The following is a 130,451-nucleotide window of genomic DNA, read 5'->3' as shown; positions in this document are numbered from 1 at the left end:
ATATATTGAGGAGGTTGACGCCCAACTCAGCTGTTGTCACTTTGGGATATAGCTAAGTAGTAGAGCACCTTCCTAGAATCCCCCAGGGAGGGGCTGGGGGCGTGGCTCAGTGGTAGAGCCCCTGCCTAGACTCCCCCAAGGAGGGGCTGGGGGCGTGGCTCAGTGGTAGAGCCCCTGCCTAGACTCCCCCAAGGAGGGGCTGGGGGGGTGGCTCAGTGGTAGAGCCCCTGCCTAGACTCCCCCAAGGAGGGGCTGGGGGGGTGGCTCAGTGGTAGAGCCCCTGCCTAGACTCCCCCAAGGAGGGGCTGGGGGCGTGGCTCAGTGGTAGAGCTCCTGCCTAGAATCCCCCAGTGAGGAGTTCTGACCTTGGTTTAGTGTGAAAGTGTTTGCCTGCAGTTCTCTAGAAAGGGTCTCGCACTGGAACTCAGAGGTGAACACTTATCCCCAACATTAGGGGGTTAGCTAACTTAAGAACACTCAGAAGGCCGTTGAGGTTCATGGATTACTTCTAAGGATCCTGCTTATATGGTGATCCAGCTTTCCCAAGAAAGCAGTAAAGGGGACCCATCCATCCATGCATCTTCCCATTTCTCCAATCAGAAGGGGAAATAAAAACCAAACATTTGTTGCTTTGACGCCCTTTGTCCCCCAATTGACAAGCCCTTGAGACCTAGGATCACCTCCCTTGTTTCCCATAGCTTGGTTGGAAGTTTGTTTCATAGAACTAGGGATTAAACCTTGGCCATCCACCACGGAGCTAGCTACATGCCCAGTCCAGCTCATGACTTTAAATACCACATAGGGGCCAGCAAGATGGCTCATCGGTTTAAGGAATGTGCTGTCAAGTCTGACAACATGAGTTCAAATCCCCAACCCACACGATGGAAGGAGAAAACTGATTCTCACAAGTTGATCTGTGATCTCCGCACACATGCGTGTCACCGGACTCATGCTCCATAAATCAGTAAGTGTGGTAAGAAATTGAATATCATGTATCCTAATGATCACTTGCCAAGTTGATATATTTAGCATGAGCCTGGGACTTGCATAGCCAAGGTCAGTAATTCATTTATTTGAGACAAGGTCTCCCTCTATAATCCAGGCTGGTCTAAAGTTCACAGTCCTATTGTCTCAACTCCAAGGATTACAAGCCTGTGTGACCATTCCTGGTCTCAAGGGCAGTTCTAACATCTCCATCTGAAGTCTCAGACATGACCTAGTCTGTAGCTACTTTCTCTAATTTGAAACATTCCCTCCTAGGAGGAGAAGAGAGTGTTGGGAAAATTCCTTCCCTATCCCAGGAGATTTAAATGTCAACTCCCTCCTCACAAAATCCCAAGCACAATTTCACCGTGGGGGGAACTTGAGTGAGGGGTTAGCCACAGGAGTATGGCTGATCTCAAAGCGGCTGCTGGGATCTCTTACACACACACACACACATCCAAAAACAAAAACAAAAAACAAACAAACAAACAAAAACAAATAATGGCTTCTTCTTCCCCATACGGATGGAGCCCTCTGAATTAATTTCCCCCAGCCTGTACACCCTAATGTTTCTAGAGTCCCCAAAGTCTCGGGCAATTAGAACAGAACTGCATACTAATGGCTGGGAGGAGCCGCTGGAATTTCAGGTGAAGATCCATGGCTGTAGTGATGGGTGTCAGCAAGCTGGAAGATCTGATCCAATGAAGGCAGTGGCTGTTCTGCTAGGAGAGGAGCATGTGATGGAGCTACCCGTAAGTTGTCTAGGAATTCTAGTCACATAGCTTTCGTGAGTTGTCACCCAGGCCGGGTTTGACAAATGAGAGGTACAGCTGCCTGAGTCACTCATGGTCTTAGAAGTGACCCTTGTGATTTCCCTAGTTCAAGCCAGAATTGGGTGGGTGGCATCGTTTCATTTGGTCTATCATAAGCACCCTGTCTCAGGAGAAAAAGGATTTTTGTGCAGGGCTATCAGGAAGAAAGCCACACGACACAATTAGCACCCCAATAGGGACGGGACCACAGGACCAAAGGTGTGTAGGCTATATGGTCCCTGCCAGGGGTGGGTGATGAGATAGGCAACAGAGGTAGAGCCAGCAGTGAGTAGAGCATCCATTTATGGGGGTAACCACAGTGTGGCTAGCTTTCCCGGTGTTGGGGTACACGTCCTTGTTGCAGTGGCTGTTGCCTGCACCCTGAAATAGGTAATAAGGCTGTAATCAAGGCTGAGTTGTCCGAAAGTGAAAGGGCCCCAGTGGGTAGACATCTTCCTCTACAGGATATGGGACAGGAGGCATCCTTGGTGACAGGGGTCTGTTGTGTGGTAATGTGTATCATATCAGAAAATTGCCGCGTGTTCTTTTGAGTTCAACGATAAACTGGTCCTGAAAGTAGGAACCCGACACCACCCCCAACCCTGTGACAGAAAGGGGAGAGAACAAGAAAAGAGCCCGCGAGTAGAAACACTGTATGCTCTCAAACATCTGGAAGGTGACCCATAACCAACAGAGTCCCTCGTGTCCACCCCATGGTACAAAAGGGTCTTCAGTGGAAGAGAGAAGCTAGAAGTGCAGCCATGAGAAACTCAGCTTTTGCGAGATGAAAGCCTAGTGGGGATTTCCTCCTGGTCACTGCTTCAACTTTACCCAGTAGTTCCTCGGGATGCTGTGACTCATAATTTGATGACTTTTATCTTTAGCTGTTGTTGTTTGTTCTTTTCCTTGGAAGTGTCGCCTGTGGGGACACTCTTGCTCTGCCCAGAACTTTATTGGAAACTCCAGCAGGCTGTCTCCCTGTGGCTTCCCTAGTTGATTCCTGCTGGATAGTTTGAGTACTTGGTCCAATTGTCTTGCTATCTATCTATCTATCTATCTATCTATCTATCTATCTATCTATCCACCTGCTACTTGGTATTTATTCCTTTACTGTGGCTTAATCTATATTTAATGAACTCATTCAAAACTGCAAACACAGCTGTCTGAGGTCACTCTCCAGATGATAACCCAGATTAATGCAGGAGGGAATGCCCTCAGAAGATCTAGGGAGCTGGAGAGTATGTTGCAGTTTTGAGCAGAGGTACATATGGGATGAGATGCTAGGTGCCCATAGTGTGGCCATTGCTGTGGGAGATGAGACACGAGACTGGGTCTCAGCTGTCTTTCCCGAAAGAATGCACCCACATAAGGGAAGAATTACAACAGGAGGGAGGCAGGAGGGTGTCATCCTCTGCATTAGCCTGGGATTTGGCAGGAAGTGTGAGGAAAGGGGGAGCAAGCGTGAGATGGAGGTGTCGTCTTGCCATTTCTTACAGCTCAGGGGATTCAAAGGAAGGAGAATCAGTTCAGTCTGTGCTGAAGAGATCTTATCAGAATCTAAAAACTTGGAACCCATCGGAGGAATCAGTGAGCAGTAAGAGAGAGCAAGTCAGAAGTGACAGAAGATACCCATCAGGCCTGACCTTTAACACACAAGACCGGAAAGCCCTTGAGTCTGCCGGCAGATGGAGGTGGTGACGGTCAACCCAGGAAAGTGTGGTAAGCAGTACTCTGTGTTATAGTTTTAATTATCATTCTGACCCAGTGTAGAATCACCAGGACAAGGAGCCTTGACAAGGAATTAATCTAGATCAAGTGGTCTATAGGCGTGGGGGGGGGGATTGTCTAAATTAAATTGATATGGAAAGACCTAGCCCACCGTGGGCAGCACCATTCCCTAGGCAGGGGAATCCTAGGCTATGGAACTAGAGAGAGCAAGCTGAGCACTAACAAGTGGCTATCCACTCATTTCTCTTTGCTCTTAACTGTGGATGTGGCATGACTGGCTGCTTCAAGTCCCTGCTGCCTTGACTACCCCGCAATAAGGGACTGTAACCTGTGAGCTGAAATAAACCTTTAATCCCCTAACTTGCTTTTTGTCACAGAAATGAAATTAGAACACCCTGCATCGGGACATCTAAACTACTTGAATTGGGAAAGATTTCTAAAAAAAATAATTTAATTTTGGAGTGTGTGTGAGAGAGGGAGGGTCCAGAATTAATTATCCTTGATTATTCTTCAGCCTTACTCACTGAAGCAGGGTCTCTCAGTCAAGCTCAGGGATTGCCAATAATGCCAGTCTTAAAAAGCTAGCTTGCTCTAGCATAATGGCTCAAAGGGTAAAGGCATTTACCACCAAGCCTGGTGACCTGGTGACCCACATTGTGGAAAGAGAGGATTGACTCGCACAGGTTGCCCTCTGACCTTCCTACACATGCTACATGTCATGTGCCCACACTAAAGACTAAATAAATGCAATAAGGTGTTTAAAGTAAAAGAAACACTCCCAGAGTGTTGTGATTCCAGTGGGAAATGTCTCCATAGCTCAGATGTTTGAATACTTGTGATATTGTTCAGAGGGCTGTGGAACTGTTTTTAACGGGGGCGGGGGGCATACTGCTGGTGGAATTGGGTCATTGGGGACAGGTCATATAACCTGGACCCACTTCCTGTTTCTTGGCCCACCAAAGTATGGGAAGTTTCAGCCATACATCTCTTTGAGATCCTTTTCCTGCCTCTCAAATGGCACCCAACTGCATCCAAAGTAAACCCTTCTTCCTTAAGTTACCTCATGTCAGGAATTGGGTCACTACCACCAGGAAAGTAACTAACACTTACTAGTACTAATAACTAGTGATGGGTTACTTCCCTATGAGTCCCCTAGAGGTCCCACGAACCGTAACGACTGCTGTTACTGCTGTTGGTTGCATGCTGAAACTGCTTGGTAAGAACCAGTTGCTGGAGACATTACATCCTTTGAGAAGTCAGTCTGGAATGGAGCTGGAATCCCCCTGCTGGCTGGTTTTCACCGTGCTGGAGATGTTATATGGGTTCCCAGGGCAGACTGTTGCTTGGTTATAGACCTCATGTGCTTTATACCACGAAGAGGCCAGGCAAGGTAGGACTACTGGTGTAACTGCGGCATCACTGTTACACATACAACCAACTGCTTAATTTGAATATAAAGCCCACTCCGCAGGAAGCAACTTAACTTTGATACTGTCTATAAACCAACTTAAAAACCGTTTGTTAAATAGATATATGGTATTCCAATGAAATCACTTAAACATCTATGTCCATATCTCTAGACTACCACTACTGTCACCTTTGGCCATAGAGGTAAACTTCTGTGTTTTTTTACAATGAGGAGTAGTGACTATGGAAACTCAAGACAACAAACCTGCTAAGAATAACTGACTAATGCTTTAGTGTGGTAGCTCATCCATAAGGAAGAAAATGATAAGACATCTCGTCTCATCACTCCCTCGAAGTCTCAGGGAACACTGTAAAAGAGGAAGAGGAAAGAAGGTAAGAGCTGGAGGAAGGTGTGAAGTGTCGTGGAGCTACTTCCTCTGAATTGAAACAGTCCCTCCAAGAGCAAGAAGAAAAACTCACTCATAAAACTTAGGCACCTTAGAAAGCTTATGAATATACATGACTCATGAGGCCTGTCCTTACGATTATGGAAGCTGGACACAACTTCCGGGAGAGCGGACACTCTTTGGTGGAGCTCTGTGAAAGTGCCAGGAGTCGCTGGAAGCCAGATTCTGGGTATCCCCCTTGTCGGGGTGGTCTTTCTGGGGCGGTCTCTGCAACCCGGGCATGAAGGCAGTTTGGTTGAACATTGACTATTGTACTGGCTACTTTTGTGTCAACTTGACACAGCTGGAGTTATCCCAGAGAAAGGAGCTTCAGTTGAGGAAATGCCTCCATGAGATCCAACTGTAAGGCATTTTCTCAATTAGTGATCAAGGGGGAAAGGCCCCTTGTGGGTGGGACCATCTCTGGGCTGGTAGTCTTGGGTTCTATAAGAGAGCAGGCTGAGCAAGCCAGTAAGGAACATCCCTCCATGGCCTCTGTGTCAGCTCCTGCTTCCTGACCTGCTTGAGTTCCAGTCCTGACATCCTTTGGTGATGAACAGCAGCATGGAAGTGTAAGCCAAATAAACCCTTTCCTCCCCAACTTGCTTCTTGGTCATGATGTTTGTGAAGGAATAGAAACCCTGACTAGGACAAATATGTAGCCAGTGTTCCTTCAAACTTCAGGAGTGTGGCCCTGAGTAGTTTATTTTAGGTATATTTAAGTACAGCACAATGGTGGAAAACTTTCCTATTGATAATTAACTGAATCGTGTGTGTACAATAGAGCACAAAATAAGCTAAATAAAGACCGGAGGTGACTACATCAAAACTCCGTAAAGTACATGTGACCCCTTCCATAAATATATGTTCTATTGACTGATCGAGAAAAATAAGCTTATGATAGGGCCTGGGGGAGGATCTTGGGAAAATTCTGCTAATCAAGGTTGAAGTCCACCATTGACCTGATGGCCTTCTGAGGCTTAGGTGTCGTTTGAGGACTCCCATGGTTAGCAGAGTTTCTTCTCTGACCTTGTCCAGGAATTCTAAGTCCCCACACTTGCCTCTACCCGAGGAATGTCAAGTGGCCTCAATTAGTTTATAGGATCAATTTCCTTTCTCTTGACAAACCCTGTTCAGCCAGCCCCTGGGATTCCTGAAACGCTTCCCCATGCTGAGGTATACCAGGTACCCTCAGCCTCTAGCTGGTGACCTGTGCCCATCCTGAATGTCCCTGCCTTCAGTTCCCCCATAACTTTATAAGCCTTCAATCACCCTAAGTGAAGTTGCTCTGCCTCCTGACAAGCTGTCCTGGTGTGGTCCTTCACCTTACATACACACAGGGCTTCTGAACCCTCAGCTCACCATCTCTGCTCCCACCACCCTCGTGGACTGTGTCAGCCGATGCTCCCCAAGTGTGGGGAGACTCACAAGGATGCAGTGTGGTCTCCACCACACAGCAAGTACAAAGGTCGCCAGGCTATTACCTAGCCTTAGGGGTGAGTAACAGATTATTCATCCATTCCTTTGAAGGAACAACCTGGTGGATTTAACATTCCTGGCTCCCCAGCACTTGCCTGGGAGCACAAGGAGCCTCCTACAGGCTGTCAGTGGTGCAGCTGCCAGAGTCACCCTGCTCCTGTAAGTGACCCCTTATCCATGCTCCCACAATGCATTGCTTCACTGACTGGATCTGGGAGAGCTCATTTCTATGGGCTGTCACCAGTGCCCTGTCTTGGTTGAAGAGATACTTGCTCACATCTCCTGAGGAAATTTTACATTACACCTAAGTAGCATGTTAGCATGAATTCCCCTGTCCTTGCCAAGCCTGTTTCTACCCCACTCCTCCACCTTTCCCATTTAGGGTACTGACATCTCCTCTCTTCCAGAAGCTGTGGCTTGCAACCCCAAGGCCATCTCTGACTCAGTCCTCTCATTCTCCAAAGCTAGGTCACCAGAAAGTTGTGCATCACAGGATTGAGACCACAACCAGGGTGCACACAGTTTCCAACACCTATCAGGCCCTGACCCATCAGCATCATCTTGCCTAAGTTGCTGAAATAACTCCTTGCTTCTACCCAGGCTCTTCTTCAACTTGCGTTCCACCCACAGGCCAAAAGAAGCCTTTCTAAATAGAAGCCAAGGGTGCTGGTGCATGTCTGTGAGCCCAGAACTCAGAAGGATAAAACAGGAGGATCATGGGGGCACTGGAAAGATGTTTCAGTTGTTAAAAGCACTGACTGACCCAATCACAAAAGAAGTCACTTGATATGCACTCACTGGTAAGTGGATATTAGCCCAGAAACTTAGAATATCCAAGATACAATTTGCAAAACACAAGAAAATCAAGAAGGAAGACCAAAGTGTGGATACTTCATTCCTCCTTAGAATAGGGAACAAAACACCCATGAAAGGAGTTACAGAGACAAAGTTTGGAGCTAAGACGAAAGGATGGACCATCCAGAGACTATCCCACCTGGGGATCCATCCCATAATCAGCCACTAAACCCAGACACTATTGCATATGCCAGCAAGATTTTGCTGAAAGGACCCTGATATAGCTGTCTCGTGTGAGGTTATGCCAGTGCCTTCCAAATACAGAAGTGGATGCTCACAGTCATCTATAGGATGGAACACAGGGCCTCCAATGGAGGAGCTAGAGAAAGTACCCAAGGAGCTGAAGGGGTCTGCAACCCCATAGGTGGAACAACAATATGAACTAACCAGTACCCCGGAGCTCCTGACTCTAGCTGCATATGTAGCAGAAGATGGCCTAGTTGGCCATCATTGGGAAGAGAGGCCCCTTGGTCTTGCAAACTTTATATGCCCCAGTACAGGGGAAACACCAGGGCCAAGAAGTGAGAGAGGGCGGGTAGGGGAGCAGAGCAGGGGGAGGGTATAAGGAACTTTCGAGATAGCATTTGAAATGTAAATAAAGAAAATATCTAATTAAAAACAAACAAACAAACAAACACTGACTGTTCTTCCAAAGGTCCCAGGTTCAATTCCCGGTATCAACATGGCAGCTTTCAACTGTCTATAACTCCAGTTCCAGGAGATCCTACACCCTCACACAGATTTACATGCAAGCAAGACATCAATGCATATGAAGTAAAAAGTATATGTGTGTGTGTGTGTGTGTGTGTGTGTGTGTGTGTGTGTATGAGTATCATAACTTCAAGGCTAACTTGAGCTACATTGTTAAGGTCCTGTCTCAAGATACAAAGAGCTATATCTATCACTTGGTGATAGGAGGATGCTTTAGACTCCCCAGTGAGGTGTTCAGCAGGCTAGAATCCCTCTGTGAGGGGTAAAGATGTGGCTCTGTGGTAGAGCATTTGCTTTGTCATGGTTTGAATGTGAACTGTCACACACAGGCTCAAGTGTTTGAATACCTGGTCCCAGCTGGTAGCATTGCTTTGGGTGTCTATGGAACCTTTGAGAACCCGGGCCTAGCTGTAGGCATATGCCACTAGAGGGTGGCCTCAGGGGCTGTACCCTAGGCCTGCTTCCAGTCTCATATTTGCTTTGTGTCCATTGCCATCATGTGGCCGGCCTCCTTACATTCCAGCCACCATGAATTAAGCTGCACCCGCCGCCATGCCTTCCCCATCATGATGAACCGTATCCCCACAAACCATGAGCCAAAGGAAATCCTCCCCTACCCAATACACTTAGCATCCCCAAGGCCCCGCATTGGGCGCTATCACGGTCAGCAGAGGAAAATGAAGAACATTGTTGTAAGGAAGCAGAAAAACTGTAGGCCAACAAATGGGGGGGAAAGCAGATAACATAAGTGTATTTCTACAAACACCCAACCTACTAAGAATCACAGACAATCTGAACAGATCAAAGATGAGTAAGGATTTAAATCAGCCTTAAACATTCCAACAAAGAAAGGACCAGAAGCAGATGGCTTTGGTGGAGAATTCTGCCAAACTTTTAAAACCTTAACACCCATACTCCTGAGCCTCTTCCAAAAAGAAAAGAAAAAAAAAGAAAAAAAGAAAAGAAGAAAAGAAAATGTCTCTAAACCCATTTGAAAAAGCTAGTGTTGCCCTAATAACCAAATCAGACAGGGACATGAGAAAAGATTTATAGTGGCCGGACACAGATGGCCCATACCTGTAATTGCCATGCTCAGAAGGTGGAGGAAGGACAGTCAGGTCAAGATTATTCTTGGTTATGTAACAAGTTTGAGGCCAGCCTGGGCTACATGAGACTCTGCCTGTCTCAATAAAATCATTTTTATGGTCAGAGGTGAGAGGGCTCAGTGAGTGATCTGTGATGCCCAGGAGGAACATGGGGGACTAGAGAGAGAGCTCAGTAACTACGAGCACTGACTGCTCTTCCAGTAGGCCTCAGGTTCAATTCCTAGCACCCATATGGCAGCTTAAAACTGTCTGTAACTCCAGTTCCAGGGGTTCCTGCACCCTCACACCAATTTACATGCAGAAAAAACATCAATGAGCACAAAGTTAAAAAAAAAAAAAAAAAGGAGAATTATAACTTCAAAGCCAACTTGAGCTACTCTGGTCCTTGTGCTCACCCGGCAAACACTTTACTGATAATCTCTACATCAGCCCCTGTCTAAGGTTGCAGTATATAGCCTCTTAGACCCTCATGCCTTGTGCCACTTCACTATAGGGTTGCAGCCTGCCTATGTCTAGCAATCTAAATCCACACCTATACAGGATGCTCTGACTTTCCAGCACTGGATCAAATAGCCTAATACGTTTGGTCACTTGATTCAGTCAAAACCCTCTTCAGCTGTCCGTCCGTCCCCAACCCCCCCCCCCCCACTATGGCTACCTCCAGGATGACTCTGAGCATCCTGTGACAGCTTAGGAGAGGCTGCCCCTCTGCCAGCTCCTGAATCTTAACACCCTGCATAGTTTGGGAGGGTCAGAGTTAGATGGCTGCCAGGCCTTTCTCCCTTCCAAACCTGTGCTCATTGTGGGCCTCAGGAGGGTGCTCAGGCAGGAGTGAGGCAGAAACACAGCTCTGCACTCACCAGTGGCAAACAGAGACATTCTCTTCAGAGATCTCCAGTCAGATTAAAGCAGGATCTGTGGTTTTAGTGCATAAGAAATTTCAGTTCAAGGCACTATGATGCACCGTTAGAGTTTTTTGTTTGTTTGTTTTGGGTTTTTGGTTTTTTTGTTTGTTTGTTTGAGACAGGGTTTCTCTGTGTAGCCCTGGCTGTCCTGGAACTCACTCTGTAGACCAGGCTGGACTCCAACTCAGAAATCTGCCTGCCTCTGCCTCCCGAGTGCTGGGATTAAAGGTGTGCGCCACCATGCCCGGCTCACCGTTAGAGTTTTAACAAAACCAAAATAGAGGGCCAACAAGTTGACAAAGTGGGTAAAGAAGCTTGCCTCCAAGAGTGACACCCTGAGTTCAATCCCCAAGACCTGTAGTAGGAGTTGTCCTCTGACCTTCAGATGCATATGCTGGCACACACACACACACACACACACACACACCAGAAGAAAGGAAAAGAAATATGGCTTAGTGAAAAATGGCTCAGGATGCAAAGGTGTCCACTTAGTGCCAAGTCTGAAAACCTGAGTTCAATCCCCAAGACCCACGTAGAGGAAGGCCAGAGCCTACTACCGCAAGTTGTTCTCTGATCTCTATCACTGTGACACACACACACACACGTGCATGCACATGTGCATGCACCCTAAATAAAAATACAACAAATAGCTTTTTAAATTGTAAATTTATTAATTTTTACGTATATGAGTGATCTGTCTTCAGACACACCTGAAGTGGGAATTACAGATGGTTGTGATTCACCATGTGGTTGCTCGGGACCTCTGGAAGAGCAGCCAGTACTCTTAACCGCTGAGCCATCTCTCCAGACCCTTAACAAATAACTTAAGATTTGAAATTTAAAATAAAATTAAGGAAAAAAACAAACCTTAGATGAGCAGGGAAAGAAGAAAGCACACTAAAGTACGTGGTTATGTGCTCCTCAAGGAAGAATTACAGTTAATTAAAAGACAGTTTTAGTCCACTTTAACCACAGGGGTTATAGAGGCTAGTTTTATTGCGCTTGACACAGGCTAGAGTCATCTGAGAGGTGGGAACCCCAATTGAGAAAATGCCCCCATAAAGTTGGCCTGTAAGCATTTTCTTAATTAGTGATTGATTCAGGAGGGCCCAGCCCATTGTGCGTGGTCCCGTCCCTGGACTGGTAATCCTGGGTTCTATAAGAAAGCAGACTCAGTATGCCAGTAAGCAGTGTTCCTCCATGGCCTCTGCATCAGTTCCTGTCTCCAAGTTCCTGCCCTGTTTGAGTTCCTGTCCTGACTTCCTGCAATAATGAACAGTGAGCTGAATAAACCCTTTTGGTTTGGGCCACGGTGATGCATATCAGCACTAAGACAGGGGTTGAGAGAGAGAGAGAGAGGATCAGGTGAAGTAAAACATACAAGGGCTTTCTTGAGGGGTGGTGGCAATAGGTATGTGTAGTAATTGGATGGCTCTCGTGACATATCAAAAAGCTATTTTAAAAAATGTCATTTTCTCTCTTACATTTGTATTTCCTAAGACATAGTTTCATATAGGCCAGGTTGACCTCAAATTTGCTATGTAGCTGATGTTACCCTCCAACCATTGATCCTGTAACTCTGAAATGTTGGGGTTATGGGAATACCCCATTAACCACACTGCTTCTTGTTTGTTGTTTTGTTTTGAGATAGGTCTCTGTATAGCCCTGAGCTGTCCTGGAACTCCCTATGTAAACTAGGCTAGCCTCCAACTCACCTGCCTCTGCCTCTCAAGTACTGGGATCAAAAAGGCATGTGCCACCAAGCCCTGCCAGGCGTCTCTCTTTAATAAGTGAAATTATAGGCTGGTTCCGGAGGTGCCTTGGATGCAATTTTAATCTGACAAAGTAAAATCAGGTGGTATTAGGGCTGTACAAGGAGTTTAGAACGTGTTCTTTTATTGTAAAGGGGAATTCTGGAGAGATGTCTCTACTATAAAATTGCTCATTTACAATCGGGAGAGAAAGCCCTTAAGCAAATGGTCTTAATTGTGTTGGAATTCTTGAGTCTCAGCTGATGAAAGGCTTCGATTAGAATCTGCGATAAGGGGGCTCTTTTGTCCTTGAGCCCGTATTTTCCCTGTTTTGTGTTTTAATTTTTGGTTTGAACTTCTGATCCTTCCATCTCCACATCCAGAGTGCTGGGAAAAGTGTTAGAAGTGATGTGCACCCTATGCTGTTTTCATGTGGTGCTGAAGATGGAAGCCAGGGCTTCGAGCATGCTAGGCAAGCACTCTTACCGACTAAGCTATATAATACATTTCTATCTTTTTTTTAAATCCTGTCTCCCACCCAACTGACTCCCCACCTCTCTCCCACCCCCAAACCCCCACCCGGACCCCGACCACCAGCGTCCTCAGAGTCTGCATGGCCCCACCCGTCCTTGGTAAATTAACTTCCAGTGCCTTGGACCAGAGAAGCTTCGGGAAGATTGTATAGAGAGAGAGGTGCCTACTCAAGAGATGCTCGGTGGGCGGCTCCATTCAAGCTCACAATCCAGCCACGGGGCACCCAAGTGGAGCTGATGATGAATGAAAGGTAGAGAGGGGGCGGAGTCAGGGGCGGGTCTTGCTCTGGGCGTGGTCTGGCAGGCTCTGCGGTCCCAGCTGTGCCGCGGCGGGTGAAACTGACTTCGTAGACCCGCACGGCTTCCGCCGAAGAGGAGGAGCCACGCAGAGGCAGCTTCGGCCTTCAGCGCCACGGAAGGCCCACCCTTCCGCTGTTCACAGGCTCCGCCGAATTCCCCCGAGGGCGTGGCTGTTATTAAGGGGGCGTGCCCTCTCTCGAGGAGGCGCAGTCCCAAGCAGGGACAATTCTGCCAATGCCGCAGCTGGCAGTCCCCTAAACTGGCCTGGAGAGGGCGTGGCTGCAGCTGAGAAGACGTGGTCACCGCTCCGGGGCGGGATTGTTGCTTGATGGGCGTGGTTATCGCCGTGGAGGGCGGAGCCGCCCAATGACAGTTCCAACAGGCAGAGCCCGCAGGCCTCTTCTCACCCTGCAGAAGGCGGATCTGTCTCCGAGGGGCGAGGCTGCGGCTGCGGAGGCGGAGCCGCGCAGGGGCAGTTCCAGCCGGCCGCGTCGCGCGCGCGCTCCGCCCCTGCCGCAGCTCGCAGGCCCGCCCCGGCCCGCCCCTCCGCGCTTCTCGGGCAGCGGCAACGCGGAGCCGGTGTCCCTCAAGCCTGGTGTGGGAGTGCAGCGGGGCAGCATCGCCGAACCCGGAGCGGAGCGCTCGGCTCCGGCCCCGCGCTCCCCGCCTCCCGCCTTCTCGGGCCGGCGGCGGGCGAGCTCGCGGGCCCGGCCCCAGCTCTCCGGTGCCCCGCCGGTTGCCGGCGGTCCCCGCCCCCCGCCGAGTGCATGAGGTTGACGCTACTTTGTTGCACCTGGAGGGAAGAACGTATGGGAGAGGAAGGTGGGCCAGGCTGGGGGTCGCGGGAGGGGAGTCGGGAGTATGTGAGGGGCGCCGGTTGAGGCGAAGCCGCGCCCCTGCTTCCTAGGGATGCGCCTGCCCTTCCGAAGCCTGCAGGCCGTTCCCTGTCACCCTCCCACCCTCCCTCCCTTCCTCGGCCCCGGGATGAACCGTTCTCTCTCGAGGATGGAGGAATCCTCTCTTCTCATATCCTAGCCCCTCTTACCCTTCTCCCAGGTTACTGTTCATCCAGCACCTACCTTAGTCTTTAGTTCTCTGTCCTCTGGTCCTCAATCTCTACCGGCGGCCTGGGATGGAGATGGGGGCGGGGGGGGGCACCCTTTGATCCAGACTGACCCGGGAGAACTAAACTGCAGCAACCTTGGATCTGAGACGCAGACAAACATTTACGGGGCTTTCTGACCTTGAACCAGTCACTAACACTCAGGGACTCAGTTTCCCTGTCTGTGCATTTTTGGGGACTAGGTGAATTGGAGAACTAGTGGCGAGGGCGGGGGGAGGGGGGCTCACAAGACAGCTATGCATCCTGGACTCGGTCACCGAATACTGCGGCAGCGGCACACCACCATAACTACAGTAATACTGTGACCTCCCCTGTTCCCTGCACCAAGCCTACTATTTAGTCAGTCTTGGCTAGAGTCCTAGCCTTTTTCAGCCTCTTGTCCCTCTCCGAGAGGTCGCAGATTTAGAGCTGCACTACAGTTGGGGTTCAAAGGCCTCTGGGATTCCTTCAGCCTGAACCAGACACTGGGATCTCCCCTAGGTTTCCTTTTCAAAGCCCCCGCAATAGGTTCATCTGGTCAAAGGCAGGTTCTACCTGCTCCTGCCATTCTGTCTCCCACTCTCACATATCCCTGAAACCCTGTTTGGGGCACAGGCCCACCCTGTACTTAGCAACACACTACTTTGCATGCTTGGTTACTTGCAGAGGGAAAAGCAGTAGTTTTGGAGCCTGGCTGTGTGTCCTAAAGAAAGGTCCCTTCTCTGGGGCTGAGGTTTCAGAGTCTGTAGAATAGAGAGGAGCAGACCAAGGGAATTTTGCAGGGCCTACCAGCTCTAGGGGTGCAAGGTCCTGGGGATGACTAAGCATGTATAGTGGCTGCCTTAAGGAATTGTCAGAGGGCCTGGCTTTGCAGCCCTGGCCCCTCATTACTGTTCAACAAGGGCTATCACGGTTTAGTTTGTGACCTTTCTACTTTAGCCTAGGATAGACCAGCCCAGCTCTGCCAGTCTGTTGCCCCTTTCGACACTGCAGGCAGTCAGGTAGGCAGACAGAAGAAGCTGTCACGAAAATGCCACCCTCCACCTCGTTTCTAAATTCTGTTTTGTTTTTTTCTTTTTTTCTTTTATTATTTTTTATACTTGCTGTGCCGCTGAAGAGAATACCTCTGTTCTCCTCTGTGTGTTCCAGATGGGCTGGGATAGGCTTGGTGACTTTGTCCAAGCAGGACTCTCCAATGCGTATCTTTTATCCTCCAGCTCGGCAGAGTGAATAGTCACCCTGTATAGAAAGGCTCCAGGTGTGAACAAGGCAGGCTAGACCGCCAGCAAACTTCACTCTTAAGAATGACTCCTGACTGGTTTCTACTCCTTGCAGGAAGCGAGTTGCCTGTGTGTGCGAGCTGTGGCCAGAGGATCTATGACGGCCAGTACCTCCAGGCCCTGAATGCTGACTGGCATGCGGACTGCTTCAGGTAAGATGGGCTGGCCAAAGGGTGGGTACCCTCAGCAAAGCCTGCCTGTGACCCGGATGCTTCTCCCAGGGCTCTCCTTGCCTGTGATCTGCAGCGGGTCCATGGCCTCAGTTTCCCTTTCTTAAAATAAGGAGCCTGTTTGTTCTGTGGGATGTATGTGTGCATATGCACACACACACACACACATCTATTGTTGCTGTCGTTGTATTGAGGGGGTGGCAGGTACTGCCTGGAAGTCGGGAGTGTCAGGATTATGGACACAGGATCAAACTCAAGTTGCCTGGCTTCTCTAGCAAGCACCTTTACCACCCACCTGTCTCTCCACACTCCCCTATATATTATTTGAAACAGGGTCTTGTAGTCCAAGCCTGGCCTGGAACTCCTGAGCTCAAGCCCTTTCATCTGCCTCAGCCTCCCCTGAGTGCCACCACGCCTCAGCTTGTCTAGTAGATTTTAACTCCCTTAGGGGCTGAGAAGGTCTCAGTTGGTAGAGGGCTTATCTAGCATTCACGAAACCCTAGGTTCGATCCCCAGCGCCACATAAAGCAGGCATGTGACACATGCCCGTAAGCCCAGCACTCAGGAGATGGAAGCAGGAAGATTAGAAGCCCTCAAGTCACCCTCGGCTGAGTGAAGAGTTCAGAGATAGTGGGGGCTACGTGAGACTCAGACTCAAACAAACACAAATCTTCCTTAGACAACTGATATGTAAGTGATGTATGATGCGCTGTGCCAGTAGTTATGCTGCTATATGTAATAAGAGTCCATATACGTTCAAGTGTAATTGTGTATATGAGTATGTTTGTGTGCTTGTGTGTGGTGCACATACGTGTATGGGGAGGTAGAGGTAGACAGCAGGTGGCTTCCTTAAGTGCCCTCCACTGTAGTTTTGGAGTCAAGGTCTCCCACTGAGTCTGGACTTCACTGACTTTGCTAAGTGTGAGGTCTAGGAAGTCTTCCCATCTCCATGCTGCCACCTCCAACCCCAGCACTGGAGTTACAGATGCACACTGCAGTGTCTGGCTCTTTTAATGGGGAATGGGGAATCTGGACTTTAGTCCTTATGCTTGTGTGGCCGACTCGTCACCCTCCGAGCCGTCGCCCTGGCCCTCAGGTATGATTTTTTTCCCCGTTGGAGGCTGGTAGAGTTCACCACGAGGAAGCCGTGATAGAGAGGGAACAGGCAGAAGAAGGCAGATGTTTGTCTTAGCCTCCCTGAGCTCCCCGGCTTCAGGGGAAGGAAAAGAGACATCACATCTCAAGGGAGTCCTAGCCACTGTCCCTAGGCCATAGCTGCCTGTAAAGATGTGTCAGCCAATGAAAATAGCCCTGACTTCCAGATACACAGAGACCAAGGCTGTGGTCAAAGACGTAGTAAAGAAATCGACACCCAGTAGGACCACAAAGCAACCTCATGCTACATCCCAAATTCAAGGCCGCCCTGAGCTACATGAGGCCCTGTCTCAACAGAAAAAGACTGGGGCATCCTTTTCTGCCACTTAGGAGGAATCTGAACGCTTTACATAGTTAGCAATTAGTTGTATCTCCCAAGGACAAATTGGGGGACAGAGAGGTGCATTCTTCTGCCTGAAGTCACATGACCAGGAAGGGACAAGACTATGCGGTGCCCACTCTGAGGCCAGAAGAGAGGCAGGTAGCACATTTTGGGATTGAAAGCTCAGCAGAAAGTCTCAGAGAGGCTGGTGAAAGGATCTTGTGTTCACCAGGGAGTCAAGGCTGGGGGGACTGTTGGCGATGAAACATGGTAAGTTAATGGATAGCAAAGTTAGGAAACCAAGTTCAGAGGAGGGAGTTGGTTGTGGGCATTGAATGCCAGGATTAGGCCCTTCAGGAGACAATAGAGAGGCAGCAGACAGCTGGGGAGCATGCTGTTTGTTGAAGATTGTCATCTCAGTGGGCAGATGGCACAATTTGGCAGGACGAGACTGTCATAGTAATTTAGGGGTCTGACTCATTAGCCTGACATAGGATTATGACTGAGGAGGGACACTCTCTGATACAGAAAGGGTTACATGGGGCTGGGGAATCAACTCAGCTGGGAACATACTAGCCTGAGGACCTGAGTTTGACCCCCCCAGAACCTACAAGTATAGTGGTGTGTGTCTATAATCCCAGCCCTAGGGATACGCTGGCGTGTGACAAAACCTATCCTGGGGTCTACTCACCACGGATAGGAAATACGTTACAGATCAAATACAAGTACCACCAAAGGCCAACTTTTTGAACCTATGAGTTTTATTGGGGTTGCTTCCAGGAATATTGGTGAGGAGTTGCTTACAGAAGTGATTTAAAGACAACTGCATCACCAGAGCCCAGCATGGGTGACAGCTCACAAAGCTGGGAACCTAGAGCACACTGCACAGCCTGTAGGCAGCCTCATCGGGTTAGAGAGTGTCCTTTCAGTGATTTAATTGGTCTTCTTGCAGGCAGCCTGGCTGGCTTCTACTTCTTAAAGGCAGCTGGTCTGGTGTGAGGGTTCTCTTTGTAGCTTAGCCCTGCTGCCATTCTTAGAGGAACTCTTGGCTTTTATTGCTTCCTTTGGCAGAGAGGGGCCAACTGAATCTGGTCAGTTTCAGGGGCTTCCTGAAGCCGTTTTGTTGTTTGCCTTGCTGGATGGGATTTCTCTCCTCTCCTCTCCCCTCCTCTCCTCTCCCCACCCCCTCCTCCCCTCCCCTCCCCTCCCCTCCCCTCCCCTCCCCTCCCCTCCCCTCCCCTTCCCTCAACTCTTTACACAACTGGTAGAGACAAGCCAATCCTTGGGGCCCCCTGGCCAACCAGCTTAGCCATCAGCCAAACTCAGGTCTCACTGGTAGACCCTGACTCTGATAACAGTGGCTGGCTGTTAAGGAGACATGCCTGGGCTTGACCTAGAGCCTTCACATACGTACATACAAGCATGAGCACATACCTGCATGTGCTCAGCACATGGGGGATGGGGTGGGAGGGAATGATTCTTAAAAAGCTCAGATTGCACATCCTTAATCCCTAATGCTCCCACATGAGGGCTGCAGCTGAAGGTCAGCGGTCGAGTACTTGCCTAGCATGCACAAAGCTCTGGGTTCAGTCTCAACACAGTATAAAACGGGCGTGATGGTGTGCTTCTAGTTCCGGAACTCTTGAGGTGGGAACAGGAGACTCAGGAGTTCAAAGTCATCTTGAGCTACATAGTGAGTTCAAGACCAACCTGAGTTACACGACACTGTCTCAACATTTTTAAAACGTTCCCAAAATGATGTCACCAGTAGAAAGTTCCAGGCTGGACCTATTATGACAAGTCATAGTCAAAACATGGGTACACTTTTAAGTCCTGTAGGTTGGGCTGGAAATGTCTCAGCAGTTAAGAGTGTGTGTTGCCCTTGCAGAGGACCAGAGTGTGACTCCCTGCACCTCTGTTGGGGTCGCTCACAGCCACCTGTAATTCCAGCTCCAGGGAATCCAGTGCCCTCTTTTGGACTCTACTAGTGTGTGCACGCGCATGCACATACACACACACCACACACCACACACCACACACCACACACCACACACCACACACACACACACACGAGAGGGAGAGGGAGACGGAGAGAGAGCAATAAATCTCTAAAAAAGAACATTACATATAATTTCCTTCAAGGGGCTGGAGAGATGGCTCAGTGGTTACAAGCACTGACTGCTCTTCCAGAGGCCCCAGGTTCAATTCCCAGCACCTGCATGGTGGTTCACAACCATCTGTAACTCCAGTTCCAAAGGACCCTCTTAGGGACAGCCTCTTCTGGCATCTGTGGACACTAAGCACACATTGGTGCACAGATATGTATGCATGCAGAATACCCGTACGTGTAAAATATTTTCAAAACCATAAAAAAAAAAAAATCCTTCTGGATATGTGGGTAAGTCCTATCTGAAACATAAATTAATTGGCTGTTTATTTAGACTTGGGCCCCATTCCCAAGATCCCACATTGTACATAGGCAAATATCCCACAATCCAAAGTCAAGCCAAAATCCCCAAACAGTTGTGACCTCAAACATCTGAAGTTGTATTGTAGTGGTAGATTGGACCACCCACCATCAAGCATGCATTCTCCCCAGCTCCCTTCCTCCCTCTCCCCTTCCCTCCCTCCCTCCTTACTGTCCCCTTTCCATCCTCCCTTTCTTTTGCTCCAGTGTTCGAAGTCAGATCCTAGAGCCTTAGCGCAGGCTAGACAATATACCACCAAGCTCCATCCCCAGCCCTTGGATTTTTGAGACAAGAGTCTTGATATGTGGCCTAGACCTGGCTCAAATTTCATTTTTTTATGCCCAGTGCTAGCTTATGGGTGTGTATACCATACCCAGCTACACAAATTCTTTTCCTCTGTGTGTGTGTGTGTGTGTGTGTGTGTGTGTGTGTGCGCTCGTGCGTGTACCATGGTGTGCATGTGGATACATATTGGGAATTGAACTCAGATTGTCAGGCTTGGTGGCGGTTGTCTTTATCCCCTGATCCATCTTGCCAGTCCTCCTCTTTATTGATTGATTGATTGATTGATTGATTGATTGATTGATTTGAGATAGGGTCTCTCTCTGAACTTAGAGCTTGCCATTTCAGCTAGGTTGTTCAGCCAGTGAACCCCTAAGGTCCTCCTGTGCCCACCCCTCAGGACTGGGGCTTCAGAAAAGCACCATTGTTCCTAGTGTCACATGGGTGTTGGGGATCTGAACTCAGGTCCTTGTGCTTGCAAGGCAAGTGTTTTACCCATTGTGCTATCTCTGCAGTCCTCGGGCATTCTTTAGTATTAATGCAGCCTAGCATAACCGTTCTCCAGCGTATGGCATTTGCCTAATTTCATGTGGGGAATAGAGAGATTCAGCCACAGCAAGCACTTCAGTTTGACTGTATCTCTGTGGAGTTGAATGGGCTCTGATGAACAGCAGGTCTGTACTGGGGAGAGGGACACTGTCCGTTGTCAGAGTTGGGGGCAGGTTAGTTCTACCTGTCACTTGAGTAGCAGTTAGCTTTTCAAGGAGTCCAAAGGGAATCAGGAAATTATCTATCTCTAGGGGGCCTTATGACTGTCAGGGAAGGAAGGCATGAGAGAGCCCCAAGGCAAAGGGCAGACTGCAGGGCCCCTGGCTTTGGCCCACTCCATAGCACCTAGAGAAGGGTGAGACCCGGCTGGGGACTGCAGGGAGAGAGCATGTTCAGCTGTCTCTGAGGTGAGGGACACAGGGCCTCGATGGGGAAGGGCCCACAGTGGAACCTGCTGCTCCTGTATCAGAGTCAGAGCCCAGATCCCTCCTTCCCTGCTTCCTCACCTACAGTCAGAGCCTAGTGTCCCTAGCTCCCATATCCTGGCCAGTAACAGGAAAAGGGTTACAGAGAAAGATCCCAGCCGCCCTGGGCACATGGCAGAGGCACCTGAGGCTCTATTTCCAATGACTTTAACCTCTTGGTGACATTGAGACCTGTGTTCCCTTTGTCCTCATTAAAACTACTTAGGCAGAAGGGATGTGTGTAACAAGACTGAACAGCCACCAGGTAGGGGAGATGACATCATGAGTTGTCACAGGCCCTGCCTTCTGTGCCTTTCTGCGTGCTCTTCCAGATGGAACACCCTGGGGTCCCTGAGTCAGCTCTTCCCAAGCCCCTGCCCTGTACAGGCCCCCTCGGGACAACCTGTGAGTCAGAGCACTGTGTACTGAAGCAGTTTGACTTATGAGGAAACAGGCGCAGAGGTCGTCTACGTGTCCAAGGGCTCCGTGTAGCCTGACTGCAGAGCCTGCACTGTGTAACTGTCCTGCCCCTCCTAGATACAGGCTCTGCCTTCTAGCAGGAAAGCCAGAGAAGAGACCAGAGATAGCATTCCAAGGAAGTGACAGTTAAGTACTGAGTGGAAGGAAGCGAGGGAGGAACGCATCATGCTCAGAGGCACTGAGGCGGGTGTGGTGGATATGTCCCAGGAATCAGCAACGGGCACTGCGGGGCTGACACGTAGGGCTGGCATAGAATCATCCAGCCTTGTGGGCTTTTGTTCCTCACAGTGCTGGCGACCAAATCCAGACAAACTCTGCTAAATCTCCAAGCACTAATGTTTATTGTGTGCGGGGTGGGGGGATCTGAGGTTATCACTCATTAATAGCTCGCTTGCCTTGCCTGCTCATTCCCCGGCACTGATGGGAAACTTTTCTTATTTGTTTACATTTACTCATTTGTTATGTATATATGGAAAGTAGAGGACAACTGGGAGTTTATTATTCTGCCCCCACCCCCACCCCCCCACCCCCCCACCCCCCCACCCCCCACCCCACCCCGTCCAGGACCAAATTCAGGTCATTAGGCTTGGTTGTGGGCATCTTTCCCTGCTAAGCCTTCTCACCAACCTTGTTGAGAGGGAGGGAAAGAGGGAGACAGGCAGGCAGGAAGTCCTGGGGATTGAACCCAGGGCCTTGTGAATGCCCAGCAAAAGCCCTATCAGTGTACTACTGTGTCCCAGCTATGTCATCATGTTTGTCTAGGGCAAGGGTATTCAACCTGTGGGTCACAACCCTTTTGGAAGTCGCATATCAGATATTCTGCATACCAAATATTTACAGTTCACAACAGTAGCAAAATTACAGTTACGATGTAGCAACGGTAATAATGTTATGGTTGGGAGTCAGCCCAACTTGAAGAAGTATATTAAAAAGGCCGCAGCGTTAGGGAGGTTGTGAAGCGCTGGCCTGGGGAGGACCTAGGAGGAACCTGCAAAAGGTTCCCTGACTCTGCATCTTTCCTGAGTCCTCTGATCCAGGCTCTGAGTCCCACTGCAGTGCCTTCGTCCCTGGTTTGAAGGAAATCCCAGGCTGACAGAGCAAGAAAGGCTGTAAATGCTGTGACAGGTGTCCCCGCCGAGCCAGGACACATGTCTGGAGATGCTCTCTGTTGACAGTGCAAAGGCATAAAAGCATTGGGTTTCATCATCACAGGGGACCCTGTCTGTGCGCCACTGCCACACTTCCTGGTGGCTCTGCCTCCTACAAGATTCGAGCCAGGCCAGCCATCCAGGGTTTCCTGGGCCTAGCTCTGTGTGCCACGCCTGCAGGGTCCTTTTCCCAGGAGCCTTCTGTGAGCTCTCGTAGCCTGGGTAATCTCCCTAGAGGCTGGGTGGGGTAGCCCTGAGCCAGGACTGGTGAATGGGCTGTGGCCTGATAGTGAGCCTCAGCTGGGAGAAAGCTCTCATTCAAGGAACCTCCTGTGTAAGGAGGCTGAGCTGACCATGGGAAGTTGGCCTCTGTTCCCTTGGGGATGGCACCGGAAGAGACAGCTGCTCTGGGGCTTGTCCTTGTCCCTAGAGAGGCCCAAGCACTTGGTGCTGTTGTCCAGGAAGAGGCCAAGGAGCACCCAGGATACAGGGGACTTTCTCCAGATCCAGAGGGCTAGGAGTAGAGAAGTGGGGATAGAGCCTAGATCCTTCTCCACCTCCCTGATTGTACTCGCCTACATCCCATCTTCCTGCCCATAGTCAGAGCCCCTCACTCCTTCCTTGCTTTCCTTGCTATGGAGTCAGAGCCTACTTCCCTCCCTTCCCACTTCTTTTCATAGAGTCAGAGCCTAGCTCTCTCTTCCTGGGGTCTGAGCCCAGATCCTTTCTCCCTGCCTCTTACTTGGAGTCATAGCCTAAACCACTCCTTCCTTACTTCTCCACCTATAGTCCTAACCTAGATCCCCTGTTTTCCGACTTCCTACCTATAGTCAGTGCCTAGATCCTGCCCTGCCTACCTCTCTACCGTCAGTCAGAGCGAAGACCACGTCTTGCTGACTTCTACCTGAGCAGAGATCTCTCCCCCTCTTCTGTGACCAAAGCCCAAGCCAAAGACACTTTGGCTGTTTCCTGTCTCAGGCTGAAAAAGAGGCCTTCCTCAGCCACACTTCTGCCTCCTCCCCTGTGGTGTGGCCACACAGGCCCTACCCCCTGAAGCCTCCAATCCTGAGCCCCCACACTAGGATGGGGAAGCTTAGGCCAGGCCACCCATGGGCTCCTCCAGACCTCCAGAGTCTCCGAACAGAGCTGCAGAGGATGCAGCCATCCTTGGCCCTGAGAAGGACCCGCTGCCTCCACCTCTGTGGGGCTAAGTAAGTGGGAAACCCCTACCCCACCTGTCCTGGGCTTAGAGTCTGGGGCTGGAGGTGGAGGGGACTAAAGGACAGGCCCATCTGGGGACTGCTGTAGGACAGAACTGAAACTCTCTAGTGAGGTCTGCCGGCCATGAGGAAAGCAAGCTGTACTGAGCTGTTGGACCTTCTGGTACCTTCTCCTCGTGACTCTGCCCCACAACTGCTTAGTCTCTCCCCTGGTGTCCTAGAATGAGGAGGGAGGAACCTTATACCTGTCTCTGTGACACTTAGCCCAGTGTCCCTTGCCACAGAGCCCCTCATCTGCTCCCTCCTCCCCAGGGTCCTCTCTTGTCCTGCCCCGGTTCGCTCTGCTGAGACCGTGGGGCAGTCTCCTTGGGAGTTTTACCCAGCTCTAGGCCCCATCTAGTACCTAATATACCTGCCTCTCTTGACACGGAGGACTCTGTTTGAGATAGGGTCTCATGTATTCAAGGCTGACCTCACACTGACTAGGTAGCCCAGATTGACCTCAAACTCCTGATTCTCCTGCCTCCACCTCCCAAGTCCTGGGATCACAGGCATGCACCACCTCCTCCACTGTTGCCAGGAATGAAAGCCAGGGCTTTCTGATTGTGAGGCAGGGACTCTACCAACCCACATGCCCAGCCCATTGCTGCGTGCTTCGTAGAGAACCAAGCCGGGTGTTTCCTCCTCCTACCTTCTCTGGCTCCTGTCTGGATACGGACTGAGGATTAAGGGGCTGGACAAGGTCAGAAGTTCCTTGTACCTTCCATCAGCAAAGGTCTGTTGAAGCCCAGGGCCAGCCAGCACACTGTTGCGTGAGCCCACATCCTGAGCCCACATGAAGCCGTTGCTGATCTAACCAGAGACAGAAGCCAAGCATAGTGGGATGCATCTGTCCTCCCAGCACTGGAGAGGTAGAGGCAGGAGGATGAGAAACTCAGGGTTGGTCTGGGGACGTAGTGCAGTCAGTAGAGTGCTTGCCTAGCATGCATGAGTCCTTGGGTTCTATCCCCAGCACTGGATAAACTGAGCTAGAAGACAGCACTAGTGGTAGAAATAAGATCAGGAGTTCAAGGCCATCTTCTGCTGCATAGGGAGTTCAAGGCCAGCCTTTGCTCTGTGAGACCCTCTCTCAACAGAGAGTGAAGGGAGAGGGAGTGGACAGATACACAGACAGCAGAGAGGTGCCTAAGCAGTACTAAGGCTGGAGTCAGACCCCTCCAGGGGTGTGTTTGCAGAGCATTTGTGCTGCTGCTCTGCAGTGTGGGCTGGGAAAGGCTTCAAGGAAGTAGTGACCTGGTAGGGGACGTGCTGAGCCGAGCTGGTAAGCAAGTCGTGGTCAGGTTGTTCTGCTGCGGTGGCTGCTGCTGCTGCTCCTCAGAAGGAGTGAGATGAGTGAGTGGGTGGAGGAGGAGCCAGGGAGTTTCCTACTAGATGAACTTAAGAGCTTTCTCACCCAGGGTGGGATATAGCTGCTCCTGAGTCCACACCCGTAGGAACAGGCATGCAGAGGTCCTGCTTCCTACAGCGTGACACTGGGGAGTGATGGGCAGACCCTGTGACACGCCTGTGACCCAGGCGTGGACAGGAAGCAAGTCACTGATAGTGTAGGACTGGGGGCCTTCCGGAGAGGACAGGACTGCGCTGCCTTTTTGCACTGTGGGGTCCTTTCTTTGGCATCTTTCATTCGGTTTAAAGACCCTAAGGGTTATACTGGGGCCCCACGTTCAGAGACTCCTCCCCCAGCCGCAGCCTCCCTGCAGTACAAAGCCCCTCCCCTATTGTAGTCTGCGCTGGGCTGTTGCCAGGAGAGTTGGGACAGTAGACATGACGTCATGACTCCTGCCCTGCACTCACTGTCTCCGCCTATGCTGTCCTCCCACTCCCCCAGGGACACCTCATCAGGCCCCTTTCCTGGGTACACCACCCCACCCACTTACAAATGAACTCTGACATTTTGTGCTCCCTGGCCTGAGCCCCTCCCTGCAGGCTGGGCATCCAGACAATGGGAAACAAGCTGGGATCTTCTTAAAGGGACAGTGTACAGCTTTCCTCCCTGTATTCTTCTCAGTTAAAGTTCTAGCAAGACCCTGGTGTTGGGGGAGGGAAATGAACAGTTTCGCCCACCTATTCTCTCCTGCATTGGTACCCAGGACAGGACAGTCTGGCTCCTACTGGTCCCATGTGACCCACAGGCACATCTAGGCACAAAGAACCCTAGAGCCAGCTCTCCAGGTCCCCACAGGCTCACTGGAGAATCCCCATCCACCGGGATGCTTGGGCCAGCAGAAGTGGGCAGCTATTTTAAAGGCAAAGACCCCGTTCCTCTACATCCGGCCTTCAGCCCCAACCCCAGCCTCCCTGGTTCTCTTAGGCTAAGGTGGACTGCTGAATTTGCCGACCCTGGGCTGAGGGAAGACAGGGATATGGCTTTAATGGTAGGTGGTAGCTGCTCCCTGGACATCCTTATGAAGAGGGCCTGCATCTTCACTGGTGGTATCTTGTCTGCATCCTGAGCCCAGTTCCTACCTAGCTTAATGAGACAAGACCAGCTCTGCAGGGCCTGTGCTTGTAGGTGGGAACTTGGGCAACTTTGGAGCCTTTACAGCTCATGTCCCCTGAGGGGTTTTGTTTTGTTTTGTTTTGTTTTGTTTGTTTGTTTTAGTTTTTGTTTTTCTTTTGAGCTGGTGTTTTCCTGCAGTGCATGCATCTGGGCTTGAATCCCCATACATCCACCTGCCTCTGCCTCCCTTTTCTAAAGGAAGGCAGAGGCAGGTGCTAAAGGAGAAGGTGCTGACACTCCTGTCTCCCTGCTCTAAAGGGTGATAGAGCCCGGAGCTGCCAGAGGAGAGTGTAGGAGAAAGCCAGCGGGTCCATTAGTGCGGCCTGTGGTTTGCCTCATGCTCTCCATGTTCCCAGGCCCCATTCCTCTATTTGGCTAGTGACCAAGAACAAGTCACCTTTCTTCTAAGCCATCCTCTTTGCATGAGAGGGGGCCGGATTAGAAGTTTCTCTCACCTCTGAGGCAAGCAGGTAGGCCAGATCCTTTAGCCCACCTTGGCAGAACTGAAATGGATGGTTGTGCAGGCTGTGCCTGGAACAAGCTATAGAAGGAGCTGGGCACAGTGATACCTTAAATCCCAGTGCTAAGGAGAAAGAAGCAGGCAGACCTCTGTGACTTCAAGGCAAGTGTGTTCTATGTAAAGGGACAACTGGGCTAGAGAGAGAAGCCATGTCTCCAAAACCCAAGGAAGTAAAACGCTGTAGGGGATAAAGCAGCGAGATAGCTCAGCTGGTAAAGAGGCTTGTCACACCAGCCTGGTGAACTGAGTTCAGTTCCCAGGACTCAATGCAAGAGTCCAAGGCGAGAACTGACTGCCCAGAGTCATCCTGTGACTCGCACACAGACTGTGGCTCGCACCTGCACACACACTATAATAATAATTGGGGCAAGCAGCGTCTTACCATGTAACTCTGGTTGGCCTGAAACAGGCTGTGTAGACCAGAGTTCCACCCGTGACTGCTTCTGGGTGCTGAAATCAAAAGTGTGCTCCACTGTGGCTACCCATTAGTAATTAAAAAAAACAAAAATACTGATAGATGTAGGTCTAGTTCTATCCCTGGTCTCACAGTCTAAGGTCTGGACTTCAATATAAGCCACCTGTGCTCACAGAATACAACTGCTTTTAATTCTCACTCTTACTTACTTTTCTTTTTACCTTTTACATTTTGTAAAACATTTAATTAATTAATTAAATTATAGGAAGGGTCTTACTTTGTAGTCCAGCTTATTCTGAAACTTGTCATGTAGCCCAGGCTGGCCTCAAACTCTCATTCCTTCCCTTTATCTTTCTTAGTGTTTATTTTATGTTGTGTGTATGAGTGTTTCGGAAGAAGATGTCAGATCCCTTAGAACTGTGCTGCAAATAGTTGTGAGCCACTGTCTGAGTGCTGGGGATTGAACTCTGGTCCTCTGGAAGAGCAGCCAGTGCTCTTAACCACTGAGCCATCTCTCCAGCCCCTCCTCCTTTTACTTCTGAGAGAGTATTTCATGTTCTGTTCTGGCCTGGAACTCACTACTATAGACCATATAACCAAGTGTGACCTTGAACACCCTCATCACCCCACCACTGTATCCTGAGTGCTGGGATGACAGGTTAGGACCACCAGCCCAGTATAATTCTGTGCGTGTGTGTGTGTGTGTGTGTGTGTGTGTGTGTGTGTGTTTGAGACAGGGTCTCACTATATAGCCCCTGCTGACTGCAGCTCTGCGATCCCTCCTCAGCTTCCCAGTTGCTGAAATGACAGCCCTACCTTTGTCTCCATTCCTGGTTACCTTTCTATGTTTTGTTTTTGGGTGGTGGTGTTGTTTTCTTTTTAAGATTTTTTTTAAATTTATTTTATGTATGAGTGATCTTTCTGCGTATACACTTGCATGCTGGAAGAGGGCATCAGATCCTATTACAGATGATTGTGAGCCACCATGTGGTTGCTGGGAACTGAACTCAGGACCTCTGGGAAAGCAGTCAGTGCTCTTAACCGCTGAGCCATCTCTCCAGCCTCTTGTTTTTGGTTTTTCCATTTGTTTGTTTTGTTTTTTGAGACAGGGCTTTATGTATGGTAGGCAAGTTCTATACCAACAGAAGTTCACCTTCAGCCCCTATTTTATTTTGATTTTTTTTTTAAAGCAAAAATCTAAAGATAAATTCCGAGAGATGGCAATTGGAAAGAGGGCTCCATGGTCAAGAATCCTTGCTTTTGCAGAGCAGTCAAGTATATACCCATGCACCTGCATCATCAAGTGCCCAAAACTCCAACTCCAGGATATCTGGTGTCCTCTGGCCTCCACAGGGACTGTACACACATGATAAACATATAGACACAGCAGCTGTACACGCATGAGCAGAGATTGTTTTTTTAATTTAAAAGAAAAGAAAAAAGCTGTGCAGAGATGGTAGGTGGCCGCCCTCAGCCCTGCCCTTCTCCACCCAGGTGCTGCGAGTGTAGCGCCTCCCTTTCACACCAGTACTATGAGAAGGATGGACAGCTCTTCTGCAAGAAGGACTACTGGGCCCGCTATGGCGAGTCTTGCCACGGGTGCTCTGAGCACATCACCAAAGGGCTGGTCATGGTGAGCCACTTTCCCTCCCTGCCCACCTCCTGAGGCAAGTGTGCATTCACTCCCCGCCATCATCCCCTGTGCGTCCTGGGCCCATCTCTTCATCTGTCCAGACCTGCCGATCCTCTCCCTGTCCAGCAAGATTCTGTCTGGGTTGCCCTGCTTTCTCCCGAACAGGAGGATGACGATGGCTTTAGGGACAGCAGGCACCACAGAGCTATGTTGTGTCCTCCTGCAGGTGGCCGGGGAGCTGAAGTACCACCCTGAGTGTTTCATCTGCCTCGCCTGTGGAAACTTCATCGGCGATGGGGACACCTACACACTGGTGGAGCACTCCAAGCTGTACTGGTGAGTCCTGTGGGCCTCTTCAAGCCTAGGGGCCTGCACACCAAGGCTGCCCATACGCAGGCTTTTATGATACCATGAAAGCTAAACTAGTCTATAGTGAGTTCCATACTCTATAGTGAGCTCCAGGCCAGAATGGTACAGACATGGTACCATGCTTCACCTGGTAAAACAGGAGAGGGCAAGTGCCATTGCTCCCTGCCTCCATGTCAGGAATTGCAGTGCCTGTCACCCTAGCTTTTCAGAGGCCAGTGCAAGAGGACTGCAAGTCTTAGGCCAAACTGGACAATTTAGTGAGATAAAATCTTAAGTACAAAGAGATCTGGAGCCGTAGCTCAGTGGTAGAGCCTTGCCTAGAATCCCCCAGGGAGGGGCTGGGGGTGTGATTCAGTGGTAGAGCCTCTGCCTAGAATCCTCCAGGGAGGGCTAGGAGTGTGACTCAGCAATAGAGGACTTCCATGTCATATGTAAGGCTCTATGTTCAGTTCTGAGTACTACAAAAAAAAAAAAAAAAAAAAAAAAAAGAAAATGACCGAAACCAAAGTGCCCCCAGCACTAGCTCTCTACTTTCTGCCTCTGCAGCATAGCTCTGCCTCTAGCCACAAAGCTGGCACAGACCCCACCAGCTACACACTCAGGCGTCCCTAGCGGGTCCATTCCTGCTGCAAACACCAGCTGCACACTCAGGCGTCCCCAGGCCCTTCCAGCCCAGTGGCCCCATGTTTGATGGTGTGCTGGATAACTAACTCACAGAACTGCAAACAGTGCTGTAGGCCACAGTTGCACCAAGCGAGGGCACCGTCCACCTCTCCCCCAGCCCGTCTTAGATTTACTAACTGGGATGCCACACTGAGGCCCAGCACTCAGGGATTTCACTGAGGCTTTGTTTAAGTCACGTGATTATGCTCTGTCTCTATCCTGCGCCTGAGAATCCAGGCTGGCTAGAAGCTGCAAGCCTTCAGTCACTGTCAGTGACTGTGGGACCAGCCCTGATGTGATTCATTTGCATAGACTCAAGCATCCTCCAAAGGGCTCATAAATAACAAAGATCCCCCTGTTCCAGGGACTTAAGAGTCTTTCTCCCCAGAGCCAGGGACTAAAAATCAGACAGCTTCTCTCTTATGAAACACCAACAAAGCTGGATTCGAGAACAACGGACCCGATCCCAAATGGGTTTTTAATGACTTCCTCCCAAAGGAGACATATCCGCAAGGGCCTCGCCTTATCTTGGCCGTCTGACAATATCACCGGATAGACAGAGCCAGAATGGGGCCAGCAAGATGGCTCAATGTGTAAAGGTGCTTGCTGCTAAGCCTAATGAACCTAAATCCCATCCCCAGGACCACATGGTGGAAGGAGAGAACTAACTCACAAATTGTCCTCTGACCCCCATACTCACTTTGTGGTATACATACCTTCCCCAAGCCCATATACACACAAACAATTAATAAATGTAATTAAAAGACATAACAGCGGCCAGGCATGGTGCCGCATGCCTTTAATCCGAATTTGGGAGGCAGAGGCAGGTGAATTTCTGAGTTCGAGGCCCGCCTGGTCTACAGAGTGAGTTCCAGGACAGCCAGGGCTACACAGAGAAACCCTGTCTGGAAAAACCAAAAAGAACCCAGACATAACAGTCTGCTGAGATGCCTCAGCAGGTAAAGGCATTGACCACTAAAGAACAACCTTAAGGACCATGATGGAAGGAGAGAGCCAATTTCAGCAAATTGTCTTTCAACCCCCATGTATATTGGCACACATACTTGAACAAACACACACAGAAATAAAAGTAATTTTTAAAAGATTATTTTTAACAAAATAACTGAGACCCTGAGTTGGGGGTTCTGAGACAACTGGGCATGCCCTGTCCTGCCCTGAATCCCACCAGTTTGCCGTGGGCTGCAGCGAAGCATCACTGACTTCCCCCCACGCTCTTTTCTTCCCTTTCTCTTTGGACCCGCACCACCGATGGCGTTCACAGTGGCCAGTGCTACTACCAGACCGTGGTAACTCCAGTCATTGAACAGATCCTACCTGACTCACCCGGCTCCCACCTGCCCCACACAGTCACCCTCGTGTCTATCCCAGCCTCTGCCCATGGCAAACGAGGCCTGTCTGTCTCCATCGACCCCCCTCACGGCCCACCAGGATGTGGCACGGAGCATTCGCACACTGTCCGAGTCCAAGGGTGAGTGGACTGCCACGCCGCCAGATGGGGCTCTGTTGTAGCGACCTGATTGTATTAGTTAGCTCTCTGCTGCCGTGACAGGATATCTGACATAAACAGCCTGAGTGGGGAAGAGATGGATCTTAGCTCATGGTTCAGAGGGTTCAGGCCCAGAGCATCCAGATACTAGAAGCAGGGGGAACTGAGGTCACTTCCCCCAGAACCCATTTTTAAAAAGTACAGGGGCTATCAACATGGCTTGTCAGCTAAAGATGCTTGCCACCAAACCTGACAAATTAAGTTCCACTCCCAGGTCCCACACGGTGGAAGGAAAAAACCAACAGTCCTCTGATTTGCACGCACTCGCGCGCACACACAGACACACACTCACACAATAAATAAATGACTATAAAACAATTCTGTTTTAAGTCAAGCAGTGCCTGTGCTTGTAATCCCAGAGTTACGGTGTTGTCCGCTGTGAGCAGCTGTAATGAAGCATTGGGCCACACACACACACACACACACACCCCAACAAAGGAAAAGTCACCAAAGAAGAAGAAGAATAGCAAAGAGTAAGGGGAGCCGTGCAAGTGGGCAGAGAACAGGAGGGATGGGCAAGTGTGGTCAGATGCCTTCTGTAGTGCATGAGGGTGCGCAGCGAAGCCTGGTGTTGAGCGTAGTTACTAGACGCTAATAGTAAGATAAAACTGGAGCTGGAGAGATGGCTCTGCAGTTAAGAGCAACAGGCTACTCTTTCAGAGAACCAGGGTTCCCAGCAACCACGTGGTGGCTCACAACCTTCTAGCTCCAGACACCCTGTGGCCATCAGGCATGCATGCATGTGGTACATAGACAAACATGCAGGCAAAACACCCATGTAAAATCTTTTGTTTTGTCAAAGGTAACAACTAAAACCACAGTGTATTGCAATTTCCACCTCAGGTGGAATCCTTCCTCCCCCATCACACACACACCTGGTGGTCTTGGCTTTCAGTTTCCTCTTGGGGCAGAAGTTGACAGGTCAGAGGGGAACTAGTCTAACCATGGCTTTATCCCCAGAGTGGACCCAGGCTGCATGAGCCCAGATGTGAAGAATTCCATCCATGTTGGAGACCGGATCTTGGAAATCAATGGCACGCCCATCCGGAATGTGCCGCTGGATGAGGTAGGGCCACGGAATCACAGACGGACAGGAGGGGATGCTAGAAGTAGAAGCCTCAGCCCTGAGCTCTGCCACCACCTTAGAAGACTCACCTGTCCACACATGTCCCCAGATCGACTTGCTGATCCAGGAGACCAGCCGCCTGCTCCAGCTGACCCTCGAGCACGACCCCCATGACTCACTGGGCCATGGACCTGTGTCGGATCCCAGCCCCCTGAGCTCCCCGGTGCACACTCCCAGCGGACAGGCAGCCAGCTCTGCCCGGCAGAAACCTGTCTTGTAAGTCAATCTGTTTCTTTTCTGTGGGTGTCTTGTCTGTGTGTGTGGCTGCACCACGTGCATGCCTGGTGGCCACAAGGGTGTCAGATGCTCTGCAGCTGGATGGTTGTGAGCCGCCATGGGGTTCTCTGCTAGAGAGGCCAGTGCTCTTCACTCCAGGCTCCTCCATTTCATCCCTTCAACTCCACCAGCATCCGTAGGGATTGTGAGAGCCTGAGGATGAGGAAGGAGGCAGCAGACAGTGCCCCCTGCTGGGAGTCACAGAGACCTTCCCAGGCAGGCCCTCATCTTTTATTTTACATTGCTCTTTACTCTGTGGGGGAAGGGAGGACCAAGATGGGCCCTGAGAACACCCCAGAGTCTATGTACCTGTCAGACTCAGGTTGTCAGGCTTGGTGGCAAGTGCCTTTACTCACTGAGCCATCTTGTAGGCCTTCTCTCTAATTTTACAGTTTACTTAAGAGGCGCGACAGACTGTTTTCTGTGCATTTTTCTGTAGGCAGAGGTACCAGTGAGGAGCAGGACAGATAGAACATGTTTTAAGGCTGGGCTCTGGGTCAGTGGTCAGAGTATTCACCTAGTGTACACCAAGCTCTGGGTTCCATCCCTAGCACCACGTCATCTGAGCGTGACGTGACGGCACACACTTGTAACCCAGCACTCAGGAGGGTCCGAAGTTCAAGGTCATCCTAGTGAGTTGGAAGCTAGCCTAGGCTATGTAAGACCCTATTTATTAAAAATAAACAAACCAGCCGGGCGTGGTGGCGCACGCCTTTAATCCCAGCACTTGGGAGGCAGAGGCAGGCGGATTTCTGAGTTCGAGGCCAGCCTGGTCTACAAAGTGAGTGCCAGGACAGCCAGGGCTACACAGAGAAACCCTGTCTCGAAAAACCAAAAAAATAAAAAAATAAAAAAAATAAAAAAAACCAAAAAAAAAAAACCTATTTACTGTGCCAACTCTGGAATAGTTGTGTTAATATAAATAGAATTGGTACAGATTCCATTCATGTCATTGGCTCGGCAGCAATATGTTGTCATGCCGTCGTTCATTATTATAAATATGAAGCCCGTTTTTCTTTGTAAGTTGCTTGTGCGTTCTTGCTGTTTTTCCATTCCTTCATTTTCTGGTCATGTTCCTCACTGGGAATACCAAGAGATGGTGCAGGTTTGATGGCTCCCAGGGTAGAAGCACTTGCCGTGCCAGCAAGAAGGCCTCAGTTCAGAGGTGCCCTGCAGCACCATGTAAAAGGCCGCACACCTGGAACTCCAGCTCGGGGTTCAGTCAAGAGACCCTCTCTCAAAAGGATGCTGGGAGGCTGGACCAGCGTTTAACAGCTAAGAGCCTGCCGGGTGTAGTGGCTCGCACCTTTAATCCCAGCACTCAGGGAGCAGAGGCCAATGGATCTCTGAGTTCCAGGCCACCCTGGTCTACGTAGTGAGACTCTTATCTCAGAGGGGGAAAAAAAAGACTTCAGAATGTATGTATTCTTGCAAAGGACCAAAGTCTGGTTCCTGGCACCCACTTGAGTGGCTCACCTCTGCCAGTTCCAAGGGATCTAAGGTCCTTTATCTGGCCTCCACAGCCATTGTACGTATATGCACAAACCCACACATAGATATAAACAGATAATTAAAAATAATAAGTCTGAAAAACAGTAAGACAGGGAGTGACTAAGGAAAATACCTGACGTCAACACAGGGCCTCCATGTGCTCGCACACAAATACATATACACACTCACATAAGTGCATGCATACAGTACACACAAAAATATACTGTGAGAAACCACAATCCATTACAGTGGTGGTTTCTGGCACTCGCTCCCCAACACGTACCCAATTATTTGGCTTGTTTGGATGATTTTTAGTTTATTTTTGTGTTTTGCTTCATACATAGCCCAGGCTGGCTTTGAACTTGATTTTTGTGTCTCCATCTCTTAAGCATGGGGAATTGCAAGTATGCTTGATCATACCCAGCTGGTTTCTAGTTGTTCTCCTCCTCCTCCTCCTTCTCTTCTTCCTCATCCTCCTCCTCTCTTTTATTACCTTAATAATGAAGGCTCATTTGAAACTGTAGAGAAGACAGGACACAGGCTAGCATCTTGACTTCCTGTAGGACCTAGTGACAGGCTGATTCCAGGGCATCAGGTGTGCCAGGAGGCTTTAACATGTTCCCATGCCTAGAGGCTTCCTCTGAGCGGTCGTCACCACACAGTGGTGTGTTCCACAGAGATGACCATGGTCCAGGATGAGGGATTTGATGCACAATGTCAAGTCAGAGTCGGCTCATGGTCTGCAGCAGTGATCCAGGGAACAGGAGTCGTGAGTCCTCTGTCCTTGAACCTGAAGGAGCAAAGGGAAGGACAGGAGAGTCAGTGGTAGCCTGTCCCTTGTCCTGCTTCTGCTGGGACCTCTCCAGGACTCTTGGAGAAGCCCTATGAAGGGTTTCCTTCTGGGACGATAGCTGCTATCTTTCTTTGTCTCCTTCCTTCCTTCCTTCCTTCCTTCCTTCCTTCCTTCCTTCCTTCCTTCCTTTTTTCCTGGAGGCTGGGTTTCTTTGTGTAAACCTGGCTTTTCTGTAACTCTCTCTGTAGACTAGGCCAGCCTTTAACTTGAAAATCCACCTGCCTCTGCCACCAAAATCCTGGGATTAAAGGTGTGTGCTGCAACTGTTCTGAGAGGTTGTACTGTCAAAGGGAGGTACTCCCTCCTCTCAGTTTGCCCTGAACTTAGACCATAGCAGGGACACGTGTGTGCTGCAATGCAATGGTCCTCTCAGGCAGGGCATCTGAGCCGGGCCTCCAAGCACCTTCTAATGAACTGTGTGGCTACCCCCAAGACACAGGCTGGACCACCTACTCCTAGAATTCCCTATTAGGGAATGAGCAGCAACTGGTTAATAAGGTGCTTTTGCAAGGAGGAGTCGGGTAGTGCCTCAGCCGGATGCCACCTTCCCATGGCACTGGGCCCCGTGTACCTTCCCCAGGAGGAGCTGCAGTATTGACACGTCCCCGGGTACCAGCTCACTAGCCTCTCCAGCCTCCCAGCGCAAGGACCTGGGTCGCTCCGAATCCCTCCGAGTGGTCTGCCGACCACACCGAATCTTCCGGCCGTCTGATCTCATCCATGGGGAAGTGCTGGGCAAGGGCTGTTTCGGCCAGGCCATCAAGGTATGCAAATGGGGAGGGCAGGCTGGGTGACCTCTGACCTCCTTTTCCCTCCCACTGCCCCACCCACCCCCACCCCAGGAACCCGACACAAGGGATGTCTAGATTCTATGCTCTTATCCTAGGGCTATCCACTCCTTATTCTGGACTTCTTTGAGCTATTGAGAGGGAAGAGATTTTACATGGACAGATTGAGAACTTTGTGGTTTGTCTTTAAGGACAAAGTCTCATGTAGCTCAAGCTGGCCTTGAATTCACTATGTAGCTGAGGATGACCTTGAACTCCTGATCTTGTCTTACACCTCTCAAGTTCTGGGGTCGTACTCATGCACTAGCATGCCTGGTTTCATTACATATCAGGATAAGGTCTCACTAAGTTGCCCAGGCTAGCCTCAGACTCACTAGATAACCCAGGCTGGCCTTGGACATGGGCTCCTCCTGACTCTGCCTCCCAAGTGGCTGGGGTTAGAGGCACACGTTACTGTGTCCCGCTCGGCCTTGAGTTTTGCACCTCCATATCCCCAACATAGGTGACACACCGAGAAACAGGCGAGGTGATGGTGATGAAGGAACTTATCCGGTTTGATGAGGAGACGCAGAGGACATTCCTCAAAGAGGTCAGTGCAGAGGTCACATGATTACTCCCCTCCCCAATGCAAAGGGGTGGCACGGGGTCCCAGGGGGATGAATAGAGCACACCACCGTGAAAGAGGTGAGAGGGTTCAAGCTTCACTGGGGGCTGGGCAGCCATAAGCCGTGGGTGGGGCTCAGTTAGTAGACCTGTTGACTACCCTGCTAGAGGACTCAGATTCAATCCCCAGCACTATGCAAATATGCCAGGCATTATTTACACTCTATAATTCTGGCCCTTGGAAGATGGAAGCAAGAAGATCAGAGATCAAGGTTTTCTCAACTACATAGAGAGTTCTAGGCTAGCTTGGGCTATGTGAGACACAAAACTCAGAACAACCATGGGTTGGGTTGCAGGTGCAGGTTGGTAGATGCTTGCTTACCATGCACAAAGCCCTAGGTTCTAGTGCCAAAACTGACCTTGGTTACATGTCTGTTATCCCAGCACCTGGGAGATGGTGGTGTGAGGTTTACGGACTTCTGTGGCTATATAGCTAGTTCAAGGCCAGTCTGAGCTATGAAAGACACTTCTTGTTTTTGTTTGTTTGGTGGTGGTGGTTGGTTTGGTTTGGTTTGGTTTGATTTTGGTTTTTCAAGACAGGGTTTCAGCCGGGCAGTGGTGGCACACGCCTTTAGTCCCAGCACTTGGGAGGCAGAGGCAGGCGGATTCTGAGTTCGAGGCCAACGTGGTCTACAGAGTGAGTTCCAGGACAGCCAGGGCTATACAGAGAAACCCTGTCTGGAAAAACCAAAAAAAAAAAAAAAGACAGGGTTTCTCTGTGTAGCCCTAGCTGTCTTGAAATTCGGTCTGTAGACCAGGCTGGCCTTGAACTCAGAGATCCTTTGCTGCCTCCTGAGGAGTGCTGGCACTAAAGGTGTGCGCCATGGCTGGTGCCACCACTACCACTACCACTACCACTACCACAGGGCTTGAGAGAGACTCTTAAACAGAAGACACAGTGGCTTCCCGTGTGAGAGGAGACTGGGTGCCCTGCTGTCTAGGCGGGGTAGAGCAAGGGAAGAAGGTCCAGGCCCAGTCTGTGCGTGTGCCTGCAGGTAAAGGTCATGCGGTGCCTGGAACACCCTAACGTGCTCAAGTTCATCGGCGTGCTCTACAAGGACAAGCGGCTGAACTTCATCACAGAGTACATCAAGGGCGGCACCCTGCGGGGCATCATCAAGAACATGGTGAGCAGGGTTGGGGCTGGGGTGTGGCTTGGTTGGTAGAGTGCTGGCCTAAACTGGCATACAGGTGACTTTGGCTTCCATCGCAAGCACTGCATAAACCTGGTGTAGGCCCCACCCCTTTAATCCTAGCACGAGGGAAACAGTGGGTCTTACAAGTTCAGGGCCAGCCCGGTCTACAGAGCAAGTTCCATGCCAGCCAGGGCTACATAAACAATGAGACCCTTTCTAAATACACACACCAAAACAAAAAAAGTAAGAAAGGGGGATTGGGGAGAAAGAGGGCGAGGTCCCACTGTCCCCTTGTAGGGCAGTGACCGCCAATAACCTAAGAACTCTCCCTTAGCTCTGCCTCTGAAAAGCTACATCACTTCCCACCCGTGCCGTGCTAGAGACTGAGCCTTTAGTACATGGGCCTCTGAGGTCACCCCACATCCAAACATAACAGAACCAGAGCCCCATCTCCCAGTGACTGGCACTGAGAGGGCAGGTGGCTTGTTGGACCTTCAGCTTTGACAGAACGTTGGTTCAGCTTGGTGTGGAAACGTGAAATGGGGGCTGGGGAGAGGACCCAGTGAGCAGAGTGCTTGTTTCCCAGACATGAGGACTAGAGTTCAACCCCAAAGAACCACTTAAAAGTCCCACGTGGTGGTGGGCACCACGTGGTCATCCCATCGCTGAGGAGATGGAAGCAGGATCTCTGTGAGTTCAAGGCCAGCCTGGTCTACAGAGCTAGTTCTAGGACAGCCAGGGCTACACAGAGAAACCCTGTGGGGATGGGGAAGGGAGGCGGGGGTGGGTAGGAAGCGTTGTATGGTGGTGTTATACATATTATTCCACTACTGAGGAGTTGGAGGCAGGACCTCCGGGGACCAATGGCCGCCAGCCTAGCCACAGCCAGCAGCTCTGGCTTCAGTGAGACATTCCCTCACAAAATAAGGTAGAAAGGCCAGCAAGATGACTCAGAGAGCGGGCTAAATAAATAAATAAATAAATAAATATTTTTTTAAAATTTAAAATGATGACTCCGAGAGTAAAAATGCCTGCTACCAAGCCCGACGGTCTGAGTTCAGTCTCCAGGACCCACATGGTAGAAGGAGAGAATAAACAAGTTGTCATATGTCACACACACTGAGACCGGTACATACCCCTATACACACATACACACACACACATATACATAAGCAAATAAATATAATAAATAAAAAAGTGTTCAGGAGGGTTAATATTTTACCTCACTACTTGCTATAATGGATTCGTGGGTCATAGTTTATACTGTGGGCCCTGGAGAGGTGCATAAATCAACAGCTAACAGGGCAACAGCCACACAGGTCCCTGCTCAGGATAGCTAGTTTGGGACCTGCAGGAGAACGTGCATAAACCCTTAGTGTATGAAATCAGTTCTGTGAAGAAAAGATGCCATTAGGATCTATAATCCTAGCCCTGAGGCCAGCGCAGGAAACTGGAAAGTTAAAAGCCAGCCTGGGCAACGTAGGGCATCCTGTCCCAAAAAATGAAAACCAGGGCCAGTAAAATGGCTCAGCAGGCAGCAGTACTTGGCGCCAACCTAATGGTGTGGTTTTGATCACTGGAACCCAAATGGCGGAAAAAGAGAACAGGCTCCCCCAAGTTGTCTCTGACAAACCATAAAAAACAATACCTTGGGTTAGAGTACACACAGCTCTTGGAAGATAAGTGTTAGCAGGCAGCCATAGATACAGGAGAACATGGAATGCCACACTTGTGCCTGTGACTCAGGTGTCCCCACTCCTGTGCCACCATGCCATCCTACCAGCCCACTACTTGCCTGGCTCCATCCTAGCCATTTTTCCCTGTCCCTAGGACAGCCAGTACCCGTGGAGTCAGAGGGTCAGCTTTGCCAAGGACATTGCATCAGGGATGGTAAGTGACCTGCCACGAGGAGTGTGGGAGCAGAACCTACGGGGAAGCTGTGAGGGGCAGCCATGTGGAGGACTGTCTAGACTCCCCCACTGAAGGCTCGAGGTCCCGCTCAGCAATAGAGCAGGTGCCTAGAGTCCATCAGCTTACGAGCGGATAGGAGGAAGGAGCCCCAGAGGTAGGGCTGAGATAGTCTGTTAACTAAACATCCGCTGACAGCCTCCTTCCGTTCCCTCAGGCCTACCTCCATTCGATGAACATCATCCACCGAGACCTCAACTCCCACAACTGTCTGGTCCGTGAGGTGAGCAGTGGGGCCCAGCAGCACTGGGCAGCCAGCTGTGCTGGAGAAAGAAGGGACCTAGGAGCTGCTCCTTTCAGGGCTTCCACTAGAGGTCAGGTGAAGAGTACCAAGGCAGACCAGGTTAGTCCTGGCTCTGCCATTTATACCATGGCAGCAATGCTCAGACCAGCAGTGCAAGGGTCTAACAGGTCAGAGAAGGGAAAACTGATTCAAAATGAAAAGCTCCACCTTCACTGCAGCCTTCACAGACACCACCTGAGGTAGCCCAGGCTACCCAGGCAGCAGCAAGGACTGCAGCAGTGTGTGGGCGGGGCCTCTGGGCAGGCTTCTTGAATTGGAGACTTGGCAGAGGCATTTCTGGGGAGGCCAGGAGGATAAGAGGCAATCAGCCCCAAGTTTACAGGTTGGTGTTCTACAGAAAGCAGGAACTGGCCCAAACTGGGGAGCAAGTGCCTAGAGTTCTGCTCCCATAATAAACCACTGTAGTCATCATCTAAACTGAGGAAGGCGAATGTAGGATTGAGTCCTGCATGAGCTACAGACCCACGTGAGGGCCAGCCTGGACAACTTAACTTAGCAAGACCCGGTCAGAAATTACAAAGTGGGAAAAAAAAGTCCAGGCAACATGGCTGAGGAAAGCATACACCCAGAATCTCCCAGTGAGGAGCTGGGGGCGTGGCTCAGTGGTACAGCCCCTGCCTAGAATCCCCCAGGGAGGAGCAGCTGGCATGACTTGGCAATGGAACTTTTGCCTATGAGATGATCTGGGTTCAACTCCCAAAAACACACACACACACACACACACACACACACACACGCGCGCGCGCACAGTCAGTCGACAACATTTCCTAAGTTCTGTAAACCATCCAACCAGTCAGCACAGAGCTATAATCTAAACAAACTCAGTACTTTAGTTCCTGACTCTGATGTTTTAGGTCCCTAGTGTCCTCTAAGCCCTGTCAGTCTGCCGAGGACACTGCACAGAAGATGGTACTAACTGCTGGGGCTGCCCAGCAAGATAGAGAAACCAGGCTGTGGGACATCCTGAGGGTGACCCACAAAACTTGGAGCATTTGGTGGCATGAAAGTAAGCTGATCAAGTCCTCTATGGGTCCAGCTTGGCCTTGGTGGCCTGCATCCCTTTCAACAGCCTCAGTGTCACCTACTCTGGGTGAACATGAGGAACACCTGGAAAGGGAGAGACATCAGGGCCCAAGAGGACCAGGCTTACCCCAAAGGGAAGGACCCATCTAAGTCACAAGACAGTCATCTGGAGAAAGCGTCACAAGGACAGCAGATGGGGAAGAGGCTGAGCCCACCCACTCTAGCCTCAGGTGAAAGTGCTGGCTGGACCTCCATTACTTCTATTTTTGATTTTCTCTAGATGGAATCTAAGATGGTAAGCCTGCTAGGTAGGTGCTCTACCACTGAGCCACGCCCTCAGCCCCTCACTGGGGGATTCTAGGCAGGGGCTCTAATGCCAACCCATGCTCCAATTTCTTGCCGGGAAATTCTAAGCCAGAATTCTACTATTGAGCCATACTCTAATCCCTTACTGGTAGATTCTAGGCAGGGCTTCTAACTATGAAACCATGCTTCGAGCCCCTCACAAGGGGTTTGGGGGTGTACTAGGCAAACTTTCTACCTCTGACTCACACCTCTAGCCCCTCACTGGAATCTCCAGAAGTTTTAGGTAGCTCCGTTTGCAAAGAGCTGGGACAGACGGAGGTACCCTCCTCCACACAGGTCCCTGGTATCTGTGGTGTATTCTCTGTGCCCTGTATGGGATTATATGGAAAGGATCCCAAATAGAAGCAAACAGAGAGTCGACCAGGTCTCAGCCTGCCTTATGAAATTTCCAGAACAGGAACGTGGTGGTGGCCGACTTTGGGCTGGCTCGACTCATGATTGATGAAAAGAGTCAGTCTGAAGACTTGCGCAGCCTTAAGAAGCCGGACCGCAAGAAGCGGTACACAGTGGTGGGCAACCCCTACTGGATGGCGCCAGAGATGATCAATGGTGAGTGGTTGCTCCAGGGGTCCCAGGCGGAGGAGCAGCAGCTACGCCACACGCTGCCTCTATGCCGGTTTACTTCCCTGGGATCCTGTATCCCCTTCTCTTGTTTCCCTCCAGCTGACAAGGGTCAGCTAGGGTTTTCTGGGCTTGTGGCCGCCTCCCTCCAGCCTCCACCTCATCTTTACATTACCACACTCCTTTGTTTAGTTTCGGGTGGGTGTTGGGTGTGGTTTTCACACTGTGTGCCTGCACACACGCACATCAGGAGACACCTTGGAGGAGGAAGTTGTCTTCCCTCATGTGGGTCCTGGGGCTGAACTCCAAAATCGTCAGGTGGCCCACCTAGCAGGCCCTTTTCTCATTTAGCACAGGCTAGCCTCCAACTCACTATTTAGCCAAGGATGACCTTGTGCTCCTGTCCTCCTGCCTCTGGCTGCAGAGTGTTAGGATTGTAGGAGTGAGCCACCCCGTGCTGAGTCTGGGGTGCTGGGATAGAACTCAGGGCTTCTCTATGTCAGGTAAGCACACTGGCCAGGGTGCTGGGATCGAGAGCATGCCAGCTCGTCTGCCTTTATCTCTGTCTGATTATGTATCCGCTGTGTTTCAGTTTGTTTTGTTTGAGATAGCTCTTCTTTATTATGTAGTTCTGGCTGTCCTGCAACTCACTGTGTAGGTCAGGCTGGCTTTGAACTCACAGATTCACCTGCCTCTCCTTTCTGAGTACTAGGATTAAAGCTATGTACCACCATTTCTGCCAAACTTTGTCTTTTTTTTTTTTTTTTCAGGACAGGGTTTTTCTTTGTAGCTCTGGCTGTCCTAGAACTCACTCTGTAGAGCAGGTTGGCTTTGAATTCAGAGATCTGCTTGCCTCTGCTCCTTGCTTGCATGTGCCACCACCACCAGACCAGGCTTTGTCTTTTTTTAAAAGGTATTTATATCCAGGTAGTGGTGGTGCAGCCCTTAGGAGAGACAGGCAGATCTCTTTGAGTTCAAAGCCAGCCTGGTCTACAGACAGCCAAGGCTATACAACCCTGTCTTAGGGAAAAGGGGTGCTTATAGGGCTGCAGGTGTGGCTAATTAATTATCTAACATACAGAAAGTTCTGGGTTCCGTGTCCAGCAGCACATAAGTCAGGTGTGTTAACACATATCTGCCATCCCAGTGATGACAGGATGACAGGATGAACAGGAGGATTCCTGGCAAGTTTGAGATACACAGTGAGTTTCAGGCTAGCCTGGCTAGAGTGTGACCCTATCTCAAAAACACCAAGAAAATTGACATATGTTGGTTGTGTATCTTTTATCCTAGCACTGGAGAAGCAGAAGCAGGTTGGTGTCTATGAGTTCCAGGCCAGCCTTCCTGATCATGAGGAGTTCAAAGCCAGCCAGGGCGACCTAGTGAGACCCTGTCTAAAAACAAAACAGGCGGGCTCTGGTGGCTTAGCTGATAAGAGCATCCACTCTGCTGCTCTGTGGAGGTTTAGTTCCCAGCACCCATATGGCGGCTCCTAACCATCCAGGACTCCATTTCCAGAGGATCTCATGCCTCTGGCCTCCACAGGCACCAAGCACACATGTGGTACACACACACACACACACACACACACACACACACACACACACACATAGACAAAACATTAATACACATAAGGTAAAAAAAAATCTTTAAAAAATTAAAATGAAAATAAAGAGGTGTTTCAGATAGCACATGGGTCCCAGGCAGAGCCAGGAGTGTCTCCTTTTATGCTTTGCCGGGGAAGGAGCCCAGGGCTTCACGCACGCCACTCGAGCATCCCCGGTGCCTCAGTGCCTCTGCCTTGGCGCTCTTGGATCTCAGTAGAACGTGCTTTCCCTGCCTGTCTGTCACCGTGCTTAGTCCTGCATCCCTGCTGATCCTTGCTCTCTGTTTAGGTCGTAGTTACGATGAAAAGGTGGACGTGTTTTCCTTTGGAATTGTCCTCTGTGAGGTAAGTCACATAGCCGCCCTTGTGCCCAGACCCAGTGGCTCCTCTCCACTCTCTCCAACCCTCCCATGTTCCAGCCTGGATGTCCACAGGGGCCTCAGGCCCTTAGAACATGGCTCCCCAAAGCAGAGCACAGCATCAGTGGGGTATAGTTTAGTCCCTGGCTATTCCTATCTGAACTGTCCTCAGAGCATTTGACAGGCTTCCAGAACCCCCAAGCTCAGGGGTCCCACACTAACCAGTGGGCTCTGTTCTGAACAGATTATCGGGCGTGTGAATGCAGACCCTGACTATCTGCCCCGCACTATGGACTTTGGCCTCAATGTAAGGGGTTTCCTGGACCGCTACTGTCCACCAAACTGTCCCCCAAGTTTCTTCCCCATCACTGTGCGCTGCTGTGACCTGGATCCTGAAAAGAGGTGAGTTGGGTGGGTCGGGGGGCTAGCCTGAAGCAGCCTTGGGATAGGTAGGTCTTTGGGAAAGCCAGACTCACTGTCCCCTGATACTAACCTGTCTATCACCCCAGACCCTCTTTTGTAAAGCTGGAACAATGGCTAGAAACACTTCGCATGCACTTGGCTGGTCACCTGCCACTGGGCCCACAACTGGAACAACTGGAGCGGGGCTTCTGGGAGACCTACCGGCGGGGCGAGAGCTCATTGCCTGCCCACCCTGAGGTCCCTGACTGAGCTCAGTGGGCCCCACCATCTGCATCCCCACCTTTGGAGACAATACCCTCACCAGATTTCTCAGCAGGGGTGGCCTAGGCATGGAGCCCTCAGCCAGGGCCGTGGTGCCCACACCCATCCCCCAGACCCAGGCCCTGACCTGCCTTTTCCCCTCATGCAGGGTGCCCCCCAGCCTCTCTCTGCCTCTGGCCCCCAAGTCACCAGGCTGCACACACACGTGGTCAGTCACATTGCCCTGCCTTACCTCCCATTCCGAGGGGCCAACCCCTCACTGGTCTTGCATGAGCTAGAGGGTTGGGAAGCTGGGCTCATTCCACGCATTGCCTGCAGCCGTCTGCACACTGCACCTGCTGGCAGCTCCTCCCCAGCAAGGCTGGGCTAGAAGGCAGCTTTAGAAGTGAGCCCCTCTAATGCCAAGGGAGAGGCTCTGTGCCCAGGTACTCAAGGGGAGGCCAGGATCCCCTGGGGGAATCCAGGTAGCATCAGGTATTGACAGGGATCTGAATCCCAAAGCAGAGAGAGAGGTCCAACCCCATGTGGCCAGGCAGTGGCCCCTCGCTCTTGCTTAGTGTCCATCTCATTTCTTGATCAAAGCCACTTTAGTGAGAAATAGGTACCAGTCCTCAGGATGAGCCAGGATCCCTCAGGGGAGAGGGCAGACGATGCCTGGGATCCAGCTGACAGGAGGGTCCAGCCCGCACTACAGAGGCTGGGCAGAGGGAAGGAGGCAGCCACCCACCAGCACCCCAGCCCTCCAGGGTCATCTCAGCACCCAGGCCTCTCCCCATGGCTGGGGCAGCCCCGCCCCCTCCCTGGGTGCATCTGCCCTCTGAGTTCTTTCTGTGTGATCTATTTTTTAAGAAGAGTTTGTATTATTTTTTCATAACGGCTGTAGCAGCAGCTGCTGGGGGTTTAGAGGGATGGTTTTGTTTTGTTGTTTTGTTTTGGTTTAGGTGGGTGGGGGTGGGAGGGCCATGTCTTCACTCTGCTTCAGTTGACCATTAGAACGTATTAAACTGTGAAGCTTTCCCAGTGCACTTTGAACATGGAAGAGAATCTGAGCAGATCCCCGCGGGACCAAGACTGAAAGAGGCAAGGTCTCCTTGCCTCGGCCCAGTGATCGTGACAGGAATGAACCCAAACTCGGAACAATAAAGTCAATTCTGTGCTCCCCACGCGGGGCTTGCATCCTCGTGTGTGTCTGAGAGCTCCAACGGAGCAAGCAAGAAGAGAGAGTGAGCCGGGCGTGGTGGCGCACGCCTTTAATCCCAGCACTTGGGAGGCAGAGCAGGCGATTTCTGAGTTTGAGGCCAGCCTGGTCTACATAGTGAGTTCCAGGATAGCCAGAGCTACACAGAGAAACCCTGTCTCGGGGGGGGGGGGGGGGGACACGAACAGAGAGCAGATGTGGGGTTGGGTGTGGTGGCCCACACTGCTGAGAGACAGGCAGGCAGGTCCCTGTGAGGTCTAGGCCAGGACTTCACAGAGAAACCCTGCCTAATGTGGGGTGGCTTGAGACGTAGCTCAGTGGCTCTGGAAAGGGACTGGGATTCATTTTTGGGATCCGCATCAGGTAGCTTAGAGGCACCATAGGGTCAGCCACCCTCTTCTGGCCTCTGGAGGCACTGTACTTGTATGCATATATGCAGACACATACACGTAATTACGTAAATATTCAGAGGCTGGGGTGGTGCTTCAGTTAAGAGTAGTTACTTGGCCGGGCAGTGGTGGCGCACACCTTTAATCCCAGCACTTGGGAGGCAGAGGCAGGCGGATTTCTGAGTTCGAGGCCAGCCTGGTCTACAGAGTGAGTTCCAGGACAGCCAGGGCTACACAGAGAAACCCTGTCTCCAGAAAAGAAAAAAAGAGTAGTTACTTGTATCTTCCAGCAGCCACGAGTTACTGTGAGTTACTGTGTTCCTGAAAGGAAAACTGGGGATGGATGGGAAGGATGGCGAAAGAAATAACAAGCCAAGACAAAGTTCTCTGAACAAGGCTCAACTTTAATTCTAGGGTCTGATTTTTAAGGGGAGGGGCATTCCCCACTATGCCAGGATCTTGCTTTGTCAGGATCTCATCAGGAAAACAGGTTCAGCCTCTCAGCAGGTAGTGGCATCTTGGAGGAAGCAAGAGCTGCAACAGGACAATAGACTACCTAGGTCGGGAGACTCCACCCTAGGTGGGCTAGCAGCTGTGGCAAACACTAGGTCTGAATGAGGCCTCTCAAGGCTGAGGGGAAGGGCACAGTTACTCTTCTTGCAGAAGACTCGGGTTCAATTCCCAGCACCTGGGTAGTAGCTTATAACTGTAACTTCAGTTCTGGGTGGTTCAGCGCCCTCTTCTGGCCTCTGCACACGCCATATGTGTATACATACAGGCAGAGCAAAGTTTTAAAATATTTTTCTAAAAGCCTGCTGGAGAGGTTCCAGGCAAGGTGTGGGAATGCACACACACAGGCTTTTTAGAAGCTGGGCTGGACCTGGGCGCACTGATACACGCCTGTAACACCAGTACTTGGCAGCTGAGGTAGAAGGACTACAGGCTGTCTAAATTTAAAGCCAATTTCAACCAGAGATGGGAGACCCTATCTGGAAAAAGATCAGGTGTAGTGAGGTGGAGAAAAAATGTCAGGGGGTGCAGTTCAATTGGTAGAGTGTAGGCTTAGCGTGCAGAAAGCCCTAGGTTTGGGGCTGGTGAGATGGCTCAGTGGGTAAGAGCACTCACTGACTGCTCTCACAAAGGTCCTGAGTTCAAATCCCAGCAGCCACATCATGGTGGCTCACAACCATCCATAATGAAACCTGATGCCCTCTTCTGGTGTGTCTGAAGACAGCTACAATGTACTTACAATAATAAATCCGGAGCAAGCAGAGGTCCTGAGTTCAATTCCCAGCAACTACATGATGGTTCATAACCGTCTGTACAGCTACAGTGTACTCATATACATTAAATAAATAAATCTTTTTTTTAAATCTTAAAAAAAAAAGTACCGGTTACCCTTCCAGAGGGCCTGGGTTCAACTCCCAGCTCCTACATGGAGGCTCACAACTGTCTAACTCCAGTTCCAAGAGGTCCAACACCCTCACATAGACGTGAGTGCAGGCAGAATGCCAGTGCACATGAGAAGGAATAAAATATGAAGTAAATGAAAGGAAGCTCAGACGATCCAGGTCATCCTTAGCTACATGGCGCACTGTTCAAACATGAAGAGGAAAATGCTGGCAGTGTGTCTCAGTAGAGTGCTACCCTAGCATAGAAGAAGCCTTTGGTCACGGTGGTGATTCAAGCCTGTATTGCTGATGCACAGGAGGTGGCAGAAGAGAAGGGTCAGGAGTTCAAGGTCATCCTCAGCTACACAGTTTGAGGCCAGCCCAAGTTTCATGAGAGCCTATCTTTTTTGTTTGTTTGTTTGTTTGTTTTTTCGAGACAGGGTTTCTCTGTGTAGACCTGGATGTCCTGGAACTCACTCTGTAGACCAGGCTGGCCTCGAACTCAGAAATCCACCTACCTGCCTCTGCCTCCCAAGTGCCGGGATTAAAGGCGTGCACCACCACCACCCAGCGAGAGCCTATCTTTAAAAGTTACATGAAACTGGGTAATGGTGTTGCACACCTTCAATCCCAGCACTTGGGAGGCAGAAGCAGGCAGATTTCTGAGTTCCAGGCCAGCCTGGTCTGCAGAGTGAGTCCAGGACAGCCGGGAGAAACCCTGTCTGGAAAAAACAAAACAAAACAAAAAGAATGGAATATCTGAATATCTGGTGCAGGAGTCTGAAAGCAATGCACAGAATGTCACCTTGCACGGGGAAGGTATAGACAAAAGTCATCAATCGGCCTCAGCCCTCAAGTAGCTGAAGGAGAGAATGTATTCGGCATCTGCCACATTCTTGCAACCTTCAGTGATACCTTTGTTCATGTTACCAATCTTTCTGGCAAGGTAACCATCTACAGAATGACTGGTGGACCGCTCTCCTCACCCAGCCAGGGAGGCAGCCCAGGATGTGGTCCAATGATGCACCATCCATGTCCCTGTGTATTAACCTCTGGACTACAGGAGGAAACAACCAATCCCTCTGGACCTGGAGCCCAATCAACCCTCAGAGATCTTGCTTCAATCAGGGATGAAGATTGGGCGGGGGGGGGGGGGGGTGTTGAAAATGTTCCTTCCATCCCCTCTGATAGCACTGAAAGGTGGGGGAGTGGTCATTGTGATTTCTCTATGAACAGGACTGCTCAGATTATTTTCTTTTAATAACCTGCTTTTTGTAAGCTAAAAGGAAGTAGGGAGGGAGGGAGAGAGAGGGAGGGGAGGAAGGGAGGGAGGGAAGGAAGGAAGGAAGGAAGGAAGGAAGAAAGGAAGGAAGGAAGGAAGGAAGGGAGGGCCAGCCCAAGCTAACCTTACAGATTATTAGCACTGGCTCCCACCCATGCCTGGTCGCAGGCAGCCGTCGATGGTAACAAGCTGCTCTTAGATGCTCTGTGCTCTGGGTATCAGCATCCTACTTACATTGGCACAGTTGCAGCGGTTCAAGATCAAGGACAATTTCACAACCTCACTTTGGAACGCCCATTTGTCTTACCACTCCTTCCCACCCACCTTCTCACACTAGCAGGCCCTTAGGTGATCTGGAAGATGAAGAGAGGAGAGAACAAACTTCCTTTGAGTTTTCCAGGAATCCTTTGAATGGCTCTACAAACAGCAAGCATTTGGCCACATGCCCAACACTTTACAACACAGGCAGCATGCCTGTAGCTCTCGTCAGAGATCTGAGCACAAGCTATAAAGCACACAGGATTCTGGGTTGGTTGGTGTGTTCAGGTTAAGACAGGGACTCAAATTGTAGCCTACATTGGCCTAGAAGATGGGACCCTCCTGCCTGAGCTTCTGGACTGCTGAGATTACAGGTGGACACCACCATGCCCACAAACATCTTTCCCTGGAGGTTCTGAACACCAGCCCTACAGAGAACACTCTCCTTATTCCTAAGGGTTCTGACTCCATTATCCTGAGGGATTTAGGATTAACGTGACTTGGCATAAGGAGGGGGATTGGAATATCTATTGATTATCTGAGCGAATGCATTAATGGGTAACTTGGTTGAGTGAGATGGTTCAGTAGGCAAAGGAGCTGGCTGCCAAACCCGAGGTCCATCCCTGAGACACACATGGTGGGAAGAGAGGACCAATTCCTCTAACGTTCATATGCATGATGTGACAAAGTGTGCCTCTCCCAGTAACAAAAAGGAATATGTTAGAAGTTTATACATGCCGTTAATCCAAATCACTCTCTCCAGAGATAGATGAATCTCTGACTCTGAAGCCAGTCTGACCTACATAGCAAACTCCAGGCTACCCAGGGCAACATAGTGAGACACTGTGTCCAAAAAAAACCAAAAAAACAAAAACAAAATAAAAATTTTTCTTTTTCTTTTAAAGAATTTTCTTATTTTGTATGTATGTGTTTATGTGTTTTGCCTGCATGTATGCAAGTGCCTGCAGTGCCCTCAGAGACCAGAAGAGGGCGGCAGATCCTTTGGAGCTGGATTGCAGATGGATATCAGTAGCCATGGTGGCAGCTGGGAATGGAACCTGCGTCCTCTAGAACAGCTAAACCCATCTCCAGCCCCTCAAAAAAAAAAAGTTCTGGCTTTTTGAGTCAGGGTTTCTGTGTGTAGCCTTGGATCTCCTAGAACTCACTCTGTAGACCAGGCTGGCCTTGAATGCAGAGATTCATCTGCCTCTGCCTCAGTGTTGGGATTAAAGGTGTGCACCACCACTGCCCTGGCCTCTAGGTACATTTTTATGGTTTGATTTGTTCATTTATAGGGTGTCAGTATTTGGCCCAGGATGGCCTTGGCCTCAGCCTCTTTTTTTGGGGGGGGGGGGAAGCGTCTCACTACATAGCCCTAGCTACAGAGATCTTCCTGTCTCTGCCTCCCACCATAGCCTATTACCTCTACCTGTTGAAAGCTATGATAATAGACATGGCCTACCATGTCCAGCAGAGCAGTACAATCTTTAAGAACTAGGACCTCTCAGAAGGTAATCAAGTCTCTGAGGCACCACTCTTGGAAGAGATTAGAGCAGTTCTACTCTGGCCACTCTCGCATGTACTCCCACTTTCCTGACACCAGGTATTATCAGATTTTCACCAGAGATGAGCCACAATGGGTCCAACACCAGAAGCTCCACAGTTCTGAGCGAAGTAAATCCTTGATTCATGGAGAGGATGGCTCCGTGGTTGAGAGCACTGACTGCTCTTCCAGAGGTCCTGAGTTCAAATCCCAGCAACCACATGGGATGTTCATGCAGTCAAAATATTATACAAATAAATTTTAAAAAACAAAAGAGTGCCAGGTAGTGGTGGTGCTGAAGGAGGAAAATTACTGGCCACCTGAACTCTTCAACTCAGAGTCCTACCCCTCCCATCTGGAGATTGTTCCCGGAACACTCCTGAACTCTTCACCCCAGAGTACATTCCTGAACTCTTCACCCCAGAGTCCGACCCCCTCCCAATTGAGGACTGTTCCAGGAACATTTTTTAGATAAAGGCTTCCTGGAACAACCCCAAGAACATTTTTGAGATAATGTTCCAATAGATCGGGTGCATTGCCAAATATAGGACACGACCCCTTGGTTACGGAAAGCCCCTTGGAAAGCCCCTTGGAAAAACCCTTGGCAAAACCCCTTAGTTACGCAAACTTGTACTTTTCCTACCCGGCTCCCCCCTTGGCTTTTTCCTATATAAGCCTGAGAAAAATTTGGGTCGGGGTCGATTCTCCTCTACACCATGCTAGGTGTATGAGTTTCGACCCCAGAGCTCTGGTTTATGTGCTTTCTCGTTGTGCCTTTATTAAATCTTCCTTCCTATATTCTGAGTTCGGTCTCAGTGTCTTCTTGGGTTCGCGGCTGTCCCGAGACTTGAGTGAGGGTCTCCCTTCGGGGGTCTTTCATTTGGGGGCTCGTCCGGGATTTGCGCGACCACCCAGAAGTCCTAGACCCACTTGAAGGTAAGATTTTCTGCTCTGTTTTTGGTCTGGTGTCTGTGTTCTGTTTCCGTATCTGGTGCGATCGCAGTTTCGGTTTTGCGGACGCTCTGTGCTCAGTACGTGCACCTGAGACCGCGCTCCGAGAGGGAACGCGGGGTGGATAAGGATAGACGTGTCCAGGTGTCCACCGTCCGTTCACCCTGGGAGACGTCCCAGGCGGAACAGGGGAGGACCGGGGACGCCTGGTGGACCCCTCTGAAGGCCAAGAGACCATCACTTTGGTGGAAGGTCTAAATCGGCCGGCCTTGGAGAGGCCATCTGATTCTGTAAGTTGCCTGTGGTCGACGTGAAGTCGCCGCTGTTTTTGGTTTCTTTTTTGTCTCAGTCTCGTGTCCGCTCTTGTTGTGTCTGCTATTATTCTAGAAATGGGACAATCTGCCTCCTCTCCCCTGTCTCTAACTCTGGAGCATTGGAGAGAGGTGAAGGTCAGAGCTCACAACCAGTCAGTCGAAGTTAGAAAAGGTCCTTGGCAGACCTTCTGCACCTCCGAGTGGCCGACATTTGGAGTGGGTTGGCCACCAGAAGGTGCTTTTGACTTGTCACTAATCGCCGCCGTCAGGCAGATTGTTTTCCAGGAAGAAGGAGGTCACCCTGATCAGATCCCCTACATTGTGACTTGGCAGAATCTTGTTCAGTTCCCACCTCCGTGGGTCAAGCCTTGGATTCCAAATCCTTCGAAACTGATGGTCGCGATTGTCCGGTCTGATGCAGCCGGAAAGTCCGGTCCCTCAGCACCCCCCAAGATTTATCCAGAGGTTGACGACCTCCTCTGGATGGACTCCCAACCTCCCCCTTACCCCCTGCCCCAACAGCCACCTGCAGCCGCCCCGCCACAGGGACCAACAGCGAGAGGGGCTCAGGGACCGGCGGGGGGGACTAGGAGCCGCCGAGGCCGAAGCCCTGGGGAGGAAGGGGGGCCAGATTCAACAGTCGCCTTGCCGCTTAGAGCACATGTGGGAGGGCCAGCGCCAGGACCTAATGATCTCATTCCTTTGCAGTACTGGCCTTTTTCCTCTTCTGATTTATATAATTGGAAAACTAACCACTCTCCCTTCTCAGAAAACCCCTCTGGGCTTATTGGGCTCCTTGAATCACTTATGTTCTCCCATCAACCCACTTGGGATGATTGTCAGCAACTCTTGCAGGTCCTCTTCACCACGGAGGAGAGAGAAAGGATACTGCTGGAAGCCAGGAAGAATGTCCTAGGACAAGATGGGACCCCCACTAATCTCCCCAATCTCATAAATGAATCCTTCCCCTTGACTCGTCCTAATTGGGACTACAACACTGCGGAAGGTAGGGAGCGTCTCACGGTCTACCGCCGGACTCTAGTGGCGGGGCTCAAAGGGGCCGCACGGCGACCCACTAATTTGGCCAAGGTAAGAGAGGTCCTTCAGGGTCCAGTGGAGCCACCCTCTGTTTTCTTAGAATGAATAATGGAGGCTTACAGGAGGTATACACCGTTTGATCCCTCTTCAGAGGGTCAAAAAGCGGCCGTGGCTATGGCTTTCATTGGTCAGTCCGCCTCTGATATTAAGAAAAGGTTACAGAGACTAGAAGGGCTCCAAGATTATACTTTACAGGATCTAGTAAAGGAAGCTGAAAAAGTGTATCACAAAAGGGAGACAGAGGAAGAGAAGCGAGAGAGAGAAAAGAAAGAGATTGAAGAGAGAGAGAACCGGCGTGATCGCCGCCAAGAGAGAAACTTAACTAGAATATTGGCCATAGTAGTAGGTGAAAAAAGGTCAGAGAAAGGACAGTCAGGGTACCTGGGCAACAGGGCAAGAAGACCTCCGGGAGAACAGAAACTTCCACTTGAAAAAGACCAGTGTGCATACTGTAAAGAGAAAGGACATTGGGCCAGAAGTTGCCCCAAAAGGAAGTCAAGAGAACCCAAGGTGTTGACTATGAAAGAAGACTAGAGGAGTCTGGGCTCGGATCCCCTCCCCGAGCCTAGGGTAACACTTTCAGTGGAGGGGACTCCTGTTAATTTTTTAATAGACACAGGAGCAGAGCATTCAGTCTTGACTAAACCGTTAGGACGATTAGGAAACAAGAAGACTATGGTGATGGGAGCCACTGGCAGTAAATTTTACCCCTGGACCACTGAGCGAGTTTTAGAAATAGGAAAGAGTCAAGTAACTCACTCTTTTCTTGTGATTCCTGAGTGCCCTGCGCCCCTTCTGGGACGAGACTTGTTGACCAAACTTAAAGCTCAAGTTCAGTTCACCTCAAAGGGACCCAGAAGGAGGATATACGGGTCAGCTAACCTGGACGAGGTTGCCCCAAGGATTCAAGAACTCCCCTACTCTTTTTGATGAAGCGCTCCATCGTGACCTTGCGCCTTTTAGAGCGCAAAACCCTCAGATTTCTCTCTTACAGTATGTAGATGACTTACTGGTTGCAGCCTCAACCCAGGAACTGTGCCTTGAAGGAACCAAGAAGCTCCTGAATGAACTGGGTGAGTTGGGGTACCGGGTATCGGCCAAGAAAGCTCAGCTATGTCGTACCGAGGTGACCTACCTAGGATACACCCTCCGAGAAGGAAAGCGGTGGCTCACCGAGGCCAGAAAAAAGACTGTGATGCTGATCCCAACCCCTACCACCCCGCGCCAAGTACGTGAGTTTCTGGGGACGGCAGGTTTTTGCAGACTCTGGATACCAGGGTTCGCAACACTGGCGGCCCCTCTATATCCACTTACTAAGGAAAAAGTCCCATTCACCTGGACTGAAGAACACCAAAAAGCCTTTGACAGCATAAAGGCAGCCCTGCTTGCAGCCCCCGCTCTGGCTTTGCCAGATTTGACTAAGCCTTTTACCCTATATGTTGATGAGCGGGCTGGAGTAGCCCGCGGGGTCTTGACTCAGACTCTGGGGCCCTGGAAGCGGCCAGTGGCCTACCTATCTAAAAAACTCGACCCAGTCGCCTGGTTGGCCCTCCTGCCTGAAAGCCATTGCTGCAGTAGCCCTGCTTGTTAAAGACGCTGACAAGCTTACTCTGGGTCAGCATGTGACTATAATCGCTCCCCATGCTCTGGAGAGTATTGTACGACAGCCCCCTGACCGGTGGATGACTAATGCCCGGATGACCCACTACCAGAGTTTGTTACTAAATGATCGAGTAACTTTTGCTCCACCTGCCATCCTCAATCCTGCCACCCTCCTCCCCTTGACGGATGACTCCACTCCTGTACATCAATGTGCTAATGTCCTGGCTGAAGAAACTGGTAACGAGGAGGGATCTGACTGATCAGCCTTGGCCAGGTGTGCCTGCCTGGTACACAGATGGTAGCAGCTTTGTGGTAGAAGGAAAAAGAAGAGCAGGAGCGGCAGTGGTAGATGGAAAACAGGTAATTTGGGCGAGTGGTCTTCCAGAAGGAACTTCGGCTCAGAAGGCTGAACTCCTGGCGCTAACCCAAGCCCTGCGGTTGGCCGAAGGTAAGGCGATCAACATTTACACTGACAGCCGCTATGCTTTCGCTACAGCCCATATCCATGGGGCCATCTACCAACAGAGGGGGCTACTTACCTCGGCAGGTAGAGACATTAAAAACAAAGAAGAAATTCTGGCCCTCCTAGAGGCTATACATATGCCAAAGAAAGTGGCTATTATCCATTGTCCGGGCCACCAAAAAGGACAGGATCCTGTGGCCCGAGGAAACCAGATGGCTGATGTAGCAGCAAAGCAGGCAGCTCAGGGGGTAACAATCATGGTAGAAAGAGGCAGGCCCCTGCCAGAGCCCTCACCGGCAACCAGTCCTAATTATACTTACTCTGATGAAGATTTTAAACTATTAGATTCCATGGTTTGTCGCAAACAGGCGCAGGAATTCAATTTTAGGGGGCTAGCGCGGACTGTAGATGGGCGTATTATTTTACCTACAAAAGAAGGAAGAGACTATGTCCAAAAATTACATCAACTGACTCATCTGGGATCTGATAAACTCCTACAGCTGATCAAGGGTTCCGATTATTATATTTTAAGACTCAACTCGGTGGTACAACAGGTAATTGACTCCTGCCAGGCTTGTGCTCTCACCAATGCTGCCCGACCTTACAAAGAACAAGGAAAGAGACAACGAGGAGATCGCCCCGGAGTTTACTGGGAAGTGGACTTCACTGAAATTAAACCAGGAATGTATGGCAACAAGTACCTGCTGGTGTTTATAGACACCTTTTCTGGATCGGTAGAGGCTTTTCCCACTAAGTCTGAAACCGCTCAGGTGGTGACCAAGAAGATCCTTGAAGAAATCCTACCCAGGTTTGGGATCCCCAAGGTAATTGGCTCAGACAACGGGCCCGCATTTGTTGCCCAGGTAAGTCAGGGATTGGCCTCACAATTGGGGACTGATTGGAAGTTACATTGTGCTTATAGACCCCAGAGCTCAGAGCAGGTAGAAAGAATGAACAGGACTCTAAAAGAGACCCTAACTAAATTAGCTATTGAGACCGGCGGTAAAGACTGGGTGACCCTCCTTCCCTTTGCGCTTCTTAGAGTCCGAAACACACCTGGACGTTTCGGTCTTACCCCTTATGAAATTCTACATGGGGGACCGCCCCCCTTGACCGAGTCTGGCGGGATATTGGATCCCTGTGTTGACTCTTCCTCACCCTCTGCTCTGTTTACCCATTTAAAGGCCTTAGAAGTTGTCAGAACACAGATCTGGGACCAGATCAAAGAAGCTTATGCACCAGGGACTACGGCAGTGCCCCACGGGTTCCAGGTTGGAGATTCGGTCCTTGTCAGACGACATCGCACTGGCACTCTTGAGCCTCGGTGGAAAGGACCATATCTGGTGCTGTTAACAACTCCCACGGCAGTAAAGGTAGACGGAATCGCCGCCTGGATCCACGCCTCCCACGTCAAGAAGGCTCCTAGCCAGGGAAGAGGCAACCATGAAGACAACTGGACGGTGGCAGCTACTGATAATCCTCTTAAACTTCGCTTGTGTCGCGGGTGCCACCCTAAGCCTAGGGAACCACAACCCTCATGCTCCAATTCAACAGTCTTGGGAAGTGCTTAATGAGGAGGGAAACATTGTATGGGCAGTCACTGCTGTCCATCCCCCTTGGACTTGGTGGCCTGATCTCACCCCTGACATCTGTAAGTTAGCAGCAGGATCTCCCAATTGGGACCTCCCCGATCATACTGATCTTAGTAACCCACCCCCTGAACAGCGGTGTGTTCCGAGTGGAATAGGGAACACGTATGGATGTTCGGGGCAGTTCTACCGAGCTAATCTTAGAGCTGCACATTTTTATGTTTGCCCCGGTCAGGGTCGGAGCGGGAGGCTTCAACAAGAATGTGGAGGGGCATCAGATTATTTTTGTGGTAAATGGACATGTGAAACGACAGGGGAAGCCTACTGGAAGCCTTCCTCTGACTGGGACCTAATCACGGTAAAACGGAGGTAGTGGTTATGACAGGCCAAACCAAGGAGAAAGAAACCCCCATAAATATCCAGAAAATGGGTGCGCTCTTAAAAACAGCCCCCCAGGACCATGCAAAGGTAAATACTGCAACCCCCTACTTATAAAATTCACCGAAAAAGGGAAACAAAATCGTTTGAGTTGGCTTAAAGGAAATAGGTGGGGTTGGCGCGTATACATTCCACCAAGAGACCCTGGGTTCATTTTTATGATCAGACTGACAGTGAGAGACCTGGTGGTAACACCCATAGGGCCCAACAAAGTCCTTATGGAACAGGGCCCCCCAGTCGCACCAGCTCCCCCAAAAGTCCCGGCCGCACCAGCTCCACCAACCCCACAGCCTAACACAGTGGGACCCTCCCTAGGGACTAATACTCCCCTCATAAAGCCAACCTTAGTTTCCCCACCGCCCCTAGATACAGAGAGCCGTCTGGTCAGTCTAGTCCAAGGAGCTTTTTTAGTTTTAAATAGGACTAATCCTAATATGACTCAATCATGTTGGTTATGCTATGCCTCTAGGCCCCCTTATTATGAAGGAATTGCTCAGATCAGGACTTATAATACTACTTCAGATCATTCTCAATGCCTTTGGGGAGAAAACAGAAAGTTGACTCTGGCTGCAGTTTCAGGGAGTGGGCTTTGTTTAGGCCAGGTACCTCAGGATAAAGGGCACCTCTGTAATCAGACCCAGAACATCCAGCCTAACAAAAGTGGTCAGTATCTAGTGCCCCCCATAGACACAGTATGGGCTTGCAATACCGGTCTCACTCCTTGTGTATCTATGTCTGTTTTTAATAGTTCCAAAGATTTCTGCATTTTAGTTCAACTTATTCCTAGATTCCTATATCATGATGATAGCTCCTTTTTAGACAAATTTGATCACCGGGTCCGCTGGAAAAGAGAACCCGTTACCTTAACTTTGGCAGTACTTTTAGGATTGGGAGTAGCCGCAGGAGTAGGTACAGGGACCGCTGCCTTAATTAAGACCCCCCAATACTATGAAGAATTACGTACAGCTATGGATGTTGATCTTAGAACTATAGAACAGTCTATAACCAAATTAGAAGAATCTTTGACTTCCCTGTCCGAAGTAGTGTTACAAAACAGGAGGGGATTAGACTTATTATTCCTTAAAGAAGGAGGACTCTGTGCTGCCCTAAAAGAAGAATGTTGTTTTTATGTTGACCATTCAGGAGTAATCAAAGATTCTATGGCCAAACTTAGAGAACGCCTAGATATACGTAAAAAAGAAAGAGAAAGCCAACAAGGATGGTTCGAAAGCTGGTTTAAGTCCCCTTGGTTCACCACTCTCCTCTCCACCATAGCAGGACCCTTAATTACACTTATGCTTTTGCTTACTTTTGGCCCCTGCATCCTCAATAAGTTAGTAGCTTTTATTAGAGAAAGAATAAATGCAGTGCAGGTTATGGTACTAAGACAACAATATCGGGTCCTCCAAGAGGCTGAAAACTCGCTCTAAGATTAGAGCTACTTACTAAAAGGAGTGGGGAATGAAGGAGGAAAATTACTGGCCACCTGAACTCTTCAACTCAGAGTCCTACCCCTCCCATCTGGAGATTGTTCCCGGAACACTCCTGAACTCTTCACCCCAGAGTACATTCCTGAACTCTTCACCCCAGAGTCCGACCCCCTCCCAATTGAGGACTGTTCCAGGAACATTTTTTAGATAAAGGCTTCCTGGAACAACCCCAAGAACATTTTTGAGATAATGTTCCAATAGATCGGGTGCATTGCCAAATATAGGACACGACCCCTTGGTTACGGAAAGCCCCTTGGAAAGCCCCTTGGAAAAACCCTTGGCAAAACCCCTTAGTTACGCAAACTTGTACTTTTCCTACCCGGCTCCCCCCTTGGCTTTTTCCTATATAAGCCTGAGAAAAATTTGGGTCGGGGTCGATTCTCCTCTACACCATGCTAGGTGTATGAGTTTCGACCCCAGAGCTCTGGTTTATGTGCTTTCTCGTTGTGCCTTTATTAAATCTTCCTTCCTATATTCTGAGTTCGGTCTCAGTGTCTTCTTGGGTTCGCGGCTGTCCCGAGACTTGAGTGAGGGTCTCCCTTCGGGGGTCTTTCAGTGCAAACCTTTAATCCCAGCACTTGGGAGGCAGAGGCAGGCGGATTTCTGAGTTTGAGGCCAGCCTGGTCTACAGAGTGAGTTCCAGGACAGCCAGGTCTACACAGAGAAACCCTGTCTCAAAAAACAAAACCAAACAAACAAACCAAGAGCAAAAATACTCTTAACTACTGAACCATCATCTCTCAATAAGAATTTTTAAAAGACCTTGTCCTCGTTAGTATAGTGGTGAGTATCCCCTCCTGTCACAGGAGACCAGGGTTCGATTACCCAACGGGGGGAGAGTGTTCACTGTTTTGGTTGGTCTGAGAGTAGTGGTGTTTACAACTAATTGATCACAACCAGTTAAAGATTTCTTGGGGCTGGAGAGACGGCTCAGCAGTTAAGAGCACTGACTGCTCTTTCGAAGGACCTGAGTTAAAATCCCAGCAACCACATGGTGGCTCACAACCATCATTACAGCTGAAGTGTACTCATATAAACATAAAGAATTTTTAAAAGAATCAAACATGCTGTGTGGTGACACACACCTTTAATCCCAGCACTTGGGAGGCAGAGGCCAGCCTGGTCTATACAGAGTGAGTTCCAGGACAGCCAGGGCCACACAGTGAAACACTGCCTCAGGAAAAGAGAGAGAGAGAGAGAGAGAGAGAGAGAGAGAGAGAGAGAGAGAGAGAGAGAGAGAGAGAGGAAGGAAGAGGAAGGAAGAAAGGAAGGAAGGAAGGAAGGAAGGAAGGAAGGAAGGAAGGAACCATTTTGTCATAGGGAGAATGATAGAATTTTAAAATTTTAATCTGTGTGTGTGTGTGTGTGTGTGTGTGTGTCACTGTCTCTCTCTCCTAAGCAGGGTGTGTGTGTGTGTGTGTGTGTGTGTGTGTGTGTGTCTCACTGTCTCTCTCTCCTAAGCAGGGCATGCCTCCAAACCCATGACAGGAAATTCTTAGGCAGGTGCTCTATAGCTTGAGCCATGCCCCCAGCCCCCCTCCCTGGAGGATTCTAGGCAGGGGCTCTACCACTAAGCCACGCCCCCAGCCCCTCCCTGGAGGATTCTAGGCAGGGGCTCTACCACTAAGCCACGCCCCCAGCCCCTCCCTGGAGGATTCTAGGCAGGGGCTCTACCACTAAGCCACGCCCCCAGCCCCTCCCTGGAGGATTCTAGGCAGGGGCTCTACCACTAAGCCACGCCCCCAGCCCCTCCCTGGGGGATTCTAGGCAGGGGCTCTACCACTGAGCCACACCCCCAGCCCCTCCCTGGGGGATTCTAGGCAGGGGCTCTGCATCCCAACTCTTTTGTTTTTGAGCTAGAGTCTCACTGTATAGCCCAGGGTGGCCTCCAACTTTCAATCCTCTTCCCTCTGCTTCCCCCATAGCTAGGACTCTAGACATGCAACCCCACATCCAACTTATAAAATTCTTGTAGACACCGCTTGTCTGTGCTGCTGTTTCCTGTTTCCTTAGAGAACTGCACATGCACTCTTCTGCTGCCCCTCCCCGACCCTGGAATACTCCTGGTCAGAGGACTCAGTGCCCCTCATGCAGCAAAGCCAAACACCCACTGGGATCCAGAGAAGGCACTACATCCCAGCTTGGAACAGGTCACCACAGGAAGCATCCCCACCCCCGCCCCCCCCCCCCCCCCCCCGGAGCAATGGTTACTCAGAAGGCAGAAGAATGGGAGTTTGAAGCCCATCAGTAAAACATAATGAGAATTGTCTTACAAAACAGAGGGCGTGGCAGAGGGAGGGCAGGAGGGAGGGAGGAAATAAAATTTGCCTGGCATAAAGGCACAGCCCAGTAATCCCAGCATTTAGGAGACAGAAGCAGGGGAGATAAGGGCTCCAAGGCCAGCTGGGCTACAAAATTTAAAACTAAAAAAAAAAAAAAAGGAAGGCCACCATATCCATGTGCAAGAAAGGAAGAGAGCCGGGCATGGTGGCGTACATCTTTAATCCCAGCACTTGGGAGGCAGAGGCAGGCAGATTTCTGAGTTCGACGCCAGAGTGAGTTCCAGGACAGCCAGGGCTATACAGAGAAACCCTGTCTCGAAAAAAAAAAAAAAAAAAAACATAGAAAAAAAAGAAAGAAAGAAAGAAAGAAAGAAAGAAAGAAAGAAAGAAAGAAAGAAAGAAAGAAAGAAAGAGGGCTGGTAAAATGGCTTAGCAGGTAAGAGCACTGACTGCTCTTCCCAAAGTCCTGAGTTCAAATCCCAGCAACCACATGGTGGCTCACAACCACCAGTAATGAGATCTGACACCCTCTTCTGAAGACATCAACAGTGTACTTACTTATAATAATAAATAAATCTTAAAAAAAAAAGAAAGGAAGGAAGGAAGGAAGGAAGAAAGAAAGAAAGAAAGAAAGAAAGAAAGAAAGAAAGAAAGAAAGAAAGAAAGAAAGAAGAAAGGGGGAGGGAGAGGAGTAGGGAAGCAAGAGAAATTAATATCAGGCAAGTATTATATCAGGGCCTGGGAGATAGGGCTCTTTGGATAAAGGTGCTTGCAGTAAAAAGCCAGGAGACCTGAGTTCAATCCCTGAGACCTACATGGTGGAAGGAGAGAACCAATTCCCTTATGTTTTTTCTCTAAGTTTCACATGTGCTCTGCAAAACGTGTGTGTGTGTCTATATAAATAACTAATAGGTTTTTGGGTCAGGCCAGGTATGGAGGTGCAGGTCTGTAACCTCAGCACCTGGGAGGCGGAAGTAGAGGATCAAGAGTAGAAGGTCTAACCTAAGCAAAAAAAAAAAAAAAAAAAGTCTGGAATCCTGTCAATCAAGGTGTTATTGATCCTTCTCAGTGGACCCTGCCCTCAGGACAGATACCACAGAGCCCCAAACTGCCATAGGGTGTGCCCTGCAGGCTGGCTGACCCATTCCCACAGCAGCTTTGGGTTCCAAGGAATCTAGGCCACCATATCCTGCCACCTTGATGTCCCTCAGGCACCTGTTAGGGCTGGGCAAGGGCAGGGCTGGAATGCAGGTCATCCCACCCAGAGCAGATTCCATGACCTGAGATGGCCAGCATCCCTGCTCTCTAAAGAAAGGTGGAGCCTGGTTGCTACAATTGTGTCTGTACCTGCTTGCAGCTTTGCATGTGTGGATGTCACAAGTTGGCCTCGGGCGTCTTTCCTTGGGGACTATCAACCTTTGTGGTTTTTAAGATTTAGTTTGGGGTAGAGAGATGGCTCTGAGGTTAAAAGCACTGACTGGCGGACCCGGATTCAATTTCCACCCAGTTCCTTAGGATCCAACACCCTTATACAGTCATAAATGCAGGCAAAACACCTATGCACATGAAATACAAATCTATAAAAATTGGGCTAGAGAGATGGCTCAGTGGTTAAGAGCACTGTAAACTCTTTCAGAGGTCCTGAGTTCAATTCCCAGCAAGCACATGGTGGCTCACAACCATCTGTAATGGGATCTGATGCCATCTTCTGGCATGGAAGTATGCAGGCAGGTAGAGTACTCAAAGTACTCATATACTTAAAGTAATTAAATAATTTATTTTGAGACAGGGTTTCTCTGTGTAACCCTGGCTGTCTTGGAACTCACTTTGTAGACCAGGCTGACCTCGAACTCAGAAATCCTCCTGCCTCTGCCTCCCAATGTGCCACCGCTGCCCGGCAATAAATATTTTTTTAATTGGAAAAAAAAAAACATTAGAAAGATTTCTTTTTCACTTAAGTGTCTCTTTGTAGGTATGCACATGTGAGTGCAGGTATATAGAGAGGCCAGAAGAGGGCGCTGGATCTCCTGGAGCTAGAGTTGCAGGTTGTTAATAAGCCACCCAGTTTGTGTCCTCTCTAAGAGCAGTAGGCACTCATAACCACTGAGCCATCTCCCCAGTCCCCCATTTACCTTGTGAGACTGGATCTCTTACAGTCCTGGGTCTTACTAAATAGGTCAGGCAAGCCCCAGGGATCCCCTGTCTTTGTCTCCCCAGTGCTGGGCTTATAGTGCACACCCCAAAGCTCCCTGTTTTATAAAGGGGTTGAGGGCTGGTGAGATGGCTCAGTGGGTAAGAGCACCCGACTGCTCTTCTGAAGGTCCAGAGTTCAAATCCCAGCAACCACATGGTGGCTCACAACCATCCGTAACGAGATCTGGCGCCCTCTTCTGGAGTGTCTGAAGACAGCTACAGTGTACTTACATATAATAAATAAATAAATCTTTAAAAAAAAATAAAATAAAATAAAGGGGTTGAACTCAGGTCTTCAGGCTTTCGAAGTAAGTACTTTGTGAACTGGGTTAACATCAGGAGGTAGAGGCAGGTGAATCTCTGTAAGTTCCAGGCCAGTAGACCTCTGAGAGTTCAAGGTCAGCCCAATCTACATAGTGAGTCTGAGTACAGCCAGCGCTACATACAAGAGAGACCTGGTCTCAGAACTGAAATGTAATGTTTTCGGTTATATTTGTTTGTTTGTGGTGTAGTAGCACAAGGGCCCCAGTGCACGGGTGGCACTCAGGTTGTGGAAGTCTTACCTTCTCTCCAACCAAGTGGGTTCCAAGGATCAACTCATGATGTCAGGCTTGGAGACCCTTTAATGTTTGGGGGGCTTTGGGGTGGCTTTTATTGCTGTTAGGGGGGTTTGTTTGCTTGTTGTGTGCAGTCAGAGATCTTTTTTTTTTTTTTTTTTTTTTTTTTTGGTTTTTCGAGACAGGGTTTCTCTGTGTAGCCCTGGCTGTCCTGGAGCTCACTTTGTAGACCAGGCTGGCCTCGAACTCAGAAATCCGCCTGCCTCTGCCTCCCAAGTGCTGGGATTAAAGGCGTGCGCCACCACGCCCGGCTGCAGTCAGAGATCTTAAGATAGGGCACATGGGTGGTTTTCTTGGCCCACAGCCTCACAGAATCACCCTGAGAGTGGAGCCTAGACCTAACTGATGCCCCTGAGGTCCCCACCAATACACATAGTGGCCCAGTAACCCCAGGAAGGCCTAGGGCTGGGCACATCTGGTTGTGCACACCTGTTCTTCCAGAACTGGGGAGGCTGAAGTGGGAGGACTTTTGAAGCCAGCCTGAGCTACTGACAGAGTTCAAGGTTAGACCAGACAACTTAGTGAGATTCCCAGCCAGGCCTCAGTGATCTTCCTGGGTCTGCCTCCCTGGTGCTGGGATAATGGCGTGGGCCATCACACCTGGCTTGCTTTTTAAAATCAGGTGTGATGTAGCCCAGGCTAGCATCAAACTTATTTGTAATCAAGGATGATCTTAAACTTCTGAACTTCCTAATTCTTCTCTCTACCTCGGGAGTGTTGGGATTTCTCTGTGTATCCTGGTCATCCTGGAACTCACTCTGTAGACCAGGCTGGCCTCGAACTCAGAGGTTTACCTGCTTTGGCCTCCCAAGTGCAGGGGTTAAAGGCATGCACCATCACAGCCCAGCTAGAATCACTAAATTCTTAAATGGGGCTGCCTTAAAGATAAAACAAGTCATACTTCAGATTGTTTTAGGTAACAATAGCATCTATACCAACCAAACACAATAATTTCAGAATTTTGAAATACCACAAAGGGCCAGTGAGAGGCTCTGCAGGTAAAGGTGTTTGATACCAAGCTTGAAGACGGAAGTTTGTTCCCACATGGTAGAAGGAGAGAACCAGTTCTCACAGGTTATCCTTTGACCCCTCCATATGGATATTGTAGTTCTCTCACTCTCTCTCCCTCCCCCTCCCCCCCCCCATACACACACAATGTAACTTCAAAAAGACATACTACAAAGTAATGTCACAGCCATGCCACAAGGAGTTGAGAAACTGAACCACTTGTTGCTGGGGTAGAGTCACACAGCACTCAGTGACAGGGATGCAATCTGAGAAACACGTCACTGACGAATGCCCTCATCTTCCACAGAGAGCGCTTACACAGGCTGAGTGGTGTGTGTTGCTCATTCTCTCAAGGCAATCGAGAGACTTGGTAAACAAGATGTAAGAGAATGCTGTTGGCCGAACACCAAAGCACGTCTCACAGGAAACTTCTGTTTATATACACACTCTAAAATAAGGACAAAATGGGCTGGACAAATGTCCCAGTAGATAAGAACACTTGCTGCTCAGTCAGGAGACCTGACTGATGTTCAAATCGCGTGCATCCGGCTAAAAAGCCAGGCATGTCAGAGCAGCCTGTAGCCCTGCCATTGGGGGCCAAGAGGCAACAGAGGCAGAAGGATTTCTGGGACTTGGTGACAGCCTAGCTCCAGGTTAAGTGAAAGAGCCTATCTCAAGAGAATGAGTTGCAAAGTGACAGAGCAGGACAGGTCCTTGTCTGACCTTTGCACCTGCCCCTCTCCCATACACACCCACACCCACACACACACACACACACACACACACATTTTATTGAAACTTTTTAAAATGCTGAAGAAGGGAAGAAGGGGACTGGAGAGATGGCTCAGCAGTTAAGATCATTTGCCCAGTCCAAAGGACCTGACTGGTATCCAAATCTCCTGCATCAGGCTAAAAAGCCAGGCATGTCAGAGCATGCCTTCCAGAGGACCCCCATGGCAGCTCACAACCATCTGTAACTCCAGTCCCAAGGCATCCAACGTCCTCTTCTGGCCTCTGAGGCCACTGCACACACATGGTGCACAGATGGAGCATGAAAGCAAAATACCCATACACATTTAAAAACCAATGAGCAAAGTTAATAAGAACATTGGCGGGCCGGGCGTGGTGGCGCACGCCTTTAATCCCAGCACTTGGGAGGCAGAGGCAGGCGGATTTCTGAGTTCGAGGCCAGCCTGGTCTACAGAGTGAGTTCCAGGACAGCCAGGACTACACAGAGAAACCCTGTCTCGAAAAACCAAAAAAAAAAAAGAAAAAAAAAAAAAAAAGAACATTGGCTGTAGTGAGGGGCTACTTAATGGAACATGGGGTGACCTAAAAGCCACTCGCTCCTCAGCATGGGTGACTCACTAAAGCTGTGTCACTGGAGCTTCCTGAAAAACACACAGGCAGCTCATCTGCTCCGGAGTCTTCTCTCCCCAGTAATTGTGACTGCTGAACATAACCTGGCAAGGGCCTCCCTCCCCACCCACCCCCACCCCCGCTTGCAAAACCTCTAAGTTTCAGGAGCTTCCGGGGAATCTTCCTGGACTTCCTCCCCCTCCCTTCATCCCTCAGTTCACAGTAGCTACACAATGACTAATAACAGGAGTTGGGCTTCATCTGTGAGTTACTATGTACCCTAGAGTAGTTTGTTACACTGTTTCCTTTGACAGAGGGTCTCACACAGCCCAGGCTAGCCTCCATCTTACCTTACTCACCTCCTGGGTGCTAGGGCACAGGCTTACCCCAAGGCTCCCAGCATACTAGATTAGCACTCTACCAAACCACATCCCAGCCCTGTATAGCACTTTGGTTTTTGAAACAGGCTTGATTCTTACAACATCTCCACAAACAGAAAGCATGAGTTTGGTTACCATGGGGACAGCGTCCTCAGGTGATAGGAGTTTCTCAGGCTTCATCCTAAACCTACAGGACCATCAGGAATCAGCTCCATAGTTCAATGTGGGCAGACCCATCACTGTGCAGTGAATGGCTAAAGGAGCTAGCTTCACCAGACAACAACTGACAAGCAAACTGTACCTGAGGCCCAAGACATGACTCACTGGGTAAAGGCGCTTTCCACCAAACCTGATGGATGACCTGGGCTTCATCCCTGGAATCCTTGTAAAAAGGCAGGTGGCACATAGCAGGAATCTGTAATCCCAGCATCCCTGTGGTGAGAGACTGGCCAGCTAGCTTGGGGCAACTTTGTAACAGCAGAGAGAGAGAGAGAGAGAGAGAGAGAGAGAGAGAGAGAGAGAGAGAGATCCTGCCTCAGTAGTGTGAAAGGATGGACTCCTGAAAGCTGCCCTCTGATCTCAATACATACATGGCCTGTGTACTCTCAACCAGTCTCTCTCTCTGTCTCTCTGTCTCTGTCTCTGTCTCTCTCTCTCACATACACACACACACACACACACACACACCAGTAAATTTAAAAAAATAATAAAAATTACAATTTTTTTAAAACTTAAAATGATAAGCCAGGCAGTGGTGGCATATGCTGTTAATCCCAGCATTTAGGAGGCAGAGGCAGGCAGATCTCTGAGTTCGAGGCCAACCTGGTCTACAGGGTGAGTTCCAGATCAGCCAGGGCTACACAGAACCCTGTGTCAAAACAAAAGAAAACAAACAGCAAGAAAATCAAGGACCAGTAAGATGGCTCAGTAGGTAAAGGCATTTGTCACCAGGCCTGACCTGAGTTCAGTCCCCAGGACCCACACCGTAAGAAGGAAATAAACAAGTTCTGAAAACTGTCCTCTAACCATATGTGCACTTTGGCATGAGTACCACTCCCCTCACACACAATAAATGGATAAATGTAATACATACAATAATAGATAAATAGCCAGATGTGGTGGTTCATGCGTGTGGTTCCAGCACTCAGGAGATGGAAGGAGGAGGATCAGAATTTCAAGGTCAGCCCAGCAAGGGTGGTGCTGCATGCCTTTAACCCCAGCACTCAGCAGACAGAGGCAAATGGGTCTCTGAGTTCGAGGCTAGCCTGGTCTACAGAGTGAGTTCCAGGTCAACCAGGGCTACACAGAGAAAGCTTGTCTTGAAAAATAAAACAAGAGTCTGGAGAGATAGCTCAGTGGTTAAGAGCACTGACTGCCCTTTCAAAGGTCCTGAGTTCAAATTCCAGCAACCACATGGTGGCTCATAACCACCAGTAATGAGATCTGACGCCCTCTTCTGGTGTGTCTGAAGTCAGCAACAGTGTACTTATTTATAATAATAAATAAATCTTTGGGCTGGAGCTAGCAGGGACTGAGTGAGCGAGGTTGACAGGAAGGAGCAAGTGAGGCCGTCTGGAGCGAGCAGAGGTCCTAAAAATTCAATTCTCAACAGCTACATGAAGGCTCACAACCATCTGTACAGCTACAGTGTACGCACATAAATAAATAAATATTTTTAAAAAGAAAACAAACAAACAAACAAAAACTCAAAATCAAAGTCTTCAGCTACAGAGAGAGTTCTAGACCAGCCTAGGCTTCAGCCCTAGGTAAAAAAAAAATCCAAGAAAATAATAACAAAAAAGCAGAAAAGGTAATAATAATAGGCTAAAGATGTACCTCAGAGATAGAATGTCCCCCAAAGGCTAAGGTTCTTGGTTCAACATCCAATATTGATGGAGAGAAAAAAAAATACTCCCATGGCAGGCAGGACGGCTCAGTGTACAAAGGGAAATGAGTCAGATCCCAAGGCCCCAAATGAAAAAAAGAGAAAAATCCACTCCTGCAGAGAAACACCTGCACTACCCTCCCTGCCCCATGTTCTAAGCACTTATAAGCAGAAAATTAAATCCACATGGCATTTATAATTATTACTTTATTTACCTCGGTTTGTTAAGACAGAGCTCTCTTCTGTAGCCCAGGATGACTAAAATTCAGTCTGTGGTCCAGGCTCGCCTCAAACCTAAACCAATTGCCCTTCGAGCCTCCTAATTGATAACCATAGGCCACCCTTCCCCAGGCCTCTGATTTCTACAGGGTTCTTTTAAATTGTAAATACTATACCTGAGCCCATCCAAGAATGTTGTGATCTCCATCAGAAGCCCCAGAAAGCTCCGGGATCATTCATTCTCACCATGTGGCCATTCCTTGCTACTTTGAGAAGATGCAGCAGTACAGATGAGGCTTCTGGCTGGGCTTCTTGTGGTTATTTTTGTTTGTTTGTTTTGGTTTTTGGGTTTTTTTGAGACAGGGTTTCTCAGTGTAGCCCTGGCTGTCCTGGAACTCACTCTGTAGACCAGGCTGGCCTCGAACTCAGAAATCTGCCTGCCTCTGCCTCCCAAGTGCTGGGATTAAAGGCGTGCGCCACCATTGCTGGGCTGGTTATTTTATTTTGTATGTATGGATGTCTTCCCTGCATGTATGTCTGTGTACCTCACGTGTACCTGATACTCTCTGATCTTCGGGAGGCTAAAAGCGGTTGTCAAGCCGGGCGTGGTGGCGCACGCTTTTAATCCCAGCACTCGGGAGGCAGAAGCAGGCGGATTTCTGAGTTCGAGGCCAGCCTGGTCTACAAAGTGAGTTCCAGGACAGCCAGGGCTATACAGAGAAACCCTGTCTCGAAAAACCAAAAAAAAAAAAAAAAAAAAAAAAAAAAGCGGTTGTCAGATGCCCCAGAAGCTGAGTTACAATTTTGAGTTACCATGTGGTTGCTGGAGATAGAAATGAAGCCCCTGGAACATTAGACAATGAACGTCCTTAACCTCGCCAGCCCTGGGTTTTGTTCTGTTGTTTTGGTTTTTTTAAAACATTGTGTCTTTGTGTGTCAGGGGTACAAAAATGTTCGGGTGCTGGGAAATTCAGAGGTTCTCCTTCTTCTTGGTTTTTCAAGGCAGGGTTTTTCTGTGTATCCCCGGCTGTCCTCGAACTCACTCTGTAGAGCAGGATGGCTTCAAATTCATAGATCCACCTGCTTCTGCCTCCAGAATGAGGGGATTAAAGGCCTTTGCTACCACTTCCTGGTTTAGGAGTCACTTCTTAGGAGCTGTCCACCTTGGTTGAATTTTTTTTTTTTGGAGACAGGGTCTATGTACCTGGTACCTAGACGTGTGTGTGTGTGTGTGTGTGTGTGTGTGTGTGTGTGTGTGTGTGTGTGTGTGCGCGCGCGCGCGCGCACGAGAGAGAGAGAGAGAGAGAGAGAGAGAGAGAGAGAGAGAGAGAGAGAGAGAAAGGAGAGAGAGCTCTCCTTCCACCTTGTGGGTCCTGGGGATCAAACTCAGGTCAAGCTCCCTAACAAGCATCCTCACTCACTGAGCCCACCTGCCCACCCTTAAAATTTCTTTTTCAGAGCAGACTTCTGCAAAAATAAAACATATCTAATATCTTTATCAGTTCAACTACAAACAGGCTCATCTTCACCACCCCTCCCCAATACCCAGACAGAGAATACAATTTGTTTTGTCTTTAAGATTTATTTTATTTTGTTTTTTATTTATTTTATTTTATTTTATTTTGGAGACCAGTCTCAGTCTCCCTAGAGTAGGGATTACAGATATTTACCACCACGTCGTTTGTAGCAGGTCTCAAAAACAAAGATATTTCCCTTCATCTTGTTCACACACACACCATTCTCACTTATAAGTCTTCTGCCCTTGGTCATCTGGGGACCTTTACCTAGAACAGGTTGTCTTCGTTTAAGCTTTACCCAGCGACCATTTGTCCTGAAGAATTGTGCCCAAGTGGGACCAAGTGGGGCAGACCTAGGGCACTTTAATAAATCTAACGTGATACCAGAGATCCCAACATAATGGCACACTGTCACCCTAGCCCTTGGGAAGGGGAGAGAGCAAAAAACAAAAACAAAAACAAAACTACGGGTTCAAGGTCATCCTCAGCTCCAACGCCCCAGCTCCAGGCCAATCTGGGCTCCACAAAACCCAAACTGAATCTAGTGACAATGAGAAAGCAGCGTGCAAGGTGACAGACAACGCCCGAGGGGTAGATGACCACGGGGCAGGGCGGGGCAAGGACAGTAAGAGGCAACCACGCGTGAAAGCAGCAAGCTAGCACACAATGGGCCTGGGAGGGCAGAGCGTGCGCGCGGCGCCCCGGGGGCCGGCCGCTGCACCACGTGGGCCGCAGAGCGCGCCGGGGCCAGCAGCGGGCCCCGTCGGCCCAAGGCCGGGCGCGGCGGCGCGCGCATGCGTGCGTGCGATTTGCGATCAGGCAGCGCGGCGGACAGCCCCGGTAGCGGGGCGGGCGGGGGGAGGAGGAGTTATATTGCGGGGTCCTTCCTCGCTGGCCCGCTGGTTCCTCAAGGAGCGGAGACGGCAAATGGCGGACTTCGATACCTACGACGATCGGGCCTACAGCAGCTTCGGCGGCGGTAGAGGGTGAGGCGGGCGGGGCGCGGTCTGGCGGGCCCAGCGGCTCGGCCGGGCGGAGTGCCGGGAGGTTCGAAGGGGGAGGCGGCCTTGCCGCGCTCACTCGAGACGGGCGGCGGGAAGCGGCCTGAGCAGGCCCGAGGCGAGGCCTGGAAATGGCGCGCTCCGGGAGCGGCTGGCGACGGTTAGGCTGCGGGTCTCTCGCTTGCTCGCGGCGCACATCCTGCCCTCGGCTCCGCGCCGGCCCCGGGCGCGGCACCCTGCGGGGCCTCGGTCGGAAAGTTAGATCACAGCGACGCCGGAGGGTTTCCCGGGGAAACCAGTGCCCGCCCGCCGCGTCCAGCTTTCTCCCCAGCGCGCTCCGGGCTGGGCTGCAGCGCGGAAGCGGGCGGCGGCGGAAGCGGCCTGCCCCTCTCCAGGGTCCCCGCTGCCTGGCGGAGCCCCTGGGTCGCTTCTGCGTGAGGACCGCGGGCCGCGAGAGTGGCGATTTCCCTTCCGATTCGCGTCTGGATGCTGGGACCGTCGGATCCAGCGAGGGAGGCAGGGAGCGCGGACCTCAACCAAAACAAATCCACCGTAGTGGGGAGTGTGCGTGGCTCTTTCTCTCTGCCTCCCTGGCGTTTCGAATGCCTTATTGACAGAGACTACGTGTCTGCTGGCGGAGATTGTTGATTTCTTCCCAGTTTCTTCCCTGACCTGGAGAATCGCTTTCGCTTCGTTCTGATTCCGGTCAGATAGAGACAACATATTTTAAAACCAATCCTTCTCCCACCTCCCTAAATCCTTTACTGATGAATAGATAGCTCCTGGTGCATAATTCCAAAAAAACGGGCGCCCGGATATTTTGTGCCCTTTTAAATAACACGTTACCAGCTGGGGTTGTGGCTCAGTCACAGAGCGATTGTCTAGCATATCTTGGATTCAGTCTCCTCCCAAACAATAGAAATAAACAAGCGTCAGCCACTTGCTTTTTTTTTTTTTTTTAAGCTTATAGGAGTTTTATGGGACAATTTAATCGTCTTGTTTATTTGTCAAGGACACACTTGGCCTTTATCCTTTTTTACAGCAAAGGTGACTTGCCAGGAGAATATCACAGTAGTTCTACTGAGGTGTTAGGTTTCCTAGGTGGCTGCCCCCAAAGTGTCTTTTGTTAGGTGAAGAATGATCACCTTTAAATACCTGAGTTTGAAAGTGAGTCACAGTCTTGTTTGGTTGCAGTAGTGTACTGGGTACTATTCATGCTTTCAGAAGGAGGAAGTTGGGGCTAAGGTGGAGCCACATGTATTTTATTTGCTAATAAAAATAAAAATAGGTGTTGGATGAAATGTTAGCATGAATGCCCTTGGGGATAGCTTTCTAGGTATGGGATTTGTACTAAAGTCCCATTGGGTTGTTTTTTTGTTTTAAAGATAGAGTCTCGGTGTGTATGAAATTCTGGCCAACTTGGAACACACCATGCAGACCAGGCGAATTCAGCCCACCTCTGCCTTCCCAGTGGTGGGATTAGAGGCCTGAGCCGGCATGCTCAGTTTGGGTTGGGTTGTTTCTCTCTACTAGTTGGAAAGAAGTAAATGTGCTCAGGGGTTCTTTTTTTCCTACTCGAATCCTCATACTGTAGAGAGGCTGAGGCAGGACAGTTTAAGACAGCCTGGACTACATAGTGAGATCTTATCTCAAAGGGGAAGAAAACGCCTTTGAACAAACTTCCCAACCTTTGGTGATGATGGAAAGGTCATTAGACTTAGCACATGCCACAAATGAGACCCTTGAATAACTTTAAAACATTAGAAAGAAATTCAAATCTCTCAAGATGCAACTTAATTGAAATAGTTATAGGCAGATGAAAATGTTAGCCATTTGCCTAGATGTTCTCTCAAAGCTAATTTGAGATTCTTAACACTTTTCTTTTTCTTTTTTTTTCTTTTGGTTTTTCGATACAGGGTTTCTCTATGTAGCCCTCCCTGACTGCCCTGGAACTCACTTTGTAGACCAGGCTGGCCTCGAACTCAGAAATCCTCCTGCCTCTGCCTCCCAAGTGCTGGGATTAAAGACATGCGCCACCATAGCCTGGCTGATTCTTTTTTTTTTTTTTTTTTTCGAGACAGGGTTTCTCTGTATAGCCCTGGCTGTCCTGGAGCTCACTTTGTAGACCAGACCAGGCTGGCCTCGAACTCAGAAATCCGTCTGCCTGGCTGATTCTTAACACTCTTAAAGCATCCCTTAGAGCTGTTCTGAAAGTCCCTTTACTTATTAACACCTCTTTGAATTGAACATTTCAAGCTGGCTTTGTTTTGTTTCTCTTTTTGGGATATAGTCTCGCTATGTAGGTAGTCCTGGCTGCCCTTGGAAAACAGATCTGCCTGCCTCTACCTTCAAGCACTGGATTTAAAGGCCTTCATCACGGGACCAGGCATTTTGAATGGCTTGTTCACATGGAAGTACATTTTTCAATTTCTTTGTATTTATTTACTCATTTTTTGGTATGAGTGTTTTGTCTGCACGTGTCTCCTTTCCTGGTGTCTAAAGAGATGTCTGGGATGAGTTATAAGCCACCCTGTAGGTGCTTTGGTAGATAGCTGATGCTCTTGGTAAGAGCTGAGCCATCTCCCAGGTCCTTGGGGGTAGGCATTTTGAGACAGTTCTATAGAATCCTGCCCTACCTCCTGAGTATACCCTGTGCACACCCCCTTTTCTGTTCTATTTTAGGTAGGGTCTCTTTTTGGTTTTTTCAAGACAGGGTTTCTCTGTGTAGCCCTGGCTGTCCTAGAACTCACTCTGTAGACCAGGCTGGCCTCGAATTCAGAAATCTGCCTGCCTCTGCCTCCCAAGTGCTGGGATTAAAGGCATGCGCCACCACTGCCCTGCAGGTAGGATCTCTTGTAGCCTAGTTGTGGCACACTTGGTAGGTAGGATGACTTTGGACTAACATTCACCTGTCTCTGCCATTTTGGTGCTTTTTTTTTTCTTGTTTGTGAGGGGATGTTTGTTTGTTTGTTTGTTTGTTTTTGGTTTTTGAGACAGGGTTTCTCTGAAGCCTGAGGCAGGAGGATTCCAAGTGAAAAATTCCAAGATTGTCACTAAGTCTATTTATTTTATGTCTTACAGAAGAACAGATCTGCCTCTGCTGACTTGTTTTGGGTGGATTTTTGTTTTGTAGTCTCATTTCTTCACCTCACAGCTCAGCTGAGTACTGAACCAAGTCCTGTTCTCCCCTCTCTGAAGCTGAAAATTTACAGTATGGTAGACGAGGTGACAAGATATCTTTGGTGATTGATCTTTTAATTGCTGTATGGTACTGTTCATATCAGCAGTTATCTTTATGCTCTGCACCTTATAGGTGCCTCAGCATATATTGGGAAGCTCATCCTGTATGTAATCATCTGTGTGCGCCATCACCGCCTGCCGGTTGTGCTGACTCTTGCCTGGGCTCTGTTTTGAAGTGTTTTGTTTTGTTTGTTCAGTTGGGGGTTTCGTTGTTTGTTTCTTGTGTTTTTTTGTTTGTTTGTTTTTTGTTTTGTTTTGTTTTGTTTCAAGACAGGGTTTCTTTGTGTAGCCCTGGCTGTCCTGGAACTCACTTTGTAGACCAGGCTGGCCTCAAACTCAGAAATCCGCCTGCCTCTGCCTCCTGAGTGCTGGGATTAAAGGCGTGCGTCACCACGCCCGGCTCGTTGTTTGTTTCTTGAGACAGCATTTTTAGCCCTGGCTGTCCTGGAGTGGGCACCACTACACCCAGATGTTTGATTGGCTTTGTTCTATGGATCCCTGGCTAGCTTGGGATCTGTTTGACAGAGCTAGCCAGAAACTTGCCTCCCTTCTTCAGTACCATCAGGCCCGGCTCCTAAATTGTCTTTTGGGGATTCTACTTTTGTTGTTGTGTCTATGGGTATTTTGCCAAAGTGTACTTACAGAGGCCAGAAAGAAGGTACCAGATCCCTTATAATGGAAATTACAGACAAATGTGGTTGCTTGGAATCAAACCCAAGTTCTCTGAAAGAAGTACTCATCACCCTCACAGCTCTGCAGCCCAGTTTCTGGTTGTTTTGTTGGTCATTAACCATAAAAAATACTAGTACTAGTTTCACATTTTATTTTACTTTTGTTTTGTTTTGTTTTTCGAGACAGGGTTTCTCTGTATAGCCCTGGCTGTCCTGGCACTCACTCTGTAGACCAGGCTGGCCTCGAACTCAGAAATCCGCCTGCCTCTGCCTCCCGAGTGCTGGGATTAAAGGCGTGCGCCACCACGCCCGGCTTTATTTTACTTTTTAAATTTATTTCATGTATGAGTTGCTGTTGCATATACATCCGCATACCAGGAGAGGGTGTCAGATCCCATTACAGACAGTTGTGAGCCACCATGTGGTTGCTGGAACTGAACTCAGGACCTCTGGAAGAGCAGCCAGTGCTCTTAACTGCTGAGCCATCTCTCCAGCTCTGGTTTTACATTTGAAACATTTTTTGTAGCATTTTACATTTGCAGCAAAGGCTTCTGGGTGCTTAATTAAAAGCCGTCAAGCAGGAGAATTAGATGGGGGTTAATCTCAGCTGCAAGGACTGGGATTGTTGAAAGTACAGATTGAAGTATTCCTGAACTTGATGTGGGAACATGAACGTCTGTCCTAGCTACTTTGGATTCTGAAGTAGCTGAATGACTTTGGACTACATAGTTAGACTCTGGCTCCGAAACAAACAATAGGGACTAGAGGGCAAAAGTTAATTCCTTGGCTGGGCATGGTGGTGGTGTATGTCTCTAAACCCAGCACTTGGAAGGTATAGGCAGGCGAATCTCTTTGTTTGTTTGTTTGTTTGTTTGTTTTTTGTCTGTCTGTCTGTTTGTTTTTGTTTTGTTTTTCTGAGACGGTTTCTCTGTGTACCCCTGGTGGTCCTGGAACTCACTCTGTAGACCAGGCTGGCCTCGAACTCAGAAATCCACCTGCCTCTGCCTCCCGAGTGCTGAAATTAAAGGCTTGCCACCACCCGGCGGCAGGTGGATCTCTTAAGTTTGAAGCCAGCCTGGTCTCCAGGACAGCCTTTACTTTCTTGAGACAGGATCTCATTCCGTAGCCGTGGCTAGGTTGAAACTTTATATGTAGACCAAGCAGACAGGCCTCAATTCGGAGACTGCTTGGCTCTGCCTTCCAAGTGCCTCTACTAGATGGATCTTACCTGTTGGGAATGATTTGTCTGCATGTGCCTGGTGGCAGATCAGAAGAAAGTGTCCAATTCCCTGGAACCCCATTATCATAGCTGTGGTTGCAGAAAATAGAGCCATGGTTCCTTGCAAGAGCAACCAGATGCTCTTAGCCAGCTGCTCCATCACCGGCCTTGAATTTTCTTTATAATTAGTGTAATTATCAGTGACATAAATGAGTGCTTACAAATAACTGATAAGGAGTTTTTGTGTGGGAGCTGGGGTATAGCTCATTAAGGAGCGTACACCTGGCAAGTATGAAGCTCTTAGTTCCATCCCCAGCACCAGGTAAGTCACCTGGTGAGTCTGTCTTTAATCCCAATACTGTAGGGAGAGACAGAAGCATCTCCTCTGCTGCATAGCTAATAGCTTGAAGCCAGCCTAGGATACACGGACCTGTCTCAGAAACAGCAAACAAACAAAAAAAGCCACAGGCACTAGTGCTGTCATCTCTGCACATTACAAGGAATGTGCTGCTGTGGTTGGCACCCCAGGAAGGACTTCCAAGGGGAGTGTTCCCCAGGCCTCTCAGTGCTAGCCTTACTCTGTAGCATTCAGAACACTTCTATCCTGTAAGTTGAATGGATTCTTCCCAGGGTGTTAACTGCAATATACATTTGGTTGGGGTTTTTTGTTGTTTTGTTTTGAGACGGGGTTTCTCTCTAGCCCTGGCTGTCGAGAAACTCACTATGTAGACTGGACAGGTCTCAAACTCACGCGAGTCCTACCTCTGCTTCCCTAGTGCTTGGATTAAGGGAGGTTTGAGCCACCATCCCAGATGTGTTTGGAATTTTGAAAAGTAGTGACATTCTGTAATTGGAGATGTTGACGTGTTTCCTCATACAGGTCCCCCTCCCCAAATGCATATAATATCTGAAATCAATCTAGTAGCAGAGTTTCCAACCCTTCAACACTGGGAGGTGGTCCTACTCTTGTTGATAGACACAGGTCTTCTTTCTCCTCCCCACCCCCTCTTAAAATGGTTCTGCTGAGACTGGTATGCAGTGTAACCTAGACACGAGCATGACCCTTGAACTCGTGATCATCCTGCTCTGAGCTCAAGCTCTCCTATTGCAGGCCTGTGCCATAGACCTGGCTTCCTCTCCATCCCCCAACCCTCCAGCTGAATGGTGGAGTGAGCATTATCCAGCTTAGATACTGTCTAGGTTTGTGCAAAACCCAGCTTCAGGACGAGTGTAGACTGTAAGGTGATAAATGTGGAATGTCGTGGAGTGTCAGAACCTATACAGGGCTAACGAGAGTAATGGGAGGCTTGTCTTTAAGGAAAGGGAGAGAAGAAAGGTGAGAGGTGTGGTTTATATGAAACACCAAGAAGAATGAAATGAAAACTTGGGCAAAGGAGACTATTGAGATAGAAACTCACTGTATAGACTTTGTTCTCAACACACAGAAATCTGAACTCGAATCTGCCTGTCTCTGTCACCTCGGTGCTGGGAATGACAGGATGTACTAGCACAGGTGGCATATTCATTTTAATTCTGAGACTGGGTCTCCATATTGACCCACCTTCCCTAGGATTTGGTACTTAACCAAGAATGACCTTGAACTCCTGATGCCCCTGACTCCCGCCTGTGTGCCTTTAATACTAAGGTTACAGGCATGGTGGAGCCTAGGGATTTGTCCATACTGCACAAATTCTCTACTGCTGAGCTATATCCTTAAACACGCACACACTTTCTTTTCTTTTCTTTTCTTTTCTTTTTTTTTTTTTAACTTTGGAGGTATTTTGTTTGGTTGAAACAGTCTTGCCAGGGCTGGCATCATTTGAAATTCCCACTTCCTGTGTCTGTGGCTAGGATCACAGGCCTGTGCCACCAGGCCAGTTGGGCCAAATTGACTTTCTGCTTCATTTACTTGACTGTATCCAGCTTCCAGCAATCTCTTTTCCCTGGATGTGTGTGGTACTCGGGGCAGCATCCATGGCCTCAAGCTTGCTAGACAGGCTCTTCACTGAGTGCTGGGCCTGATTGGTTTATTGGTTGTTTCTCCTCCTCCTTGTTCTTCTTCTCCTCCTCCTCCTTTTTTAAAGATTTATTTATTTCATGTATGTGAGTACACTGTAGCTGTCTTCAGACACACCAGAAGAGGGCATCAGGTCTCATTACAGATGGTTGTGAGCCACCATGTGGTTGCTGGGATTTGAACTCAGGACCTCTGGAAAAGCAGTCAGTGCTCTTAACCGCTGAGCCACCTCTCCATCCCGATTGGTTTCTTTTTTTTTTTTTTTTTAAGATTTATTTATTGATTATATGTAAGTACACTGTAGCTGTCTTCAGACACTCCAGAAGAGGGAGTCAGATCTCGTTACGGATGGTTGTGAGCCACCATGTGGTTGCTGGGATTTGAACTCCAGACCTTCGGAAGAGCAGTCGGGTGCCCTTACCCACTGAGCCATCTCACCAGCCCCTGATTGGTTTCTTTTGTAGTCACTCCTCTGGTCTGTGAAACCTCTATGTCTTTGTTAGCCATCATTAGAGTCTGCTTCTGCGGTCTACTGTCTGCAAAATTGAGCTCAGGTTCCTGATGTAGAGGATTTCTGATTTGGTGATCCCCCCCCCCCCATTCCTGCTAGAGGGCATGTGTGGGGCTTGGCCTTCCAGATCCTTCCTTGCTCTGACCTCCAGACAGTCTACCATTTGATTAATTGGGGTGAAAAACTTGACAGCCTAAAGGATTGGGTCACACTTGGCAGCTAAGGGTTAGATTTCCTGAATTATTGTTGCTACTTTGAAACATTTCCCTTTGTGTCATAGATCACTAGGCTGTACCTAATCAACCACTAGGTTATTGAACAGAGCTGTGGCTTGGTGATGGTGTGTGATAGAGCCTGGGAGCTTGTGGGTATCAGACCTGGCTTGAGCTTGCGGGAGAGGGGCTAGGCTCTGTCCTTTGGCTACTCGATTCCCAGTTTCTGTTCTTCCCTGTTGTCCCAGGTGCCTGGCTCAGATCATAACCTCAGGTGTGGCAGCCGAACCTTGAGTGCTCTGTGATTACTAAATTTTATATGGCACTTGGTATTTATGAAGCGGTTTATAGTCAATTAAATTCATTTATGAAACTGATATTTCAAGCATTTATAAAGTAACAGACAAGATGTTAGCATGCTGTGTGTCGTCATCCAGGCTGGACTTGATAGAGGAAAACAAGCACTGATGTCCAGGGAAGTGATTGGCCTAGGGAGGTCCTGCTCCAGACAGGTTCTTACCATGTAGCCCAGGCCTCACTAAGGAAGTACTGATAAGTGGTTAACAGTGCTACCTCTGAGCAGGATGCTCTCATTTCATCTGGGCTCTGAATCCTGTCTCTAGCCAGCTGTTTGGTACTTCCACGTGTTGGTTTTTTTTTTTTTTTTTTTTTTTGCTACTTGGCTGACAGTTAAGCTTTTTGACTTCCCAAAAGCCTTCTGTGGCTTTGAAGTGGATCCCACCAGTTTGGTTTTTTGAGGCAGGGTTTCTCTGGTTTCCTGGATCTCTGTAGACCATTCTGGCTTTGAACTCAGATCCACCAGGAGTTATAGGTGTAGGCCATCATGCCTCTAGAGTCCCACTGTCTTTTTTTTTTTTTTTTTTTCTTTAAGAATTATTTATTTTACGTCTTTTTTTTTTTTTTTTTTTTTTCCTTTAAGAATTTATTTTGCCGGGCGGTGGTGATTCACACCTTTAACCCCAGTACTTGGGAGGCAGAGGCAGGCAGATTTCTGATTTCAGATTTCTGAGGACAGCCAGGGCTAAACAGAGAAACCTTGTCTTGAAAAAACAAACAAAAAAACAAGCATTGTTTATTTTATGTATATGAGTGCACCATAGGTATCTTAAGATACAACAGAAGAGGATCCGGTTACAGATGGTTGAGAGCCTCCATGTAGTTGGTGGAAATTGAACTCAGGACCTCTGGCAGAACAGTCAGTGTTCCTAACTGCTCAGCTATCTCTTCAACTGAGTCTCACTGTCTTAGCTGCATCCCTTTAGGCCCCCTAGATTTAGGGAATGATCCCCACTGTGGCCATCTTACTCCTGGGCCTGGTCTTGCTCCCACACAGGTATTCACTGTTACTAAACCTTATTCATAATACCTGTGTACTCATGAGCTCACTTTTCCAGAAATGAGCAGTGCTTAAAGTCACACAGTATCCTTCCCTGGTGTGGATGAGTCACATACTTGTATCTAGCATATCTTGCTGCGTGTGCCACCCACACCCACATCACAGTGAGCTGAACCTCCTGACAGGTTATTAGGAGGTCAGTCAGAATATCAAGGGTCAGTAGCCTGTGGTAAAGTCCTGCTGTTGTCACTGGCACCACATGGGCTGCAAGAGTGCTCCACTTTGTTACTGCTGCTCATCTACTGGGCTGCACTTAAAGGGTTAGTAAGTAGCAGTTTCCAGATACTCAGAGATCTCACGTGTCCATGGTCCAGTCCTAAAGTGGCTTACTGAAAATAATATTCAGAGTGCTTTGGGAGATGGGAGCGTGAGAAGTGTCAAAGGGTTTAACCAATGGGGTGAGGGTGAGGACGTGGGAGCTTGCAAGTAGTGCTAACGGGTTGAATCAACAGATATCATACACACAGGCCCTCAGAAACCTGTCCTTCTGCTAAGTCAGGCTGTAGGACTTCCTTTTAGGGTGTGGTTTTTCTTGAGATGGAATCATACTTGCTGGAAATATGATTTGATCCTCCTTTATGTCTCCAGGACAAGAACTGGGATTATAGACATGTACCACCCACACGGCTTTGTTAGAACATACTCATATTCATTCTCTCTCTCTCTTTCTCTTTCTCTTTCTTCTTTTTTACAGTTTTTTTTTTTTTTTTTTAAATCAGGGCTTCTCTGTTTAGTCCTGGCTGTCTTGGAATCCTCTCTGTAGACCAGACTGCTCTGAAACTCAGTCCTGCCTGCCTCTGCCTCCCAAGTACTGGGACTAAAGCTATATATATGCCACCATGCCCAGCATTTGTTAGGCGTTCTATGGATTGTCACTTGGAATGACTGTATTAATAACCACAGCATCTCAAGAGATGCCTTGGAGATGTTGAACATGTGAAGAGAAAGAATTTGGTTTGCTTCCCAGCACCCACATGATGGCTCGTAACCATCTGCACCTCCACTTACAGGGACCCAATGCCCTCCTGACTGCTGTGGTACCATGCGTGTAGAACTTAATATCTGTACGCAGGCAGAACATTCATAGACATAAATTTAAATCTAAAATAATGGGGGCAGTGATGGTCTTTAGTTCCCACCCTGGGAAGGCAGAGGCAGGAGGATCTCTGTGAGTTTGAGGTCATCTTAGTCTATATAATGTGTTCTAGAACTATGTAGAGAGATCCTACCTGAAAAAAACAAATAAGATTTAAAAAAAAAAAAGCCAAAGGTTCGGTGGTCCCGTTCTCCTCTCCACCCCCACCCCCACCCCAAATAAAGATTTTTCTGCATCTTCTGGCTAGTCTATTTTGTTTTGTTTTGTGGCTGGCTAGCTGGGCGGCCTAACTGGCCTCCAACTCACTTTATAGCTGAGGATAACTTTGCTCCTGCTTTGGCCTCCTGGTTACTGGCATATGCCACCATGCCTTGCTCTCTCTTTGGTTCATTTGTGCATATTAGGTCAGAGGTCACTGCCAGGTGTCTTCCTCAGTCATTTCAGCTTATCTTTGACAGGGTCTTACTGAACCTGGGAGTTACTGTTCAGCTAGGTTGGATGGCCAGTGAGCCCCAGAGATGCAGACTCCTCATATGTACATGGCAAATACTGCACCTAGACTGAGCCATTTTTTAGCCCATCTCCGGAGGCAGGGTTTTATGTCACTCTCTTAGGCTGGTCTTGAACTCCTGATCCTCTTGCCTTCATGCTCCTGAATGGGTCCATATTTCTTGTGTGATTGTGTATGGAGGGTATTGACCTAGGTTTTGCCACATAGCGTTACAGATACAGATTCCAGCCCAGCAAGGGAGCCATTGTTATAGGTGATGTGGTGTGTTTGACCCATCTTGTGCAATGTTTATATGGCTAATTCTGTCGCCAATATCAGGTACTTTTTGATAAAGTAAGGATGCTGGCCAGACAGTGGGACAGAGGACATAGATTGGTGAGTTACTGTTATGGGTCAGGAGCCCTAAACTCTTCTGCATGTCTCCTTTTAGGTCCCGCGGCAGTGCTGGTGGCCATGGGTCCCGAAGCCAGAAGGAGCTACCCACAGAGCCCCCCTACACAGCTTACGTAGGAAATCTCCCTTTTAACACAGTTCAGGGTGACATAGATGCTATCTTTAAGGATCTCAGCATACGGAGTGTGCGGCTAGTCAGAGACAAAGACACAGACAAATTTAAAGGTAAGCTTAAGCTATTTATTATTTAGATGTGGAAGGTTAGGTGGGGAGCAGGAGATATAAATGAAAATGAGTCGAGTGAGCCGAGTGCTCTGGTTGAGTGTCTTGTGTTAGTCTGGTCCACAGAGCGGAAATCAGCATCCTCCTTTAACTCAGCTCTCAGGACCCCTTGGGGGAACTATTTTGCCCTAGTGGGATGTGGTATATGCCAGGTTTGCCTGGCCAGCCTTCGTGCTGTATCTTTGTAGGTATAGGAGTGTCTTAGGAAAAGAAGGTGATTAAACAGCAACAACCCATGTGTTTATGCATCCCTGAAAATGACCTCTTTTTAAAGTAGACTTGTTTACATTGCATACATGCATGCTTGTATAGGAGCCTATTGGGCTGTCTGGCTCTGGGTTTACAGATAGATAGTTGTAAACTACCGTAAGGGTGCTGAGAATTGAATCCTGGTCCTCTGCAAGAGCAACAAATGCTCTTAACTAGTGAGCCATCTCTTCAGTTCTGAAAACAACTTTTTTATAAAAGGACTTCTCCCTCACTGTGTCTTTTTTTTATTGGTAGTTTCCTGGTAATTGTTATGAAATCAGAGAGTAGCCTCAGTGGTGCCAGGCTCCCTTTGGAAGCAGCCTGTTTGAGAAGGCTAGTTCGTTTCACATACAGCCACTGCCCACACGATGTTGTCCGAATAGGCCAAGGATGGGGAAGGTAGATAAGAAAATCCTGCCTCCCAGACCCAAGTGCATGGTCCTGGGTTCATTCAAGTTCAGAGTAGAAGCCAGGCCAGAAGCAAACGTGTGAGTGCCACTTTCTTCAGTGTGGCTTTGCTTCAGACCCTGCAGCTGGGCGTGCTATATAACAAACGGGGTAGGAAACACAGGTGTCAGGGAGTCCCAGGTAGCATGCTAACAAGCACTGGCTGACCAAATGTGCATAGGCTTATGGGCGCAACCTAGCTTCAGACTACATCAGTATGGGATGTCTTGGGGTCTGTATCTTCGATTATTTTGTTGAGTTAGGGCTTTAGAGGGTAAGGTACGTGGCTGTGCTGTCATTGCCTCCTTGAACTTGGAGACCATTCTCCCAGTTGCCCTTCATAGGAAGGAAACTTCCCCTCAGCCTCATAGGTTAGTATTCTCTGACAGGAAGTGAACAGCAACAGCTGGCACACATCTGCAAGGTGCCACAGCGTGATGAGCACATGCATGGTTCTGCAGTACTTAACTCAGACTTAGACACCACAGGAAAGGCAGGGTCAGAATCATGTTGGGGGTGTGGTTGTTAAAAACACACACCTATAGCCTGTTGACATCAGAGAACTTGATCCTGTTGCTAAGGATATTGTGTAGTTTTGGAACAAACTTGATAAGTAGGAATTTAGACATTGGTCCCTTTCTTCAAAGCTTCGTAGGTATTCATTTGGATCTGAAGTCTGCTTCCCAGTTAGATTACATTCAGTGAGATCACAGCTCTGCAGTGGTCCAGGAAAGGTTTTACAATTGAAGTAAAAGCATCTTAAGGCTGGGGGCATGGTTGGCTCTGTGGCAGAGCACTTCCCTTAATGTACACGAGGCTCTTCACTCCACCCCCAGCCCTGCAAGAAGGGACGTGAGTAACTATAAGAAGGGATAAGATAAGTTCCAGTGCCCATTGAGCTAGCATTCTCTACCTGATGGAATAGAGCTAGCAGCTTGCAGTGTGGCTTAGTTGGTACAGTGCTTGCCCAGCACGGTCACTACTGGATTCTGTCCCTGGCATTACATAAACCAGGCCTGTATGTGCCTACAGTCCCAGCACTTGGGAGATCGAGGCAGCAGGATCAGAAGTTCTGGTTATTCTTGGTTTCTTAGTTTGAGGGCCAGCCTGGTTACAAAAGATTTTGTTGGGGGTGGAGGGTACTCTAGCATGTTCTGGGATCTACTGTAACCCAAATGGGACACCACCGGCTGTGGTGCTTAGTGATACTAATGAGATTCCGGCAGGCCTAGAGTCCAGGATGAAAGCATGAGGTGACTTCTGTGGTTTTTCTTCCAGGGTTCTGCTATGTAGAATTTGATGAGGTGGATTCCCTGAAGGAGGCTCTGACTTACGACGGTGCAGTAAGTACCCTCAACTTCCCTTGCCCAGACAACAGCCTGAGATATGTGTTCCTGTTGATATATAAACTGTCTTTTCCTTGTCCTCAGCTCTTGGGTGACCGGTCACTTCGTGTGGACATTGCAGAAGGCAGAAAACAAGATAAAGGTGGCTTTGGATTCAGGAAAGGCGGACCTGATGACAGAGGTGATTAGCTGTCTTAACATTGAACGGAACTTGCTGTGTGCACACTGCTTGCCACCCCTGTGCATCATTTACTGAGCATTGCCTTAGAGCCCTCATAGGTCCCTGAGAGCTTGGGTTTTGTCCTGTTTCTGAAGTGACTTGGGGTTTCTGTTGTGATGAAACACCGTGACTACAAGCAGCTCGGAGGAAAAGGGCTTTTGGCTTAAACTTCACTGCACTGATCACCATTGAAGGATGTCTGAGCAGGAACCTGGAGGCAGGAGCTGATGCAGAGACCATGGAGGGGGCTGCTTACTGGCTTGCTTCCCATGGCTTGCTCAGCCTGCTTTCTGATTGAACCACCAACCACTAGCCCAGGGATGGCCCCATCCACATTAATTGCTAATGAAGAGAATGCCCTATAGCCCAGTCTTATGGAGGCATTTTTGTAGTTGAAGTTCCCTCCTCTCGTGACTCTGGCTTGTTGACATGAAAGTGTCCAGCACAGACAACAACATGGCCTTGTCCTAGATAGGGGTCTCTTGCTGTGTGTGAGGAAAGGCATCTTGAGGAAGAGAGCTACAGTCCATCATCTAGGGAAGGAAGCTAAGGCAGGATCTGAGGCAGAGGACACTGACTGGGGAATGCTGCTCCCTGGCCGACATGCTCAGTCTGCTTCCTTAGACAGCCCAGATTCGTCTGCCCTCACATGGCATTACTTACGCAGTTTCCTGGGCCCTCAAGAGAATGTTCCCTTAGACGTGCTCACAGGGCTCAGTCAGGCCAGGTTCTCAATCAAGGTTCCCTCTTGTTAAATTATTACGCTTGTGTCATGATGAAAACAGAGTAATGAGCACAGCCCTCAACTTGATCTCTTTGTGTGTGTGTATCCTCAGGAATGGGTGGCTCTCGAGAATCTAGAGGTGGATGGGATTCCCGGGATGACTTCAACTCTGGTATCAGTATTTAACATTCCACTCTTCCCTCGTTCCCTTGTTTCTCAGGATGTTCAACCTAGACAGGCTTTTAATTCCTTCCACCAGTGAGACTCTCCACAAGGTCTCCAGGCATACGCTTCGCTTCAGGACTGGTAGAGAGGCCGGCCAGGCCCCTCTTCCTGCTTTCCCCTGAGCCTGTTGCTGGGGCTGTAGCCAGGACAACTCTTGTGTTTCATATGTGGTACAGAAAGAATTAGCAGTGTTTGTAGAACTAACATAGCACAGAGGCTCCAGGAGTGCCCAGGTCCCTCAGTGGTGTGGACCCTGGCAGCTGGTATTCCTCTTGAAGGGTGTGGAGCTCTGGCTCCTTCACTTCAGAGTAGATAGGCTCTGCTTCAGCATCCCCTCTTCAGCCAACCCAGGGTGTTCAGAGGATGAGAGGCACAGGCATGCAAATGCCAAGTCCTCTAGCAGTCAGAAATGAACTTATTCATGAAAGTATAGTAGCACACAGTGAGTCTATAATTGTATGTATACACTGGTCTCTGACAGCATGTGTCTCAGAACCAGCCCAGGCAAGGAAGCAGCTCCTGGGGTGTTAGGGCCTCAGGTTCTGGAGATAGCCATTTCTAGGGCCACTGCCTTCCCAAGTTGCCTTGTTTCAGCCAAGAATGCAGAGGGAGCCCTTGTCTTACCACCCTTGGGTCTCAGAGTCGGCTTCCAGGGGTGTTGCCCTCCAAAACACATGTGAATTTAAGTATTTTGACAGTATTCTAAAGAAATATATATATATATATATATATATATATATATATATATATATATATATATATATATATAATTTTTTTTTCCTTCTCCTGAAACAGGGTTTCTCTGTGTAGCCCTGGCTGTCCTGGAACTCTCTTTGTAGACCAGGATGGCCTCAAACTCAGAAATCTGCCTGCCTCTGCCTCCCGAGTGCTGGGATTAAAGGCGTGCGCCAACACGCCCAGCTGAATAATTTTTTTTAAATAAAGGGCAATACAAAGAAGAAAGTAAGCCGGGCGTGGTGGCGCACGCCTTTAATCCCAGCACTCGGGAGGCAGAGGCAGGCGGATTTCTGAGTTCGAGGCCAGCCTGGTCTACAAAGTGAGTTCCAGGACAGCCAGGGCTACACAGAGAAACCCTGTCTCGAAAAACCAAAAAAAAAAAAAAAAAAAAAAAAAGAAGAAAGTAGATGAGAATGTGCCAGTGGAGTGGGGAGTAGGTAGTTCAGCAGCAGCTCATGTGAGGAGAGGTCCTAAGTCCTGCACCACACACACCTCTACCAGAAACAACAGCCAGTGTGCTAGCCTTGACTTTGTAAAGAGAAATCGGGGTTTTCATGTATGCTTCCTAGAAGTCCATAAATGAGTTTGTCTCCTCCTTTGTGCCCTTCTCATTGTGCTTATGGGTTAGGTGTGGGGGTGTTTGTCTGCTATGCATCTGTGTACTGCTTGTGTGCTCAGCTCCCTCAAGTGTCAGAGGGGGCATCTTAAAATGACCCATTAGCTATAATCCCAGTGCTCAGAGGACCGAGGTGGAAGATCTCAAGTGCAGTCAGTTTGAGTCACATAGTAAGGCCCTGACCTAAAACACCTTGGAAAGCAGTAAGTTAGAAGGAGTAAAAGGGACGCAATAAAGGCTGCAGACATTTGTCTGAATGCGTTCCTGGGCCCTGTATGTGCTGTTCTGATGTTTTGTTTTGTTTTGTTTTGTTTTGTTTAGACAAGAGCCCACCATGCTTGCCTGGAACACATTATAGCCCAGGCTGGCCCCAAACACAGTTCATCTTCCTCCTGAGCACTGGGATTAAAGCTTTTGCCACTTCCCCTATACACACAAGCCTCTGTGTGTGTGTGTAAGGTGACAGTTTTCAGAGGAAGTCTCCTTGCACTGTGTGGAAAGCAGGCACTGCAGTCAGGTTGGCAGGCTTGGCAGCAAGCACCTTTCCTTGCTGAACCACCTCTTGGTTTACTTTTGACACCGTGTCTCACTGGCCAGAGCTTAACTGGCTGACCAGCAAGCCCGAGGACCTAGAGCCCTGAGCTCTTGTCTCCCAGGTATGGCATTATAAGCTCATGATACCACATGTGAGCCCATGGAGACCATCTTTATCCCTGGAGCTGGAGGTGACAGTCGTGAGCCACCTGGTGTGTGGTGTGGGCACTGGGAACTGAACTCAAGTCCTGAGAATAACAGGCTCTTAATGAAGGGATGGGTGGGTGAATGGATGGCTAGGTCATCTCTAGCCTGGCCACCACCACTATTTTGGTTTTGGTTTTTAATGCAGGCTTCCTATGTGATCTTGGCTGGCCTCAAACCTGGCAGCAATCCTGCCTCTGAGAAAAGCCTTTTTTCTCAGAATTCAGCATCTCTTGAATAAGCTGCAGTTTATACTGTGGGTGCAAGGCACCTACATTCTTGGGTACCCTCTCTGATTGATATTGTGTGGTCCACGCCACAGCAGAGACAAGTGGAATAGTTGCCTTGAATTCCCCAGTGAGAGGCTGGGCGTGGCTTAACAGATTGCTTCCCTGGCATAAGGCCTGGCTCCCATCCCAACTGTGTTCTCACCCAGCAAATGCAGGGGTTTGTACACTTCACTTTTGGAAAGTCCCCAGATACTAGACAAACATTACATTGAAGAATCAATTTGTGGAGCATTGTGCATCTCTGTTGGTGTGACAGTGTAAACAGTTTTTGACTCTGTCTTCTTTCCTAGGCTACAGGGATGACTTCTTAGGGGGTAGGGGGGGCAGTCGCCCTGGGGACCGGCGAGCGGGACCCCCAATGGGGAGTCGCTTTCGAGATGGCCCTCCTCTGCGTGGCTCCAACATGGACTTCAGAGAACCCACAGAAGGTATGGCAGCATCCTTGGGACTCAACTGTCTGCTCCCTTTAAACCTTCCTTTTTGCCCTGCATTGATCTTAGTCTGATTGTCAGTCATCAAATTTGTAAGGCAATTTTGAAATTAGATAGGTCTTATCATAATGGCCCATAATCTTGGCACTTGGAGAGAGATGGGCAAAGGCAAGAGGATCCAGAGTTCAGTGTTATCCTCAGCTACATAACAAGTTTGAGGCCAGGCTGGGCTAAGTGAAGCCCTGTCACAAAGGCACAGAGCCCGTTTTACATAATCCATGTTATTTTCTGTCTGCAGAGGAACGAGCACAGAGACCGCGGCTGCAGCTTAAACCTCGGACAGTGGCAACGCCCCTCAATCAAGTAGCCAACCCCAACTCAGCCATCTTCGGGGGAGCCAGGCCCAGAGAGGAAGTGGTTCAGAAGGAGCAAGAATGAGCTTAGGTTGGGAGGGAATGGGGCGTGGGGGAGCTGGAGCAAGACCACGGCCTGGTGGCAGCCGGTCGCCCTACAGGCCCCATTCCCGCCTGGCACTGTCCTCCTTACAGCGGAAACACAGAGCTTGTGAGTGCATGTCAGCTGTTAACAAGTGGTTTCTAGTACATTCTTGGCTTTGCTATATCTATCTAGTGCCTGTTTTGTGCTTTCTTTCTGTTTTCTTTCTCTCCCCTCTCACTCCTGCCCTCTCCCTGCCCTTCCCATGTGGTGTGGATGTTGGTCACGTGTGGAAGGTGGGCTGAGGTGCTTCATCCTTTGCTTTCTTTCTTTCCTTTACACGCCCTGGCCACGCTCCGGGCGTGCTGTCCTCTGCTTTTTCTCAGAGCTTCTCTCCAACCTGCATGTCGAGTTCTGTGTTGCTGTGGCTTCTGGGAAAGAGCTGGAGCCACTAGCTAGGTGGCTGGTGGTGACTTGTTGGTATCCAGCTGGGATGAGCATGCAGAATTGGTGCACCTTGGGGTCAAACAAGGAAACTGCCTGCTGCTCCTGAGAGGCTGCTGTGTTTGGGGTCTATTACCCGCCCCAGCAGCCTGATCAGCCGTAGCAGGCTCCTGTCAGACAGTGAGGCCAGATGGGTGCAGGGGAATCTGGACACTCTGCACTGGTGGCGACCTGGGTGCCAGTGGCCACGTGGCTTTGCTCCTGCTCGCTCTTAAGACCAAGTGGAAGCTCATTCCCTGCTCTTCCTGGGCCATGGAGGCCACTTGGGGGTGCAACCCGCTGCAGCTCAATCCGCTTCCTGCAGCTGAGGCCTGTAGGAAGCAGGGGTGGTGCTGGAGCTGCACCGGGCAGCTGTGCTTGCACTGAGTCTGCGCTCTTTCCCTTGTGTCTGTCTGCTCCAGGGCACTTAGCCCAAGAGGCTGCTCGCCACCACAGCTCAAGGCCTAGAGTCTGGCACTTTCTCTGATCGGTTACCCAGCTGTTGAGACCCTCAGTACCTAGGTGTCTAGAAACCTCTAGGTGTGCTGCTTCCTCTGTGGGGCAGACCCCTGCTCCTGCTACAGTGTGGAGCACTCACTTGAGAGAGAAAGGGGATCAACCAGGTTTGGCTTTTGGCTTGAACAGCTGTGTGTGAACAATGGAAAAGGATTGGCACCCAGTCTCCGTCTGCTCCAGTTGGAGCAGTAGGGGTCAGTCAGCCACTAGAGCCTTGGGAAAAGGGGCTGAGAGGTGCGCAGCTTGCTTGGTAGCCAGCAGCTTCCTGCCAGCCTACCCCTTGGCTCGGGATTGTCTTTGTCACAAGGTCTCGGCAATTTACAGAACTCTCACTCCTTCCCTCGCCTGCCATCTTCTCTGCTTCTGAGATAAGAACCATTTGTGTAACACCAATACCTAACTTAAGACAGACATGCATTGCGTGGTTGTAATCAAAGCTGATGCTTTCAGATGATCTAATCCATCTCCAATGCGGAAAAGACAGAACAGGCACGTCCATCACACTGCTGGGCGCCCAGCTGACTGTAAGAATGGAATTCCAAACACTTAACACATTCAGTTCTATGACAGAAAGTGAGTCTATGGATATGGTATTTTGTGAATGATCTTTTAAATAAAAGAGAACCTTACATAACACTTATGCTTGTCTTTCTGGCCACTTGGGAGCTGTGAACCTCGGGGTGCTACCGAGAAGCATTTACAAGGAGTTAGGCTGGCGTGTTGACCTTGGTCCTGCTGCGCATACTGCCACTGAGTGGGTTGTGTGGCTTAATTTGCAGAATCCTGATCCTTGGAAGCTCTAAAGAAGAAACTGGAGGTAGGCTAGTCGTCTCAGCACTAGGACAAGGGTTTACTGTGTAAGCATTTCCAGCATCCATGTAAAACGTGGTGTGTACCCATAATCCCAGCACCCGGGAAATGGAGACAGAAAGATACCTGGACTTGCTTGCCAGCCAGTCTAGCCACATGGATGAGCTCTGGTAAGAGGAGGGCTTTTGAGGAGCTAGAAATGGTTCAGTAGCTGAGGGCACCAGTTTCTCTTCCAGAGAACCCAGATTCAATTCCCAGCATCCACATGGCAGTTGGCAAGCATTTGTAACTCCAGCCCAGGTCGGGTGCGCCCATTCAAGCCTATGAGTGCCTATGCAGATAAAACACCCTTATACATAAGATGTTTGTGTGGAGCATATGGCACATCTTCAGTCCCAGCATACAGGAGGCAGACAGTCAGGGGCTCTTGAATTCAAGACGAGTGTGGCCCCTACATAGTGAGACCGTGCCTCTAAAATGGGAGAGGAGCTTACACGGTTAGTTTACTACTACCTCTGTGGCCCTAGCAGAGTGTCCAAATGGAAAGGATCTTGGCTCCTGGTTTCTCTGCTTTTGTGGGATTTCCTATTTTGTTTTGCTTGGTCCTGGGAATTTGCCAGAAGACCTATGTTGCTGCATAAAAACTACAACTCCACCACATACCAGCCTCTATGATGCCTTTTTTTTTTCCCCCTTTGAGACAGGGTTTCTCTGTATAGACCAGGCTGGCCTCAAACTCAGAATCCACCTGCCTCTGCCTCCCAAGTGCACCACTGTCCCTACTCTGTGATGTTCTTCCTTTGGGATTCTTTCTGTTGATCCAGATTGTCTCTCCAGAGTCTGAATATTGATGACTTTGGGGGCAGGATCTTTTGTATTGTGTGGATGTCCATGATGGCTAGAAAATGATGGGTATCCTGGAGCTGACTGTGTGTCATGTGTGCTACTTAGGGCTGGCAAATGCTGAAGGAAGGAACTGGAGTTTGTGTCCTGTGGGTGCTTGGGATCAAACCCAAGTCCTCTGCAAGAGCCGCCAATGCTCCATTTCATTGAGTGCTTGAGCTTTTTGCCTGATAAGCATGTAATGCCCCTTGTGCATGGTCTGCCCATGGAGTAGTTGGGCATTTGATCTCCCAGAGAGAGAGTTAACAGCTCTCAGGTGGGTATAGGATTTGAACCCCAGATTGTCTTCAAGAGCAGCAGCAGTAATCTTATGAAGGTGACCCACAAAATTGAAGACAGGACAGTGAAGTGGCTTAGTAGGTTAAGGACACTTGCTGCATGCCTGACAGCCTGAGTTTACTCCCCAGAAAGTAGTGGACTTTGACAGGTTTCTCACAAGGAAAACAGCCAATGCATCCTCAGCTCTCAAACATCAGGTTACTCATAAAGGCAGGTGCTTACCGTGATAGGTAGCTGTAGAGTTCTGTTGGACCCTGGTTAGTCTGAGTTCCCTGGGAGATGCAGTTAGTGATTAGCAGGGCAGTGGCTATCCCAGCTTGTCCCTCTGAAGGGAGTCAGACTACCACCAAGGGCCCTTGGGATTGGTAGAAGTCTCATATATATCGTTCTATTGAAATTAAGAATAAACTCACTACCGAAGCTGTGTGTGTCTTTTAATCCCAGTGCTCAGGAGGTAGAGGCAGGCAGATCTCTGGGATCAAGGGCAGCCTGGGCTACATAGAAACCCTGTCTCAGAACAACAGACCATGGTTCGGGGCTTGAAATGTGGCTCATCTGTTAAAAGCGTTTGCTGACCTTCCAGCTACCTACATAGTAGCTCGCAGCACTGTAACTTCTAGGGGTCTGATGCCCTCCTCTGGCCACCAAGAACCAGGCACACAAGCGTTGCACAGACATACATGCTTTCAAGATACTTGGAGTGCTTCAGTAATTCTAGCTATTCCAGGGACTGAGACAGGAGGTCTGCAAGTTCAAGGCCCATCCTGGACTACATAGCCAAGAGGCAGTCTAAAAATGAAAAATTAGAACACTACAGGGGTGTGCCTCCATATCTAGCTGTGCTGTGTTAGAAATGGAACCCAAGCCGGGCGTGGTGGCGCACGCCTTTAGTCCCAGCACTCGGGAGGCAGAGGCAGGCGGATTTCTGAGTTCGAGGCCAGCCTGGTCTACAAAGTGAGTTCCAGGACAGCCAGGGCTATACAGAGAAACCCTGTCTCGAAAAAACCAAAAAAAAAAAAAAAAAAAAGAAATGGAACCCAAGCGAGCACCAACTGAACAACATCCCAGTTTTGGTGTTGGTAGATTGTTGGGGGGGGGGGTCTCTTAAAAAGGAATCCAGAAGCAGGCATGGGGCTGAGGTGACTGTACCAGGGATCCAAAATGAATGGGTTCCCCCAGAACTGAGTGAAGTTGGACTACTGTGAAGCTAACTGTGTAGGTGCAAGTGAGAAAGAGGCCAACCATGATCCTCTTAGGGGTTCTCTGCCTCCCCACCTGACGCCGTGGGCAGGGGGGGATCTGATGAACTGAATGCATCAGGCACTACCTCTGGTCAGCACAGATTCCAATGGTCAGCTGAGGCTCCTGGTGATCGTTCCCATGCCTGTGCTGCTTTGCTTCACCGCAGGGTGGCAGCAGCAGGCTTAGGGCACAGACTGGGGAGAAAAACCCAGGCTAGCGCTAAACTCACAGCAGATAGCCTCCTGCCTTGATGCCCTCAGCAGGTAGAAGGTGTGTGGGTTCCAGAGGGCACTGAGCAGGTGGTTGATCCTTGTCACCTTGGGTAAAGGTATCTGCTAATGTCCTTCCTCCCCACTGCAGGCAGTGATCCCCCCAACTGAGAAGTAGCCTTGGCTGGGGGTGGAAGGGGTGCTCAGTTAATAGTGTTCTCAAAAGTCTGAGGGACCTGAGCTTGGATCCCCAGCTCTCAATGAAGCGTGTGATCTTAGCTGTGGGGACATGGGAACATGGCTATCTGGGGCTTGCAGGACCAGCCAGCCTGGACTAACTTGGTGAGTCTCTGGCCAGTGAAAGGGAACAGTCAAGGTGGAAGCGGGGTATGGTCCCAGCACTTGGGAAGAAGCAGGAAGATCTGTGAGTTCCCAGGCCAGCCAGGACTATACAGTGAAACCCAAAACACAGACAAATTACAACCAGGAGGTGGCAAGATGGCTCAGTGGTAAAGGCACTTTCCACCAAGTTGGAGTTCTATCCCTGGGACCCACATAGTGGGATAAGAACTAACTACAGCCGGGCAGTGGTGATGCACGCCTTTAATCCCAGCACTGGGAGGCAGAGGCAGGCGGATTTCTGAGTTCAAGGCCAGCCTGGTCTACAAAGTGAGTTCCAGGACAGCCAGGGCTATACAGAGAAACCCTGTCTCAAACAAAAAAGAACTAACATACAAAGAAATAGATGTAATAAAGACAATTTGGGTTTTTTTTTTTTGTTTGTTTGTTTTTTTGGTTGGTTGGTTGGTTTGGTTTGGTTTTTCGAGACAGGGTTTCTCTGTACAGTCCTGGCTGTCCTGGAACTCACTCTGTAGACCAGGCTGGCCTCGAACTCAGAAATCCGCCTGCCTCTGCCTCCCAGTGCTGGGAGTAAAGGCGTGCGCCACACGCCCGGCTGACAATTTGGTTTTTAAAAAGTAGATGACACAGTCTGCATAAATCGTGAGTTCGAGGCCAGCCTGCTCTATAGAGTGATTCTCAAGACATCCAGGGCTACACAGAAACTCTGTCTTAAAGAAACTAAAATGTGGAAGACACCAAGACTTGAAGTCTGGCCTCTACAGTCACCCACTACCACCACCCACAAACACACAGAGGCAGCTTGTCTATCCAGCTGTTTCTGGCACAGTGGTCCTTTGTTCCATCTGCCGTCTTTATTCCCGTCTTTCTCCCTGTATCCTCTGTCCCTTATCTCTTTTATCTGCCCGTTAGTATTTGTTCTATGGGATTTTTTTTTTTTTTTGAACGCACTAAAGCTTTATTACAAAAGGAGTTAACTGCTAGAGATGGCCCTCCAGTCTTTCTCTGTGTCCTTTTCCTTCCCAATATACACCTCCAGGGGAGGTCAAGGGTCCATTGTAGAAGGGGTGTCTAGGAAAGTGAAATATGCTACTATTTTTTCCAAAGTTCCTCCAAATCCTTCTAGGTTCTGTTGAACATCTTCTGGTAGAAGAGGTAGGGACTTCAGCTCTTATCTTCAAGATCCTCCATAGTTACGTCCTGGGGAGCTTTTATCTTCTTTTGTTGCTTGGGCTGTGGCTGACTAGTCCTGGTTGACTTGGAGGGGGCTTCCACTTCCATGGCTGCTTTTTCTTTCTGGGCAAGTCGGATCTGCTGCAAGAGTTTCCTGCGCTTCTTCCCAGACAGCGTGATGTTGGCACGAGCACTGGACACCCGCTTCTTGAGGTGGTGCTTCGTAGTCAGCCCTTCGTCTATCACAGCCCCGACCACCCGGCGCTTCCGTCGCCGATCCCTGCTTAATACCCTGCGGCGCTTGAACAACTTCTTCTTCAGCTCCGTCCGGGGACGATTGATCTTTCCTCCCGGAGGTCCCATGGCTACACTCGGAGGCTCACTCCAGAAGCCGCCGTTCTATGGGATTCTACTGCCCTAGTCTCTCTCTCTCTCTCTGATCCCCACTCTCAGATGCCTGTGGATGCTGGAAGGACTCTAACTTCCTCTTAGCTGTGGTTGTCAGCGTCTACATATCTGCCTGTCTTTCTGGTCCTCTTCTGACCTGTGCATCTCTGTGTGTGTGTCCCCACCTCTGGTGTCTGACTGTGGCACGTGCGTGAGTGTGTACATGTCCCTCTAAACTTTCCATCTGTCCTCTCCATGTCTGTGTCCATGTGAACTCTGGGGTTGACTCTCTTCCCGTTGCTCACTGTAGCCCTCCCTCGTCCATGTGACCTTGTTCTGTGGTGGGCATGTGCTGTGTATGCTGGGCTTTCGGTCTGCCCATGCCTGTGCCCATCTCTCACTTCCCATTTCCCCTCTGTCTGTTTCTGTTTTCTTTTTTATTGCCTCTCCACCCCCAGGAGTGTGTGCACATGCACACTGCACGTAAGCCTGTGTGTATGTACATATGCATCAGAAGACAACTAGACACTCTCACTTCATGGTTCCTGGTGATAGGAACCCTGGTTCCTCTGGTTCCAAGTTGTCCAGCTTGGTGGAGCATGCCATTACCCAGTGAGTCTTTTTTGAGACAGGGTCTCACTGTAGCTGTCCTAGCCTATATAGACCAGGCTGGCCTCAAACTCAGAGCTCTGCCTGCGTCTGCTTCCCAAGTGCAGGCATTTAACAGCACACATCACCAATGCCCAGCTTTTACTTCGCTTTGTATCTCTGCATCTTTTTCTGTCTCTGCTCCACCCACTTTGTCATTAACCACCCTAGTAGTCTGGCCGAGGCGGATGTAGAGATGATTCAGTAGTGACAGGAAGCCGACTGCCTTGCCCACTGCTCGCCAGAGTCAGTGGTGTTGGCATCAGCTTGGGCAGGTGTGTGTGCGGCACAGGATGAAGGGGCCATGGTGAGGAGCCCTCACCCTCAGGTAAGCCTTTCCCAGGGGTGCTCCCCTGTTGTGCTACACCCCACAAGACCCTTAGGGACAGACTGAGCGGAAGCCGAGATACCTGATACCTCCCGCCCTGGCCTAGTGCTGTGGCCCTAGGCCTGTGTATGGAACTTGGATGCTTTGGGGAGCTGTGCCCAACCCCTGTTCCAGCCAGGAGGAAGTTGTTATCCCAGAAGTCCATCCAGGCCTGAGCCAGCTTGTACTTTCTGACAGATAATCCTCGTAACGCTGGTGGGCTCCTTGGTTCCGGCTTTGAACAGGTGGCCCAGATGGACCAGAGACAAGGCCTGCCAGACCTCTATACATAGACATACTCACATATGTATGTGAACAGTCGCCCGCTGGCCTCCAGTAGGTGTCTTCAGGGTCTTCTCCGCCTCATTTGAAGGCCCGAGTTATTTAGTCAGACTGGGTACTGCACACCCCTCCATCAGGGCGTTAGGAACGCTGAGGTGGGGAGACCCTAAGTTCAAGGCCGGGCCCTGCCGCAAAGGCTCGGACCACAGAAATGTTATTCAGCTAAGCCTGCAGGCCTCAGAGTAGCACCCCATGAATAAAGCCATCCCAGGTGTGAGACGGGTCATGTACTTCATCCAAGCAGACCCTCGTGGCCTTTGTTCCCTGAAGAACAAGCTGCCGCAGTGATCACTCACGAAGGGCCACTGAGGTTAGAAACTCCGATGCAGTCCTCAGAAGCAAGCCTTGTTCATATGAAAACTGCCCACTTCCCTTTGAGCTATTTTGGCCCACAGAGCCACAGAGCTGTGGCGGTCCCCCACACACCCACAGCTAGCCCTGCCTGGCCCCTTGGGGCCTTCTGAGACTGCTGGGCCATTCCTCCTGCAGCCCCAGCCTCTGTTCCCCTCACCCTCTGCCTCTACTCTCAGGGTAGAGAGCATCAGATGGGATAGAGGGAATTCCCTGGGCCTGCTCAGGGTTTCCATCTTTTCCAGTGTTTCTTTGTGGCACAGTATGCGCCTCTCTGAACCTCCATTTGCTCCTTGGGAGGAAGAAAACAGTTGGGCTCAGAGGGATCCCCAACTGAGAAGCAAGCCCCAGGCCTTGTCCAGGGAGCACCCCATGTACTCACATCTGCCTTTTTTTTTTCAATATTTTAATACATTTTTTTATTACCGCATGTGTGGATGGATGTGCATGTAGCACAGTGTAGGCCAGAGAATAACTTCTGAGAGATAACTTCTCAGCACCGTGTGGGTCCTGGGGATGAACTCAGATCATCAGACTCGGTCGCAAGCACCTCTCACCTGCAAGCTACCTCACCAGCCCCCTTTCAGTCTTTTTTATCAGTATGCTTTCATTATGCATACTAAGAGGCTTGTGACACTTCCATACAACATGCATCTTGATCATATTCACCCCCAAATTACCTCTCTTGTCCTTCCCGGTTCCCACTGGTCCCTGCTCTCTTCCCAACTAATCCCTTTCTGATATATTCTGTTCTCAGTGGGAGTGGGGTAGGGTAGTGGCCCAATGAGTTTCATTAGGCTTGCTTACAGGATGTGAGTGAGGGGTGGGCATCTTACCATTGAAGAAGTTCTCGCTCTTTCTCTTCCTCCCTCCCTCCCTCTCTTCCTCCTTCTCCTCCTCCTCCTCCAGCAATGGTTTGTTTTTGTTGTTGTGTTTGGTTTTTCAAGACAGGGTTTTCTGTGTGGCCCTGGCTGTCCTGGAACTCACTCTGTAAACCAGGCTGGCCTCGAACTCAGAAATTCGCCTGCCTCTGCCTCTTAAGTGCTAGTGCCAGGATTAAAGGCGTGCACCACCAACACTCAGCTGTTTTTTGTTTTTTTTTAATTTAAAATATTTATGTAAGTTGGAACATGCTGCTACAGCCCTATAATTGCGGCACCTAGGAAACAGATGCAGGCCATTCTCTGTGAATTCCCGGCCAGCCAGGTCTACACAGCGAGTTTCAGACCCACCAGAGCTACACAGTGACTCCCTGTCTCCAAACCACAATGTATGTGAATGACTGTTTGCCTTGCATGTACATGTGTGTACCACATTCATGCCTGGTGCACACAAAGGCTGGGAGAGGGTGGAGTCCCCCAGGAACTGGAGTTATAGATGGTTGTGAGCTGCCATGTGGGTGTCAAGAGAATCAAACCTAGGCCCCCTGGGAGAGCAATCTGTGCTCTTGACCTCTGAGCCATCTCTCCAGCATCCCCTCCCCCAGCTTTCCCCCCCTCATGCTGGGAATGGAACCCCAGTGCCTTGCCCTTGCTAGTTAAACATGGGTATATCCCTTACTGAGCGATTCTAGGCAGGCAGGTGCTCTACTGTTGAGTCATGCCCACAGCCACATACTGAGAGATGCTAGGCAGTTACTCTACCACTAAGCCACACCCTCACTGGGAGATTCTAAGTTCATCCCTGGGAGACTCTAAGCAAATGTATGCCCCAGGCCTCTTTATGGTTTGAGGCAGAGTCTCTTTGGATTGACCTTGGAATTCACAATACTCCTGCTTCAGCCTCTTGATCAACTAGGAGTCCTGGCCTGCTCCACTTGGTCAGGTGTATCTACTTCATTAGCCCCTCAGACCCTGCTGGGGTCAGTAGGGAGTCCACACATGTGCCTGTAGATGTGACCAGGCAGATAACATATCCCCTCAGTCTTTGCTGTAGGCCGCTGACAGTCCCTTCCTGTGTGTGTCACATGGCTAAGAACCGTGACTATGACAAGAGTCATGGAAGCAACCCACACGGCTGACCCTATGCCACATTCATCATCTCCATGACAGACCTCGTGACAAACCCCTGTGTGGTCGGTTAGAGGGTACAGATGCCCTGACCAACCCTGTCCCAGGCCTGAGGGCTTCTGGAGTCCTGTTTATCCCTAGATAACAGGTCTAGAAGCACGTGGACTCTCCGGTAGCCCAGACCTCTTGGGTGGGGAATGGATGGATGGCATGGGGTGCCCTTGGAGAGGAAACAGCACCCGGCAGGCAGCTCCTGCAGCCTTGAATACCAGGCTTGCTCTTGGGGTCCTAAGTGGGTGGTGGCAGGCAAGGGCTGAGTTATATGTAGCCTGCTCCTCCACGTGTTATGCCCACATCTCCTTCTGCTCTTGTTTTTTCCCCCATTGAGACAGAGTCTCGAACTTCTGATCTGCCTCTGCCTCACAGGTGCTGGAATTACAGGAGTATGGGAGTGAGACATTGGAACCAAATCTCCTCTCCCTTCCCCACTTTCTATTACTCGCTCAGCTCACATCTCCTCTTTCTCCTGTCTGTCTCTCTATATATATACATCTATCCTTCTTTCACTTAAAAAATATAGATAGATAGATACATACATACATACATACATACACATATACATACATGCATGCATACATACATAGGATTGTGCTTTTTACCCAGAACTAGTCTGAATTTCCCCGTCCTCCTGGCTCTGTTTCTTGAGGTCCTAGAGCAGTGTTTCTCAGCCTTTCTAATGCTGTGACCCTTTAATACAGTTCCTCCTGTTGTGGTGACCCCCCCAACCATATTTTCATTGCTACTTCACAACTGTAATTTTGCTACTGTTATGAATTGTAATAAATATGACATGCAGGATTTCTGACCCCTAATGACCTCCAGAGGGTTCGCGACCCACAGGTTGCGAACCACGGTGCTAGAGAGTCACAGCCATATGCTCAGTTTATGAGGTTTTTGGATAGACAGAGACAATGTCCTAAGCAAAGGCCATGTCCCAGCCCCTCCCTGGGGGATTCTAGGCAAGGGGCTCTACATCCAAGCCATGCCCCCCCCCGGGGGGGATTCTAGGCAAGGGCTCTACCACTAAGCCACACCTTTTCTTTTCTTTTTTTTTTGTTTTGAGAGGTGTGGGGGGGGGTTCTCTGGCTGTCCTGGAACTCATGTTATAGACCAGGCTGGCCTTGAACTCAGAAATCCGCCTGCCTCTGCTGGGATTAAAGGCGTCCGCCACCACACCCGGCTTAAGCCACTCCTTTTCTAGTTTGAGGTAGGACCATGTGCAGAAAGAGAGGCCACTTAATCCTTCCCATTCCACATGTGCCTTACACAGGACTGCTTTCCTCAACTGTTTCCCTTGCCCGTGCTAGGGAGCTGAGTGCTCTCATAGTTGCAATAGTCGGTTTCATAAACCCATTAGAGAACTCATTCACCAGACTGCGGGGCTTCACCAAGGCTGGGACAGCCGCTGCCTTGGATGTGGCCTGGGCTAACTGAGGATTTGCAGCCTCCTCACACCAGACATCTCTCTCAACATCCCTCTCTGTGCCCCAAAGACCAGCCTCACTCTGAAGGTCCTTGAGTCCTGTCCCACAGCGGGGGACCTGTCCCTGATGTATACTGTCTCAGGGTTACATCCTCTGAGAGGAATCCTCACTGACTGGCTTCCTCCAGCTCTCACCACAGGCAGAATCTTGGTTCTTTGATTGTTTCTTTGTTTAATACAGTTTCTCTGTGTAGTTCTAGCTGTTCTGAAACTTACTTTGTAGACCAGGCTGGCCTTGAACTCAGAGCTCTGCCTGCCTCTGCCTCCCAAGGGTGGGGGGTGGGGTGGGGAGGGCAGGTGGTGGGGTGGGGAGACATGAGCCTCCACTGCTGCTAGGATCTGGGTTCTTGGGTCTTCCTGGGTGCAGAGCAGAGCACCGCTGAGGCACACAGCAACAGAATGAGTAGAGCAGTGTGTGTGTGTGTGTGTGTGTGCCTATGTGTGTACACGTGGTCATGAGCTGCGATCTGCCTAACGGGGATCCTCTGGAAGAACACCAAGCACTCTTAACTGCTGAGCCCTTTCTCCAGCCCCTCCACCTTACTCTTGGTGGTGGGTTTTTGTTTGTTTGTTTGTTTGTTTGTTTTGACACAGGGTCTCAGTCTTTAGCCCAGGCTAGCCTGTTGTCTCAGGCTGGGAGAGTTGCGGGATTGTAGGTGTAAGCCCCAATGCTAAGGTCGGGACTGAGTGCTGACCCCTCCCTTTCCACAAAGCCGCTGTGGGCGCTTCTCGGCCTCAGTTTCTCCACCTGTGAACCAAGGAGCCTGTCTCTCAGGGCCAGATGGACTGGGAACGGATGCTTAGGATTTTGCACAATTTCTTGGTGCTGTCTAGTGCTCTCAGAACCTTCTAGTACACTGCTAGTTAGTGTGCTAGTTAGAAGAGTCACTCGGGAGACACGGTTGGTTCAGTTCAGGAGTAGGGAAGGCCATTCCGTTCACTTTGCCGGAGCTGTGGACCAGAGAGATCAGAAACCAATCACGTGGGATGGGGCGGCACCAGGGAGCCACCGGCTTATGGATTCCCCACTGCAGCCTTACAGCCTCTTCCCCAAGCCAACATGAGTGCCGAGCTGGAGCTGCTGTGGCCGGTGTCGGGATTATTGCTGCTGCTGTTGGGGGCCACAGCCTGGCTGTGTGTCCACTGCTCCCGCCCAGGTACGTGTCCCATAGGCCGGACGTGATGGGAGGCCTCTGCGGCCGGACCTGGCTGTGATGGGCGGGTCAGGAGGATAAGCACCCAGGACCAGCTAATGGCCCCTAAATGGCCCTCAGAACAGTGGGTGTAGGAGGACGCTGGGTCTGCTGGAACACGGGGGTCACTCAGGCCAGCAGGCCAGGAACCTGCTGTGGACGAGAGAAGGGAAGCTGGGCTACCTGTGGCACCCTCTACTTCAAGTTATCCTCACCCCACCAAAAGGGATTGAGTCCTTTTCCTTCCCCACCCTCCTGCCTACCTCCTGCTCCAGCCTCCTCCCTCCCTCCTTTCTCTCCATCCTTCCTTCTTTTTCTTCCTTGTATTCCTTTCTCTTTCAGACTGTCCCACACTATAGCCCAGGCTAGCCTCAAATGTTCCTGCCCTCTGGCCTCAGCTTCCTGAGCACTGGGATCACAGGCTTGTGTCACCACACCCAGCTGACAAGAACTCTCCCAGTGACAGGCAGCTGGAAGGACCTTGACAAGGGCGGGGGGTGTCCCAGACTTCAGCCCCACCCCCACCCCACCCCTGAGTTCAGGGACACTAGCTGTGCCATTTCTGTTCTTGCAGGAGTGAAGAGAAAAGAGAAAATCTACGAGCAGAGGAACCGGTGAGTTGCCCCAGCTCGGCGTATTTGAGCACCCTGGGGTGGGGGAACACAGGGCAGCCACAGCCAGGGCAGAGATACCTGCGCTCCAGGCAAAGAGAAAGCAGAATCTTAAAATCACACTTAAAGGAGGCTGGGCACCTCCCATCCCCGCAGATATTCCAGAACCTGCCTGGGCCACAGAGGGAGTTCAAGGCCAGCCTGGCAATTCAGTGAGACTTTGCTCAAAATTTAAAAAGTAGGGAGCTACAAGATCCTCGGCTAGTAAGAGTGACTGCCACCAAAGCTTGATGGCCTGAGTTTGAGCCCCCAGGGTCTCACAGATTTTCCTGCCAAAAATTTTCCTCTGCCCCCCATGTGCCTACTACATCACCACACACATGTAAATAATAAATACACATAAAATAAACTTCTTTTTGAACTAAAAAGCAAAGCTGGAGAGATGGCTCAGGGGTTAAAAGCAGTGGCTGCTCGTCCAAAGAATTTGGATTTGAGCCCCAGTACCCACGTAATGGCTCAAGACAGCCTTTAATTCAGCTTCCAGGAGATCCGATGCCCTCTTCTGACCTCCTCAGACGCCAGGCACACATATGTGTGGTAGGCAGACATATACATGGGCAAAATACCCATACACATTAAAAAATAATAATTTTAAAGTGGGAGGGAGGCTGTGACTCAGATGTGGAGCACGTGCCCAGAATCCCCCAGTGAATGGGCTGAGGGAGTGGCGAGAGAGAGAAGCAAGGGGGAAGGAAGCCAGCTGACCACTTTCTACCCTTCTCTACGAAATGCATGTACACTTCCCACATTCTCAGCACAGCCCTCACATGCACACCTCAATATACCCTGTCACCCCCTCACACACACCCTTCCTCATTTCCTTTTGCAACTGAAAAACCACAGTGAGACCTGAAAACAAAATCTTCCATCTCTGACCACCATAAGCCATGGCTAAAGCTTGCTCATTGTTAATTTTCTGGTTTGGAGACAGGGTCCTATTCCTTTGCACTGGCTTGCATAGAACTTACTTTGTAGCCCAGGCTGGCCTCAAACTCACAATGATCCTCTCGCCTTGAGTTTTTGGAACCTAGGGACACGCAGGCAGGCAGGCAGACAGACAGACAGACAGACACATTCCTATGCTCAGTTCTTCCACCTTCTCTGTGTTCCTTGTTCCTATCTGGCCCTCCTCCTCTCTCTGTGTCCTTGCCTGGGGACTGTCAGGGCCTGGCTCAGGACACCCTTGTGTATTCACAGGCAAGAAAATGCACAGAGCTCAGCTGTGGCTCAGACATACTCCCGTGAGTCCTTGAAGCATCCCGGGTTTGGTCTGGGGCTGGGACTTCCCATATCAAGATCCCTTCTGTGTCCCTTGCCCTGAGGCCAGCCTGATATACCAGGTGAAGGCTCAGTTGGGTGAGTGCCTCGCCAATACCCCATCCTTGCTTCTCTCCAAAGTGGCCAGGCAGGTGTGGCCAGGACCCCAGATGGACACAGCTCCAGACAAGTCATTTGAAAGGTAAGAAGGCATTCTGCAGTGCAGGGGCCCAGCTCTGGAGAGCTCCACCTACTGGAGCCAGGGCTAGACCTCACTATGTCCCTAAGCTGCAGAGTCTCAGGGCTGGCCTGTTGAGCCTTTCCCCTCCCCATGGTACCATCTCAGTGCCCCTGTCCCCATCCTTGCAGGAAGAACAAGATGCTGTTCTCCCACCTTGAGGGTAAGTGACACCAGGCAGAATTAGCCTGAGTGGGGCTGAGACAGTGGGACAAGTACTGGCTCTCAGAGACCTTCCAGGGGGAGCTGAGGCTGGGGGTTGATGGAATTGGCTTTAATAGATAAGGCAGAATGTGTACAAAGGTCTGGCCATTCAAAGCCCCTAGGCCCTTGCTTGAGCTGCAGCGTCGGGGTTGTGTTGGGGCAGGACCTGGAGGGAAGCCGGTCTAGCCTAGCCTAGCAGCCTAGCCCATAGCCTAGCCTAGCCTTTCTTCCAGGTCCTGAGTCCCCTAGGCACCAGAACTTCTACAAAGGTGGGTAGCTCTGGGGGAGAGGGGGGAATGGGCCACAGCTGGGAGCTCAGCTTGTCTTATGTCTTCTCTCTGGCCTCTTCCAGGAAGTAGCCAGGAGCCTGATGCTGCCTATGTGTGAGTGGCCCTTGACAGACCCTGCCCATCCCCATTCCTGGGTCTCTCCCCAGCTCCTTTAGGAGGCATTAAGTGAAGACTGCTTCTGAGTAGCCTTTCAATCTGGTGACCATGGCCTTGTGTGACTCTGATTGAAAGACTGAGTATCTGGTAGGGGGTGGCCACCCATCCTGGCCATTTGGAGCACACTTGATGGCACTTAACTGTCATTTCAGCACTCAGGAGGCTGAGGCAGGGGGAATCACAGCCAGTGTGGGCGACAGATCAAGATGTGGCTCCTTTCCTCCAGGAAAGGGCTGGGGCTGGGACCCAGAGTGCTTGCCTAGGATGCATTAAGTCCTGTGGTGCATTGCCAGCCAGCCCTGCATAAACCTGGCGTGCTGGCACATGCCAGTCATCCACTTGGGGAGGAGGGCAGGAGTTCAAGGTCAGCCTGATCTGAAGAGTGAGTCTGAGGTTAGCTGGAGCTACAGAGATACTGTTTCTATAAGGTAGGGGGTGGTGGAGAGCTAGCTCATCCCATAAAGCCTGACATCTCTAGCCTGATAGCAACCACATGGTTGATACAGAGTACTGATTCCCAAGAGTTGACTTCTGACATCCACGTGTGCTGTGACACCCTTGTGCATGTGTGATCATGCACATACATGCACATGATGTATAAGAAATGTAAATCTATAGAGAGAAGGAAGGAGAGATATGGAAGGAGAGATATACATAGATGATATATACATACATACACACGTACATACATTCAGAAAGAGAGAGAGAGAGAGAGAGAGAGAGAGAGAGAGAGGTATGTAGTGGTATAGGTCTGCCCTCCCAGCCGTCCCAGCACTTGGGAGGCCGAGGCAGAAAGATCTGGTTCTGGTTCAAATCCACCTCCCTCCCCCAAAAGAAGTGACCCCTAGCAGTGTCTCCTCATGTCACAAATAGGGAAAACTGTGGCCCAGGTGTCTTAGCCAAGCTGACAGCCCTTTAGGCCCAGGGTAGTCAGGGGCTCTGAGAAGCATCTCTAGTGGATTGGAGGAGACATTCTGTCATGGCTTCTCCTGACAGATCTGCCCAGCAACCTGCACTCTGTTCTGTTTTTGCCCAGAGACCCCATCCCTACAGACTACTACAACTGGGGATGTTTCCAGAAACCCTCAGAAGGTAAGGAGGAGGTCAGGGTGGGGAGGATGTGGAAGAGGAGGCAGCCCCTAGGTCTGGACGGGTGGGCAGAGCTGCTCAGAGATGGAGGGAGTCACGTGTGCGTGCGTGCTCCAGGCCGAGGTGGGTGGGGCGGAAGGAAGCTGGTCAGCAGCACACACAGGGGATGGGGACAGAGTGGAGGGAGACAGGACAGGAAGCAGAGGCGGAGCTGTGGGTGGGAGCATCTGAGGAGATGGGCACCCGATGACAGATAAGCCACGTGTGCTGGAGGATGCTGGAGCCTCTGGTCATGGGCACTTCTGGTTCACGGAGACGAGCTGTGTGTGTGTGTGTGTGTGTGTGTGTGTGTGTGTGTGTGTGTGTGTGTGTACACAGAGAGCAGCAGGGCCTTCCACCTGGCTCTGGAGTGGGCTGGGCTGAGCTGAGGCTGTATACCAAGGGGTCCACTTTATCCTCCTCTCCTCTCCTTTTTTTTTTTTGAGGGGGGCGTTGGTTGAGACAGGGTTTCTCTGTATAGCCCTGGCCCTGGCTGTCCTGGAACTCACTTTGTAGATCAGGCTGGCCTCAAACTCAGAAATCTGCCCCCCCCCCCCCCGAGTGCTGAGATTAAAGGCGTGTGCCACCATGCCCGGCCTGACCTTTGTTCTTGTTTTGTAAGAATTGGTCTCCTGCTATGAGGCAGAGGCAGGAGGATCTCTGTGAGTTCGAGGCCAGCCTGGTCTACAAAGTGGGTTTCAGGAAAGTTAGGGTTGTTACACAGAGAAACCCTGTCTTGAAAAACAAACAAAACAACCCAACAACAAAGAATTTAGCCCCTGAAGTAGGACACCCAAAGTTGTCTCCTGGCCTCTACCTGTACACCTATACCCACAGTCAGCATACACACAGACAACAACAACAACTAACCTAAGGGGCTCAGTAGTTAAGAGCACCTACTGTTCTTCCATAGGTCATGAGTTCAATTCCCAGCAACCATATGACAGCTCACAGCTGTCTATAATAGGATCCAGAACTATCTTTTTTGTGTGTAGTATGCAGATATACATGTAGACAAAACTTATATACATAAAATGCATAAATAAATGTTTTTTTTTTAAAACTGATCTAAGTGAATTTTGAAGCCCCTGAAGCTCAGGGGGAGAGCCCTGCAGGGGAGGCAGCAGGGGGAAGGGACATCTGGGGCTTGCAGACAAGGTCTACCTGCAGGTCTCCTGCCAGCTCCCTTCTGTTGACAGACAACGATTCCAACTCCTACGAGAATGTGCTCATCTGCAAGCCCAGCACCCCCGAGTCAGGTAAAGCTGTCCCTCTGAAGAAAGGTAGGGCAGGGGCCGCCACCCTGAGCTAGACCCACCCTAATGAATAAGAAGGGAGGTCCCCAAGATTCTAAATCTCTGGTGCCTTTGGGTTAAGTTCACCCAAGGTCCTGACAGGGGCCCCCTCACAGGAGAAGGAGCTATCCAGGGCGTTATCCTCTCTTGGCTGGGGTCGTCCTCAGGGAAGAGCGCTGGCCCCTCACTCAGAATATCCCCGTAACCTCCCTCAGGTGTCGAGGACTTTGAGGATTACCAGAACTCAGTATCCATCCATCAGTGGCGAGAGTCCAAGAGGACTATGGGTATGTATGTCTTCCTTGGGCAGAGGCCACTAGGAGTGCTGAGGACAAGGGGTGGGGGCTGCCGACTGAAGCAGGCAACTGGCTGATCCGGGAGGGTCGCTGGGCCTGGGTGGGTTCCCTCTATCTAGTCTGGCTCACTTCACAGTGGAGCCTTCCTTGTACCCAAGGCTTCGGAAGCCTTGCTCTCTGCCAGAACACCCCTTGCCAGCAGCTTGACCTCCAGAGCTTGGTCACCCAGTGTTGGAGCAGGAGAATTTCAGGGGGTGGGGACAAACAGCGAGGGGAAGACACCATAAATCCTATACAGTATGACACTTGCCCTGTGTCCTTTGTGGGGTCTGGGTTCCTGAGCAACCCTGGCTGGGGAACAACACTGATGTACTCCTGTGAACGGTCCCAACCACTACCTGTCCCGATCCGCAGGTACACAAATGTCCCTATCAGGAAGCCCAGATGAGGAGCCAGACTATGTGAATGGGGATGTGGCCGCAGCAGGGAACATCTAGGAGAGAACCAATCAATCAGAAGGAAGGTACAGTGTGCCCTCTAGCTGCTCAGAGCACGGGAGGGACCCAAGCCATGGAAGAGCCCTGTGCTCAAGGGAGGAGCCGCAGTGGAGTGACGGATGGAGTGAGGGCTGGATCCATGGGGCCCATCAACCTGCTAGGACCAGAAAGGAGATGCTGACTGAAGTCCCCCAGAGCCACTTTCTGTGGGACTAGGGAACTCGGAAGAAATAAGCTCTTCCCAGTATGTAGAAGCATACATGTGTCCCATGATGCTGAAGGCATCTGCAGAGGAGATGCCTCAGTAGTAGAACACTTGTCCTGCAGTCCACCAATAGAGGATGGAGGCATGGTTCAGCAGCGGTGATGGCAGACATACATGAAGTCCTGGGTTCCATCTTCAGCACTGAAAACACAACACAAAATTTAAAATGTGACTCTGCCTCCTGAGTGCCTGGAAGCAGCCTCAGCTCTGAGATTCCAGGCACTTAGGAAGTGGAAGCAGGAGGATCAGAAATTCAGAGACAGCCTGGGCTACATAAAGAGTTTTGGTCATGGGCTGGTGAGATGGCTCAAGAGGGTAAGAGCACCCAACTGCTCTTCTGAAGGTCCAGAGTTCAAATCCCAGCACCCACATGGTGGCTCACAACCATCTGTAACGAGATCTGACTCCCTCTTCTGGAGTGTCTGAAGACAGCTACAGTGTACTTACATATAATAAATAAATAAATCTTTTTTTTTTTTAAAGAGTTCTGGTCATAAATGACCGTGAGCCCCAGGGGCCAATGAGAGAGGAAAATATGCAAAGTTGACTTCTGACCTCCACGTGGACATACACCTGCACATAACACACACACACACACACACACACACAAGAGGGAACAGAAGGAAGGAAAAGCAGGAAGACAAAGAAATCATATAAATAATAAAACAAATAAGAAAATGTAGCCGGGCGTGGTGGCGCACGCCTTTAATCCCAGCACTCGGGAGGCAGAGGCAGGCGGATTTCTGAGTTCGAGGCCAGCCTGGTCTACAAAGTGAGTGCCAGGACAGCCAGGGCTACACAGAGAAACCCTGTCTCAAAAAACCAAAAAAAAAAAAAAAATGTAATAAACCAGACATAGTGGCACACATCTTGGGAGACAGAGGCAGGTAGACCTACTACTAGGCCAGCCTGGGCTACCATAGTGAGATCCTGTTTCAAAATATTCCCCAAACCAAAAATACAATACGTTCCCTGGTGATAAACAGACATGGGGAAAGGGTTGTGACTTGGGGTAGAAGTGACAGGGCTTTGAAATTTAAAGACAAAGGTTCTCTCTTCTTCCTCACTGGAAGAGGTTGGCGACCAGCTAGCCAGAGCCAGCACTGGAGTTCTTTTTTTAAAAAAAAAATATTTATTTATTTATTATATGTAAGTATACTGTAGCTATCTTCAGACACTCCAGAAGAGGGCATCGGATCTCGTTACGGATGGTTGTGAGCCACCATGTTGTTGCTGGGATTTGAACTCAGGACCTTTGGAAGAGCAGTCAGTGCTCTTACCCGTTGAGCCATCTCTCCAGCCCCAGCGCTGGAGTTCTTGAATGACATGGGAAGGAAACGAATCTGGGTCTTGTTCCCATCGGTTCCTCCTGCCTTCCCCTGTGGAATTCTGGGATTGCAGGTGTGTGTCACCACACCTGGTAAGCTGTCTTTTTTTTTTTTTTTTTTTTTTTGGTTTTTCGAGACAGGGTTTCTCTGTGTAGTCCTGGCTGTCCTGGAACTCACTCTGTAGACCAGGCTCGCCTCGAACTCAGAAATCCGCCTGCCTCTGCCTCCCAAGTGCTGGGATTAAAGGCGTGCGCCACCACGCCCGGCAAGCTGTCTTTTTTGTTGTTAAGATAGGTTCTATGTGGCCTTGGCTGGCATGGGACTTGACATGTAGACCACACTGGCCCTGAACTCACAGCGATCCTCCTGCCTCTACCTATGGAGTGCTGGGATTATAGGCGTGTCTTTTGAGGTGGACTCTAGAAGTTGATCTCAGGCCCTCTTGCTTATGTTACCAACTGAGCCATCTCCCCAACTCTCCTCTCTACAGAAGGGCCTGAGGATCAGGGATGTGAGCGGGAACTGAAGCCTTTACTGCCTGCTGAATAAAGCCTGTTCTCCAGGGATGCTCAAGTTTCACACCCTGGCCGTGGCTGCTCCACAGCCTGGGAGACGCTGGGAATCGCCAGAGTCCCAAACCCCAAGTGATGCCCTGGACTTCTTTGGGGGCAAAGCAAGTGCCCAGGGGATATTGACTGTGCTGACTGGAAGCCCAAGACCTGAGGCAAGATGTGACCCCAGTCTCACATCTAAAATGAGGCACAACAGTGGCATTTGTGGGTTTTGTTTTTGTCTTGGCTGCAGGATCTCACTAAGTTACTCAGGCTGATCTCAAACTTGTAACCCTCAGTCCTAGTGTTGGGATCGCGTCCTACCAGGTTTTTTTTTTTTTTCCTTTCTTTGTTTGGACCTCAGATTACTTATGTCGACTTCTAGGACTGTTGCTATGACTCTTTTTGTAGTTAACTAAAGTTGCTGGAGTCGTATTTAATATTGTCAATGTCAGGGGATTCCCTGTCTCAGAGCATTATGTGTACTAACTGTAGCAGAGGAATGGGGTAACCTGGGATCACTTTGGTTTCTTAGTGGGCTCCAGCTTGTTCTGATCTTCCATTCCTGCGGGCGGGGACTTTGTGCGATGGTGATAGGGAAATAAAACTACCCCCTCACCAAACACCAATAAACCCTGTGAGTGTGAGAGCAAACACTGCACACATGCCTTTGTTTAAACACCTTCCCCTGTGTGTGTTCTTAGGGCTGAATGTCTCTGTTGTTGCTCTCCGTTATTATTTTTTTTTTTAAAGACAGTCACACTGTGTAGCCCCTGGCTACCCTGGTACTTGCTTTATAAACCAGGCTGACCCACCCTGATGAGAGACCCTGTCTGCTTCTACTTCCTGGATACAGGGCTGAAAGGCACCACTGCACCTGACCTTTGGTTTAAAACCTGTGTCTGAGTATATTCCATGTGTGCGTGCCTGCAGAATTCTGGAGGCACCGGGACACTTGAAACTGCAGACTCTTGTCAGCGGCCCTACAGGAGTGCTAGAAACCTGAGCTCCTCTGTAAGAGCAGTCAAGCCCAACTGCTGAGCAATCTCATCTCTCCTGCCTTCTGAACATGGGTCTGTGGCTGAGCTTGTAGGCTTGCTGATGGGGTAGACCTGCTGGTCCAGCGAGCCCCAGGGATCCTGTCTCTGACTTGCCAGTGCTAGGATCACAGACATCTGTCCCCGTGCTTGGCTTGTTACTTGGGTTTTGGGGAATCCAAACTCAGGTTGAGGCTGTATAGCACTTTACTTGTGTGTGTGTGGAGGCAGTCAGAGGACAGCTGTGGCGCTGGCTCTCCTGCCCTCATGAGGGCTCCAGGCTGGGAAGACAAGCAAGTGCCTTTACCACTGAGCTATCTTGTTAGTATCCTCTGCCTCTGTCTCACTGTAACCCAGGCAGCTGGTACTGAATTTGTGGCACCCCTCTGCCTCAGCACCCCAGGTGTTGGGATTATAGGCCTGTGCCACCACACCTGGCTCTGGTAAAGACCCTTCCTGGAAACGAAGAGCAAGGTGGTGTTTTTTTTTGTTTTCTGAGACAGGGTTTCTGTGTGTAGCCCCTGGCTGTCCTGGAACTCACTCTGTAGACCAGGCTGCCCTGGAACTCAGAGATCTGCCTACTTCTGCCTCTCGAGTACTGAGTACTAAGATTAAAGGTGTGACCACCATTGCCTGGCTTAAGATCATGATTCTTAGTAGAAATGACCCTGAGGTCCAGAGAGGAATGGGGCTGTGCACTTCATGTCCAGCCCCCTCCCCTGGACACCACAAATCCATTCTAAGAAGAAATGAATGCTACAAGTTACTATATTAGAAGAAACACCTAGAACCCAGCTGTTAGACACCGACACACATTTCCCAGGCTGGCCTGGACTCCCCATAGCAGGGCCTAGCTTTGAACTTAGCCTGAGTACTCAGCTTATGGGTTCTCAGAACTGGTGAGATGGCTAAGCAATTCTGCCTGCTCTTGCAGGAGACCAAGGTTCAATTCCCAGCACCTACATGGAGGCTCACAACTACCTGCAACTCCCTTTCCAAGGGACACAATGCTCTTTAGGCCTTCGTAGGCACTGCATGTGTTCAGTGAGCAGGTGTACATGCAGGCAAAACACCCACAAATAAAATAAAAACAACAACAACAAAATCACTCATAAACAAATCATGTTTAAAAAAAAATTATGGTGTATGCTACTGTGCCTGGCTTCATTTCTTTAAATTTTAAAGATTTTTATAATTTTACTTATTATCTGTACATGTGTACAGGACCCAGAAGACTGTACTTTTTGTTTTGAGACAGGGTGCCTCTATGTAGGCCTTGAACTCAGACATCACCTGCCTCTGCCTCCCAATTGCTGGGATGAAAGGCGTGCTACACTACCCCAGCTCCCCAGAGAATGTTTGTGGAGTCAGTTCTCTTCCACCTTTTTGTAGGGGGTGGAACTCAGGAGGCTGGGTGTGTGGCCAACACTTTTACCTGCTGCAGTCTCACTGGCCCCGGGGTACCCTTTCTAATATTGGGGTTCAACAGGCAGGAGAAAGACGCTGGTTTTCCCCAAGGTCGCAAGCAATTAAGCATAGCAAGACGAACATCCAAAGGCTTTATCAGCTACAAGACTGAGGAGGTCAGAGCTTTCCCACCATGCCCATGTCCAGGGCCTGAGGCGGAATTCGCACAGGAAGAGCAGAGGTGTGGAACTCTGCCAGAGCTCAGTCTCTCGCTGTAGCCCAGCTGGCAGAGCGCTCTTTTGACATGCACCTGTAGTACCGCAGAAAGTACATGTGACACACACCTCCAACCCCAACACTCAGCAGGATCAGGAGTTCAAGGCTAGCCTGGGCTACAAGAGACTATTTTCACAGAAGAAAAACAAAGTGAGCATGTTCTAGCAAAGGCTGAGGCACAGCTCCCACAACAAAGACTCTCCTAGTTCCATCAGTGGAGGCCGTCTCAAGTCAGCTGGCCACTGGAGCCATGGTCTTCTGACACAGCCTGGCCAGGAGCCCAGCCATCTGCAGCAGGGAGTTCACTCCTTCCGCCACTTTCATGTGAGTGTATCCAATCTCCTGAAAGACAAGCCGAGAGCAGCAGGTGGGTAAGCGCGACTAGTTGTTCCTAACCAGCTTAACTAGTGGCTGGTTCAAAGCAGATATGAGGACCTCAAAATGCAGGGTGACAGGCGGGATCTGGCTTCACTCAAGTTTGGCTCATGTTGTAAAAGTTCCAAGCTTGCGGAGCAAACCTGGAGCTTCCAACACTGAGCTAAGGCCCTGTCTGTTAGGGTCTCAGAGTCCAGACTGCTTTCAAACTCCCTATGTACTGGAGCGTAGCCTTGAGCTCTTGATTCTCCTGTCTCCACCTCCAGGGTGTTGAACTGGGTTAAGGACACCCGGTTATTTCTGCTGTTGCTGTTCTGAAATAAGGTCTCACTATGTAGCACTCAAGGTGCACACCACGCCCAGCAGCACTCTTCATAGGCCGTGCTGAGACCAACCCCAGGGCTCCGCACATTCAAGACACGCATTCTCCCAACTTGGCCAGCCCCAGTTCAAGTCTTAAAAAGTTCGGCATACACTTGCCCGAGTCGGTGGTCTTGTGCCTGGGAACCCACCCGAGTAGAACAAGACCTTGGCTGGGAGGCGTGGTGGCCCGTGTACAGTGGCCTTAGCCACAGAAACCCCAACGGCCTTCCCAGAGAGCAAGTGGTGGTGACAGCCGCACGGAATACTGCTCAGTGATAAGGGCCAGAGCACAGGCACACGTCACAGCAGATCTGGAAGGCACTGTGCAGTAAGGAAGCCAGCGCAAGCCAGCGTGCTGGCACATACCCTTAAGCCCAGCTTAGGCCATACCATGAGACCTCAACTATAAAAGCCACCACCACAGATGAAGAAGTCAGCAGAGTCAAAAGGCACAAAGTACTCCTGAGCTCTAACTGACCTTGATGAACTCCAGTTTCAAGTATTCAGCCATCGGGAAGGTTTTGCAGACTCGGAAAATGTTGCCGATGACATCTTCTGGTGAGTAGCCCAGGTGCCACAGGTGAGCAAGAATCTAGACAGAAGACCCAGCAGGCCCTGAACACTGTGAGCTTCACAGACAGAGACGGAGGGGGACTATGGTGGGCCTAGCCTGTCACCCCGAGGGTAACGGTTTGGCTCAGGTGACCCATGAGGCTTTGAGGATCACCTGAACCTTTAGAGGTCTAAGTGGGCCCCATGGCTACCTTGGTTCACCCAGCACTCTGATCCCAGCAGGTAATTTAGCTCACTTTTCCATTAGTCCTTTGCCTCCCTCCCTCCCTCCCTCCCTCCATCCCTCCCTGTCAACTTTCCCTAGCCTGGGGCTGTGTCTAGAGACAATTCTTTGAGCCTTGGCACCTTGGGATAGATTCTAGCAGTGTTAGGGTTAGACAGGGATTAGGGTTAGCTGTGTTCTGTCTTCAGTATCCAGTCTAGGGCTTAACCTCAGCCTCCAGTACTCCAGTGCCTGGTACTCCAGTTTCTCATTAAGTCCAACCCTGCCCTGACCCTGGTCAGTCTCCCTAGTTGACTGAGAGTGGGACACGCGGGATCCGTTACAGTGTCTCCAATCATATCCCTCACACCTAGAGATTTGAAGTCACCCATACTCACTGGCACATGCTCAGAGAACCAGGCCTTCAGCCACACAACCCTTCCTGACCTCTCCTCTTCCAGATAACAGATTAACTGCTAGGTTCCTGGTTGGCCCTCAACATGATTCTCAGGAAGACAGAGCAGGATATGACATGTTCCCCAACTCAGGACAATGTGACATCACTGGAGGTGATGGCTGCTCTTTCTGTCTCAGGCTGGGAATCTCTGGTAGAGGATGTAACTCCAGTAGGTCACAATGCTGACTTCCAGGTCTACCTCTGCAGTGTGGCTTGAGGCAAGGAATCAGCCTCTCTCTAGGAATCAGTTTCACGGATTGAGTGTGAAATACCACTCAGTACCCTGCTGGTGGCGCTGTTCTGGGAGGTTGGGCATTTAGGGGGTGGAGCCTCTATAGCTAGGCAGCATGTATAGGATTCCTGATCCATCAAGATGTGAGGCAGCTCATGGGGGCTGGGGAGATAGCTCAGTGCTTAAGAGTACTGGCTGCTCTTTCGGGACCCTGGTTTAATTCCTAGCACCCACATGACAGCTCATAATTCCAACTCCAGTCTTGGGGACCAGATGCCCTCTTTTGAATTCCAAGGGTGCCATACACACACATGGTGAGCAGGCTACATGAAGGCAAAATACTCACGCATACTTAAAAAAAAGCAAAGCCACACGCTCCCCCCGCCATGAGCTCTCCCACCACCATGAGCTCATCAGGCCTTCCTGCCACACTGGTCCCAATAAAGCCAGCCTCTGTGGAGCTGCTTCTGCCTGGTTCTGGCTGAGTGATGAGAAAGCCAAGCCAGTCTACCCAAAGCTCACAGTGATTTTACTGTTAGGGGAGTGACACAGAGTCCTGGAGCCACTGTGGGCCCTTCCACCTGGCTGAAGAGATACAGGGCACCATGGCGACGAGGGCAGCAGGAGGAGACCCACCTTATAGGCCTCGTCAATGTTGGCGTCCACGCAGTGCTGGATCATCTCCTTCACCAGCAGGGGGTGGGGCTCGTCGCAGACCTGAGCAAACAATTAGGAGACACCATCTTGAGGCCCCAGACTAGTTTTCACCAAGTCTCCAGCAACTGGAATTTGGGAACAGTCTTATCACCACCAAGGACATCCCCCAAAGGACAGCTCCCAACACAGTTAGAGTCCTCATATCCAAGATGAACGAACTACAAAGCAGCCAACGGCCCAGAAAGACTCTCTACTTGGGTGGCATTAGAGGCATGGTGTTGGGCATGTTGGCACAGGAGGACCTCAAATTCAAGGCCAGCCTGGGCCACATATTGAGACCTGCCTCTAAGATAAGTGAATGAGCCAGGCAGGGATGGTGGCACACGTTTGTGATCCCAGCATGAGGAAGATGGAGGCAGGAGGAACAGAAGTTCGAGGCCAGCCTGAGGACAGAGTCTGGGCTACAGACAGGCTCAAAAATAAAAGAATCAAAGGAAGAAGATTGGAGAGATGGCTCGGGAGGCAAACGACTTCAGACAAGCCACCAGAGCCCAGGCTGCAGCACAGGTAAGGGTAAGACCATCTCTGCAGGGAAGTGAGGGATCAGGAAACACACTGGCTAGCCAGGACCCACCTATCTTCCACTACCTCCACCTGGGTCCTTCCCAGGACCCTCCCACTGGTCTCCTGGGTACAAGGGACAAAGCTGGGGTGGAAAAACAAACGAAGCAAGCACCCAACTCTGCCAGGAGCCCATCTCACCCAGCCATGAGTGCCCGCCGCCTTTCTTTGGGCACAAGACAGTGTCTCACAGTCCCCTTGCCTTAGCCTCCCGACTGCTTGTATGATAGGCGTGGGATGCCTAGTTTATGTGGTGCTGGGTCTGGAACCCAGGCAAGGACTCTAATAAATCAGGCCTTGCCTTCCTTCCTGAGACAGGTTTTACTCTGAAAGTGATGCTGGGATCACAGGCGTGGACTACCATGCCGGGGTCCTACATCCACCCAACGTTGGTGCAGGTTCATTCTGCTGCAGGCTAGCCCTCTCCCCACCCTGGTACCTTGAATACATTCTCACTGTTGATATAGCCAAATCCGGAGAAGGTGGACTGCAGGTTGTTCAGTGCCTGGACAGAGACAAGAGATACATCAGGGCGACTATGAAGTCTTTTCCTGCCCTGCCTCTCAGAGACCCGACCCCCACCCGCCAGCAGCTCACCCCACAGGATACTGAGTCCTCAATCTGCATTTTAGCCAAACTTGGCATAACACTCGTTCCCAAACTTCAACTTGTAAGAGCAATGTGTCTAGTCTCATGTCAACTTGAGACACAAACTAGAGTTATCTGAAAGGAGGGAACTTCAATTGGAAAATGCCTCCATAAGATCCAGCTATAGGTATCGAAAGATGGCCTAGTCGGCCATCAATGGAAAGAGAGGCCCATTGGACTTGCAAACTTTATATGCCCCAATATAGGGGAATGCCAGGGCCAAAAGAATGGGAATGGGTGGGTAGGGAAGTGGGGGGTGCTATGGGGGACTTTTGGGATAGCATTGGAAATGTAATTGAGGAAAATATGTAATAAAAAATATTAAAAATTAAAAAAAATTAAAAAATAAATAAATAAATAAATAAATAAATAAGGCTGCTATGAAAAAAAAAAAAAAAAAAAGATCCAGCTATAGGAGCTGGGCACTGGTGGCGCATGCCTTTAATCCCAGCACTTGGGAGGCAGAAGCAGATGGATTTCTGAGTTCGAGGCCAGCCTGGTCTACCGAGTGAGTTCCAGGACAGCCAGGGCTATACAGAGAAACCCTGTCTTGAAAAACCAAAAAACTAAAAAACAAACCAAACCAAACCAAAAAAGGATCCAGCTATAGGGCAATTTCTTGATTAGTGATTGATGGGTAGCAGGCAGCCCACTGTGAGTCCTGCCATCCTGGGTGCTATAAGAAAGCAGGCTGAGCAATGGAGGGGAGCAGGCAGTAAGCAGCCCTCTCCATGGCCTCTGCATCAGCTCTTGCTTCCAAGTCCTGCCCTGCTCGAGTTCCAGTCCTGACTTCCTTTGGTGATGAGCAGCATTGTGGAAGTGGAAGCTGAATAAACCCTTTCCTCCCCAGCTTGCTTTTTGGTCATGGTGTTTCACTGCAGCAATAGAAACCCTGCCTAAGACAGATAGCAGCAGTCACCCTCCAACCTGGCGCATGTCTCCCTGGGCTGTGAAGATAATGGCTTCCAGGCCGTCATCTGTGTATGGCACCTTTTCCTTCTCGATGACATTCATGAGCCTGGTGAGGACCTGAGCGTCAGTGAGCTTGGTGTAGCGGAGCACTGCACAGCGGGACTGGATGGGCTCTGGACAGAGACGGCAGAGTGAGGGCTCACAGCTGAGCCAGGCGTCAGACTATCAGATAAGAGGCAGAGAGGCTGTATTTCCAGCTCTCTGTTCTCTGCAGAGGGGCTTTTTCTAGGTGTGCGTGCTGATGTGTCTGTTCCCATGCCCCAATAAATGCCTGCCTCTAACTGCTTAAAAGAAGCAGGTCAGGTCCTGTTTCTGGAGGGTAAGTGGGCCTAACACAGACACCTACACACACACACACACACACACACACACACACACACACGAAGTTAGGACCTCTGGAATGGCTGGAATCACAGTGTAGAATGGGTGGGCCCTTGGGGAAGATGGCAGTTGGTCAGGGTAGAAGGCAATGGAACTCCAACAAGCTCTTTAAAGCTCCACAAGGTGCCAGCCTGTAATCCCAGCACTTGCGATTACAGATGGAGGTAGAGACAGAAGGATCGTGAGTTCAAGGTCAGCCTCAGGTACAAAGTCAGTACAAGGTCAACCTGTGCTGCTTGAGACTCTGACTCAAAAATCACCACGGACACCACCAACACCAACAAGAAAACAGGATGGGGGTGGGGGCAGGCAGCTAGCAAGATGGCTCAGTGGAAACAGATGCTTGCCACCAAGACTGACAGACAGCCTGAGTTCAATTTTAAGATCCACATAGATGATAACTGACTTCTAGCACACACATACAATGTAAGTTTTACATGGGGGGGGGGCAGGTGGGACAGGATGGATGACACTTGTAAACACTAAGCCTTCCACCTATCTGGGCAGCCATGAGCTGGCAGGAAAAGGCATGTGGAAACACGCTTGTGTGGGGGTGCGGAGAGGGAAGTGCGACAGAAAAGCCCCCAGTGCCGGGCATCAGCAGGACAGGAATGAGACAGAGATAACACACAGCACAGCGGGCCAGGATACCTGTCTGGCAGAGAGGCCAGTGCATGGGCAGCAGCTGGGCTGCAGGCCAAAGGCACTACGGGAAGACACTGTGGTGAGGTGGAGGCCTGGCTATGCCTGGCAAAGCCCAATGTAGAGTCCATCGATGCCAAGGGTCACAGCGTACAAAACAACTAGAGCACGTTCAAGACAAGCTGTGTGGCACAGTCCCGTCATCCCGTCTACTCAGGATGCTGAGGCAGGAGGACTGCAGATTCAAGGCATTCCTGGGGTATAGGGCAAATTCAACACCAGCCTGGGCAAGTTAGGAAGACCAAGTCTCAAAATAAAAAAGCACACAGGCCACAGTTAGTAGGGCACATGCATAAAATCCCTGGGTTGCATCTGCAGTACCATAAAAGATAAAAGTAGGGCCAGCAAAATGGCTAGGTAGGTCAAGGCACTGCTCAAGTTCAATTCCTGGTAGGTGAGAACAGAATTCTTTTTTTTTTTTTTTTTTTTTTTGTTTTTTTGAGACAGGGTTTCTCTGTATAGTTCTGGCTGTCTTGGAACTCACTCTGTAAACAAAGCTGGCCTCGAACTCAGAAATCCACCTGCCTCTGCCTCCCAAGTGCTGGGATTAAAGGCATGCGCCACCACGCCCATCTTGAGAACAGAATTCTTAAAATTGTCCTCTGACCTTTACACACACTGCAGCAGGCTTACACACACACACACACACACACACACACACACACACACACACAGAGTGAAGGACACCCGTATCAAGTGGCTCACAACTGCCTGTACCCTAATTCCAGGGCATGCATATTCAGACAGCAGACAGACACAATTAAACCTGAAAACAAATGAGAAAAGTAAGTACATGAAAAGGGAGCTTTGGGGCTGGAGAGATGGCTCAGTGGTTAAGAGTGCTGACTGCTCTTCCAAAGGTCCTGAGTTCAAATCCCAGCAACCACATGGTGGTTCACAACCATCCATAACGAAATCTGATGCCCTCTTCTGGAGTGTCTGAAGACAGTTACAGTGTACTTACATATAATAAATATTAAAAAAGAAACAAAAGCCGGGCGGTGGTGGCGCACACCTTTAATCCCAGCACTTGGGAGGCAGAGGCAGGCAGATTTCTGAGTTTGAGGCCAGCCTGGTCTACAGAGTGAATTCCAGGACAGCCAGGACTATACTGAAAAACCCTGTCTCGAAAAAGAAAAAAAGAAACAAAAAAGAAAAAGAAAAGGGAGCCGTACCAGGTGGGCGCAGCTGCCCAGGCTGCCCGCTCACCTATGATTTTGTCTGAAGCATTACACGCCAAAGCGAATCGGGTCGTCTTGGAGTAGATTTCCATGGTTCTCCTGAGGGCCTGCTGGGCACCGTCTGTCATGCTGAGGCAAGTGTAAGAGGGAGGTTGGTGCCAGGTCTGGGGGCATGATGGCCCCATCATCCCTGCCTGTTCTGGGATGGAGGACTGGAAATGTGAGTGAGGCCAGCCTGGTCCACTTGGGGAAACCATCTCCAGCCCATACCTGTCTGCTTCATCTAGAATGATGATCTTGTGCCGGCCCTTGGGAAGGGTGACTTTCTGCTGGGCGAACATTTTGATTTTATTCCTCACCACATCGATGCCCCTGAAACAGAAGAATGCATAGGATCAGAAACCAAGGAACGTTTTATTATCATGAGGGAGGGACTCCTATGGGGGAGGGGTCAGAGACAACTTTCAAGACCCAGTTCTCACTTTCCCTTCTGAGTTCTATGGGCTCTGAGGTTTGCAGTGAGGGTGTTGATCCACTGAGGCAATCTCAGTGGCCCAGTTTACTTTTTTTTTTTTTTAAATATTTATTTACTATATGTAAGTACACTGTAGCTGTCTTCAGACACACCAGAAGAAGGCATCAGATCTCATTTCGGGTGGTTGTGAGCCACCATGTGGTTGCTGGGATTTGAACTCTGGACCTTCGGAAGAGCAGTCGGGTGCTCTTACCCACTGAGCCATCTCACCAGCCCCCCAGTTTACTTTTTAATAATGTCTTTGTAGATGCGCAGCATGCGCAGGGGGTGGGGTGCCTGTAGAGGCCGGAAGGGGGTGCCTGGAGCCGGAGCTCCAAGCAGTCCTGAGCTAAGTACACGGTGATTAGGCGCAGGAAGGGAATTCTGCGTCTTTGCAAGAGCATCCATCATGTCCTTTCTTTCATCCTCCCTCCTCCCACCCCCACACAGGGTTTCTCTGTGTAGCCCCGGCTGTCCTGGAACTCACTCTGTAGACCAGGCTGGCCTTGACTCAGAGATCTGCCTGCCTCTGCCTCCCGAGTGCTGGGATTAAAGGCACAGACCACCACTGCCCAGCATAGCAGCATGTTCTTAACTGCTAAGCAATCTCTTCAGCCCTGTATTTTATTTTTTGAGAGGATCTTCATATGGTGGCTGAGAAGACCTGGAACTCAGAACCGACCTACCTCAGCCTCTCCAGTGCTGGGATTTCCCACACACTACTCCCAGTTCACAAGGGGCTTGCAAATCCTCCTGGTGGCCTTAAGTGGCTACAGGGGCTAATTTTAACCTGAGAACATGAGCTAGCAGTCAAATACACAGACCAGAAGGTGGGCTGTGGCCAGGGCTGCAGAAGGGAAATGGGGAGTGAGAACTCGAGGGCAGTTTCAGTTTTGCAAGGTCAGAAAACTGTTGCAAAATAACACAAACATATTAGCACGACTGAAGGGAACACTTAAAAGTGGTTTCAGGGCTGTGGGTAAATGCACCTGCCAGCAGACCGTGCAAGACTGACAACCTGAGTTCAACCCCCAGAACCCGAATGAAGGTAGAAGAAACTGATTCCACATGATTGAGCTGACCTGTCCACATGCACGCATGCCCACACGCCCCCACACACATGCACGCGCACCCCCCACCCCCATCAGTGTCAGGGAGGTGACTCGATGGGTAAAGGCACTTGCCGTTGACCTCCACAACTGAGTGCAATCCTCAGGACCCACTCGGTGGAGAGAACCTGCTCCCAGCAGGCTGTTCTCTGAGCTCTACAGGCATATGCCCCTCCCCCAATAAATATGCAGCAAGAAAAACACACCCTTAAAAAGAGAGTCATCTTTGAACATTTTCATCAAAACAAGGAACCCTTCAGGTGCTCCTCAGATACCTGGGCAAGATTCCAGTTAAGTGTGAAGCCAGCAGGAGGTGCTGCCCCCCCATCACCCCCCACACACTCTACCTGTCATTTGAGGCATTGAGTTCCAGGACTGCGTCCTTCAGGGCGGGGCCCAGCAACGCTCGTGCCAAGCAGAGGATGCTGGTTGTCTTGCCAGTTCCTGGGGGACCCTGTGGATAAAAGCTCCCTCAGCGCTTCAGCCAGGAAGGCGCCAAGGACCGGTGAGAGAGCTCAGCAGTAAGGAGCAATCACTCACTGGCTGCTTGTCCAGAGGACCTGGTTCCATCCCCAGTGCCCAAAACCAGCTGTAATCTCAGTTCCAGGGGATCCACCGCCCTCCCCTGGCACCAGGCATGCACATGGTACACAAACACAAATGCAGCAGGCAAACCATCCATACACATAAAGTGAATTAATTAAAAAAGGAGCCCCACATAGGTCCCACTGCTCCCACAACTCCCGACTGTTGGCAACCCAGCCAGGGACCTGTGGCTTCCCCAGGCAGGGAGTGGCCATGGCCCGACAAGATGCCCACAGACAGGGCCAGTCCTGAGTACTCACAGCAATGATGATATTGGGCACATTGCCTTCTCTTGCAAAGACCTGAGGGAGAGAGGTTCATTAAGTTAGGTGTGGTGGTGCCTGACTCCACTCTCAGCACACTGGAGGCTGGGCCATGGGGATCAGGGAGTCAAGGCCAGTTTAGGCTATATACCAAAATCCTGTCTCAAAAACCAATAGCTGGGGTGTGGTGGCACACACATTTAATCCCAGCACTTGGGAAGCAGAGGCAGGCAGATCTTTGTGAGCTAGAAGCCAGCCTAGTCTACATACCAAGTTCTGGGCCAGCCAGGACTACCTAGTGAGATTCTGTCTCAAAAAACAAGAAAAACCCCAAACAAGCACTTTTGGCACCCACAGTAGTGTATGGGTTTGGTGACTGTATATGGGATGGATCCCCAGTCTCTGGATGGCCTTTCCTTCAGTCTCTGCTCCACACTTTATCTCTGTATCTCCTCTCATGGGTATTTTGTTCCCCCTTCTAAGAAGGACCGAAGTATCCACACTTTGATCTTCCTTCTTGAGCTTCATGTGGTCTGTGAATTGTATCTTGGGTATTCTGAGCTTTTGGGCTAATACCACCCACTTATCAGTGAGTGCATATCTTGTGTGTCCTTTTGTGATTGGGTTACCTCACTCAGGATGTTATTTTCTAGTTCTATACATATGCCTAAGAATTTCATGAATTCGCCGGGCGTGGTGGCGCACGCCTTTAATCCCAGCACTCGGAAGGCAGAGGCAGGCGGATTTCTGAGTTCAAGGCCAGCCTGGTCTACAAAGTGAGTTCCAGGACAGCCAGGGCTATACAGAGAAACCCTGTCTCGAAAAAACCAAAAAAAAAAAAAAAGAATTTCATGAATTCATTGTTTTTAATAGCTAAGTAGTACTCCATTGTGTAAATGTACCCAATTTTCTGTATCCATTCCTCTGTTAAGGGATATCTGGGTTCTTTCCAGCTTCTGGTTACTATAAATAAGGCTGCTATGAACATAGTGGAGCATGTGTCCTTAATTACATGTTGGAGCATCATCTGGGTATATGCCCAGGAGTGGTATTAGTGAGTCCTCAGGTAGAACTATGTCCAATTTTCTGAGGAACCGCTAAACTGATTTCCAGAGTGGTTGTACTAGCTTGCAGTCCTACCAGCAATGGAGGAGTGTTCCTCTTTCTCCACATCCTTGCCAGCGTTTATTGTCACCTGTTTTTGATCTTAGCCATTCTGACTGGTGTGAGGTGGAATCTCAGGGCTGTTTTGATTTACATTTCCCTGATGACTAAGGATGTTGAACATTTCTTTAGGTGCTTCTCAGCCATTAGAGTTTCCTCAGTTGAGAAGTCTCTGTTTAGCTCTGTACCCCATTTTTAATAGGGTTATTTGGTTCTCTGGAGTCTAACTACTTGAGTTCTTTGTATATATTGGGTATTCGCCCTCTATCTGATGTAGGATTGGTAAAGATCTTTTCCAATCTGTTGGTTGCCATTTTGTCCTATTGACTGTGTCCTTTGCCTTACAGAAGCTTTGCAATTTTATGAGGTCCCATTTGTCAATTCTTGATCTTAGAGCATAAGCTACTGGTATTCTGTTCAGGAAAATGTCCCCTGTCTCCTGAGAGGCCCTGCCAGTGCCTGACAAATACAGAGGTGGATGTTCTCAGCCAACCATTGGACTGAGCACGGGATCCCCAATGCAGGAGCTAGAGAAAGGACCCAAGGAGCGGAAGGGGTTTGCAGTCCCATAGGAGGAACAACAATATGAATGAGTCAGTACCTTCAGAGCTCCCAGGGACTAAACCACCAACCAAAGAGTACACACGGAGGGACTCGTGGCTCCAGCCACATATGTAGCAGAGGATGGCCTTGTGGGACATCAATGGGAGAAGAGGCCCTTGGTCCTGTGAAGGCTCGATGCCCCAGTGTAGGGGGATGCAGGGACAGGGAAGCGGGAGTGGATGGGTTGGTGAGTGCGCGTGCATGTGGTGGTGGTGGTGGTGGTGGATATGGGATAGGGGGTTTTTGGAAAGGGGATAACATTTGAAATGTAAATAAAGAAAATACCTAATAAAAAATAAAATAAAAAAAGAATAACCAAGCAAAATAAACCCCCAAAACAAATAAACAAACAAAAACAGAGGCCAAGACGATGGCTTAGCAGATAAAGGCTCTGGCAAAGGCTAACAAGCTGAGTCCTATCCTCCATCCATCATTAGGCCCCGAGTAGGGAAGAGAACCAAATCTGGTCTCTATTGTGGTAGGAAGACCCACCCTCAGTGTGGGCGGTACCTTCCCCATTGCTATGTCAACCCCACGAGGAACGGTCCCCACTAGCTCATTGGGCCGCTGACGTGATGTCGGAAGGGGCTCCGGGCTCCCTCACCTCCAGCCTGCTCACAGTGTCTTCATTGCCCACTATTTCGTTGAGCTTCACTGGTCTGTATTTTTCAACCCTGTTGAGGAGAAAGCAAACATTGACATGGTTATCCTACAGAATCCAGAAGAGAGGGCGGGAAGGGGCAACCCTGCAGATTCTGGCAGGGTGGAGCTGTGATGCCAACACACAAAGGCTAAGCCAGGAGGACTCTGAGTTCCAGGCCAGCCTCTGCTACATACATAAACTGCTTCAAAAAAGTAAGAAAGCAGCAAGATGGTCCTTAAGCCAGCAAGAGTGCACTTAAAGGCACTCTTGGCAGAGCTAGTCAGCCTTGCTTCAAACCCCAAAACCAAGATGGCACAACAGGAAGAAAACCGATGGCCTCCACACACACTGTGGGCCTTATATGTATGGCACATCCAGCCACACAATGAGTAAGTATTCATGGTCCGAAGAGATGGCTCAGTGGTTGAAAGCACTGGCTACTCTTTCAGAGGACCTGGGTTCAATCCCTTCCCAGCACCTACATGGAAGCTCACAACTGCCTGTGACTCCAGTTCAGAGAATCTGACGCCCTCACACAGACACAGACACAGACACACACACAGGCAAAACTACCGATGCATATAAAACTATTTAATAATTAATTAATTAAAGCAATCAGCCAGACACAGTGGCATCTTGGGGGTGGGGACAGGAAGTTCAGAAGTTCAAGGCTATCCTTGAGTATATAGCAAGTACAAGGCCAGTCTAGGCTAAATGAGACACTCTCAATAAATTTTAAAAAACAATAAAAACAATGGCTTGAGAGATGACTCAGTGGTTAAGAGCGCTTGCCACTGCGGAACTCCCAGGTTCGACTTCTAGCATCCACACAGTGGGTCACAACTCTAATTCCAAGGAATCCAATGCCCTCTCCTGGCCTCTTCATGTCTGCATGCACACACTGTCCCATATAGACACACAGACAAAACACTCACACACATAAAGGGAACCTCAAATAAACAAACAACAACAACAAAAACCAACCAATCAACCAACTGACTAACAACAAACTCAAAACCAAGAAAGGAGCCAGCAAGATGGGTGAGAGGTAAGGGTGCCTGCTGACAGGCTTGACCACCTGAGTTTGATCCTTGGGACCCACAGGGGAGAAGAGACTCCTAGAGACTGCGTTCTGACCTGGCAGGTGCAAGAGCCCCCTCCTCCCCAGTAAAGAAGTGCAAAAAGAAAGGCTTTAAATGAAAAGAGGTATCAATAGAACTTTTCATATGACCTGGCTTTGCCTGTCCACTCCACACAGCGGAGGGAACCAGAGTAAGCTGTGGTTTCTGTCTAGCCAGCCCCAATGCACACCAATGCAGGGCTGGCGGGTGGGCTGTGATGGACCCAGGTGTACCCACTTGTTACACCAAATGGCTATCTTCAGGGTGTCTGTGGTGACAGGTAGCCAGTGCTGGCTCACTGTGTGATTTGGGACTATGACCGGGAAGCCTGGGTGGGCAGTTTTTAAGCAGTTTTGAAAAGACTCTTGGTCATTTCATTAAAATGCCGTTCCCTTGGTGTTGGAGAGAGCCAGTACCTGAGAGCACAGGTGCTCTTCCAGAGGACTTAGGTTAAATTCCCAGCACCCTGCAGTTTCAGGGGATCTGATTTCCTCTCCTCATCTTTGAGGGCACTGAATACACCCACAGATATAAAATAAATTTAAAAACCAGACATCTGTGCCTATAAAGAATCTATTTGTCCAGACAGGGTCTCATGTAGCCCAGGCTAGCCTGGAACTCACTATGTAGCAAAGGATGACCTTAAACTCCAATTTTTCAGCCTCTAGACCTCCAGGTCTAGGATGATAGGCATGCGTGTATCACTATGCCCAGTCCACGGGGGCTGGCAATGGAAATGTGGGTTTCCATTTGACAGCAAGCGTCCTATCAACTGGATCACATCTCCTGATGGCCTGGAACTCATGATCTGTCTATCTCAGCCTCCTGACCACCAAGTTCTGCTTTTTAAATGAACAAGCAACATTAAAAGCCAAAAGGACGTTTTCCAGCTCTGTGTAGATGTTGTAGATTTACTGTGACCATCAGTTTCCTTTGCTCTTTTTTTTATATTCTGCTGTTTTCTTTCCTTTCCCTCTCTATTTTTGGAGACAGGGCTTCTCTACATAGTTCTTGCCAGACTGGAACTCCTGATAAAGAGCAGGCTGGCCTTGAACTCAAGAGCTCCACCACCTCCAGCCTTAAGTATATATCCGTATACATGTATATCCGTCCATGTTTATTATTTATGTGTGCCATGGCACAGGCGTGGAGATCAGAGAACAACTCTGGGAGTCGGTTCTCTCCTTCCAAAGTGTAGGATCCAGGATTACACTTGGGCTGTCAAGCACTCTAACCACTGGCCTCAGACTCCCTATGTAGCTAAGGTGTGAGCTACTCCAAGTGGATACCCACTTTCTTTTTTTTTTTTTTTTTTGATTTTTAATATTTTTATTACATATTTTCCTCAATTACATTTCCAATGCTATCCCAAAAGTCCCCCATAGCGCCCCCCACTTCCCTACCCACCCATTCCCATTCTTTTGGCCCTGGCATTCCCCTATATTGGGGCATATAAAGTTTGCAAGTCCAATGGGCCTCTCTTTCCATTGATGGCCGACTAGGCCATCTTTCGATACATATGCAGCTAGAGACAAGAGCTCCGGGGTTCTGGTTAGTACATCATGTTGTTCCAACAATAGGGTTGCAGATCCCTTTAGCTCCTTGGGTACTTTCTCTAGCTTCTCCATTGGGAGCCCTGTGATCCATCCAATAGCTGACTGTGAACATCCACTCCTGTGTTTGCTAGGCCCCGGCATCGTCTCACAAGAGACAGCTATATTTGGGTCCTTTCAGCAAAATCTTGCTAGTGTATGCAATGGTGTCAGCGTTTAGAAGCTGCTTATGGGATGGATCCCTGGATACGGCAGTCTCTAAATGGTCCATCCTTTCATCACAGCTACGAACTTTGTCTCTGTAACTCCTTCCCTGGGTGTTTTGTTCCCAATTCTAAGAAGGTGCACAGTGTCCACACTTTGGTCTTCATTCTTCTTGAGTTTCATGCGTTTAGCAAATTGTATCTTATATCTTGGGGATACCCACTTTCTTTTCACTTATTTCTATGGCTACCAGACAATGCTAAATTATATACATGGTGCGTTTTCTTTTCTTTCCTTTCCTTTTCTTTTTTTTTGAGTGCTGGGGATGAAACCCTAGGCCCTGAGCATGCCAGGCAAGGGTTCTGCCACTGAGGGACATTTCCAGTTTGCATACTTTTCTAGTATACTTGACACTTCAGGCCAGCATTCTCAACCTGTAGGTCGAGGACCCCCATCCCCACCCCCACCCCCGCCCGGGGCTGTTGACTGACCCTTCCTTGGGGAGTGCATAAGACCACCAATAACTTAGATGTTGACATCATATAACATAACAGCAGCAGAATTACAGCTATGAAGTCGCAATAAAAATTTTATAGTGGGGGGGCACCCCAACATGAGGCACTGTATGAAAGGGTCACAACATTAGGGAAGTTGAGAACCATTGCTCTGGAGAGCCCGAATAGTTCAGTGAACCGAGGGACCTCTCTATGGTCTGCTGTCAGAAACCTTACTTTTGATAAAGAAAAACTAGTCCCGGGGTAGTTCCATGCTAGCATGTGGTCTGGCAGCAAGTTCCATGCAAAAACTAAAAGCTCAAAATGCACCTGCAGACCCTGTCCAGAGGCCAAAGACACAGTGGGGTCAGAATTCGTTATTCTCGGCGATATAGAAAGTCTGCAGCTAGCTTAGGGTAGTGAGACCCACAGTAACAAAAGTGAAACACACACACACACATACACACAGAGTTATGTTTTGTTAAACAGTGTTTCTATGTGTAGTCCTGGTGACCTCCAACTCAGAGACTCACCTGCCTCTGACTTCCAAGCGCTGGGATCAAAGGTGTGTGCCACCACCTGGCTAAAGCTAATAGTTTGTTTTTTTTTTAAAGATTTATTTATTTATTATATGTAAGTACACTGTAGCTGTCTTCAGACACTCCAGAAGAGGGTGCCAGATCTCATTACGGATGGTTGTGAGCCATCATGTGGTTGCTGGGATTTGAACTCTTTCGGAAGAGCAGTTGGGTGCTCTAACCCACTGAGCCATCTCACCAGCCCAAGCTAATAGTTTTTTAAGATGAGATTTTAAACAAATAAAAAAATATGAGGCCAGGGCTGGAGAGATGGCTCAGCCGTTACGAGCACTGCCTGCTCTTCCAAAGGCCTTGAGCTCAATTCCCATAGTGGTGGCTCACAACCATCCATGATGGGTTCTGATGCCCTCTTCTGGTGTGTCTGAAGACAGCTACAGTGTACTCATATACATAACATAAATAAAGGCCATTAGCATTGCACTGCATGAGAGCCTATTAGTCACGTTTAAGCATCATTTAGATGAACTTCGAGACACATATTCCTCAATTTCCATAAATAAAAATCTCTACCTTTGCCTGGTGGCTTACACCTGCCATTCCGGCATTTGGGAAGCTGAGGCAGGAGAACTGCAGAAACTTCAAGACCAGCTTGGGCTTCACAGTAAACCCCAGGGCTGTGAATGGGCCTCAGTGCTTGCTTAGCGTGCACGAGGCTCTGTGTTCCACCCCCCAGCACTGCTTTACGGAAGTAATGCATGCCTGTCACCCCAGGATCAACGTTCAAAGTCATCCTTTGCTACATAGTGAGTTCGAGTCCAGCTTGGGTTACACAGGACACGATCTCAAAAAAAAAAAAAAAGAAAAAAGAAAAAAGAAAAGAAAAGAAAGAAAAACAGAAAACCTAGCTTCAAGAAGAAAAGGGGAAATCTGCGCTCCTGGGGACATCTGCACCTTCGCTGTCCCCTAGACCCAGGTCGAACCCAGGGTTCCTGGAGCTCGGCCCGCCCTCACGTCTACGCGCGCGTTACTATGGCTGCAGGCTCACCACGGCAGCTCGTAGTGGCCGGCGGTCTTGCTGGGGACAGGCGAGGGCTCCTGCGCCCCACTCTCGGATGGGCCACAGCCACTCTCCTCAACCTCCATTCCGGTGGTTGCTCTTCCCGCCACCCGAGGCCCCGCCCCATGCCTCTTTGAGGAAGTCTGGGTCCTGGTTTCCGGGCAACGCCGAGAGGAAAGCGGAAGTGCGTTATGGTGGTGGTGAATCTCTTCCTGCGCCTGCGCAGAGAGCACCGCGTAGCCACCCCTGGCCGCTAGAGGCCGCAGTGACCACAGGAGCTGGCGTTTGAGAGGCGGGGAGAGAGACATTTTATTATATCTTATTTAATTGTGACATTAAATAAGATATAATAAAATCATTTCATTTCGTTTTATTTTCTTTTTACTTTCATGGACTTTTATTTTTTTGATACAGGGTTTCTCTGTGTAGCCCTTGACTGCTCTG

The 130,451-nt window shown here is 49.7% G+C and overlaps 5 protein-coding genes across 6 annotated transcripts; 3 read left to right on the top strand and 2 right to left on the bottom strand.

The window, feature by feature from the left end:
• The first annotated feature begins 13,534 nt into the window (after positions 1-13,534).
• Positions 13,535-45,751, top strand: Limk1 (LIM domain kinase 1). The gene is made up of 16 exons (XM_021163055.3): positions 13,535-13,839; positions 15,455-15,551; positions 28,647-28,785; positions 29,012-29,121; positions 31,100-31,306; positions 32,345-32,450; positions 32,560-32,726; positions 35,711-35,894; positions 36,421-36,507; positions 37,577-37,708; positions 39,548-39,607; positions 39,843-39,908; positions 41,771-41,927; positions 43,835-43,890; positions 44,149-44,306; positions 44,414-45,751. Exons 1-16 carry the CDS (start codon positions 13,785-13,787, stop codon positions 44,574-44,576), a joined length of 1,944 nt encoding a protein of 647 aa, XP_021018714.1. The 5' UTR covers positions 13,535-13,784; the 3' UTR covers positions 44,577-45,751.
• Positions 45,752-70,886: 25,135 nt separating this feature from the next.
• Eif4h (eukaryotic translation initiation factor 4H) lies at positions 70,887-90,718 on the top strand. 2 transcript variants are annotated; one of them, XM_021162171.3, is made up of 7 exons: positions 70,887-71,040; positions 82,380-82,567; positions 84,599-84,663; positions 84,751-84,847; positions 85,723-85,782; positions 88,508-88,645; positions 88,947-90,718. In XM_021162171.3, the coding sequence occupies exons 1-7, from the start codon at positions 70,982-70,984 to the stop codon at positions 89,084-89,086; spliced, it is 747 nt and encodes a 248-aa protein (XP_021017830.1). In that variant the 5' UTR covers positions 70,887-70,981; the 3' UTR covers positions 89,087-90,718. The 2 variants fall into 2 exon arrangements, with proteins under 2 accessions (XP_021017830.1, XP_021017831.1); XM_021162172.3 differs by lacking the exon at positions 85,723-85,782.
• Positions 90,719-94,813: 4,095 nt separating this feature from the next.
• Positions 94,814-95,452, bottom strand: CUNH11orf98 (chromosome unknown C11orf98 homolog). The gene has a single exon (XM_021163665.1). It carries the CDS (start codon positions 95,419-95,421, stop codon positions 95,050-95,052), a length of 372 nt encoding a protein of 123 aa, XP_021019324.1. The 5' UTR covers positions 95,422-95,452; the 3' UTR covers positions 94,814-95,049.
• Positions 95,453-96,301: 849 nt separating this feature from the next.
• Lat2 (linker for activation of T cells family member 2) lies at positions 96,302-111,676 on the top strand. Its single transcript, XM_021163620.3, has 13 exons — positions 96,302-96,421; positions 101,740-101,862; positions 102,473-102,512; positions 103,767-103,810; positions 103,968-104,028; positions 104,196-104,227; positions 104,502-104,537; positions 104,621-104,651; positions 105,751-105,806; positions 107,042-107,101; positions 107,353-107,424; positions 107,848-107,956; positions 110,014-111,676. Exons 2-12 carry the CDS (start codon positions 101,766-101,768, stop codon positions 107,928-107,930), a joined length of 612 nt encoding a protein of 203 aa, XP_021019279.1. The 5' UTR covers positions 96,302-96,421; positions 101,740-101,765; the 3' UTR covers positions 107,931-107,956; positions 110,014-111,676.
• A 568-nt stretch (positions 111,677-112,244) lies between these two features.
• Positions 112,245-130,160, bottom strand: Rfc2 (replication factor C subunit 2). Its single transcript, XM_021162682.2, has 11 exons — positions 129,996-130,160; positions 125,001-125,070; positions 122,627-122,668; positions 122,129-122,235; positions 120,429-120,530; positions 120,187-120,287; positions 117,850-118,007; positions 116,714-116,779; positions 115,633-115,713; positions 114,011-114,124; positions 112,245-113,136 (listed from the first exon to the last, which is right to left on the bottom strand). The coding sequence occupies exons 1-11, from the start codon at positions 130,091-130,093 to the stop codon at positions 113,026-113,028; spliced, it is 1,050 nt and encodes a 349-aa protein (XP_021018341.1). The 5' UTR covers positions 130,094-130,160; the 3' UTR covers positions 112,245-113,025.
• Between the last annotated feature and the right edge of the window lie 291 nt (positions 130,161-130,451).

This window comes from Mus caroli, unplaced genomic scaffold (genome assembly GCF_978045245.1).
Source record: "Mus caroli unplaced genomic scaffold, Mus_caroli_1 scaffold_4, whole genome shotgun sequence".
Classification (NCBI taxonomy): Eukaryota; Metazoa; Chordata; class Mammalia; order Rodentia; family Muridae; genus Mus; species Mus caroli.
This window is presented reverse-complemented; position numbering and strand designations above follow the sequence as displayed.

Coding starts and splice junctions, on each gene's coding strand:
- Limk1 (XM_021163055.3), top strand. CDS start 13,785: ATGAGGTTGACGCTACTTTGTTGCACCTGGAGGGAAGAACGTATGGGA. Junction 36,508..37,576: donor AGAGGACATTCCTCAAAGAG/GTCAGTGCAGAG, acceptor GTGTGCCTGCAG/GTAAAGGTCATGCGGTGCCT. Junction 39,608..39,842: donor AGGACATTGCATCAGGGATG/GTAAGTGACCTG, acceptor CCGTTCCCTCAG/GCCTACCTCCATTCGATGAA.
- Eif4h (XM_021162171.3), top strand. CDS start 70,982: ATGGCGGACTTCGATACCTACGACGATCGGGCCTACAGCAGCTTCGGC. Junction 71,041..82,379: donor AGCTTCGGCGGCGGTAGAGG/GTGAGGCGGGCG, acceptor GTCTCCTTTTAG/GTCCCGCGGCAGTGCTGGTG. Junction 82,568..84,598: donor AGACACAGACAAATTTAAAG/GTAAGCTTAAGC, acceptor TTTTTCTTCCAG/GGTTCTGCTATGTAGAATTT.
- CUNH11orf98 (XM_021163665.1), bottom strand. CDS start 95,421: ATGGGACCTCCGGGAGGAAAGATCAATCGTCCCCGGACGGAGCTGAAG.
- Lat2 (XM_021163620.3), top strand. CDS start 101,766: ATGAGTGCCGAGCTGGAGCTGCTGTGGCCGGTGTCGGGATTATTGCTG. Junction 104,538..104,620: donor GCACCAGAACTTCTACAAAG/GTGGGTAGCTCT, acceptor GGCCTCTTCCAG/GAAGTAGCCAGGAGCCTGAT. Junction 104,652..105,750: donor GAGCCTGATGCTGCCTATGT/GTGAGTGGCCCT, acceptor GTTTTTGCCCAG/AGACCCCATCCCTACAGACT.
- Rfc2 (XM_021162682.2), bottom strand. CDS start 130,093: ATGGAGGTTGAGGAGAGTGGCTGTGGCCCATCCGAGAGTGGGGCGCAG. Junction 120,531..122,128: donor CTCAATGCCTCAAATGACAG/GTAGAGTGTGTG, acceptor CTTCTGTTTCAG/GGGCATCGATGTGGTGAGGA. Junction 120,288..120,428: donor ATTCTAGATGAAGCAGACAG/GTATGGGCTGGA, acceptor CACTTGCCTCAG/CATGACAGACGGTGCCCAGC.